We start from the raw sequence: 144,179 nt of genomic DNA, 5'->3' as shown, positions 1-144,179 counted from the left end.
CTATAAACCTAAATTAAAAAATTAATCTAAATTTATATTTACAAGTCAGTCGGCATGTGGCTGAGTCGGCAGAGATGTGTTCAATGTCTATCCTGGTTCGGCTAGTTAATCAAATTGACTTGGCTGAGTCGATCGGTTCGACTTACCTTTTGCTCCTTGTTCGGCCTTCTTCTGCTCGGTCGCATGTCAAAGTCCCATCTTTGTCCTTAGTGTTCCAAAGCATTGATATGGGAGTGGCTTCGTCAGGCAATCAACGATATTCACCTCGGTGTCAATCTTCCAGACTTTGAGCTTTTTCTCGGTTATGAGCTCCCGGATGTGATGATAACACACCTCAATATGCTTTGTCTTCGCGTGATAGACAAGATTGTTGATGAGGTGTACTGCGCTCAATGAGTCGCAATAGATGGTCAGGTGTGGTTGGTCATTTCAGCTTGTAACTAAGAAATCGGCAGTCAGTCAGTGCAGCAACCAAATCGCTTCTTTTGCTGCCTCTGATGCTGCTATGTACTCGGCCTTTGTGGTCGACAAGTCCGTGCACTCTTGAAGTTTTGACCTCCATGATATAGCACTGCTACCATAGGTGAAAATATAGCCTGATGTTGACTTCCGATTGTCCATATTGCCGGCATAGTTGGAGTCAGTGTAGCCTTTCACTTCGGCTGAGGTTGTCAAACCAAAATCAGCTACGTCAGCTTGCGGCCTCGATCTTTCCTCTTGTTGTTGCTCGTCCAAACTCCCTCACCGCTTCGACAAAAAGTTGTGCGAAGTCGTCTTCTTCCAGCTCCATTCTCCCTTGTCGCCTTTCACATCGGGTTCACCAATGATGTCGCGGTATTCCACGAGTGCGTGTCGAAAGGGGCGGGACCATGGGGGTCTCGGACGAGCAAGAGAGAGATGCTAAGAAACCGACTCCGGACACGTACTAGACTCTACCGAACACGAGAGAGAGAGAGTGAGAGAGAGAGAGCTTGCGCGCTACACCGACGCTTATGTACAGAAAACAAAAGGGGTAGAAACACCGACACCATTAGAGACGCGGTGTGCACAACCAAACATATATATATATATTACAAGAGCAAGATACAACTCCGGCTTCGAGCCGGACCAAGGTAGGTTACGTTACAACAGCAGTTCGCTGCTAAGCCGTCGATCGGGGAGCTCTCAGGCTCGTCGCACCGAGAGGGGTCTTGCACAGGAGACAGGGTAGGAGCCTAAACCTCTTCGAACATGCGAGCTCCAAACCGGACTAAACCCTAAATAGTCATGAAGACCCAACCCAAACGACGACGAAGAAGAAGAAGAAGAAGAAGAAGAACTAACACCCTTTCGACCTAAGTGGTATACCCTCCTAACTCAAAATGGGTAACCCCTCTACAAAGGACCCTCCCTACTCGGCATTACAATGTGGGATAAATCCCGATTTACATGGGATTCTCTGTCCCGACTTGACTCCTACTCGGCACCATAAAGGCACCCCTATTATTCATACGTTTTTACAAGGGTAAGTGCACATGATGCACTGTGCCGATTCTTCCAATATTCCTCAATTTCTCACCATGGCCCGGAATCTGCCCCCACCAAACCGCACGTCCACCGATATGTGCCAAGTCCAGAGAAGGGTGAGAGATTTCAGCTGGTGAGGAACCGGTCTTCCATAATCCGCATTCCGGCTGCGCGTTGGCCTCGCCGGTCCGAACCGTCGGCTCCGGTTCCTTCTCCACGTTTGGATCCCCGTAGGCTTGTTCGACCCGTCGATAGGCCATTCACCGCGATCCCGTAGTGCGCGTGCTTCCTGTTGGCCCTTCTTTGGACCGCTTGCACACTTCTTGTCCCTTCGGATACGCAGTGTCCTCTGTTCGAGGAGCACCCGTGATGGCCTGCTTCGCCTCCGTCGACCTTCGTGTCGTCCCGATTCTCATTCTATGCTGATCTCCACCGCCTTCGTCCCCTTGCCGCCACCTTCCTTCTCCTTGGTCTTACGTTGGCACGGCGGCCGAACTGCCAAGGTCTCCGGAACTAGTGTGGAGGATCCCTCTTCGGCCTTCTACGCGAGATCACCTAGACCGACAACCCATCTTCGCGCCTATATTCCCGCTCTGGCACCTCTGTGTACCGTGCATCCCCTACTCGTGTTCGGCTCCGCTCGTGCCAAACTCCGTTTACTTCCCATACACGCGTCGTCGGCCCTCGTCCGACCATATCGTGCATCGTCGCTTCTCCACATACCGTTGTCCTCGGCGTACGAGGAACACCCCGTAGTAGCCCGCTTGGCCACCTTCGTCTTCCACTGCTGCCACCGGCTTGGAGCCTTCTACTTGGCGTCGTCCCCTCACCCCCACTAGCTTGTTACCTCAGGTTTGGTTTGTCACACCACTGAGCTGCCGAGATCTCCGAAGTGGGTGTGGAGGATCCTTCTCCGGCCCTCGATCATGTTTCTGGTCTCCAATCCGTGCAGTCTGTTACGCACCTGTGCTCTCGTTCCCGGCACCGCCATGCCCCATCTTCCGCCTTCCTTGTTCGGCACCGCCTGTGCCGAACGTCATTCTGTACCCGTGCTTTGCTTTGGCCCTCCATGGCCACACACACGTCTTCTGATCTGCTTTCAGGTGTGCCCTTTCAACCTCCTCCTTGGACGGTCTTTCTCCGCAAGTTGAGAGGGTCGCTTGCTCCGCACCCTCTCCCATGGCACCGTCGTACCGATCTTCTGCCATCTCGTGGGGCAAGTCCGTCTCCTCGGCGTCAACTTGCGGCCTCGATCTTTCCACTTGTTGTTGCTCATCCAAACTCCCTCACCGCTTCGACAAAAAGTTGTGCGAAGTCGTCTTCTTCGAACTCCATTCTCCCTTTCCGCCTTTCACATCGGGTTCACCAATGATGTCGCGGTATTCCGCGAGTGTGTGTCGAAAGGGGCGGGACCATAGGGGTCTCGGACAAGGAAGAGAGAGATGCCAAGAAACCGACTCCGGACACGTACTAGAGGCTACCGAACACGAGAGAGAGAGTGAGAGAGTGAGAGTGAGTGAGTGAGAGAGAGCTTGCACGCTACACCGACGCTTATGTACAGAAAACAAAAGGGGTAGAAACACCGACACCATTAGAGACGCGGTGTGCACAACCAAACATATATATATATTACAAGAGCAAGATACAACTCCGGCTTCGAGCCGGACCAAGGTAGGTTACGTTACAACAACAGTCCGCTGCCAAGCCGTCGATTGGGGAGCTCTCAGGCTCGTCGCGCCGAGCGGGGTCTTGCACAGGAGACAGGGTAGGAGCCTAAACCTCTTCGAACATGCGAGCTCCGAACCGGACTAAACCCTAAACAGTCATGAAGACCCAACCCACACGACGACGAAGAAGAAGAAGAACTAACACCCTTTCGACCTAAGTGGTATACCCTCCTAACTCAAAATGGGCAACCCCTCTACAAGGGACCCTCCCTTCCTTTTATAGAACAAGGAGAGGGATGCGTTACAATGTGGGATAAATCCTGATTTACATGGGATTCTTTGTCCCGACTTGACTCCTACTTGGCGCCATAAAGGCACCCCTATTATTCACACATTTTTACAAGGGTAAGTGCACATGATGCACTACGCCGATTCTTCCGATATTCCCCGGTTTCTCACCATGGCTCGAAATCTTCACGACATCAGCTGACCACCCCTACGGCATAGGCTAGGTCCGGTCAAGTCGCCACCATTGTGTACATGATACTTCTACGGTTGATGCGTAGGGCATCTTTCCATTAAGCTTTGTCTCCTTGTCCATTGAAGGAGAGTCTCTGTCCGATAGTCGGATCGACGTCGGAGGTGGTGTTGGTGTTGGCTTCACATTCTCCATGTTGAAGCGCTTCAACACCTTCCGAATATAGTCGGACTGGGAGAGTCGGAGGGTCTTGGTCGTCCGATTTCGCTCGATCCTCATGCCCAATATGTGACGAGCTTGTCCGAGTTCCTTCTTCGCAAACTAGTCATGAAGACTCCGCTTCAGCTTTCCGATCTCTGCTTGATTGCTTCTTGCAAGTATCAGCACCCGGTGTGGCTATAGCTTCTTCATAAGTACTTGGTTCGCTTGCATCCGTGTAGTTGACATAGTCAAGGCCCGTTTGATAAAACTTTGTAGGCCTTCTCACTCGTCTGGATCTCCTGAGTGCCGAATTTGTTGGTTCGAACTCTTCAATTGGCTCGACCGGACGATCGGCATTACTTGAATTGTGTTCATGAGTTCAATTAGGTGACTCGCCCCTGTCTTGGGATTTAGACGGTGTCATGTTGTCCTCTCCTATGGACTTTGTTGACTTGGGTTTGTTTCCAAATCACATCTTGTTGACTTTGTCTTGTTCGACTCTTGTCGAATCACTTTTGTATTTGATGCCTTTGTCTTCAAGTTCAACTAGTGGACCTCCTACCGATTTGGAGTCGGCAGGCATGTTATCGGCTTGGTCGAGTTTGACTTTTTTTCGAATCTCCGATTTGGCTTGGTGGGACGGTCCTTCTACGACATCTCTATCGGCTTTGAAGGACACCTTTTTACCAACTATTTTCCTTTGGTTCCGTTGACAGAAGATAGTGTCTTCATTGAAGACTACATCACTACTCCGAATCAGTTTCCGGTTCTCCGAGTCCCATAGCCTGTAGCCGAAGTCCCCATCGGTTCCATAACCGAGAAATATGCACTTCATCGCATGGGGTGCCAACTTGTTCCTTTTCTCCCTAGGGATAAATGCGTAGGCTTCGCATTTGAATATACGGAGCCTATTGTAGATCAGTTGTGTGCCCGTCTGTAGTGTATGTGGCACTTCGAGCCTGATTTCTTTCGATGATGATAGATTTACCAGGTATACGGTCGTCTGCAATGCCTCATCCCAAAATTCCAGCTTTAGTTCAGCTTGTTGCAGCATTGTCGTCATCCTCTCTTGGATCGTTCGGTTGATCCGTTCAGCCACCCCATTCTACATGGGTGCGAAGGGAACATGCTTTTGATGTCGGATCCCTTTGTCGGACAAGTATTGTTTGAAGGCTGTGGAGGTGTACTCACCTCTATTGTCAGATTGGAGTGTCTTCACCATGTATCTTGAGCGGTTCTTCACTTCGGATATCCACTGAGTGAAGACCTTGAGTGATTCATCTTTGGACCTAATGGATTAGGCCCAGACCTTCCGTGTACAATCATCTACAAAAGTGATGAAGTACCGGGAGTCTCCTAGTGATCGCTCTAGCATGGGCCCACATATATCTGTGTGCACGAGCTCTAGGGGTTGTCGTACCATCTCGTAGTGGAGAGAGTGCAGACTTCGGGTCTGTTTCCTGATCGACAATGCTCATAGTTCAGTCTGTCTTTGCTTGAAGTTTCGGGATGTAGTCTACAGCCATCAATCGATTGAGTCCGGCTTGAGACATACGACCAAGTTGGCCATGCCATAGGTTTGGGTCAGTCTTTTCAGCTACATTCACGGACCCTTCTGGATTGACCGCCATTAATGGGTACAAATTATTGTACTTGTGCCCGCTCCCGATTTTGAGATTTCCTCAGCTGATCACCCATACCGACTCACTTAGAGTCGTTCGATACCCGTCTTCCGCTAGCATGCAGATGGAGACCAGACTCCTTTTCAGATCGGGTACATGTCGGACTTGGTGCGGGATTATTGTGTTGTCATTTGGCAGTTGAATTGATACTTTGCCAACTCCTGCTATTCTACACTCTTGCATGTTGCCTAGTCGGACTGTGTCGTTGGCGACAGCCGAATAGTTTGAAAACCATTCGATGTTGGGGGTCACGTGGAATGTGGCACCAGAATCCACTGTAGAGGACTTCTTCAATAATTGAATCCTCTAAGGAGAGAATTTTTCTAGATCAGGTGTCGGCAACGTTGATTTGATTGCCGACCGGAGAGTGGTCCGAGTCAGTTCGTCCTTGATTTCGCTTGGATCGCCGACCACTCTCTTTCCTCTTGATCGACCAGCAGTCGGAAACATTGTGGCCAACTTTTCGGCAATGTGTGCAAAATTCACCTGATTGGCCCGTTCTTGACTTTGACCGTTGTCGGTCTCCCCTCGTTTTCGATCGACTATGGTGTCGACTGAATCTGTCAGCTTGTTCTCTTGATCGACTCAATCGGTTGACCGACTCGGTCGAGTGGTGGGCTTCTGCTAACTCATCGATGGTGAGTCCCATCAATTTTCGCCAAATGTCCTCAATGAGGACTTGGTCGATCGTCTCATCCAGATTTAGAATCTATTGGCATATGTCGTGCAGAATACCTCCCAACTTGCCGGCAAGATCGATAGGAGGGCAAGGGCTTTAACTTCTTCGTCGAAGTTAATCCCTTGTGAGGAGAATTTGACAACACCCGACTGAAGGTGTTGATGTGAGAGGTAGCTGGATCGGTCTCTCTCATCTTCATGTTGAACAATTGTTTTATCAAAATCAATTTTGAAGATGAGAACTTTTTCTCGTACACGGCTTGTAGCTTCTCCCATAGTGAGAATGATGTTGTCTCTTTTGTCATGCTGAAGTAGACATTTTTGGCCAGATGCATTCGGATGGTGGAGCGTGCAATTCTGTTTGTAGATCTCCACTCTTTGGTTGTCATTGAGGTAGGTTTTTCACTGTGTCGAATGGCTTCGACTTGTCTTCTAATGATCAACACATCCTGCATCATCTCCATCCATAGGGCAAAGTTTTTGTCGTCGAATTTTCTGATTTCCACCCCTGTTTCGGATGTTGAAGTCATGTTCTTCTTTGAAAGTGAGATTTTTCTAACTTGTTTTTTTTTCTTTTCTGTTGTTTGTTTCTACCGAACCGCAAGTCGCTCTGATGCCAGTTGTTGATGGAGTATGCGCGGAAACGTATATGTCTGTGTGTGAGGACTTGTCATATGTGTTCAGCAAACTACACAGAGTGGAGGCAAGAAGATATAACATAAGATAGACACGGTTTAAGCTTTAATGGAAGCTCAGTTATTGCATTTGTTCTCTCTCTCCCTCTCTTTACAATGTTAGGTTATCGTTTGTATACTAAGCCCTAACTCTTTGGAAGAGTTCACACTTGGATACAAAGTGGAAGGAATCGACCTTTTATGCCAACAATGACTTTTGACCTTTGAGTGCTCATAGATTTTCAAAGGGTATGTTCACACACTAGACTAGGTTGAGCTTGCTTCTCAACACGCCCCCTCAAGCTCAACTTGGATCGGCCTCCTTTGATTGATGTTCAGTTCTCCCTTGTACTGCCCCTCAAGCTTGGGTGTGAGGTGTCCGACATCTTATTTTGCTTTCGGCGTTGTCCGGCTTTCGGTGTTGGATTCTATTCGGTTTTCAGCATCGGTATTGTTGAACACAGTGCTCGGCCACAACCGAGGAATAGGATTAACTCACAGAAAACAGGAAAATACAAAATGCACGTAGACAATAGAGAGAAGAGTACACTGGATGTTTTACGTGGAAAGCCCTAAATGGGAAAAACCACGGGAGTCCTCAAACTCCAATTATCACTACAAACAGGGATGTACAATGGTGAGGCTACAAGGCAACAACCTTGAGCTCACTGTCTTCGCCACAGGCGGCGGTAATACACAGAGGCAACGACCTCTTCGTATCTCTCGCTCTCGGCTGCTCTCTTCACTCCCTCTAAGTGAAAACAAGAAAACTTAGCAGCAAGCGAAAACTGTTTGCCCTAAGTCATATTTATACACATATGACTTTCGGGCTATTTACAAATATAGCGGCAAGGGCCCTTGGCAAGCATATTCATAAATATGTCCCTGCATCCGGATCTCTCTCCGGGTACATTCGTCATCCGGCTCCGTAGCTGGAGTCTTCAGCATCCGGCTCCGTAGTCGGGGTCTTCAGCATCCGGCTCCGTAACCGGGGTCTTCATCATCCGGCTCCGTAGCCGGGGTATTCATCATCCGATTCTCGGATATCCGACCATCCCATCCGGAGGGACCGTAATCCCAACAAACTCCCCCTTCACTTCGGCATGGGATGTCTCTCCAATCCGATCCTTTTCCGGCATGCTTCCAGCTTGTCGGGTGTGAGTACCTTGGTCAACATATTCGACCCGTTCTCGTCCGTGTGGATCTTCGTCAGCATGAACTCCTTGTCTTCTATCCTTTCCCGGATCCAGTGGTATCTACGCTGGATGTGCTTCGTCCGGGAGTGATAGGCCGCATTCTTCGCAAGGTGGATGGCACTCTGACTGTCGCAGTAGAGTCGGTACTCCTCCTGCCGGATACCGAGCTCTCTAATGAAGTCCTTCATCCATATTATTTCCTTGCCGGCTTCAACAGCCGCCATGTACTCCGCCTCCGTGGTTGACAACGCAACCGTCTTCTGCAGCCTCGACTGCCACGAAACAGCTCCCCCTGCATACGTCATCACATACCCTGATGTGGACCGGCTGGTATCCACATCAACCGACATATCCGAATCGGTAAAGCCGTCGAGTTCGGGCTTACCGGAGCCGAATCGGAGGCACACGTTTGCCGTGCCCTTCAGGTATCGGAGTATCCACTTGGCCGCGTTCCAGTGCTCTTTGCCGGGATTGCTCATGTACCGGCTCACCACTCCAACTGCATATCCTATGTCCGGTCTTGTACACACCATTGCGTACATCAAGCTTCCAACGGCAGAGGCATATGGTACTTTCATCATGTCCTCCTTCTCAGCCTTTGTCTTGGGGCTTTGCTTGCTGGACAACTTGCAGTTTGCCGGGAGGGTTGACCCGACCGGTCTAGCTTCCGACATGTTGAACCGGTGAAGCACCTTTGTCACGTACTTCTCCTGTGACAGCCACAACTGCTTCTTCTTCCGGTCCCGGATGATGTGCATCCCTAGTATTTGCCTCGCCGGACCCAGGTCCTTCATTGAGAAGGTTCGGTGAAGTGCTTTCTTCAGCGTTCGTATCTTGACCTGGTCCCGTCCGACGATCAACATGTCGTCCACGTATAGGAGGAGTATTAGAGAGTCTCCTCCTTCGAACTTCTTCACAAACACGCAGTGATCGGACTGCGTTTTGTGGTACCCTTCGTCGGTCATGAAGGAGTCGAACTTCCGGTACCATTGCCGGGGAGCCTGCTTCAGTCCGTAAAGGCTCTTCTTCAACCGGCATACCAGGTGCTCCTTCCCTTTCTTCTCAAATCCTTCCGGTTGCTGCATGTAGATCTCTTCTTCGAGGTCACCGTGAAGGAATGCCGTCTTCACGTCCATCTGTTCTACCTCGAGGTCCACGCTTGCCGCTATGCTCAGCACCGTCCGGATGGAGGTCATCTTCACTACCGGGGCAAATATCTCGTCGAAGTCGACGCCCTTCTTCTGCTGGAACCCCTTCACTACGATCCTGGCTTTGTATCTCGGGGGGTTTCCGACATCTCCCGGTTTCAGCTTGAACACCCACTTGTTTCGAAGTGCCCGCTTTCCTTTCGGCAACTCCACAAGTTCATATGTGTGGTTCTCATGCAGGGAATCCATCTCCTCCTGCATGGCACTTAACCACCTGCGGCTATGGGTGTCAAGTTTTGCTTCTTCAAAGCTCTCCGGCTCCCCCTCGTCGGTTAGCAGCACGTGCTCTGGTTCCGGAAATCTCCGGGGGGGCCTTCTCTCTCTTAGAGGATATCTCCGTTCCGGAGCTTCGGTAACCGGCTCCTCCGTTTCCTCTTCATCCGAATCCATTTCGGGATCGGGGCCGGTTCCAGTATCAGTTTCATCTTCCTCGGCCGGTTCTGTTTCTTCACCGTCTTCGGCCGGATCCTCGAGTGCTAACCGGTCCCTTGCCGGTCGGGACTGCTCTTCGTAGAGTTGATCCTCACCGGTCGACTTGGAGCTCTTCATCTTCTTCTCCGACTCCCAGTCGGCGAGTGTCTTGTCCTCCATGAAGATGATATCTCGACTCCTGAATATCTTCTTGTCGACCGGGTCCCATACTCGGTAGCCGAACTCGTCGTCGCCGTAACCGAGGAATATGCATGGTCGGGTCTTTGGATCTAACTTTCCTCTCCGGTCCTTTGCCACATGCACGTATGCGAGACACCCGAACACCTTCAGATGCCGGTAGGACACTTCCTTACCGGTCCACACTTTCTGCGGCGTGTCTCCGTCCAAAGGTACTGAGGGTGATCTATTTATCACATACGTCGTCGTCGACATTGCCTCAGCCCAAAATCCCTTGGGTAATTTCGCATGTGCTAGCATACTCCGGACCCTCTCCATTATGGTCCGGTTCATCCTCTCGGCCAGCCCGTTCAGTTCCGGCGTCTTCGGCACAGTAAACTCGAGCCGGATTCCCTTCGAGCGACAATACTCTGCGAACTGCCCCCGGTATTCCCCTCCGTTATCCGCTCGTATCGCTTTCAGCTTCTTGCCGGATTCTCTTTCCACTCTCGCGTGGAGTTCTTTGAAGACGGACAATACTTGGTCCTTTGTCTTCAACGGTGCCGTCCACAGCTTCCGGCTATGGTCATCTATGAATGTTACGAAGTACTGGGCTCCGCCATGTGACTTCGTTTCTACCTGACACACATCAGTGTGTACCAACTCCAATGGTACACTACGTCTCGTCGGTGGCCTTGAGTGGAAGGGGGTTCGGTTCTGTTTACCGGCCAGGCAATCGGTGCACTTCTCCAGGTGCACATGCTTCACTGGAATAAGGTTGTCTTCTGCAAGCCTCTTCATCCCCTTCTCACTCATGTGACACAGTCTCTTGTGCCACAGCTCACCGGTAGTATCGGCTGCCACGTTCAGCTCCTCCGGACATAGCCGGGAATCCATCAAGTACAGTGTGTTGACTTTCCGGGCCCGAGCCACTATCAGGCTCCCTTTGCTGAACTTCATGACACCGTTCCGGATGCTACCCGTGTAGCCTTCATCATCTAGCCTCCCGGCCGAGATCAGGTTCAATCGGACCTCCGGAACGTGTCGAACATCCTTCAGCAGCATCTTGCATCCGGTTGATGTCATCAGCCACACGTCTCCTATGCCGGCAATCCGGCATGTGCCTTCATTTCCCATCCGGACACAGCCGTGCTCACCGGCTATGTAGGATGAGAAGTATTTCTTCTTCGGGGTCAGGTGGAACGACGCTCCGGAATCGACCACCCAGGTCATCTCTACACCGGCAAGGTTCAGCTCCCTCTCTTCGGTAATGAGCATTATCTCTTCTTCACTTGCCGCGAGTGCCGTCGTTCCTTTCCGGTCCTGCCCTCGCCGATCCGGACCTCTCCGGTCCGTGGATCCCCGGTATGCACCGTTTCTCTCCGGTGACTTCTTCGAATCGGTGTCGTCGGCTCCGTTGTCCTTTCGGTAATGCCGACAATTCTTCCGGAAGTGCCCCGACTTCCCACAGTGGAAGCATGTGGGCCTTCCTCTTGACTGCGACCGGGTCCCCGACTTCTCCCGTCTTTGCGGACTCCGGTTCCATTGTCTTCCCCGATCCGATTCGGTAAGCAGCATCTTCGGATCGGAAACCGGTTCTTTATCTCTCTGACGCGCTTCTTCGTTCAAAATGCTTGTCTTTACCGTTTGTAGAGACAAGTTATCTTCGGTGCAGGAGGTGCTGAGAGTCACCACCAAGTTCTCCCAGCTTTCCGGCAATGTACACATCAGAATGATGGCTTGCATTGCATCCTCCAACGGGAACTTGATCGCCGCAAGCTGGTTCACGAATCCCATGAACGTGCTCACGTGTTCCACCATATTCTCGCCGTCCCGGTACTTGAGGTTCACTATCTTCCTCATCAGGGAGGTCCGGTTCAACGCATTCTTCCTCTCGTAGAGGCCCGACAGCTTCTTCCACATCTCATATGCGTTGGTGTCGTTCGCCACATGTTGTAGAACTCTTACATCGACATATTGCCGGATCGTCGCTACGGCTTTCCGGTTCAGGAGCTTCCACTCCGACTCTATTACCCCCTTGGGTATCTCGGCATTGTCGATCGGTTCATACAGGTCTCGGACGATGAGAAGGTCTTCCATCTTTATCTTCCAGTCGGCGTAGTTCTGTGAGTTCAACACCATCATGCCCGGAGGCCCACTACCGCCGCCTTCCATTTTCTGTGTTACCGTCGCTCTGATACCACTTGTTGAACACAGTGCTCGGCCACAACCGAGGAATAGGATTAACTCACAGAAAACAGGAAAATACAAAATGCACGTAGACAATAGAGAGAAGAGTACACTGGATGTTTTACGTGGAAAGCCCTAAATGGGAAAAACCACGGGAGTCCTCAAACTCCAACTATCACTACAAACAGGGATGTACAATGGTGAGGCTACAAGGCAACAACCTTGAGCTCACTGTCTTCGCCACAGGCGGCGGTAATACACAGAGGCAACGACCTCTTCGTATCTCTCGCTCTCGGCTGCTCTCTTCACTCCCTCTAAGTGAAAACAAGAAAACTTAGCAGCAAGCGAAAACTGTTTGCCCTAAGTCATATTTATACACATATGACTTTCGGGCTATTTACAAATATAGCGGCAAGGGCCCTTGGCAAACATATTCATAAATATGTCCCCGCATCCGGATCTCTCTCCGGGTACATTCGTCATCCGGCTCCGTAGCTGGAGTCTTCAGCATCCGGCGGGGTCTTCATCATCCGGCTCCGTAGCCGGGGTATTCATCATCCGATTCCCGGACATCCGACCATCCCATCCGGAGGGACCGTAATCCCAACAGGTATTTCCGTGGCAGTTTCAGTTCTCCCCCTCAAGCCTATGACGAAGGCTTGTAGTGTTAAACGGTCTAAGGCCGAGTGCTTACATCTCTACATCCATCGATGCTAACCATCGGGGGTCACAAGCAACTTCCGTAAAGCTTTTGGGCTCTTGTTCGGTCATGACCTTCATCGCAAAGGCGTAATGATGGGCCATATACTCGTTGTAGCCGAACCAAGTGACCAGGTTCTTCTCTCGAGATGAGCATTGGAGTTTTTCTCTTGCCGATGTGAGCGCCTTTTTTTACTCTAGGTGTCCGCATAATGGGTACACCAAACTCATTGTCTAGTGAGTGAGCCGACACATCCGAATCACTTTCATCAGGGTGGTCGACTTCATATTTGGGCATTGTAAAGAATTGAGAATGATTATGTGCAGCGGAAGGTGTGTGTATGTGTGTGTCGTTGAGAGAGAGAGAGAGAGAGAGAGACAAAATAGGGTTATGCAGAAAAACGAAAAATTGTATTAACAAGAATAAGACAACCAACTGACTTTACAAAGAGGAAAGAGGTGCTTTTGTAGTCACCTTCTCTCTATACAACTACCACTTACTAAAGAGTGGTGGAGACTAAACTGTTCACACATTCTATGACCCTAGTTACTGTGGTAGGTGGTGGGGTGTTCACACACTAGGGAAGTTGAGTTTGATTCTCAACACGCCCCTTCAAACGTAACTTCCGGATTCAGAAAATTTGGTTCGATTCGGTCTTCGATTCGTTTGTTCGGCTAATTCGACTTCGACTGGTCATTCTACTTCGATTCGGTTGTTCGTCTTAATCGGCTTCGACTGGAAAGACTTTGATCATAATCCCCCTCAAGCACAACTAGTCGGTAATCGAGAGACCGAGGTTCGTCGTGAACTATCGCAGCTTGTCGATTCCTAGGGCTTCTATGAATATGTCGGACGTTTGCATATTCGTGATAATGTACCACCGATCGATATCTCTAGCCAAGACACGTTCTTGGATGAAATGGTAGTGCACCTCAATGTGCTTGGTCTGAGCGTGGAAAACTGGATTTCAGGCCAAGTGGATGCTACTCATGTTGTCGCAATACAGGAGAATCAGATACTTGATGGGAACGCCCACATCCTTTAGGATTCTTTTGAGTCAAACGGCTTCGCATGCGGCGACAGTTGCGCCCCTGTATTCGGCCTCTGTGCTTGATAGTGCAACTGTCGGTTTCTTTTTATTGCTCCACGAAATGGCTCCACTGCCGAGTGAGAAGACGAATCTCGATGTTGATCGTCTGTCGGCTTTGTATCTTGCCCAATCGATATCGGTGTACCCTTTGAGTCGAATCAGTGTGGTTGATCTGTAGAGGATGCCGAAATCCATGGTCCCACTCAAATACGTTAGTACTTGTTTAGCACAATTGAAATGAATATCGCACGGAATTTGCATGAACTAGCTAAGGAGGCCGACTGGATAGTTGAGGTCGGGCCAAGTAATGGTGAGATAGATAAGGTTTCTAACTAGCTGACGATACAATGTCGGCTCACACTCTTGTGTGCCGGAATCAACATCTAGCTTTAGGTTTTGATCGAGAAGGGTAGTGATAGGCTTACAGTTTGTCATCCCAAACTTGGAGAGAAGATTGAGGATATAGTGTCGTTGGGAGATCATGATGCCGTCTCGAGTCCGAATTACTTTTATCCCTAGAAAGTAATGTAGCTCCTTCATGTCCTTCATTTCAAATCGACCGGAGATTAGTTGCTTGGTATGTTCGATATCCCCGATGTGCTCTCCTCCAATGACTAGGTCGTCCACATAAATTATGATAAATAGTTTTCCTCCGGAGTCATTCCAAATGAGTAGAGAATTGTCAGACTTGGACATTCGAAAGCCGATTTGGTGAAGATATTGCGTTATCTTTGAATGTTATGCTCTTGGTGCTTGCTTGACACCGTAGAGAGGCTTTTTGAGTCGGCAGACAGCTGTCGGTTGCGTGGTCGACTTGAATCCGGGCGGTTGTATCATGTACACCTCCTCTTCTAACTCGCCTTGGAGGAAGGCGTTTGTCACATCCATTTGGTGGAGGTGCTACCCTTTTGCTGTTGCAAGCGCAATCACAATTCGAATTGTAGTCATCTTTGCCATTGGGCAAAGGTCTCTTCGTTTAATCGACCCCGTGAGTCTGCGCATACCCTTTTGCAACAAGCCAAGCCTTATACCTATTGACGATGTCGTTGGCATTGTGTTTCACCTTGTATATCCATCGGCATCTAATTGCCTTTTGATGGGGTGAAGAGGGAACGAGATCTCATGTCGTGTTTTAGGAGAGTGCTTGCATCTCCTCATTCATCGCTTCGACCCATCGCGGTGTCGGGGTTACTACGCCCTTGCGTGCAGAAAGGAGGAGGGACCACGGGGGTCTTGGACCGAAGAGCAAGAGAGAGAGATAAGAGAGAGAGACCTGATTTCACAGAACCGAAGATTGCACAGGGACACGGCCCAACAAACAGAGATCACAAATAAACGCCGACGCAGATGGACGCAACAACGAAAGATATGTACTTATGAATGCACGAAAATAACAGACTAAAGTATTACAACCCACGGTGGGGGGCACGAAATAGATACTAACGAAAACGAACAGGGCGGCGAACAGATGCCGACCCCTGTATGTCGCGACGCACAGAAAGGGAAAACAGGTCGGAGGTGCTGCAGGACGCACTCGGGGCGTTCCACGGAACAGCGCAAGCCTCCTCGAAGCCTGCACAGGTACGCGATGGAGCAGAAGACAGAGAAAGCAGGAGTGAGAGAGCAGCTCCGAAATCGGTTCGGCAGCACTTCGTCCTCTCCGCGCGAGATCCCTACTTCTATTCTTCCTCTTCCTTTTATAGCCCGTCAAGAGGCCGTTTGGCATTAACTGCATACCAACCGAATCTACCCACCTAGGATCCTCGCATGTACCTACTTCGCCCTTAGGTACTTCTTGGCGCGCGTGTGTGTGTAGAGCCGTTCCCTACGCCTTGTTCCTCCGATTCCTCTTGTGGGCGGTTTTCTTCACGACATCCGCCCCCACCTAACCGCGCATCCACCGGCATGCGCCAAATTAAGTTGGCACGGAGAAAACCGGCCCGCCTTTACTCTTCGCCTGCCGGCCCTTCCTCGGCCTCGGATCGGTCGTCGCTGCTGTCCAGGAGAATCGGGTCGGGTTCGTCGTCGTGCCGCTTCTTGAAAGCTTTGACCCTCTTCCCGGCCACGGGTATCGCTACTCTCGTACCGTCGAGTTCCGCCAGATGATACGTCCCGTTGTCGTTGGCGCTTTGTACCGTGTACGGCCCGAACCATCTCCGTGCGAACTTCCGCGTTGCTCGGTGCTGGTTGTCGAGGCTGCTGTCGTAGACGAGCACCCAGTCACCTTGTTCGATCTTTTTCGGTCGGAGTCGGTGCGTTCGGTCGAACTTGGCTTTGTTCTTTATCCTCGCCACTCGGATCCTTTCTGCAGCCGTCTCCACGTCCTCCGGTCTCCGTTCGAGTTGTCGTATACGCGCTGCCAACAACTCCTCCCGGCTCATCTCGTCCCTCCAGCCGACCGTTGCCCATGAGGAGATTGTTCGTTCCATCGGCATGATCGGCTTCTGGCCGAACATGAGCTCTGTCGGCATGTACCCGGTTACCGAACTGTGCGTAGTCCGGTCGGCCCACAAAGCATAAGGTAGAAGTCGCGGCCAGTTACCGACTTGGCCTCCGCATGCCCGAACCAGCGCTTTAACGATCGGCCCGTGTCCGCGCTCCACCTTCCCATTCGCCTCCGGGTTGTACGCAGTGGTGAGCGAGAGTTTGACCCCCAGCCGATCGAACAGCTCCGCGGCTTCCTCGGCGTCCAACTCCCCTCGGTCAGCCACGATCTTCCCGACGCACCCGTACCGGCATATCACGTCCTCGATCAGGAACCGACACACGGCCGCGGTCGTCTTGTTCTGAAGGGCTCGGCCTTCCACCTGGTTCGTCAGGTCTTCCCGCGCTAGGACCAGATACCGCATCTGTCCTACCCCCATCGGCATCGTCACCAGATCTACCATCCATTTGAAGTGGATAGTCGGAGGGTACGTAGGGCGAAGCCCGTCCCGGTGTCGGACTATCGAGTGCATCTGACAACTCTCGCAAGTTGACACGAACCGATGCACGTCCCGGTACAATCCCGGCCACCAGTACTTCCCCTTCAGCTTCTCAAATGTCGCCCACGTTCCACGGTGTCCAGCCCAAGGGCTGTCGTGGTAGGCCGCCAGTAGCTCCTCCTGTTCTTCCTTCATCGCCACCACCCGGAGCGGGACGCCGTTCCTCTTCTTCGGGTGCTTCCACAAATGCCCATCTCGGAGAAAGAATCGATATGCTTTCTTCCGGATCCGGTTGGCCTCGTCCTTCGTCCATGACGCATCGGGCGTCCTTGTCTTCAAAAACCCGCCGATCTGCAGCCACTCCCCGTCGTACTTGCTCGCGTCGAACTCGTTAAGCGCCGGAGTGCTCATCCCGTCGGTCGTTATGTATGCCGCCTCGAAGAAATCCACGCCGACTTCTTCGTCTTCCGAAACCATGCCGCCCTCGTCGTCGAACCTCGCCCTCGAAAGCATGTCGGCCATGGCGTTGTCTTTCCCGGAAATGTGTCGTATTTCCGGGTCCAGGGACTTGATGTACGCTATCCACCTGAGCATCGCCAGGTCCGGAGTCGCGCATCCGGAAACCATACCGAGAATCGGCAGGCAATCCGTCTCGATGATCACTTCTGCCCCTATCAGGTAGTCTTTGTCGGCCTTAACCGCCGAAACAATACCCCAGAGTTCGCGTTTAACCTGGGCGTATCCTCGCTGCCGTTCACTGAGGACTTTCGCGCCGAATCGGATCGGAAACCGATTGCCGTCCTCGTCTTCCTGGTTCACGACCCATCCGATCCCGGTCGGACTGGTATCCACCGTTATGAATACCGGGGTACCCTTCCCGTATACCGCCTTCCGGAGTGCCGGTGCCGCCGCAAGGGCCTCTTTCAGCTTCCGGACCGATTCCGCGTGCTCGTCTAGCCATTCGAACCTTCGCCCCTTTTTCAGCAACCCGTACAGTGGCTCCGCGACGTGTGCGTAATGCGGGATCCATATGTGGTAGAACGCGCATGCCCCCAGGAATCTCCGTATTTCCGTGACCGAGCTGCAGTCGGGCTTCATCGCGGAGATGGCTTCTACCTTTGCCGGAGACGGTTTCCGGCCATATGGTCCGCACAGGTGTCCGACCACCATGATTTCGGACTGCCCGAAGGCCGACTTCTCCCCGGAGAAGGTGAGTCTCGCATCCTCTAGCCTTTGCAGCACCTTCTCGCAGTCGTCGATGTGCGTCGCCACGAATCGCCGGCATCCGTCCGGCCCGATCGTCTCGTCCTTTTCTTCCACCGGGCATCCCTTGATCGGGATGTCGTCCAGAAACGGCATGGTGATGTCCGGGATACAGTCCCTCAGAACCTTGTTCATCGCATTCACCATGTGGGCCACCGAGTTGGTCCCCCCTTGCGGCAGTGTACACATCCGAACTAGGCCGAGGGGAGTTCGCATCGTCGTAATGTCTCTGCTCTCCACGGCTAGCTGGAACTGGTCGTACCCTGAGTATAGATCCCCGACCGAGTAAATCGACCTTCCGGCGAAGGCCTCCGCGAACTCGTCTATGGTCGGTCCGATCCCTGCGTTCCGAATGGTCACTCGATTGACCGGCTGCAGGTCCTGGATGAAGCGCAACGAACCGTTTTTCTTCGGTACGGTAAACCATCGATTCGAATATGGGGCGCTCGACGGCTCGAGAATTCCCATATCAACTTTCTGCCTCAGCAGCTCCATCAACTTCGGGATGTGAGCTCTCGGAACCGAAATTGGCTTGAGATTCCACGGTACATGCGGTACCGTGAATATCACCATTGGTTCTACGATCGTCGGGTCCACGCACCCGATTTCCTCCGGTGAGAATGCGAAGGCTTTCCCGTGCCTTCCGAGCATTCTCCGAAACCGGTCTTCCTCCACCGGCAGTAGGAACCCGCCCCCACCGATCTTCAGCTCGCGGAGCGTCTCGTTGGTGAAGGTGTGTCCTATGCAGGCCGGATCTCGTAAGCTGGGGTCCGATGCAACCCCTTTGATTCGGGACTCGCTGCCCTCCGGTAAGGGTGCCGCAACTGGCCTCACCTTCCGGTCCACGGTCTTGTACTTGGTGCTCACTCGGGCCGTCCGTTCCGACTCGAGCCCTCGACCGAAGTCCGCGATGACTTCGTACATTTCTTCGGAACATACCGGTATCGTCCGGTCTTCGTTAAAGTCTTCTTCGACTACCTCCCCCAGCATTCCCAAGGTGTCGTCGAAGGAGACTGCCTCCACGGCTCCGTTGATTCCTTCGTCAGGGCCGAGAACTCCGCACGCCCGAAGTCTCCCCTCCGCCTTTGTTTTCTCTCGGCCGGTGATGCCGACCACCGTACATGCTCCGCTGTCGGAGAAGCAAAATTTCCTACCTATTGTACACGGTTTTATCGTACAGATGTGGGGGTTTCCCGGAGCATCCGGACTGTCGCGGCCCCACGCCTTGGCAGTCCTCTCTAAAAATCCTCTCGGTTTTCGGAACCGAGGGAATCGCGGTTACGTTCGTGGTTCGGCCTTACCGTCAGAAACTGGACCGAATGGCGCCCGTCTTGGCTTTTGACCCTCGCGTAGGCCGAACCATTGTCCAGCACTTTGGTCTCCATTCTCGCCGCCGTGATGTACGGCTCTCCCAGAATGACCGGATGCGAAGACGTCTCCTGCACGATGAAGTGCTGGTCAATCTCGACGTCGCCGATCTTGACTCGCACATTCGGACAGGCCCCGTGCAGTTCCTCGATGGCGCGCGTTGCTGCCCTTATTTTCCACCCGTGCTTGGTGTTGATCGGCCATTTGCCCTTCTTATAGAAGTCCATGGACATCAAATTGATCTCCGATCCGTGGTCCACCAAAGCTGTCACCGGTTCCTGGACATCGCCGATCTTCACCGGGGTTTCCGTGGTCGCTCGGGCCCAGTGTGGCCTCGAATAGTGGCTTTCCGCCCACTCGTCTCCCAGCGCCATATCGTCTAGGTGTGTCGTCCGCACTTCCACCGGTCTTTCCGGTTCTGTCTCCGTCGACAGCCTCTTCCGTTTCACCAAGTCCACGATGGAGTCGTGGAACTCCTTCTTGGCGATTCCCAGCACCTCTCGTAACGACAGCTCCACCTTGCTGTCGAGGATCCGTTCCTCCAGGACCTTCCGTAAGTCCGTGGTCCTTTCTATCTCCGTCCCCAGACGGTACCCGCCCTTCTGGGGTTTATCTTGCGTGCCGGCCCCGCCGGCTTCGTCCCGTCGTGGCCCGGACCGGGTCTCGTATCGTTGTGAGGGCCCGGTCGTCCCGGGTTTCCCCACCCGCTTATCTTCTACCAGAGCCTCGTAGTTCTGGCAAGCGGCTTCCACGAAGCCCGTCCGTTCCTCGACCGGGTCGCTCCACCCGGTCATCTCCCGTACCCGTTTCTCCGCACGGTCCGATTCCTCCCCTTTAAGCCTTGCACCGGCAAGGCCTTCCAGCATCGTCGGCCAGAATCCGGCTTTGCTTTCCCTTCGGGCCTCGCCGCCCCCGACTCGAATGCCGGCCGACGCCGAGTAGTGGACGGTTTCTGCGTGTCGGGCCGCCGCCTCTTCCATCAACCTTTTCATACCACCTTTTCCGTCGTTTCGGCTCAGGGCCCTTCGGGTGTCGCTGGCATGCACCCGTCCTTCCCACAGGTACACCACCCTGTCCCTCAGCGCCTCTGCGAAATCGCCGCAGTCTTTTCGGATGTGGCCGACCCCGTCGCACCACATGCACCTGTTCCCTGCCGCCGGCCGTCGGTCACGGGCAGGTCCTCCGCCTTCTCTGCGGGCTTGTGCGATTTGGAGGTCTTTTATCGCCCTCGTCAGTTCCTCCAACGCAGCTCCTCCAGTCGTGCCTCTGATCACGCCGGTCGGAGCTGAACCGGATTCCAGCCACTCCCGAGTCTCTTCCCTTCGCACCGGCTGCGCCGGCTCGAGTTTCCTCGCCGCGACTGAGCCCGACCCGGTTGCTCTGTCATCCTCCCATTCTCGCCGTTTGTCGAAACGGCCGCAGGCTCTCTTGACCGCCGCCCAGTCGGCTGTCAGCCCGTCTTCGGTTTCTAGCAGGGCGCCTACGTGACTCCGATCCCTCTCGTCAACCGATTTGACGAACAGCAGGACCCGGCTTGTATCCAGGACCATCCTGTCAAGCGCCGAAAGGCGCGCGAAGTTCTCCTCGAACTCCCGGAGGAGTGCCGACGCATTCCTTCCTTTCCCGGGAGACTCCACCCACTCCATGAAGCTTCGCTTCGAAAGCCGGAGCGCGTCGTCCAGTCCGTATTTTTCCAGGAGCCGACCTTCGAACTCCTCCCAGGTACGGCTCTCCGCCCGCACCTCGAGCACCTCCGCGTGGATGCTCGGCATCGCCACTCGGGGAAAACCGGCAAGACGCCTGTCTTCCGGAATGTCCCGCATTAACATTTCCGCACCGTAGGACGCCAGGTACTTCGTGGCATCTTTTCCGGTGAATCGACCGATCGTTCCGACGACCGCCTCAATAGCTCTATCGAGGGCGCCGGTGCCCTCGCGCGCGCTTACTATCCGATCCACGGCCGAAGCCATGGCCTCTGCAAGATCCGCCCCCTTCATTTCCTACTCTTCTGCCGCCTCTTTCACGTCGGGTTCACCAAAGATGTCGGGGTTACTACGCCCTTGCGTGCAGAAAGGAGGAGGGACCACGGGGGTCTTGGACCGAAGAGCAAGAGAGAGAGATAAGAGAGAGAGACCCGATTTCACAGAACCGAAGATTGCACAGGGACACGGCCCAACAAACAGAGATCACAAATAAACGCCGACGCAGATGGACGCAACAACGAAAGATATGTACTTATGAATGCACAAAAATAACAGACTAAAGTATTACAACCCACGGTGGGGGGCACGAAATAGATACTAACGAAAACGAACAGGGCGGCGAACAGATGCCGACCCCTGTATGTCGCGACGCACAGAAAGGGAAAACAGGTCGGAGGTGCTGCAGGACGCACTCGGGGCGTTCCACGGAACAGCGCAAGCCTCCTCGAAGCCTGCACAGGTACGCGATGGAGCAGAAGACAGAGAAAGCAGGAGTGAGAGAGCAGCTCCGAAATCGGTTCGGCAGCACTTCGTCCTCTCCGCGCGAGATCCCTACTTCTATTCTTCCTCTTCCTTTTATAGCCCGTCAAGAGGCCGTTTGGCATTAACTGCATACCAACCGAATCTACCCACCTAGGATCCTCGCATGTACCTACTTCGCCCTTAGGTACTTCTTGGCGCGCGTGTGTGTGTAGAGCCGTTCCCTATGCCTTGTTCCTCCGATTCCTCTTGTGGGCGGTTTTCTTCACGACAGCGGGTCCTTCGCGGCTTCGGAAAAAGTTTCCGGCTCTTGAGTTGTCTCCACCTTCATCATGAATGCATAATGATATGCCATGTAGTCATTGTAGCCGAATCAGCTAACTACGTTCTTTTCTCGGGTACAACGACGAGGTGCCCCTAGTGTCCCCATGCAAGGAACATTCAATCCACCATACTCATTGTCGGGTGAGTGGTCCGATTCATTTCTATCTGAGTCTTTGTACTCAGGCATTTTGGCGTTTCCTTTGTCTTGTTTCGGACTCGGTCATGACGTGCTTTGGTCGCTCGGTGGCTCTTGTGGTCCACTCAATCTGATTGAGATTGGACTTTCCTCTATTGTGAGCTTTAGGCAATCATCCTCCTCTGAGTCGATTATATCAAAATCGGTTTCGATTAGGTCGGATGGAGCCGAGTCGACCATGTACCAAGATGTTGATTCGTCGAATACGACATCGCTACCCACTCGTACCTTTTTGGTAGAGGGGTTGAAGCACTTATACCCATTTTGTTCGAGCGAATACCCCACAAGGATACACTTCTCCGATTTCGGATTGAGATTTTGTCGCTTTTAATTGGGAATGTGTACAAATGCGATAGATCTAAATATCCGTACATGGGATAGATCCGACTTTTGCCCATAGAATTTCTTGTTGGGGATAATATTGTGCACGTCGGATGTTGTCTAGTGATTCATTAGATATACGGTCGTGTTCACCACATCAGCCCAATATGATTTCGGCAAATGTTTCTCGTTCATCATTGCCCTTGCCACTTCAAGTATATGGCACTAATTCTTTCATTCGACTGCTCCATTTTGTTGAGATGTGTGTCAGCAGGTAAACTCTCACCGAATTTCTTCTTGTCAAAGGTATGTTGTGAAGGCATCGGAGAAATACTCCTTGTCGCCATCTGATTGCCTTTTCGACTTCGTTTTTGAATTTTTGGAAGTGTTTGGTATGCCTCGAGAAGTCATCGATGAACGTCACATAGTATCGGCAACCACCGAATGTTGTCGTTTGGGATGGTCCCCATACATCTGAATGTATTACATCCAGGATCCCTTTGCTCACGTTCCTCTCTTTCGGGAACTGTTGATGATGCTATTTGCCGAATTGGCAAGCTTCGCATGCGCCTGCGCTCTCCTTTTCGATATGAATTGTTAATTTTGCCAATAACTCCTAAAGTGATGTGGAATGAACTCCCTGAGTTGCTTATTAAACTCTGAGACAAGGGTAGTAGCACATGTCTCCTTAAATACTTCCTTGATACGCTTATGAGTCCCTTCCCAATATTTTCTATCACATACTCTAAATATTTCCATTTCACAATATGATCGTTTTCCACATCAAGCTCATGTCTACAAAATAACGGTTGTGTGCAAACCTTACATGTTCATAGAAGACAAGTACGATTATGCCACTCAGATGATGGTTGTTTTTCATAAACAAAAGACCTCCATAACTTAGAAATTGATGCATAAGTCATATTTCGCGCATTACATCTATTAGCCTTCCCATTTGGTCTACATACCTCAGAAGTGCAAACACACCCATCCCTGTGTATACCCTTAGAATTAGTGCACATAGTGTTCACTCCAAGCCTTAACATGTCCATCATAAACAAATCCCAAACCACTCGTTCGGGGGCATTAGTTAGGGTATGCATCGAAGTAGATTGACCCACTTTAGAACACATATTACAATCACCTAACAAAAACCCTCATCTTCCATGCCGTAAAACTTGATTAAAACATCTCCAAAGATCCATACGTTGCCTTGCAACATTTGATGCATAAATACCAACCACCCAAACATTTCCCCTTCATAATTAACCTCACAAGGCAACATATGGATATTTGGAGATGTTTGGGTGGTTGGTATTTATGCATCAAATGTTGCAAGGAAACGTATGGATCTTTGAAGATGTTTTAATCAAGTTTTACGGCATGGAAGACGAGGGTTTTTGTTAGGTGACTGTAATATGTGTTCTAAAGTGGCTCAATCTACTTCGATGCATAGCCCAATTGATGCCCCTGAAAGAGTGGTTTGGGATTTGTTTATGATGGAGTTCTTAAGGTATGGTGCATGGTCTTGGATCAATGGAAATAATGCTAGTTATACATTACAATCTGCGCATTATAGATAAACTTGGAGTAGATTGGATCATCAGATCATTTTGTAGTTGTTTTGGAATGCACACATCAAAATGTGAAAGGTTTTAGATCTCTCTCTCTCTCTCTCTCTCAACTTGCCAGCAAGAGGATGTTGCTTCACCCAAACTTGAACACGACAATCAGCAAGCCTACAACTCACACTATAAGCATTGACCTTGTTTCTTACAATATTACTGCTTCGATTGGACATATTGTCTAATGCATCCTTGTTAATATTTTTTCAAAATGAACCTTTCAATGATATAAGAAGGCAACACTTACGTTGACTTTAGCATATTGATTTTGATTTATTGACTTGGCCAAATCCTTATTTTGGCTATTTTAATCATTGTGTTTGTAATCAATTTATTTATCTAAATTCATTACATGATAGAACATATAAATAAAAGAAAACAAAACGATTCAACTTGGCAAATTGAATGTGATGTAAAGTACTTCAGAAAATCTACCTTAATAAGCATATGCGTATTGGAATTTAAAGAATAAAGCAAGTCAACTTGTCAATACGGCTCATTGAATTCTTTTTTTTTCTTAAAAAAGGGCCCACTTGCTTGTTTTCAAAATCACCTATTGTGCTTTCTTGGTTCAAATTGAGGCTCTTATATTCGAATAGCCGAAGTAACCAATCTTTTGAACTATGACAAGTCCATAATCAAATTACATGCATAATTAGAAAGTGAACATGGAGAGACACTTTTGAAAATGTCAACCCATCAATTCTATGTTAGGACTTGGTACTTAAAGACCTTGAGGGTGTTCTTTAAACGAGGAAATTATAGGAGTCAAGAAATTGAATGTTTATACCCATTATATAAATGAGCAACCAAAGTCGATGTCTATCAAAAAGTATATTTTCTTTCACATAAGATTTTTTTCATTATATTAGAAAACATTGGCAAGCCTAATGTTGTTAAATAATCAAATAGAATCAATTATACAATGTTAATTTACTTGTTCAAGAGAAAGGATAAACATGAACATTTGGTAACTTCAACCATAACCAACCTGGCGTATCTTCAAAACGTGTTGAGAAAAATTGTGCATGAATGCCACAATTGTTATTTCAAGTACATTATGCAAGGGTAGAAGTTGAGATTTTGATACTAGAAAGGAGAATAACTCTCTCACACAACACATCAAACTATGTAGATGCATGTGCCTTCCCATTCAAGTTTTTTTAAGCAAAAGTTTATACTAAGTTGCCTCAATTTAAACATGCAACTATGATGTTGGACTACTTTTCAAACAAGGAATTTTGCTTCATAAATAAACCATGTGCATAGAGTACAATACGATAACCTCATCAATGGTTGATTTTGGAATGAGAATATTTAATGTACTCATCACCAAATCTCACCCCAACTAATTATATAGAGCATAAGAATGGTTTTAAGTAGATGTATGTTGATTCTTGTGGTGATTAGTTGTAAAGGGGGCAATTGGTTGTAAAGCCATGCCCATTAGTCTAGTGTTTCCTAAGGGGAAATGACAACAAATCAAATGATGATGTGTGTTCCTTTTATCCTTTGGGCTCCAAGGGGAGGGTTGGCATACCATATGTTTAAATATAGTTTGGTGTCTTTAGATTTTAGTAGTTCTAGTTTGCTTTTTGTTGATGTTGATTTCGACCTTGCACTCAAACAATTTGGCATAGCACTCATAAAAATCGTTGAATCCCCCAACTCTCAACTTTCAAGAGTATTTCTTGAAGGTTAGACAAGGCAATGAATTATGCCATGAACGAGATCTATACCCTATGGTGACGTTATTACCATGACATGAAAAGAATTACTAAACTCCAAGTCATTTAGATAGTAAAATGACATCCATACAAATCTGTAAGATGCAAAAGCAGCCCCAAGGGGCCTCAAGAGAGTGAATTGATCATGTACAAAGTGGTCAATAACCGCTTATGGTGGAATCAAATGGGAATTTTTAAGTTGTGTGATTGGATGAGGTTCTATTCTTCTTTGATGAAGTATTTCTTTTAGAGAGAGAGGGGGGGGAAGAAAAAAGCAAGAATGGAGAGGGGAAGAAGAAGAAGAAGTGAATTTGTTTCTATTGTTGCACTCTCGATCGGTAACGGAATTTGGCACAAAGACAAGCATTGGAAAGCCCTCGGTTAGAGCTTTGTAATGAGATATAGCAAGTTAATTTGGTGGTCTCGGAGATAGTATTGTTTGTGGCGCCCTTAAAAGCAGCGTCATATATATTTAAAAAAGAAGTGCATTTGCTTATTTCCATGATCCATCTCAATTTCTTCTATTTTATTTGTAGATTAATGTGATGCCCACATAGTGACTACATGTACATTACCATCATGGTCATTTTAACCTTTAGCTTGTTTTTTTAGTTAGCTTTGACATAAAGTTGAAACATCTCTTGATTTTGAGAATAGTCACAATAGGAGGTTATCATTGGTATGCCTTTGTTTTTTGTTTTTTGCTTTATGCTTTTTGCTTTTTGTTTTTTGTTTTTTTTTCTTTATGGATTCGAAGTTTTGCCTTTGTTTAGTTATCTTTGATATAGAGGCATTACAAGATGGCATTTGAGTTTATTGATTTTATGTTAATAGCATGCATGTATTTTATGTGTTTGTATTTAAGAGAGATTAGTTGTCATTCATCATGGTTATGGTAGGTCAATGGGCATGTTAACAACTTTGATAAAGATTTGATACACCTCTGATAAACCTTTGATAATCATAAAAGCCACGCAACTTAAAGTTCCCTATATAAACATGATTGATCCTTCATTGAATAATCTATTGAAATCCCTTCATTAATGTGAACATGTGAGCTTCTCCCCACGAATGATTTGATTGCATTGGACAATGTTTGAAAAAGTAGTGGAAAACACATGACTTAGAAAGTTGTGAGCACTAACTATGCTCTCTCGCGAAGTACCTTTTGGTATGTCATTACATAAATCACCCTCAATAATGTTCTTCCTTTCATAGGCTTTATAAAGAGAATTTGGAATAGAGCGCCATTGCAAACAAAATATACATGAAATATAACATTAGTCTTACTAAAAATAATTATAATGTCAATGATTGTGATTGTGATTGTGTGTGTGTGTGCGGGTGCATGCGTGCATGTGCAAAAAGGGCCTTTGGTGTTATAGAGATCGCGAGCTCTAAGAATTACAAAATTCCAGCATAATACTATATGCTTGTGTGGTTGCCAACGAATTCAAATTTATAATCCTATAAATGGAGTGATGTTTGAGCCACATTGACAATAACTAAGCAACTAGATGTGTTTGACAGTTACCTTTTTCCTTACTTCCACCAAACCCTCAAGTTGAATAATTCATACCATACAAAACCACTAATGTTGATTACATATCAATGTATGAAGTATTTATATATGCATATATAGCATGATGGATGTCATATTGTAAAGATGACTAGCAATGGGAAATGGCCCCTTCATCATTGGGAGTCACCTATGTATCTCTAAAATACCTATGTATCAATAAGAAGAGGGGTTTGTTTAGGGGCACTTTTCTCATATCTAAAATAGGAGGATAGGGGCAAAAAGGTTGTGACTCAATTATTTGGGTAATGAGGGTAGGAAGCATTTGTAAGAACACAACCACATATATTTTGTGGCAGAGTATAAATGAGTACACTTCATTATAAAGAATCCTCGATTTTTAGTTTTTCTAGTAGTCTGCGGTCTAAGATCGCATAACTGGATGTTACACCACATGTCATACATGCATTGGTGAATGGCATGTCGTGTATCATTGGTGAATGGCGTCTTGTGTATCTTTCATTTTAAATAGCAATAAATACAAAAAGAAAAAGTGTGGTAACAAAGAATAACTATAAAGACCTAATGGAAGAGAATTCCAAGAAGTGATCAATGTGTGCATGACACATGGCACAACCAAAGATTCGCAAGAAAGAGGTAATCAATTGAATGATGTCATAGCATAAACTAATTAGTGGAATAGTTAGTGGGGGGAGATTAGATAACATTGGGCATCCCTGTTGTAATACACATTGCACAATACAGCTTGGCCCCCCATCAATGTAATAAATTACACCTATAACCATTAAATACAAGTTGTATAATTTACTAGTACTCCCACTCCTATCAGTAATATGACTCCCCTAATCACTCTATTGTAACATCGGCTAGCTTAATTTATATTCTTTCATTTTCTAATTGGTGTTATTACTCCCCTACTCCCTTATAAAGGTTTTACCTTTAGTATTCTTATGTCTTGTTAGTGTATTACGGTGTTTTGCTACGAAACCTACAATATTTGCCACATGAAGGCTAATCCATGTGTGTCATTGTCACTCTTTAGTCTTGGCATTCTATCAACTAACAACCACCAACACTCGAAGGGGGTGACTCCCCCCCCCCCCCCCAAGACATGCCATTCCTTGTGTTCGAGATCGTGCAATAGATTGCAATAGTTGATCCAATGCCTTGATTGTATGACCATGAGCAACAACTGTTGAAGAGAAAATCCTCAATCAAGAAAAATCATGGTTGAAGGAGATGGAGTGCATCATTGCCAAATGAAAAGGGACTTATCTAGAGAATTGCATTGCTCGTAGGAGTGGAAGTCAGAACTTTGGTGATGGTGGGTATGTAAGCTATTTGTTAGCGTCATCACTAATGAGGATTGAAGAGATTATTGTCTTGTTTGAGAAAGGCAAATGTCCAACACAGGAATCAAAACTCTATTGAGCAATAGGAAGATAAGCTTTTCTAAAGAACTTATTGTTGTATAGGTATTTAGTTCCACATGCAACAAATGAGTATGTGAGATAAAGTAAAAGAGAGATTAACACAATCCTAAAGACGAGTATGTATACTAACACTAAGATTGTACTATAAACCAACACTTACATGTGAGGAGGGGGTTGCTCTATGTAATATTACCTTCTCAATAGATTGCAACCTGCTCTCTCATCATCATTATTATTTTGGTGGGGAGAGGGTTGCTCTATATAATAAGGTAGTGAATGAATTTTAATGCACACATGTGCACCCACCACTTGTGTGATCACACACACTTAGTACAATTGAGCCACACAAATGCAACCATTACTTGTGGGATCACATACACACTTAACAATTGAGTTTGATATCTCAACATTCCCATCAAGTAGCATTATATGGGTGTATAATGGCCATATTCACATTGTTTTCTTGGATAGACTAGGTTTAGGACAATAATGTAAATATGTCAAAGGGTAGTTGCCCAGCCTAGTTAGTATATAACTGGCCTTGTAACCTACTTCATAAGGGTTTTGAGAGTCCCATCCTTGCATTGTAACTTTTGGAATAAGACTGTTACATTGTGTGCCTCTTTGTCTCTCTCTCTCTCACTCTGTCTCCTTGATCTTGCTTTAACTTGTTGACTTAATGATCTTCTTAAGATAGATGGTGTTCTTGCTTCCACACTGACAGTCTCAAACTCCAACATCTCTTATCAGAGCAAGGTTCTTCAACTCATTGTCAGCCTTCATCTGTCTTCAACACCATCTTTGTCCATGTCTTCTTGAAGACCCTAAGTTCGACAACTATCAAGAGAAGAGAAGAAAGACACTAGTTGGTTCGCACTCCACTTAGCTAGATCACCTCCCAAGTAGGCCAATCAACTATACCTCGTTCTTGTGATCGTAGCCACTCGGACTAAAACCCACCTCAAACAAGTCTAATTTGTGCATTATCAGGTTAGGCAGCATTCGAACAGGCCAGTCGGTACTGCCCATTTAATTGTTGTAACCAATTGAAGTAGAATAGGCTTTAGATCTAAAGTTATTTGTGCTCCATCTAGCTAGAAGAGATTCGGGAAGACCAATTGGCTCTGTCCCTCCCTTTATCATAGCCACTCAAAGCAAGATCATCACTGAAAACGACACACTAACACTATGATTCGCACTTTGATCGGTCTAATCCGTGCTTATCTCGGCTAAGCAACATTCGCGAAGAACAACCGATTTTGTCCCTCTGGTTGATGTAGTCAATTCAAGGAGGATCGGCAACCAAGTCAAATCGACAATCCAATCTTCATGATTCGTGCTCAATTCGGCTAGGCATCACAAAGGACAGACCAGTCGGTTCAACTCCACACTTGGCTGTAGCCACTTCAAGCAGAATCGACCATACAGTCGACTAAGTTTGTGTCCAATTCGGTTAGATCAAATTCGAGGCCCGAATGTTCATAGTGTGTCGCCCATTTTATTTCTTTTTCTATACTGAACAAGGAAAAAAGAGGTGGTGTAGGCTACATTAAATTAAAACCTTAGCTTTGCAGATTCTATTTTCAACCATCAGACCTTTTACAAGTAAGAAAACAAGAAAGAGGTTCAAACCCACAGAAAGTAGTTGTTGCTTTTAACAAGCATCTACATTCGTAGTAAACATGTGGATTCAGCATGAAGGGCTGAAAAAAGAATCGTTTCATTTCCATTAAATCAACAATTAGACCAAAAACGATAGTTGACTTGTCGGCCATGTCAAATGGCTAGTCAGATCAAATCAAAATGGCATTTGGCTTGTCAGAGATGAGTCTAAGGAAGTTTGACGGATCGAACTTCAACTTCTGGAAGGAAGATGCAGGACTATATAATAGTCAAGGGTTAGATTGACCCAATTGAGATTGAAAACGCTCCAGAAGGATAGAAGTTGAATGAGTGGACAAAGCTAGACAGAATTTTCCGCACCACCATTCAAATGCACTTGTCGGATTCAGTGTACTTCACAATGCAATTGTGTTCAACTTCCTTCAACTATGGAAGACACTCACGGACACTTATGAAAAGAAGGTCGCCGAAACTAAGATATATCCGGCGTCTCTACAACCATCGGATGAAAGAATTTGACTCGGTCTAGGCACACCTCAATGGGTATGAAAGCTGAAGCTCCCAAATTTCGGCTTAGGGGAAGACAATTGAAGACGAACTAAAAGCAATGCTGCTAATGAGTAGTCTCCCCCCTTCTTGGGAAACTTTCGTCACAACCGTGTGCAATGTGTCAATTGTTGCAATAAAGTACTCCGAAGTCACAAGTTCAATCTTGATTGAAGCAACTCGAAGGAAATCGTTTGTAAACGATTTGGCCATTGACACCTACATAGTACAAGGTTTGGTTGATCGACCGAACAATCGAGGAAGAAGTTCTTCCCAACCGTTGAACAATGCGTGAAGCCGGAGCAAGTCCTAGGATAGTTGAACCTGCAACTACTGCAAGAAACCTAGACACATCAAGGCTGATTGTCACACCCTCAAAGCCAAAAACGATAAGGCTCAATGAGCAGATCAGAAGGGAGGTCAGCCTAAGGAGGATAACTATATCGGCTCTTCAACCAAAGTATTGATGGACGACCCTAATATACTATCCATTGAAAACTCAGTCAAATCAGAAGTTCTACTTACGACTGAGGAATCGAGCACATGCCTCCTACATTCGGGTGCGTCATACCACGTAACTCCTCACGTGTCACTGTTCGAGTCAGGAATTCGCAACATTGTGCGATCATAGGAATCGATACTATAGAGCTTAACCTTCCAAGTGTCTCTACACTAGTACTACATAATGTCTAACACATACCTAAGCTCTCAAGTCCACTAATGTCAATCGAACAATTGGACGAAGATGGCATTTGTGCCGACTTCTCGTCAGGAGGTTGACACTCCACAGGGGGAACCTGTCGAATACGGGTCTCTAATGGACGTATTCACATTGTCCCATTGGACACACTAGGTTTAGGCTAATTCTTTAAATAGTGGAAAGGTCAGATAGTATTCAAACTGACTTTTGTAACCTAATGTTAAAGTAGTTCATTTTTGGGGTTGTTGCCGACATTCGTTTGTAACTGAGAGCTTGAATAATACTATTACATCTTGCTTGTGCTATCACCATGTTCTTCTTCCTGTTGCTTTGTTGATCTTGTCTTATGATCTAGTTGCTATTGCTCTAAATCTGTTTCTCTATCTATTCATATGAAGATCTTCATAACCAAGAGTGTTGAGATATTGTTCCGCATCAGTCGATTGCATACAACATTTGGTATCAGAGCTTGGCGTTTTCTTGATCCCATTGCCGCCGTCTACTTTGTTCTTCATCAGCAACTCTCTTTTGTCCCTTCCGAAGATAGTTTTCGCTATAACAAATTCCAAGATTTCAATCGTACTGAAATCCTTCATCTGGAAACTCTTCACAAGATCATATTCAACAAAGAGAAACACTTGGAAAATCTGCACTCCATTGTTCTAAATCACTCTTGAAGTAACCCAATTGGCTATACGTTACTCTTGTGATTGTAGCTGCTCAAAGTGAGACTTCGTTCTATAAGTTCTGCCTCAATCTTGCTTCATTAGGTTAGACGACAATCGAATAGGTCGATCAACACTATTCACTCGCTCTTCATAATCACTCGTAGCAGATTGGGCTCCAAGGAACAACCCCTATCCGTGCTTCATTCAGCTAGACGACATTCGGGAGGACCAATAGGATCCATCCCTCTCATCGTCATAGTCATTCGAAGCAAGATCAGCATGGATAATCGTCACATGTTCTGTGATCGGTATCTTGAAATCAGCATTGGAATCGAATCGGTAGCTAACTTTGCTCAATTCGATTAGGTGATATTTGGGAAGACCAATCGGCTCTGTTCCCCTACTCACCATAGCCACTCCAAGCAAGTTTAGCACCCAACTAATATTCTAATTCCAATCGACGTATTTGTATCCAACTCGGCTAAGTCGATCAACTGTAGTCACTTCAAATAGAATCAGCCAATAGTTGAAGCCAATTCAACTTGTGTTTGAATCCAACTAGAATGATATCGGGTGAGCCAGTCGGTTGCATCCACCACCGTTTGTATTCAACTCCAAACAGAGTCTAATCAACTGACATAGATGGCATCAACATCCGGCTCATTAGAGATGAGTCTAAGGAAGTTCAGCAGATCGAACTTCAACTTTTGGAAGGAGCATATGCAAGACTATCTAATAGTTAGGGGTCAGATAGATCCGATCGAGTCAAAAACCCTCCAGAAGGAATCAAGCCGAATGAGTGAACAAAACTTGATAGAATTGTTTGAGCCACCATTCGGATGCACTTGTCGGAGTCAGTGTACTTCACTATGCAATCGTGTTTGATGTCCTTTCAACAATGGAAGACACTCTCGGACTCTTATGAGAAGAAGGTAGTCGCCACAAAGATATATCTAATTCGGCGCCTTTACAACCTTCGGATGAAAGAATCTTATTCAATCCAAGCACACCTCAATGATTATGAAAGCCTAACCTCCCAAATCTCAGCTCAGGGGACGACTATTGAGGATGAACTAAAAGCCATGCTTTTCATGAGTAGTCTCCCCCCTTCGTGGGATACTTTCATCACAACTATGTGCAATGCATCAACTGCCACCGTGAAGTACTCCATAGTCACAAGCGCAATCATGATTGAAGATGCTCGGAGGAAATCGTTTGCAAAAGACTCGGCCAATGACTCTTACATAGTACAAAGTTCGACTAATCGATTGAATAGTCGAGGAAGAAGTTCTTCCCGACCTCCGAACAATTAGCGAAGTTAGCGCAAGTCTTGAGACAATCGAATCTGCAACTATTGCAAGAAACCAAGGCATATCAAAGCCGATTGTCGCGCACTCAAAGTCAAGAATGATAAATCTTAGCGAGCTGATCAGAAGAGTGGTCGGCATGAGGAGGTCAATTACATCGGCTCTTCAGCCAAAGTATTGTCGAATGACACGAACATTCTGTTTATCGAACACTCGGTCGAATCAGAAGTTGTGCTTACGACTGAATTCGGGTGTGTCCTATCACATGACTCCTCATAGATCTCAATTTCGACATTATTCGGCCCGACACTCCGACTCAATCCGAGTCGGAAATTTGCAGCATTGCGCAATCTTCGGAATCGGCACTTTAAAGCTCAACCTTCCAGGTGGCTCCACACTTGTATTACACAATGCCTGCCATGTACCTGAGCTCTCAAGTCCTTTGATCTCGGTCGGACAATTGGACGAAGACAGAATCCGTGTCGACTTCTCATCAAGAGGGTGGACACTCCACAAGGGGAACCTCCTACTTGCTCGATGCCCGAAGGTTCATTCATCGTACTTGTTATATGTCACACTCAGAGAGGGCGACTTGTTTTTGGTGGACATTCCTGTGTTGTTGCTATGACACGGATGACTCAAACACCTCAACAAGGCCGACATCATGCATTCATCCAAAGCCAGATAATTCCCAAACTCTCCTTCTCTGATCATCAATTTTGTGAGCATTGCCAATATGGCAAACAGACATCTGCATCACACCCAACGACAGTACTGAGAGAATCGAGTCCACTCGATTTGGTCCACTCGGATGTTTGTGGCCCTATGCCACATCAGTCTCTCAGAGGTGCATTGTACTTCGTCAGTTTTATCGACGATTCGACTCGGAAGGTGTGGGCTTATCCGATCCGAACAAAAGATTCGGTGTTCTCGGTCTTTTCCGAATGGCTCGCAATGGTAGAAAATCATTCAAGTCGAAAGCTAAAATGCCTTCAAACTGACAACGAAAGAGAGTTCAAATCAGAAGAATTTGTCAGATTTTGCTGACAACACGACACTAGATGTGAATACACGGCACCACACAGTTCGGAGCAGAACGGAATTGTCAAGCAGATGAATCGGAAAATTCAAGAAAGGATAGTATCCATGCTCCAACACTCTAGATTGTCGGATGGCTTCTAGGCAAAGGCCCTACTTACGGCATTACACATAATTAACATGTCGCGGATTAGGCCTCTAGGACTTCAAGTACCTCAGGAATTATGGACCGGCAGGAAGACGAATTATGACAAGTTGAGGATTTTCAGATGCGAGGCATACGCCCTCATACAAAAAGACGATTGCCACAAATTAGAACCACGGTCCAGGAAATGTATTTTCCTTGGCTATGGACCAGATAGCGAGATTGAATACCGACTTTGGGACACCAAGCACAGACAGATCATCAGATATTCAGACGTAGTGTTCAATGAGTCGGCTATGCACAAGACGGTCGAACGGCCTATTGACGTCCGAAGGGTAATCTTTTCAGATGTGTTGACCCTTCATGAAGGCCCATAACACGAGGTCGGCTTCATGGGTAGCTGAATCCTCTCGCACCAACTCCGCAACACTCGAGTCGGCACAGCCGAATGATTCGGCTTGGACCATCCGACTCAGACACCCGATGTGACTAGTCCAATCATACCTCGAAGATCCGAGAGACTATTGCAGCCCTTGGCAAGGTACTCTCCTAGAATCGTCTTTACGAACGCCAGTGAACCAACGTCATACGAAGAAGCATGTATATCATCTAATTCAGCCACATGGCATCTAGCGATGGAGTCAGAAATGAACCCCATTTAGGCAAACAAGACTTGGGATTTGGTCGGTCTACCGAAAAATCGACGTGCTCTTCCATGCAAGTGGGTCTACAGATTAAAAGAGACATCAGATTCAGCCACCCCAAAATTCAAGGCCAGATTAGTACCTAAGGGCTTCCGACAAGAATATGGTGTCGACTTCGACGAGATCTTTCAACCAGTGGTGAAAATGAAGACCCTTCACTTTCTACTCGATGTAGTGGCAGACGAGGACTTGGAGTTGATCTAGCTAGATGTAAAAATGGCCTTCCTCCATGGCGATCTAGAGGAGGAAATTTATATGGAGCAGCCGAAAGGCTTTGTTGAATACGGCAAGGAACATCTTGTCTGCTGACTCAAGAAGATTCCATACGGCCTAAAGCAAGCACCTAGACAGTGGTACAAGAAGTTGGCTTCTCAAAGAATGAAGAGGACCATTGCCTCTTCACCAAAACAACACAAGATGGGTCTCCCATCTTTCTCATCATGCTACTCTCTAGTCGACATACCAGAGAGGTCACCGAACTTGTTCGGAAACTACGATTGAAGTTTTCCATGAAGGACCGTCCAGGAAGACACATTCTCGAGATGAAGATAAGCCGGAATCAAAATCGACGACAACTGTTTCTGTCTCAATCTGACTATATTGGACATGTCTTAGAACGCTTCAACATGCAATCAACCAAATCTGCTTCGACCCGCTCCCCATTAATCTTCGACTGTCTCCGCGAGACTGTCCGACATTCGGTTCGGAGGGGGAAGTTATGAAGTTAGTACCATATGCACCGGTAGTCGGCTCCCTGATGTACACGATGGTCGCGACATGGCCTGACATTGCTCACGCCATCGGCATCGTCGATAGATTTATGCACAATCCTAGCCCATCGCATTGGAATGCAGCCAAGCATGTGTTCAGATATATGATGGGCACAAAGGACAATGGCATTCTATTTGGCCCGAACAACACTTCAGGCGTAATCGGTTATACCGACTCAGACTTTGTCTATTGCATAGACAATCGAAAGTTAGGAACCGGATATTGCCTTAAATTCAGTAATGGAACAATCTCGTGGAAGTCGAAACTTCAGGAGTGCACTACCACGTCAACGACCGATGCCGAATATGTTGTCGCATCCGACGCGGCGAAAGTGGCCTTATGGCTTGCTCGACTGGCTCCCATGTTTCGACAAGTTTATTTCGACTCGGCTCTAGTTTTCTACAGTGACAGTTACGGTGTTGTTGCTCTATTGAAAATTCCGATTCTGCACAAGGCCTTGAAACACATCAATGTGAGATACCACTTTGTTCAGGATTGCGTCATTTCAGGGAAAATCGGCCTCAAGAAGATACCTACATTCGATAATGTCGCAGATGGGATGACCAATTGTCTTTCGGCGGATCGATTTTGATCCCTTCGGTAGCATATGGGTGTAATGAAGAATCAGTCTGATTGAGTCGGACATTCAAGACGGTTTCGGATAATCATCATCGACAGTTCAAGGCTCGGCTTCAATTCTTCCAACCCCGGCCGATTCAGCCTTCTGCTCTTGGATTTTCCGACTTGAACAAAACCGAATTGTTTGACAACCTTGTATAAATTTGTACTCCTTTTTCGTTTATTACAGATTCCTTCTCTCTCTTGGACACACTAGGTTTAGGCTATTTGTGTAAATAGTGGAAAGGGTAGTTGCCCTAAGTCACTTAGTATTCAAATTGACTTTTGTAACCTAATGTTAAATTAGTTCATTTTTGGGGTTGTTGCCGCCATTCGTTTATAACTCAAAGCTTGAATAATACAGTTACATCTTGCTTGTGCTATCATTGTTTTCTTCTTCTTGTTTCTTTGTTGACTTTGTCTTATGATCTAGTTACCTATTGCTCTAAATTTGTTTCTCTATCTATTCATTTGACGATCTTCATAACCAAGAGTGCTAAGATATTGTTCTGCATCAGTCGGTTGCATACAACAGAACCTCCTACTTGCTAGAGGACCGAAGGTATACTCACTATACCCACTATATGTCACTCTCCAAGAGGGTGACTTATTCGTGGTAGATATTCCCGTGTCATCGTTATGGCAAGACCAACTCGGACTACTTAGCAAGGCCAACATCACGCATTTATCTAGAGCCGAATACATCCCCAAACTCTCCTTCTCGGATCACCAATTTTGCAGCACTACCAGTACAGCAAACAAGCCGCAACCTCACACCCGACGGCAACCCCAAGAGAATCCAGTCCACTCGATTTAGTCCATTCAGATGTCTGTGGCCCGATGCCACATCAATCCTTGGTGGAGCCTCCTACTTCATCAGCTTCATCGATGATTCGAGTCGCAAGGTGTGGGCAGATGTGGCCAGAACCAAAGATCGGGCATTCTCGATCTTTCACGAATGGCTCGCCATGGTCGAAAACTGAAATGTCTTCAGACTGATAATGGGGAGTTCAGATCAGAGGAATTCGTCAAATTTTGCCGACAGCGTGGCATCAAGCATGAATACACAGCACCTCATAGTTTGGGGTAGAATGGAATTGCCGAATGGATGAATCAAACAATTCAGGAACGAATAGTGTCCATGCTCCAACACACCGGACTATATCGGATGGCTTCTGGGCAAAGGTGCTACTTACGGCAATACACATAATCAATATGTAGCCGACCTCTAAGACTTCAAATACCTCAGGAATTATGGACTAGTAGTAAACCGGATTACGACAAGCTGAGGATTTTCGAATGTGAGGCATATGCACTCATACCAAAAGACGATTGCCGAAAACTTGAACCAAGGTCAAGGAAATGCATTTTTCTTGGCTATGGACCAGATGGTGACATTGGATACCGACTCTAGGACCCCGAGCACAGACAAATCATCTGAAGTTCAAACATAGTGTTCAATGAGTCGGCTAGCACAAGACAGCATCAACCGATTCAGCCACATGGCATTTGGCGATGGAGTCGGAAATGACCTCCATTCGGCAAAATAGGACTTGGGACCTAGTCGAACTATCGAAAAATCGACCAGCTCTTCCGTGCAAGTGGGTCTACATATTAAAAGAGATGTCTAATTCAACCAACCCAAAATTCACTTGGCTAGATTAGTAGCGAAAGAGATCCGACCTGAATATGGCGTTCATTTCATGCTCGGCATTGTGGCAGTCGAGGATTTGGAGCTAATCCAGCTAGATGTCAAAACGACATTCCTCCATGGTGATCTAGAGGAGGAAATTTATATGGAGCAACCGAAAGGCTTCGTGGTATCCGACCAAGAACATCTAGTATGTAGACTCAAGAAGAGTCTATACGGCCTGAATCAGGCACCACATAAGTGGTATAAGAAGTTCGACGACTTCATCCAATCGTCAGGCTTCTCAAAGAGCGATGAGGACCAATGCCTCTTCACCAAAACAGCCCAACAAGATGGGTTTCCCATCTTCCTCATCATCTACGTAGATGGCATGCGCCTCTCCGGCCGGCATGCTGAAGAGCTTGTCGATCTTGTTCAGCACGAAGGACCTCGGTCTAGAGAGACAAATTCTAGGGATGAAGATTAGTCAGCATCGGAATCAACGATAATTGTTTCTGTCGCAAGCCGACTACATTGCTCGTGTCCTTGAACGCTTCAACATGCAATTGGTCAAATCTGCGTCAACCCCGTTCCCAATTAGTCTTCGGTTGTCTCAACGAGATTGCCCAACATCCAGTCTGGAGGGGGAAGATATGAAGTCGGTATTGTATGCACCAGTAGTCGGCTCCTTAATGTACACGATGGTCGCGACACGGCCTGACATTACTCATGTCACATGAGTCATCAACAGATTCATGCATAATCTCGGTCAATCTCATTGGAATGCAATAAAGCATGTGTTTAGATACATCATAGGCATAAAAGACTATGGCATCTTATTTGGCCCGAACTATACTTCAGGCATAGTCGGTTATACTTTGTCAGCTATGTGGACACTCAAAAATCGACAACCGGATACTGCTTTAAATTTGGCAATGGAGCAATCACATGGAAGTCAAAACTTCAAGAGTGCACTGCTACGTTAGCAACCGAGCCCGAATATGTAGCCCGTTCAACACAGCGAAAGAGATCTTATGGCTCGGTTGGCTAGCACACACGTTTCGACAAGATGACTCCAACTCGGCTCCAATTGTCTATAGTGATAGTCAGGTTGTTGTCGCCTTGTCAAGAATCCAGTCCAACACAACACCTCGAAGCACACCGATGTGAGATATCACTTTTTTCGAGACCGTGCCATTTCAAGGAAAATCGGCCTCGAGAAGATATCCACATCCGATAATGTCGCAAATGGGATGACCAAGTGTCTCTGGCAAACCGTTTCTGGTCTCTTAGGCACCAGATGGGCATCCTGAAAAATCGGTCCAATTGAGTCGGATACCCAGGATAGGTTTCAAACATTTGACAATCCGCACTTACGACTTCGCTTCAGACACTTCAACTTAGATGTACTTTCGGATTGGCCGATTCGACTTAAGTCCTTCCGACCCTGGTCGACCCGAATTTTCCTGAGTCAGACAAGGCTGATTTGTTTGACAACCTTAAATTGTATAAATATGTATTCTCTTGTTTACTCTTTTTGGAATAGATTTTTTGTTGTATACGCCCATTACGGGGGAGTGTCGAATACGGGTGTATAATGGCCGTATTCACAATGTTCTCTTGGATAGACTAGGTTTGGGACAATAATGTAAATATGACAAAGGGTAGTTGCCCTAGCCCAGTTAGTATATAACTGGCCTTGTAACCTAGTTTATAAGGATTTTGAGAGGGCCATCCTTGCATTGTAACTTTTGGAATAAGACTATTACATTGTGTGCCTCTTTGTCTCTCTATTACACTCTGACTCCTTTATCTTGCTTTAACTTGTTAACTTAGTATCTTCTTAACATAGATGTTGTTCTTGCTTCCACACTGACAGTCTCAAACTCCAACAACATTCCCACCAAAGCTTGGCGAATCAAGCGATCATAGTCCACGGCCCCAAGATTTGTCCAAGCTACTTATCCACACCAAATGTTTTGGGAAAAATATCATTCGCTTATCAATTGGCCCAAATATGTTGGAGTTCAAGTGGTCAATGAGCTTGGGTCACTTCGTCATAATTTTGCACTCCCCATCAAAGATTGGTGAATCAAGCGAATATAGTTCAAGGACTCAAATTTTGTCCAAGCTTATCTACACCAAATTCATTGGTAAAGATATCCTTGATTTATCGATTGGTGTAGATTATGTTGCCTATCCATGTCCTCGATGATTATGCTCTCTTCTATGTAGTGTTGGTGAACGTCAATGTGCGTAGTTCATCCATGGAATACAAGGTTATTTGACAATTCTATACTTAGACTAATGCTATTACAATATATTAAGCGAGGTTGTTGATAGAAATGTCGAAATCATTTAAGATATGTCAAGTTGTGACAACCGCACTTCTCTACTTTGACTTGACTATGCTTATTTTAGGTTGTTTTTTGCCACTCCAAGATTTTGACGTTACATCCTAATAAGAATGTGAAACTAGATGTCGATCATCAATCCATCAAACTAACTACTAGGCAAGTCAACAACCATCTAGCCTTCAAGTTCAATTACAACTCCTGCTTCACACAAAATTTACCTACATGATTCACAAGTCCTCTCACATATTGCATCATTAGCACAATTGAAGTGTCTATTGCATAATGCTTGCACAGATTGGTTATGGACTTTGAACGTATGGATAAGGTCATGATACGTGGTCATTAAGCAAGCACGAGTTTTGATTATGTGCCGATTATACTATATCAAATCCTAAATAGCAAAGCTAGAGTACATAGTCAACTTGAATCATCAAGTTATAGTCAAACGAGATCATAATTGGTTTCTAATCCTTTGTGTTGTATTTGGATAAGAAGTTCGATATGTAATGGAATTGAGAGAGCAAGATCCAACGAATGCAAAATAATTTTGGTACCAAAGGAATAGTGAAGCTCATCTCTATCCTCTCACCGAGCAGAACCTATCTGCAGAATGGTTGGTTGCGCCTCACATTGGGCTTGTCCACACCATGCCTCGGCTCCCTACGGTGTTGGACTTGCCCAAGCCATGGCTATGTGTCCAACCATGTTGGCCTTTTCCACACCATGCCTCGCTGTCGTAACATGTCGAGCTTTGTCCACACGACGACAGCCTGGGTGTCCTATCGTGTTGTGCTTGTCCACCCCATGCGCTTGGTGTCCTATTGTGTTTGGCTTGTCCACACAACGCCTCGATGTCCTGTTGTGTTGGGCTTGTCCACCCCATGGCTCTGTGTGCTAGCGTGTTGGGCTTATTCATCCAATGTCTCCATGTCCTATCATGTTGGGCTTGTTCACACGATGCCTTGATGTCCTATCATGTTGGACTTGTCCACACGATGTTTAGGTGTCCTATCATGTTGGGCTTGCCCACACTATGCATGGGAGTCCTATTGTGTGAGGCTTGTCCATCCCATGGCTTGGTGTCCTATTGTGTTGGGCTTGTCCACACAACGCTTGGGTGTCCTACCATGTTGGGTTTGTCCACACCATGGATCAATGTCCTATCATGTTGGGCATGTCCACGTGTTGCCTCGGTGTCCTATTGTGTTGGGCTTGTCCACACGGAATGATGGTTGAGTTCAGCCACAATGGTTTTGGGTCACGATGATTCTCCCTCCCCTCCCCCGATGGTTGTACATGTCCCTGAGCTAGAGAACCACCCAGCGTGAGGGTATCGGAATTTGTGAAATACAGAGATGCAAGGTTGAACCCCTCCGCTCAGCTTATAAGAAACTTTAGTGTAGTTTTCTTTGTTTTTATCCCCCGCCCCCCCATTCAACAAATTTCTTTCTCGTCATCATGAACCAAAATCAAGTACACTTTTGCTAAGATTAATGTGGAAATCCTAGTGGGAAAATGAGGGTATGAGAAAATTTTGTTGTTTCAACTTTCACCAACCATTAACAAAAGGAAATGAGTTGTAGGCATGGATAATTCCACAAGCTTATGTGTTCTTCTCGAGAAGAGCCCCACTAAACATTTCTTTCATGTTGAGCCATTGTGGACAAATGACCCACTTTACCTACATGACAGTACAGCTTTGTATGTCCTGCGAGAAAAAAATCTTTCGCTTGCAGAGATTTGAGCAAAGATGTCTTTTGTGTCTTGCCTACAGGATCAATTCAAAGTTGCAAAGGAAATCTGTCAATCCCTTTTTGACTCATTGTTTCTTTCCTCAAACAAAGATTGTCAGTGAATTTAAGCTCAAATATACAAATACATTTGGTGAATAAGTGGCTCTATACAAATATAATAGGTTTGACGACATGAATCAAAATTGTGTAGATTATTAAATCATTTGTAAACCATTTTATATAGGATGAGAAGGAATAGGAGTAGAAGTGTGTTGGGTGGATACCCTTGAGTTTCAAAGTGGTGAACCCACGATCAACAACAACATCGTGTTGGCCATCGTAGGCTTCCCACGCCTTTGTGATTCCCTAAACCCAAAACTAGTGAACCCAACAAGGAGCTCTTTCACTCCTTATATAGCTTTTGAGGAGCTCTCTTGTCGAATAAAATTAGTTTTATCATTATTTGACATGCACAACTGCTTTCCCATTTCAACTTGCACTTGTTTTTATCATTGCATGGGTTCCTAGTTTTGGCAATAAAATGTGTCACCTTATTCATGTTTACAACACACTTCCTTGTCTTATGTGTTGTATGTAGCTCATCTTTTTTCCTATGTTGCATTGACAAGTTTTCAACTCTTGTCATTTGACATTGGCCAATGGCTTGCTCTTACCATTTCAACACACGCTTTTAAGGGATTGTCCTCTTGGGTTATCTACTCCCAAATGCTCCTTTTGTCTTAGTTCCTTTTGACACTTTACAAAGTAGTGAAAGTCATTTTCATGGTAAGATATAAAGGTGCACCTTAGGTTCCTTGAAAGGCTATGAATTGATCTCATTAACTTTTGTATGGTATTTTTATTATGTAGACATCTTAAACATATATTAATACATCGTTCTACTAACGTAGACATCCAAAATCTATATGCTTACATGTGTTACTCATCAATTATCAAGTACCTCATAATCATAACATTGTCAAGTTGCTAATGGCCAAACTATTGTCTTCTAATGATGTGATGTGGTATTCGCTAAATATAATTAATGTGCGTTTGATTTCCTAGAACTTGCACATATCATAAAACTTCTCTCACATAAAGATATGATTTATGGATAACTTTGAAATTATGTTTACAATTCTATTCAAAACATGGAATATAATGGTGTATGGTTTTGATGATAATTGCACTAGTGAATCCATTAATTTCTAAAACCAACAATAATCGGCATTTGGTCAATGATATAGATTAGATAAGGAATATCATACAATGCATTAGTAAGATTTGACAAATGGAACATTTCAGCAATTTTGGAAGGAGATTGATTGGTTGACTTTTGATTTCTTGACCTTGGAAATTACTGTTTCGGCGATTCAAATAGTTGTATTTGTAAATAAAAGCATTGTATATATAGAGAATGAAGACAAAACAAATAAAAGGGAAGGTTGTAATGAAGCTCTCTTCTAAAAGTCAACATTGACTTGAAAATTTGTTTATTTGTATGGGATATTTTCGAAAAAGTATGCATGCTTGGTTTCAAAATTATATATTTTTCTGGGTGAAAGTTGAAGCTTCTAAATTTTGATCACGACAGTTGCATATTATTTGTATTATGAGATATCTACATTCCAATTGCAATCATAGTTAGCTAATTAAGATGTTCTATTTTGATCAATGAAAGCATCTTCATTAGAGGGAGATTAATAATTGGATCTCACAATAAGTTGAAGTCATTAAACCAATTTACCTTAAACTAATTTCCCTAATCCCATATATATATTATTATCTAAAGATATAACTAATCTTACATCTCATGTCATTGGATACGTGTAAGTTTGATAGACGCTAACATATTTTTTCAAATTTCTATTGCATGGAAGCATACTTTCTCTAGGTAACGTGGCCAAACTCTTTGTACAAAAGGAACACCGAGGCACGTTTTTTAAAAACGTCGGCTCATCGATTCTATGTCGGTAGTTAAAGGAAGATATCAAGAGTTCTCTTTAAACCAAATAATGAGACGAGTCAATTAATGCAATGTATACACTCCTCATATAACTGAAAGTCAACACGTTTAGAATAAAGTATATTTCATGGTAACGATTTTTTCTTGGTATTTCGTTGTTGTACAAGCAAACTTTGCTCAGATGCCTACAACCGTTAAATAGTCAAATAGAACAACTCATTATTTGATGTCAATTGCATGTTCGATATTAAGTATGCACAATATTCAAAGTATTAAATATTGTTTCTTAACTTCGCACCGATGCCCTTAATGTGAACATTTGATCACTTCTTCTCTAACCAATTCTGTTATGTTCTTGAAATTGTGGAATTTTTGTGTTTTATTTGTTTACAATATTGGGGAAATATATGATTAAGAAAACTTGATCATGAATGTCAACATGTGCATAAATCAAGCACATTATGTAAGTGTAAAATGTTGAGATATCATATCAATGAACTTGAAATCATGGCCGATTTTCGTACACAAAACATCAAACTATCGGATGTGCATGCGTTCCCATCAATATGTTTTTAAACAATACATTATGCTCATCGTCTCATCAAGTTGCTCAATTTAGCTTGCAACTATGTTGATCCGCTTTTTATGCAAGGAATTTGTCTTCTTAAAAATAAACCATATGCATATAAAAATAAGTTAATCAATTGTGGAATGTGGATGCTTGGGTAGTTGTCACTGAATTAGTTGTGTTGATGTGACTAAAACAATCAGATACATTATTCATTGGAAAAATTTTGCATTTGAATTTCAAAAGGGATACATGATGTCCTTAGGTGTGAAAAACACTCAAACTTTCTATGCCCAAACAAACTTGTATGAAAAGTGATTGTGTAAATTGTCGTAATAATAATATATGCAAGCAAATGAATGAGCGCTTCACATCTGTAACCTAGTATAAAGCGAAAGAGCGGTTTGAAATAAAGATGAATATGCTACCAAAGGGAGAATTTGCGTTGTATATTTTGGCAAATTACATGTAAAGTGAGCAGCTGGATGTAAAGGCATCCTTGTCACTCTCGTATTTCGCTTATTCAGGAAAAATGACAGCAAATCAAGCGATGATATGCGGAAGGAACCAGTAAAATGTTAATGGTGGAATCAAACAACATACTCGGAAGCTGTGTGAGAAGAGAGGGTCTTATTTCTTTTGATAGGTAAGAGACAGATTATGTGTGCGCGCATATCGCATACGCACACGTAACATCATAGAACATGAAAGAGCGAAGACTTCTAAGAGATCGCCCACAAACAGACAAACGAACGAACGAACGATGCACATGCACGATCGATTTGGCAAATGCAAAGCACACTTTTTTTCTATTGCTTACTCATTTAAGAAATAGAAAGTGGAGTACCTCTTCGATCTCTTCTTTTCACGAATAAAAAAGGGGTGTCATCCAATCTGGATCCTACGAAAATGCTTGTTTTCTTGCATCCCAGGGTTTATTGATTGATTACACAAACATATATTTTATAACACAAAGGAGTGGCTACCTATATTTTTGTTCTTTTTCTGCCTCAATAGCCATGCACGGGGCACGCAAACAACACACATACAAGTAATTTCTCAATAAAAAATATTAAGCTCATCAAGGGTACCTTGGACCCATGCTAGGACAAAAGAAATTATTTCCCTCGTAACACAATCTTTACTAAATTCTCATTTCCCTGGGATGGAAATTTTTTTTGATTATTTCGTAGTTCTCTTTTTCCCGTTTCATGAACACGGTTGCTACAAAGTTGCCCTTTCCTATTCTCTCGACACCTAGCATTTCCTTCTTTTTACTTTACTGAGGTCTCAAGAGTATATTCGCTTAGACATAATTGAACTTTGGTATTGTTTCATTATTGTCTATGAAAAACGAAGATCTACATTTTCTTATGTACATACATAATCCATCCCAATAGCATGCACATCTTTCTTGTCTTTCTTTTTACATGTATAGTACTGACTGATACACACTTACTGATTGTAGCGATACGCATAGGCATTCATGCACGTTACAAAGAGGGACATATATAGCTTGTTTATTTAATTAGCTTTGGTATGAAGGCAAAACATCTCGTGATGGAACTCACAAAACAAAGTTGTAGCCAACATGAATTTGTCTCTGAAATTCGATCCCTTATTTATAGATTCTAAGCTCAACAAAAACACTCTAATGTTGTATTTATTGCATCTGTGTTAAGCATGCATGGATTCGGTATGGTTGTATTTAAGAGAAATTTAAGCTCTAGTCCATGTATGCATTATTCCTCAATCATAATGGTTATGGTGTATGCATAGTAACCTAGAGTAAACTCTACTCAACCATGCCCACATTATACCCACCTGGCACCTACAATTACCTTACTTTAGCTTGCCCATGTTTATCATAAAAGCTATGCAGCATGTGGCACACATACAACTCTCGACATAAACAAAATTGATCACTTATTGAATAATATTTTGAAAACCATTCATTAATGTAAACATGGGGGCTCATCCTCGATAGTAGCATGCGATGTTGGATGTTCTAAAGAGTTAAAAGTTTCACGAACAAAATACGAGTTGAAAAAAGAAATATGACATGGTACGTTTTTTTGAGCGGTGAGGATGCTCTCATGTGATGGTTTGGTACCACATTACATAAAACATCTTCCTTCTTTCATGCCCTTCAACTCACATGAATACAACCATCATGTGAAAATGAAGATATATACAAAGTGTAACACGCAAAAGTTTATATACATAATACATATAAGTGTGTGTGAAAAATGGTCTTTTTGAGTTCAACGAAGGACATAAAATCCCAAAACACAACATGTTAGTCGGGTAGTCAAACAAATTTCAAATTATAAAATCTAGAAAAGCAGAGCAGTGCGAGACCCACATTGATAGCAACCAAAGCAACTAGATGACCTATCGAAGTACCAAATTGTCTAGTTGTAAGCATATCCAGGATTTCGATGAGCCTCAAATTGCAAAGGTCAACTAGCAACGAGGGAAACGGTCCATTGACCATTGACATCGGTGTCGTTTGTAGCTCTTTTCGATGAGAAATACATACATTGGGGGGGGGGGGGGGGGGCTACCAAACTGTACATTCAATATAAAGAGGAACGATTCGTCCTGGCCACATTTTTCCAAGAGAAGTGGGAGGGGGGGGGGGACACGGCCCACCCGAGAGGCTCGACCCGAGAGAGGACAATGGAGCCCGGCCAGCTCGGCCCTCGAGACAGGACATAAGAGTGAGTGCATGTGTGTATCGGCACGTGCGGACAAGTGTTTCTTTGGCGCTCGGGACGGGACATAAGAGTGTCTATTATATGTTCTCTGGTTCTCTATTGTCCGGGGCAATAAAAAAAGGAACGAGGGGGGGGGGTTACCGGGAGACGCCCCGCCATGTGTCGCTCTACCATTGGCCAAATAAATTGAGTCCCCAGAAAAATATAATAATAATAAATAAATAAATAAATATAGATATAACAAAAAAACAGAAGCCAAAGAGAGGCAGATTTATTGGGGATTCAGAGCTGGAGGGAGCCAATGAGCGCGTGACGCGTGGAAGGTTGGAGAAGGTCAAAGGCCGCGCCCAAAGGGTTTAAGAGCCTGTCGGGTAATTAGGGCCGGGATTAGGTGATTAATGACGGATTCGCGTAATTAGCGAGAAGATTAGGTGATTAGAGACAGATTAGCGGGAATTAGCGAGAGGATTTAAGGAAAAGGGCGTCTTCATTCTAATTATCCACAAAACGCCAAAACTCGCCTTTTCTCTGCCCCTTCCGAATAGCGAACCTTTTTGTACACATAATTTATTTATTTAAAAAAAGATAAATAAAATAAAATAAAATAAAAAGAAGAAGTTAATTTCGGCGAGAAATCACGATCGCGCGAAGAAAAAGGTGGCTCTAAAAGGCACCGAGAAACATTATTTATTTTCCTAGATAATTAATTAATTAATTAATTTCCTTATGATTACATACATAGATATTTACATACATACATACATACATAACATGCATACACAATGCACATATGTACTTATAGGCACATACATACATACACATACATACACATACATACATATACATACATATACATACATACATACATACATTATACATTATACATACATACATACATATACATACATACATACATACATTATACATTATACATACATACATACATACATACATATATACATACCATACATACGAACATAAAACGCGGGACTGCCTTCAAAATCCATTCTCTCTTCTTCTTCTTCTCCTTCTTCTGCTTCTTCTGCAGACCAATTCTTCGTCGTCTTTCTCCTTCATTCCTTCTCTTTCTGAGAGAAATCTCTGTGTCTCTGAGAAATCTCTATGTTCCTCCATGCCCTAATTGATCTCCTCCTCCTTCTTCTTCTCCTTCCTTCATCTTCTGTGTGAAATCCTGACATTGCTCGGAGCTCCCCCCCCCCCCCCCCCCCCTCCCCCTCTTCAAGACACCATGGAAGCTTCCCCTCTAAAGAAGACCCTCTCGTCTTCTCCTCCCATGAAGATCCGACGATGGATTCGCCTCTTCCCTCTCGGACATGGCTCCTTTGGCCGTGTCTCCCTCGCCATCAATCTGGAAGATGGCCGATTCTTCGCTGTCAAATCCATCAATAATCCGGCAGGAACACCATCTCCATCTCCATCTCGGTCATCACATTCTTCTTCTTCTTCTTCTTCGCCAGAGCTTCTTGCCATAGAATCAGAGATCTCCATCCTGCAAAGCCTCAGCTCTCCTCGCATCGTCTCCTGCCTTGGAAGCGATTTCTCATCGAATCTCTTCATAGAATACATGGAAGGAGGGAGTGTTGCAGAATTGGTCAAGAAATCAGGTGGACGTTTAGAAGAAGGTCGAGTACGAAACTTTACCAGGGGCATTGTCGAAGGTCTAGCGTACCTCCATAGCCAGAAAATCGTGCACTGTGACATCAAAGGACAGAACATTCTAATCGGATCAGGGTCTTCTGTAAAGATTGCAGATTTTGGTTCAGCCAAGAAGCAATTGGAACACCATAACCCTCACCATCATCAAGAACAACAACAAGAAGGGGAAGCTTGCTCAACAGTTCTCGCAGATGCTTTAATCGAAGGGAAGCTTGGATATAAATCTCCTTCAATAACAATGAGGGGGACTCCACTGTGGATGGCTCCTGAAGTTCTGCAAGGTGTGGAACAAAGCTTTCCTTCTGACATCTGGTCGTTAGGTTGCACTGTGGTGGAGATGTTGCAAGGAAGCTCACCGTGGATGCTCTCGTGTCATGGTAGCTCCCAGAAGAATTCCTTATCTTCTTTCGAATCTCTCCTCTTCAAGATCGCTTGTTCCCAGGAGAATCCTCCTCTCCCTGATTCTCTCTCAGACGAATGCAGAGATTTCTTGTCTAAATGTCTGCACCGAGACCCTAACCAGAGATGGACAGCATCTCAGCTTCTTGAGCACCCTTTTCTTAATAGGAATAATGATGGATCCCCTCTACATGATGAATCTTTCTGTAGTGAATTACAGGTCCCTCAACCTTCTCCCAGAAGCACTCTTGGCTTTCTTGATCTGAGCGATGATGAATCAGACCATGAACAAGAAGACTATTCGATGGTAGAATATTGTTCTAGTTTTGAACGATCTTCCCTTAGAGCTCATCACAATACTTCATCGAAGCCTGTACGTGATATAATTTCTTCCCCCCCTTCGTCTCCTCCTCTTGTTGAGATTCCTAGGGTTTGTAATTGGATAACTGTCAGAAGTTCTGCAGAACAACTTCATCAGAGAAAGCAGCAACAAGAAAACGGCAGTGGATCATATCCGGTCAAGGCGCCAGATTTCATGAGAGATTCTTCTCGTCAATTGCTTGTAAAGAAAGGTTGTGAGGTAAACCTAGGTTGCTTAGACTTCCTGCGTCAAAGAAGAGTGTGAAAGAACATTAATGCCTCAGTGACGGTAGAAGAAACAAATGTCAGAGTTTCTGACAGATTTCATGGAAGCTTAAGCTTCGGTGAAGAAGATGGAGGGAAGAGAGGAACAGGTCCAATCTGTATTTTATACCTAAACAACTATACAAGAATCACAGAGAAATTAACAACATAAACTGCCTTCTGCGCTTGTCAGGATCTGAACTGATTTTTTTCAATGGTGAGAATGTTTTCTTGGTGGAGGGATTGAAGTAGACAGGATTCAATCCAGTTCCATTGCCAAGAATCTGAACTTATATCTTCCATGACCAAAATGTGTCTTTGATGGAGGGAAGGAAGCATACAAACTTCCATCCAACTCAATGCGATGATTGATAGCTAACCCCAATTTTTTTTCCTCACGAGATAAACAAATAACACCCCCATAACATTTGTATATGTTGTAATGCTCATGTATTTTCTTATGTTTGCAAATGGATTGAACTTATGATGACATGGTTGCTCCTTTCCTTTTCTTTGCTCTGTCATATAAATCAATTCTTCTTCTTCTGCTGCTTCTTCTGCTTCTGCTTCAAATGAGAATGTCATACAACAGTCACCAAAAAGATTTGTTGGTGATGATTCTCCTCTCACTTTGTGAATGATTTGGTGGTGATGATCCACCTCACACTTTGTGAAGGATTGAAAGGTTGTGTTGTCTGTTTTTATAAGAAATTGAATCAATTTCCTATTGAGAAGCAAAACAATGGGGTGCATATCAAATCATTATCAGATTTTGGGGATCTCTATCTGTCTGAGATTTTGAGTCAATTGGGAGGGCCCAAGTTCGATCCTCCCCTGACGGGGTGGGGGGGGGCGGGTTACGCCATAGATATGTCCCGGAGTCTCCCGCGGGACGCGAGTAGTACACGAATCATCGAAGAAAACCCTACACTCTACATACATATTGCTCTCCTTTGTCAAGTACTATTACTATCTCTTGTGTCTCGCCATTATCGCCTTTACGGTGTCTAATGAGGAGGGATCATGAGATTTGTGATCCGTAGTAGAAGCTCAGGGGATATGACACATCTCCTAGGGACATTTCCCCTCCCACGATCGCACATCATGTAAAGTCGGAAAACTGAGTATAGGTGATGAGATGAGAGCGTTTTACGAAGGTAATTTTCGTGCGCTAGCAATGGAAAACTCATTATGTAGCAAACAAGCTAACGAGGAGGACCAAGAGATTCGCAATTCTGTGGTAGTAGTGGAGGAGACATTATACATCCTCTGCCCCCAACAATCACGTATCATGTAAAGTCGGAAAATGAGTATAGGTGACGAGATGAGAGTGTTTATGAAGGTAAATTCCGTGTGCTAGCGATGAGAAAACTCTTTATGTAGTAAACAAGCCATAATGTTGATTAACATTTCGATTGATGGATGCATCCCTCGTGGTTCCGTGGAGGAGTTCATTGAAATATGGCTCCCGATCATCTTACTTGTTTTGTTACTTGTACGAGATAACATCAACAAAAAAGACATTGGTTATGTTCAATATTTTAACCTTGGAGCCCCCCATTAGGATGTATGAGGTGGTCAGATATTGAAAGACTTTTTTGAAGATCCGATTGCAACGTTATAGCATTTTATATACACATAACTTTATGTTCTCGGATCTTATTGATTGACGCCATCTTGGCCATCAACTTACAAGTTTCTTTCTTACACGAACTTGCTTAGATTCTCACATAATCCAACACACTAAGAGACTTCAACTTCGCTCTCCAACATGGTACAATAATGTCTCCTCGTTAATTATTACATGGGAAATAATAACTAGGATTTCTCTCTATATATTTATCTGGTTAGATCGATTTCAACATGAAGGTTTGAACCCCATGGCATGAGTATAGACACACTACTTCCTTTTCATCGTAACAAAAGCAAGGAGAAACTCAATCCGTCATGACCTTGAGCATAGCCATGAAATGTGTCAAACATCTTACGGTACAAGAGTCCAAAGTTAGCCCTCTTCTTGGTGTCATTCTACTTAGCTTAGAAAATGATGGCCCTTTCTTTGCCATCACATCTTAAAAGGACCGATCTTCCTTTGCTAAGGTGGGTCATTTAGATTGCATAACCAAAAAATATCCTTTGGGCATAGAAATTCTTTTAGAAAGAAAGGTGTAGCCAATCTCGGCTTTACTATGCAACTATTGAGTGAATGTTCCCTTATTTTTATTTTTCATTACCAAATGTGGCCCACATTTAGAATTGACCTCAATGAACATCAGGTGCCTATCAATGTTTGGGCTTGCTAATATGTCACTTCCATTTCCAATATAGAAGGGTTAAAGTTGTGACCGTAAGGAAAACCAAATACATGAAATGTAAATATATTGATCATCTAAGTCTTGCTATATGTGATGGAGGCATGTGGAAGAAGGATACCAAGGCACACTTAATGATGTCCCCCAACATGGAATGAGACCCATCGAAACTAAACAATCTGATCAATGTCCACATGTATGAGCCAAATCAAAGGTTGTGGAGGCACATAGTCCAACTAGTCCAAACTTGAGACGTTATAAACAAAACACGATAAATAAAAGCGAAATCTTCTCTTCAGATGGCGGACAACACCTACATATTAGTTAAGATATGGAATGTGACAATGACGAGTAATTTGTAAAGTTCGAGGTACGATAGGTTGTACATCCAAAAAATCATCATTTAACTCACTAGATAGGTTTAACAATTGTTGGATGTGTGTCACTTGTTTGCTTTTCTATGCATGAGAAATTCCATAATGATGGGTACAAAGTTGATATTAGGGAGATAAATATCCCATGTCAAAACACCATGAACTTTGGGTGACATATCATATAAACACGTTAACTAGTTATGCCATAACTCAATGAAAATTATCTTGAAGAAAAGAAGAGATAATCGAACGGGGTTGTGTCGCCATTATATGCTAGAAATCATCCAACATTTGATGTGTGCATTCAAAGGAAACTTAAAAATGGTCTAATGATGCATATTATTGCAATTATCCATCCTTTCTCATGGTATGGGGCATGTTCACATGAACATTTTGTAGCAAACTTGGAGGTGTCAATTACCTTTCCATTTGGAATTATGTAATGTAATGCATAAATGACATGTAAATTTGATGTAATCAATGGCGGCTATCACATGCATTTCTAACAAGACATCAATCACAAACTCAAGTTTCAATATTCTCTTTCACTTATTACTTTTCCACTTGGTGGAGGGTTGATGAAATGATATAGCTAATGTCCTATGGGAGACTAGAAATAAGACCTCTCAAGAGTTGATGTTATTCTTGGTGCAAAGGTGTAGCCACATATGGCCCATGTATTTTCTTAACGTCTCTCTTAAGGTTTAGTAGAGAGTATATATATGTGTCTAACATGTGACATTTGTTTGACTTAATTTGTGCACAATTGATTGGTTTCAGCAATTATGAATGGTGTGGCACATTCTTAGTTTGTCCTAACTAGCTGACTCAACTACATCCTCAATTTCAAGACTATGACTAGAATTGTAGAGGAGCATCCGTTACGGTAAATAGGGTATTGGGTTGCCAAGATGAAGTTGGGAGCATCTTGTAATTTCCTAGTAGTTGTCCTAACATGTCTGTAATAGTAAGACAAATTGTTATTGTTGGCATCCTCATTAAATTTGGTTGAGCAAACGATCAATGGGTAGCTCAAGAAGTGTTGTCACATTCCATCTCTTAAATGGTTTACATTTGCTTGTAACAGTACCACAATTTGTTATTCTTGGAATCCTCACTTCATTTGCTAGTGAGTACATCTATAAGATAATTGATATCCATTGTGGCCATATCATCGATGGGAGCTCAAGTGATCTAACCTCTTCTTCTTGAGAAAGTCGAGCGACTTCCCAATTCTTCCCTACAACCTCAAAGACTACTTGAGTCGAACCAACACTCTAGTGCCACTCTTTGGTGTTATGATCTATAGGACCATTGACATAAACAATCAGCAATGGTTCAGTTCAGTTCAAGACTATCAAACTCAAACCGTTTAAAAAAATTAAAACTTAAACCGAACCGGACCACAAAACCATTCAAACCGAACCATTACAAAAAATTCAAGCTCAAACCAAACCGTTTTAGAGACTTTCAAACCGTTAAAACAACGGTTTCGCGGTTTGATTTTGGTTTTCAAGTTAGGTCAAAATTCAAATTTTCACATTTTAATTTTAAAGATTTTCAAATTTTTATTTTTTTAACCGTATGAACCACGGTTTCAATTTGTTTAAACCAAAAACCATTAAATAGATAAAGGCTCACACCAAACCATTTACAAAAACTTGAACCTGGACCAATCGAACCAAACTGTTTAAACCATTAAGCCATGGTTTTGCGGTTCAATTCGGTTCAAACTAAACCATTGTCGATTGTTAATTGACATGAGCATATATACAAAACGCCATAGTCATCATAGGGATTTGAAGCATGACTTCATCTTTAATTACTAATATATATCGTACTATACATAATTTTATTGTATCATTTTCATACATAGTGTAGGCCCTACCTCACACAAGCTTATGTATGACCATGAAATGGCATGCTTGCATGAATGCAAAGTGGATATCATACATGGCTAAGTGGTGGCACTGGCAAGCATGCTTGTGTCCAACCATGCCATATAAGCATGTGCTATAGTCATTGATGAATGATTCCAGTTCCACGCTAGTCTTCAACGTATCTTGTAATTTTTGTCCCTCTTGTTCATTATATAAACTCGTTTTCTTAGTATTTCTCTTTTCCAGTTCAATCTAGTTTTTGGCTTTGACTCGTTTTCTTAGTATTTCTCTTTTCCAGTTCAATCTAGTTTTTGGCTTTGACTCGTTTTCTTAGTATTTCTCTTTTCCAGTTCAATCTAGTTTTTGGCTTTGACTCATGACAACTTGAATTGGAATCCCTTTTTTCTTTCAAGACTTTTTCCAAGCTTTATCGATACAATGGAGTTCGCCCAAAAGCAAGGGTACATGTGCATTCTCTTCTAACATGATTCTCCATCAACAAAATTTGTGGCATTAGAGCACAAAATCTAGAGATTCCTTAAGCATTTACAACAACTAAGTGGTTTCTAACTTGAAGCTACTATGTTATCTATGGGGCACTGAGATTCAAGTTTCAAAATCCCCCACAAGAAACCAAAGATTTGATGGTGCTTGATCTCAATTTTAAGGATTTGTAAACCAAGTGCCTTAGTGCACCTTGTCATGAAAATGCATCCCAATATATATATCCAACAAATACATCTGGAGTTGAGTTGGGAGGACCACTACTAACAAGTACACCCACTAGAGGATTTGTAAACCAAGTGCACCTTGTTATGAAATAGCATCCCAATATATATATCCAACAAATACATCTGGAGTTGAGTTGGGAGGACCACTACTAACAAGTACACCCACTAGAGGATTTGTAAACCAAGTGCACCTTGTTATGAAATAGCATCCCAATATATATATCCAACAAATACATCTGGAGTTAAGTTGGGAGGACCACTACTAACAAGTACACCACTAGCACGGTTTGCACCATTATTAGAAGAGAACTCTTCCTTGTTAGAAAGTTTTGATGGTTTCATCACTTGGAATCCCAAGCAAGCTTTAGGGATACATATATTATAAGAACAACAATCAACAAGATTTGAAGATTGAGACAAAGAGATCACCCAATCTCGGATTATGCCTCGGGGGTCATCGAGGGCCATTTACTAAAATGGAAAATTAGCAACAACGAGCAAATCGGCTAACTATAATTTTGGGGCATATGACACAAGGTGATAAATTGTCTTCGTTGATATTGTCAAATTAATCAAGTGTTGGTGGTAAACTTTCTCTTGATTCTCCAATTATATCTAGAAATCCTAGTAGCCCTAGTAGCCTTACACCATCCAATAGGTTTGAAGTCCTTAACCCGCTACATGAAATGTTAAATAAGTAAGTCTAACCAAAATTAAGAGTCATTTTCTTGGATAACCTAGAAGTTAAGAGTTGGTACATAGCAATGGTTCTATCTTCTCAAATCGAGTAAGTAGGGTTTTTGCAACACAAGTTGTACTTAGTACTACTTGGTGTCATGAGTACTTGCCTCTCCTCTCTTAGATTCAAGAGCCAACACTTGTTTCATGGCTAAGAATTCCTTAATCCAAAAATCTTACTTCGAACCAAGTATCAAGAGTTTACAAATCTCTTCGATAAGGAGAAGGTTGGTAAATTCTAAGAACATCGACCTTATGATTGTCCTATCAATCTTCAATAAGGAAAAACCACTCCACATGGACCAATTTATAATCCATCATTATCATAGCTCAATGTTTTTGATAATAAATAGAAGAAATTTGGGCATTCACATTCTCTTGGTGGTGGATCAACCTTCTTTAAGAAATGCCTTGTCACAAACCAAAAACAACATGCAATCACATCTAGTCGCTTTCCATTCACAATAAATTCAAGGCGTGAAATCAACTGCAAGATTTATGACAAGGAGCTCTTGGTCATCAAAATTTATTTTGAACATTGGCCAACACTGTTTGGAAGGTTCTCCCCATTAGATCATTGTCTACAATGGTCACAAGAACCTTACACACTTCAAGAATGCTCAAGTCTTGAGTCAACAATAAGCTCATTTGGCGTAGTTTCTTACACATTTCGATTTTATGATTGTGTGCCATCCAAGAATAGAATAAGGAAATGCAAATGCTCTATTATGAAATTTCTATAAGGCATCTTTTCTAGGAAAGACCAATTTCGACTATTAAAAGCAAGTCCTCTTGGGTGTTGAATGTTTGCACTTGAGGTCAGTTAGCATCTTAGAGATAACCACAAATTCAATTATTACTAATTCCGTTCATAATGATCTTGTAGCACATAAATTCGCACAAAATATCCTAAATAATATTGTTCCAAGTTGTGCTTCTAGTTTGAGGTCAAAGAGTTCTCGTAAAGATTATAATAAGTTAATTAGTTGGCAATGATTTACTTTTTTGAAAATATATATAAAATGTACTCTATGATGGTCGTCATCACTCCAAGTCTCACAACACTACCATGGCATGCCAATAGCTAGACATTTTGGAGTTATATTGACTTTAGGTCCAACCTCTAGAAGATATTAGTGGTCGTAACTTCCTAACTTCTTTGAGGACTACATTGGTAGTTGTAATGAATGTTGCCTCTCAAAAGAGTCCTTGACACTAAACTTATATTTTACTACAAGCATTCTTAGTTCCCAACAATCATGGAAGTTCATCTTTAGATTTCATCACCAATCTCCCATCTTCCAAAGACCATAGATTGGTTCGCTAAGATGACACGTTTCTTCCATGCATGAAGAATATTAAATCTGATTGGCCAACCCCATACATCATCACATTACTTTGGGGGAGACAATTACCGATCTTCATGGAGAGCACATGCCAATTGATTCCATGAGTCTCTTATGCCATGGTGAGTATGAGGCATAATCTTGGATCTTTGATAAGTTCAGCTCCCTAATAAGTATTTGATTACTTAATTTATAGAAAGCGGTACTACTAAGCATCCATCATCATGTAGAGATTCTTCTAATTAATTTAGCTCTCGCAAGAGATTTAATTAAGCATTCTTCACGATGTAGAGACTAATCAAATGTCATGTTGCAAACACTTCAATTATGTAGAGATTTTGACTTGTTTAGCTTTGAAACTAGATCACTTGCTTATTAGCAAAAGTTGAGAAAGTAAATGATATCTTATCTTGATCTAGTTGTATGACTATTTGATATTTCATGAGGTAGAAGCAGAGTACATATCTATGACACCTTTTGTCCAAACATGTTAAAAAGATGATTCTATGCTGACTCCACATGACACTGAGCGTTCTTGCTAATATGCTTTGCATTATCCACCCTAGCATATTTTACATTCATTTCTACTCTACTCTTTGTTGATGTTGGTTTTGCAATATTACAAAGACTTATCAAAATGCTAAATAAAAGCCTCACTCAACCTTACACCACACCATGATTTAATCTAAACCCTTAAGGTTAGTAAATGTTTCCACTTGACCATGTTTTATCTCATGTGTGTGATGATGACTCCACAACCACACCTATGGTTGTGCATTGCCATACAAGGTAGAGAACAAATGAACTCATATCAAAGGTTGCATGTCTTTATCACTGAAATTCGGTTATTGGATGCAGAATGAGATCATTGACACTTGGAAGACATGGCAATGGTGTACTTATTATGGTAAACTTAATAAAACCCTAATCAACACAATGGCTTGATGGTCTTGTCAACTTCAACCAGGTAGATTCCTAAAGTGTTGCTGGATTTATTACATACTCTAGCACTATATGAACATGAGCCTACATGCTGGTGGGGAAGGAAATAACTTATTTATTTTTGAGTTCCAAATGAAATAGCAGAATCTATGTATGTTTAACATGTTATTCATAAAATACTACATGCAGGAGGTAGATCTCTGCTCCAAAAACCATTGCTCCCATGGATATTCATTTAGTTTCTACAACTCTCAAGAGACGTCAGTGCAAAAAAAGACAACATGAAAATTATAACCTGAACAAGCAATCAAGTGTGTACCAAAGCTTTATCTTCTATAATCAAGAACATATTAAATTCCTAAAGTGATTACCAATTCAAGTGTGTACCAAAGCTTATCCATCTTATATACATTAACGAAGCATTAGTCATACTAAAGACCATCTGTGTTCAATTTTACAAGATCAAAGTTGATTAGCTCATAGTTATGTATTAAAATTGTTGTATCATAATCGACGTATGTTAAGTATATCACTTATATGGCAGTGGTGCAGGCACATATCTCTCACCTATACAAAAGTCACCTCACTTGATTGGTGTACATTGGTATGTTGGTGCATATTGATATATCACATTTTTCTTTGCCAACATTTCTTCAAACCTTCTTACTTCCTTTACAAAATCTCAAATTTGTGATGCAGAAACAGGCACATCGCCTGTTTACAGCAGCACACGGATTCTTTTCGAGCTACCTCACGTGTATTGTTCTTCGTACAAAAAGCACATTGTGCATGTTCTACCCTAAGAGCTCAACAATTGTGGATGGTGTTCGAGATTTGAGGCATTATTGAAAAAAGCACATCTACTCATTAGGTTCAAGGACAACTTGATTTGCTCCTAGTTTGTAAGCACCAACCCTGATGTTCCATTCTGACTTCAAGATGATTGGATGATTTTCCACTCATAGGCATGATGGGGTCTAACACTCTAAATCATACTCCATACTTGACTCTGAACCCTTGTCACAAAAAAATTAACTCTGAGTTTAATCTTGAGCCGTCTCTTATTCCTATTTGCTACAAAGCTGGTCATAGCACCTTCCCTTTGCCCCTGCTTTGTAAGCACCAAACCTGACGGTCCACAACCTCAGACTTTAAGATCATTGGATGGTTTTCCACTCATCAGCATGATGGAGTCTTAGACTCCAATCCCCACACTTGACTCTGGACCCTAGTCACAACAAAAGTAACTCTGAGTTTACCCTTGAGCCCTCTCTAATTTCTATTTGCTATAGAGTTGGTCAAGGGTCCTTTCACGTGCTCTGATGCTCTGAACTTGATATCCTGAACCCTTTCACAACACAAAGTGTTCCAAGATTGCTCCCGAGCCCTTTCACATTTCTATGCGCTCCGCTCTTAATAGTTCCCCGGATCTTTTCAGAGGAAATCTACCCTCTTTGCATGGTGCTCTAGTCTTAATAGTCTCCTCCAATTCAATCCCCTATTTAGAATCTCCCCAATTTCACTAGTCCGGCCATATTCAATTTTTAGACCCAGAGTTCCATTCTTTTTAAGTGATCTGAGAGTGTTCACATTTTCCAAGAGATTCCATTGCATCTTCCAGTCTGCTGGCTGGTACATTCTCTATTACCTCTACATAATTCAACATTTGGGATTCATCGGATTCCCGAGTTCCTCCAACACTACCATGTTCATCTCTCTCGTCATTTTATAATAACCCATATGTTAATTTACAAATAAGATCTACATGCATAATCAATTGCGCTAATGATCTAATTTTCGTTAGGCAATGAAATACTATAGGACTAGTAAGGCAATGGAAGGTTGCAGGACTGGCAAGGATGATGCAAAAGATATCCTTATTCCTTCTCACTTTAAGCATGAAAAAAACTACAGTCATCGCTACTTTGAGAGAGTCTGGAAGATTTCATCTCAATGCATTGTTTATTTTCTTACTTGTCTTCTTCTTCTTCAATGCATACATCACAACAAGGAACTCGGGAAGAACCTTAAAATAGTAACGAATACCATTTTCTGGCCCAGAGTAATACCCTTAGTCATGCAAAAGTTCAATCTCTGCAGACAAACACAAAATGCTTCTTAATAAAGAGATGGCAAGAACCAACAAAGTCAAAGTTATGTCAACAAGTCAGGGTCTTTATTCAGGCCAATTTCATCTCTGTGTAGGAAAGAGAAAGATCGGATCTGGGCAAGAAATGGAAGACTAACTTCATTGAATAAGAGATAAATGAGAATCTTGTGTAGGACAGTCTCTATCTGAAGTGGAAAGTAAATACGGTAGCAATGAACGAATTTGTCTATTTCCTTCTTTTATTGGAAAATAAAAAATGAACGAACAAAGATGACAAGGACGACAAAAAGCAGAGATGAACATGAAAATGAAAATGAGCATAAAATGGAAAGGTAGGAACATCTTTGATGAGATAGAAAGAGTTTCTGCTTCTTCTTCATGGGATGTCACAATCGGGTTACAACCCCTAACAGGATCATTAAAGTGTTCTCGGCAATCCAAACTGGCCAATACTCAGAGAGGGGCTCATCAATTCCTGTGTTCAATCCACAGCCAAGGTTCAACAAGACAGGCCCCAAGGGGACCTAGAGAGGGATACTCTTGTTTGCATTTATGCACTAGAACAATAAGATCCCTAAAGCAGGATACCCTCCTTATACTTATGCACTCCATTCCACACAAATTCTCGACGCATAACTTTTCTATTGATTTGGTTGTTTGCTCTTCAAGCTCTCTAAAATTGAAATTTGCGTAATTTGCTCATTTTTCATCGTCAACTTGAAAAACTGTCGCACCAATTTTGAGAAAATCGAAAATGAAAACGTGTATCAAATTTCATGTTAAGGGATTTTAACTTCTTGGCAAAACTGAATTTTTTTTTTTTAATTTTGGGGGGAAGGGGTGGTTTAAAATCAATTGTTTCTCCTGAGATAAAAAATAGTTTTATAAATCGATGGTTTAGCCCTATACTCTGGAGTCTGTTACGCTAACAAATACATAGAACAATGCAAGAAGTTTAGCATCAAAGACGTTACAGAAGTTTTGAATGCCAGTCAATCACAGTAAATAATTTGAGTGAGTGAGTCAATGTCCATTTTAGAGACCATAGCTCTGAATCAGAAAACGAGACATCATGATTAAACCATGAGTTCGAGTTCAGATTGGCGGAAGATATGATCAACATGATTAGACAGAACATGCTCTAGTATTCCTATCATATGGCTTAAAATTTTGCCCTATTAAATGCTAAACAAATATAATGGACAGACATGGGGAAAGACGCTGTTTTTAAAAACCCTGTTAGGTTAAGCCAAGCATGCAGCATATGCTTGCGTACAGAATGCTATACCTAATGACTGTAACAGCTTAACCAAAGGATTATCATCATGATTAAACCGAGAGTTCAGTATATATAGCAGGAAATGGTTATAAGCCAAACAAGCTCAATAGTTATGGTTTGAGGTTTAGGATAAAATCTAGGGTCTCTTACATCTTGGACAACGGGGGAAATTCTCCACCTTGAGCACCAAATGATTGTGATATGATTAGAAACCGAGAGTTTAGATGGGATAATCTGTTAATTTGAATAAACTAAAAAGAAGGAAGGAAATCCGGCATCTCTCAGCAGGGAGATGATCACCGTGATTAATTTTAGATCTGATGCACATAGATGAATCGAAACGGAAGTGATTAATCTTGACTATGAAAAATAGTCTACGGTCTCTTACATCAGAAAAGAAAGGGCAAAATATGATCATTTTCTGCCTATTTCTTCACAGCTCTGAGTCTATTACATCCTGAAACGAGCAGAAAGACACGATCGGAGGGTGCCATGTATAGAAAAAGCAAAGCAAAAAAAAAGGACCTTATTTTTTCGAAGGTTTAGATGTCTTCTTGGAATTAATAGTCTGTGTCTTTCCATCTGATGCTGAGGAGGAGGACGGAGGTAGAGCGAGCTTGGGATCTAGCCATTCCAGAGGGTTCTTGTTGAAGAAGCCCCAGTCAGGGACGACGAGGAGCAAGACGACGAGAGTAAGGACTCCATAGACAATGAGCATGATCTGGAAAGAAGACATGAAGTAGCCGACCAGGAAAGCGATGGCTGCAGCAGCTAATACACCCCACTGCATTATCTCCTCTGCGAGCTTCTGACCTTGCCAATCCATCTCTCTCTCTCTCTTTCTCTCTCTCTCTCTCTCTGCAGATGAATGGATGGATGGATGGATCTCTGTGTACAGACAACGAAATTAGGGTTTCCCACAGGAAACTCAGAGATCTGTCTGTGAGAGCGTTCTATTGTTTTGTTTGGTTATCTTTCTGGTTTTAGGGTTCGGCGGGATTTTGGTAATTGCCGAAAATACCCTCCGAGGGTTCTCCTAAGAACACATTCATAATTTTCCAATATTCTCCGAAATACCCTCCTCCTCTCTTCCTTCTTCCTTCTTCCTTCTTCTTCTTCTTCCTTATTTCTCTTCTTTCTTCTTCTTTGTCTTGTGTCTCGGTATCGGAGACATCAAACCTTACCAAACCCATCCCATCCGAGAGAGCAAGCCCGAGCCTGAGCCTGAGAACATGAGATTGATAGTGTTTAGGGTCTAGAGAGCTTGAGATTGATAGGATTTAGGGTTTAGAGAGCTTGAGATTGATAGGGTTTAGGGTTTAGGGTTTACACCCAACATGTTGGTGGCAAGGCGTAGTTTGCAAGAAACATCGGAAAAAGGTGCAATCGGAAGCTGAAATGTTATGCTTTCATTTTGGCGATGCAGATAGGCCCCTGCGTAGTTGATGATGATGGTTTAGGGCTCAGGGTCATGAATAAGAGAGACCGACTATTTTGCACACTTGGTTTATAGAGGTAACGTGGACAAGCTCGGGAGCTCATGAAGTGAGCCCAACATCAATAAGTGTGTGCTTACCTTGAGAACTAGAATATAGACTAGGTTCTTTGTACTGTGCTCTAGGAATAGACAACGGTTCGGTTTTCAGTTTAACCGGTTTGGCCTTGTCCAAACCAATCAATTAAGCCTTAACTGGTTTGGGAAATTTCAAACTTGAACCAAACCGGCTCCCAAATCAATTTAGCCTTAACCGGTTTGGGACTTGGTATAGCCCAAAACAATTCGGTTCACTCTGAGCTCAAACCGGCTAAGGAAGCTCAACCTTGAATGAACCGAATTGCTAAACCGTTAAAAAATGTTTTAATGGCTTGGTTCAAGCTTGAGTTGAGCCATTGCCAACGCCTACCGTCGTCCACAACGAGCCAATGTGTCTAATGAAGCCAAATCAACACGTTGTCTTGTATGTGATGACTCCTTCCTAAGAAAGAGGGGCTACTCCATTGCTTGTTAAAACAAAACAAAAAACGGTCCTGCGCTTTTATGTGGAACAGAAATTCTCTAAATGGATGTATGCTCCTCCACCACACACACACACACCCCACAAGTTCCCACTTGGAATCCTAAAACCTCAAAACCCTAAAAATCCCTCATCATGGGGGCAGTAGTGGGAGAGAAGTTTCCCTCTAAATCCTAATACCTCAGAAACCCTAAAGCCCCCAAAACCCTAGAACCCCATAGCACGAGGGTAATAGTAGGAAGAAGTTTCCCTCCTAAATCCTAATACCTCAAAACCCTAGAACCCTTAGCATGGGGGTAGTAGTAGGAAGAAGTTCCCCCCCTAAATCCTAATACCTCAAAACCCTAGAACCCTTAGCATGGGGGTAGTAGTAGGAAGAAGTTTCCCCCTAAATCCTAAAACCCCAAAACCCTAAAGCCCCCAAAACCCCTAAAACCCTCACCATGAGGGAAGCTGAAGATGGTTTTGGAGAGAGAGAGAGAGAGAGAGAGAGAGAGGCATGTTGTGGGAATATCCAAAACCCAGGGGTATTTTTGGGAAATTCTCTAAAATCATTCTACTTATTTATTTGTGTGCTATTTTTCTCCCTAGAACCTTACAAAACCCTAAAACCCTCAGAATGGGGGGAAGCAGTAGGAAGATATGGTTTTGGAGAGAGAGAGAGAGAGAGAGAGAGAGAGAGAGAGAGAGAGAGAGAGAGAGAGAGAGAGAGAGGCATGTTGTGGGAATATCCAAAACCCAGGGGTATTTTTGGGAAATTCTCTAAAATCATTCTACTTATTTATTTGTGTGCTATTTTTCTCCCTAGAACCTTACAAAACCCTAAAACCCTCAGAATGGGGGGAAGCAGTAGGAAGATATGGTTTTGGAGAGAGAGAGAGAGAGAGAGAGAGAGAGAGAGAGAGAGAGAGGGGCATGTTGTGGGAATATCCAAAACCCAGGGGTATTTTTGGGAATTCCTCTAAAAAAAAACAATCCTTTTTTTTACTTATTTATTTATTTTCTATTATTTTTCTTTTGTTCGCGCGCAACAGGAGGCAAACTTTCTTCATTCAAAAAAACACAGAAAACACACACAAAAGCAAAATAAATAAGTAAATAAAATAAATAATTAACTGAATTAATTAAATAATTAACTTAATTATTTCTGTTGCTCTGTTGCTTCTGCTTCTCTGCTTCTCTCTGTGTGTGTTGATGATTCTGTCTGCGTGCCTGCCATAGCCGGAGCTCCACCAGAATTAGGGTTTCCCTCTGCAACAACCCTAAATAACTCAAAATCAGGGTCTCCCTCCTGCTCTGATTAACATTCCTCATCTTCATCTTCATCTTCACCTCCATCTTCATCTTCATCTTCATCTTCATCTTCATCTTCATCTTCATCTTCATCTTCATTCTCTGTCTTTGATTTCTTCTTCTTCTTCTTCTTCTTCCTCCTCCTCCTCCTCATCTTCTTCTTCATCATCATACTCATCTTCTTCTTCACCTCCACCTTCTCCGCAGATCTGGATTATGCGATTCTCCCCCCTCATCCTTCCTTCAAGCGATGGTGGAGATCGCCATAGCAGACACCTCCTCCTCCTCCCCCCCTCCTCCTTCTCTGCGACCTCTCAACAGCAAGCATATGCCTGCAAAAAGAGGTATATCCACACCTCTCAACCAACACACGACTGTACAAAACTTCTCTTCATCCTCGTCATTGTCTTCTTCTTCTTCTTCTTTGTCGAGCTCACTCAGTATTCCTTTCACTTCTTCGAGGCCTGCGTTTGCTCTTGCCGGAGATTATCATCGTTTCGTGGAGCCTGGAGCACCATCGGAGGCTATCAGAAGAAAGAATGGAAACTTCCACAGCGATGAATCTGATCCCATCGCTTCTCTGTCTCAATCTCAATTCCAAGTAAGCTCGATCTTCCTTCTAAATATGTTCTGAACATCGTCTCCCTTCTTTTTGTGTCTATAATCTCGCCCTCTTCACTGTCTTGTCCAAATTAAGAATCAAGCTTTTTGATGACTTCAGATTAGTATAACCTAATCTGAAATTTACAAATTCTCTCTCTCTACTGTTCTCGAAATGTTATTTATCTGACTTGAATCCAGCGTTGTACGAGTTAAATCCTGTTTTAAGCAATGTTTAGCATGTATTTGAGAATCTGGTTCTGCACTTTCTTTCCCAGTTAAAACTAAATATTGTTTACTCTGAGTCAAATTTTGTTTGTATTCTTCTGTTGGCTCTCTCATGTTTCTTACCTATCGTGGGGCATTTTTTCCAAGACTGTCGATGTTCAGCATGCTTTCTCAGGAGGATTGCCTTCCCTCTTTCTTATTTTCTGAGTTAAAACTTGCTGTATTTCTCTGGCCCTTGGCTTGTCTCTCACCTTCTGTGTGGTTTTCCATCGTTTTTTTTTATCCCTGTGATGATGTTAAACATTTTTATGAGAAGCTCAGGGTTTATAGTGCATGTGAGTCAAATGTTGTTTCCTCTGCCTAATTCTTGTCTCTGATCTATTCGGGAGATGTTTGCTTTCTTTTTCACGAGTGCTATGTGTCCAGGCACGTTGTCTTGTTTTTCTGAGTTAAATGCTGTTTTGAGTTATTATTGGATTCTCTTGTGGCACAGTAGAAGGGTGTGAAAACATTGGCTTGCTGTTGTATATTGCAACAAATTTTGTCATTTACATTATAAACTTATGATAACGTCAACCTCAAGAGCATAGGATTGATTGCAAATCTTGTAATGAGATGCCTTTCTTGTAGCATGGAGGGATTTGGGTGTGAATCATAGCAATTGATATATGTTCTGTAACCTCTTTAACGAGATAAAGGGGAGCTAGAACTTTTCCACGCTGTTTTGAGGTTTGAGGGTCTGATAATGGACAGCCTTCAACATTAATCAGGCGTGAAATTTGTAAATCTGTTCACAAAGTCAAGATGATGATCTTGTATGTGTGCAAGAAGTATGTGCATGAAGAATTACTTGGGCAATAATATAGTTTTGTTTATACAACACTGAGCTCAATTGGTCAATAATACAGGCAATGGGTTTAAGCAACATGGCTTGTAGACAAGCATGTGGTGTTTTGTCTGAAATTTTGTGTAATACCCCATGGTTATCCAATGGCAATGCCAATTTTTTTTATTTGCAACATTTGACGAAGCTTCTCATTCTTTCTTGCTAGGGCCTGAAGTGGTTTCCTGCAAACTAAATTGCAGAAAACATTTCCAACCTAGAAATGGCACCATGGGTATTCAATGCTAATGTTTATGGAATTTGATTGATTGCTGGGTGGAAGAAACTCTCCCCTGTCGCAAAGGTCTGAACTGGTTTCCTTTTTATTCACAACAGAATAACAACCAGACTCCAGGGGCTCTGCACCCTAAGTGACACAAAACGTTTGCAACCTAGAAATGACTGTATGTGTATTCAATGTTAATGTCTAGAGGATTTGATTTATTGCCTTGTGGAAGAAGCTGTCCCCTCACTCAAGTGTCTGAACTGGTTCCATTTTTATTCACAATTTAATAACAACCAGATTCCAGGGGCTCTGCAACCTAAATGGCACAAAATGTTTGCAACCTAGAAATGGGTGTCTCAGAAAAATTGGATATGGCTGTCCAAATAGGAAATATAGGAGTAGGATGAGGTTATAATTATGTGTGTGTGTATAACAGTGTATCTTTGCTTCAAAGTATATCTGGGTTTTTTTGGAAGATAATGAAATGGATTTTTTACAGTAGTTGTAGCAAATTGCAAATATTTTTCAAGCAAGATAACAAGTATAATTTCTGCAGCATTTGTTTTATGGTATCTGCTCTGGTATTGATTTTATTTTTAGATTATGGGTTACAGGTACATTCAGAAACATTTCCATGTTGTGCTAATATGTTTAATTAGTAGGCGCATTCTTCATAAATGTATGATGCAACAAAATTTTGTTTGTGCCAGCAAAATCTGAAATTGATGTGGTGGGTTATGCTGGCTATAATAGTTTCGAAATAATATTATTGCATATATGAAAGTATAATTTGTCAGTTTCCAGCATTGATCAAGATATCCAGATTAATTGTAACATAAAAACTAATGTTATGAGATGTAGCATTGAACTTTAACCTTTTACATTGAGGCAAACTTTTACCATTACATCTGAAAATATGCGAATATAGAGAAATAAGAGTCAACGGCATAAAGAAGACTCCTGCATTGTGACTTAAGATTTAGGGTTCATAGAAATAATTAAATTTCAAAAACCAGCAACAATGCTTTAGGAGTTGTATATGTCTATATCATTATGTAGACGTTAGCACATAGATTACTCTCAAACTAAGGTAGCAAAGTTGGTTATACTAAACAATAAAAACTAACTCAAAGTTGTGTTCTATCCCCCTATAGACCTGTCAAACTAAGATAGCAGTAGTGTCTTTTATATCATGCTGTTTCTGTGAACGTTTCCCGATTGTATTTACCATTTATGGATGAGTAGGATGGAAGGCTACTCATGTAAGCTTTATTTTACAAAGCTAACACATCACATTGCACGCAGGTTAACGTTTATAACATCAAGCATTACTTGTCTTGAATGTCATGCTGAACGAATAGTAACTAAAACGTTAAGTAGTTGAGGATGTGATTGATGAAAACTTTATGGTCATATTTTTGTGAATTGACATGTAATTTGCTGACAAACTTATTTAGAGTTCTACTTTGAAAAGCTTAAAATCTGATCAAATATTTGTAGTGAATATGGATGTATTTTCTTTAAATTTTCACTGTGACTGAATACACCTCGTAAACGTGTAGGTGATCTCAACAATCAATAATGGATCTATAAGAGATACATCTCTTGTAGGCCATGGATTGTTGGCTCAAATTGATGAGCGAGATTGCAAATGTCCACGTATCTAGAAATATTTTTCTTCCAGCCATATCTTAAACAACGTGACATGTAACAGGTAATGAGTACATCAGACATGAGTAAGGGTTATGCGACGGAGATGAACAAATTTCAAGCTGACAAAGCCCCACCATATGCTGAAGCTCATGGAAGTCCTTCTACAACTCCCAGTTCAGAAAAGCCTGCTAGAAAAGTTAGCCGTGCTAGATCTTCTAGACATGCAAATTTGGGATCTCAAACACCTTCATCAAATACCGGTGGTATTATCTGACATTTTATAGTACGTGCATCCTCTACCTTGATGTGTAAAAGATTGATTGTGATTTTATCATTCTGGATGTAGGATCACCCTCTACGAAGGTTCAGACTCCTATTAGCTCTTGTCGCTATGACAGCTCTCTTGGTATATTACCTTCTGTGTTAGTACCTTCCAGTTTGCAATATTTGTGCATTTCTAATACATGCAGGAAAATTTTAGGTTTGCTTACAAAGAAATTTATCAAATTGCTGAAGGAAGCAGAAGATGGAGTCCTTGATTTAAACATAGCAGCAGATACATTAAATGTATATTTCTGATCTTATTTTGACGTTTTTGTGTTTGCATCACTCAATCTGGGTTATGATAGTTGTCTGGATGGCACAGGTACAAAAGCGCAGAATTTATGATATTACAAATGTCCTTGAAGGTATAGGTTTGATTGAAAAGAAGCTGAAAAACAGGATACGCTGGAAGTAAGCACTCATTTAGACTAACTGAGCAGATCTTTTAAATATTCCTTTCTGACTCCCAATCTAGTGGTTCTGCTCAGCTGTAGGACAGTGTGCTTAGTTGTGATAAACTTCTGATCTAATATCTCTTTGCTTCATGTTTGCCTAATTTATCCTTCATTATTTTTCGAAAATGTGTTTTTATTGATTGCCGAAGCAATGTGGTGTGATCAGGCCCTTGGTCATGAACAAAAATAAAGAAAATGTGAAAGCAGAAGTAATCCTTCTGTTATAATATTGACCATTTTTGTGAAGTGTTAATTCTACTTTCACATTTTTTTTATAGTCCATTATTGTTTTGACCTGTGGATGGTATTGCAACATTCAGTTCATAGTTTGATTTAGGAACTCTAGTCATAAAGCACTGATCCCTTGTAGGTTGTATTTGGGCTTTATTCTTGCTTATGTGAGCAATCATGTAATTTTCTCTTCAGTCTTCCACCATGGAGGTGAACACTTTTTTGGCCTCATTACTTGTGAGCTGAAAATTCTCTCCTCAGTGTTCTGATGTATATAATTTACCACGCATGAATAAATAGTTTTCCACTTGACTTATATTTTTTGATGCTTTTATGGAACTCGTCAGAAATTGAGATATCATTCCTTGATTTTTTGAGTACAGGGGTCATGTTGAAGAAAACTCATCAGAAACAAATGAATCAATCTTCCTTCAGGTCTGGTTATATCCTTCAATTCAGGGCTCAATGATTGAAGTCAACGTATCAAATTCTCATCCATAATGGTAATTCACAGGCAAAGTTGGAAAATTTACACATTGAAGAGAGAAGGCTGGATGATTGCATAAGGTCTGATCTCTTCCTTCTCCTGTTTTCTTAGTATGTGAACATTGTGTCTCAACTCAGACATTGTGTAGGGAAGCACGGGAGCGACTGCGAAGAATCAGTGAGGATGATAGCAATAAACAGTATCCTTTGGATCACTACTCTGGTTTAATTCTATTCTACATTTTGTGGGATTTTGTGACAAGTGTGCAATTTGGGGATGACATTGCCTCTTATGTTTTTCGTTGAGCATTTATCAGTAACATAGTTTTGGCCTCGGTGTTTCAACTTAAATCTAGCATCTCTTCAGATGGCTTTATGTTACTGAGGATGATATAAAGAATTTGCCATGCTTTCAGGTAGAGGGATGGAGGCGTGATTAGTGCTTTGAAAGCTGTTCAGATACATATTGCATATTAAAATAATACCCCTTTTTCCTGCTCTATTCCAGAATGAAACACTGATAGCAGTAAAAGCTCCTCATGGGACCACATTGGAAGTCCCTGATCCTGATGAGGTTGCATAATTTTTTAGTGCTGCTATAATTATGTTTTTTAATTAGGTGGATTATAGATTTTCATGATTAGATTGTAAATGAAATATGAATTCTTTTTGTGCACTGCAGGCACTTGAGTACCCACAAAGACGCTACCAAGTACTCTTGCAAAGTGCCACCGGACCAATTGATGTTTATCTTGTGAGGTATATGTGAAAGGTTTTCATAAATCTTACTTAATATATAAACAGTTAAAGATTATTAAGTCTACAAGATATTCAAGAAAAATTCAGATTCTCTTTTGTTTTATTTATTAACCAAGGTTCATATATATACTAGAGAAATAGTGGGCACCATAATTTGTGAGTGATGATGTGGATATTATCTATTAGTCTTAACCATAATTCATTAGGCTATATCACTTATTATCTCCTCAACAATATGTTTTCTTTAAGATTGAAACATTCTTTCTGTTCACTGCTCCTGGCCAGCCGGTTTGAAGAGAAGTTTGAGGAAGTGAACGATGTAGAACTGCCTCAAGTGACGAGTCATCCTAGCATTGGACCTTCCGATAATGCAATGGCTGTGGTTCCAGAATCTACCCAAAACAATTTTCAAGCTGAGAACCTTGCTGGTCATCCGTTGTGTTCAGACTTTTCCATTCCTCAAGATTCTACTGGTATCATGAGAATAGTACCATCGGATGTTAATGTAAGTTATTTTGCATACGTAATCATCATCCTGAAACTATATTGATGAAGTTTGACATCCCTCTTTGTGGAATTGTTTGACTTGCAGACTGAGGCAGACTACTGGTTGCTCTCTGATGAGGGTGTTGGTATAACTGACATGTGGAGGAGTGATCGTATCCTTAGAAATGGAGCAACTAAGATTTGAATGTGTGAAGTTTTTCAATGGATAAGTAGGGTAAAACACCAAAATACACCCAACTCATTCATTATTTACCAGAAATCACCTAAGTGTTAAAAATTTGCAATTGTGTTCGGAAATGTTTCTACAATTTTTGAGAACTTATTAATATATGTCTATCTTCGAATTGCGAGACCTTAACATATAGCATAAAGCTCCAAACTTCATGTGGGATGAAGACGTGAAGCTTATGAATGCTGCTGAATTCGATCTTGATGATGGGCTACAACCGCAGTCTCCTCCTAGTTCAGTCGCAATTGCGTCTGGGAGCTAATAGTTTCTTGCAACAGGAAAAAGTGAGAAAGAATGGGTTTTCTTTGATCTGCAGCCTAATATAATATTGTTTTGTAACATGGAAAGATGGACCAGAATGTGGTCTCAACAGATTCATGTTTCAAAACTGTATAGTAATGAAGCGACACCAACAATAGGGAGATATCCCTGAGTTATGGTCACAATTGTGACTAATAAGCTGAATGAACAGATGCTTTTGGAAAGGTCTGTAGGCTTTTGCAAAATAAAAGGAAGACAGTATGAACATGGATGGAATCTTCCATGTAAGGGGTTGAATCAGTGTCTTATAATTCAAGCCACTGCAATGAAAAGTTAGATAGTATCCACACCTCTATTGCCAATGCAGAAGATCTATGATTGTGAATTTAGCTTATTGTTGAATGAATCAATGTCACATTCCTTTTTATGCAAGGATAATTCCCATTCGTTTTCTTCTAATTTTATCTGGTTATCAGTATGTGTCCTAAAATCTGGTTGCAATCATATGAAGGCTTAATTTTTTATACTCTTTCTCCACATTTTGAAAAGAAGACAACATTATTTGAAGGAATGGAAGTGAGACAGGGTTGTTAAGAGCGCATGATTAAAGTTGATTATTGTATGGAACATGATTGAAGATCATCGCCAGGGAGGCTAATCAGAATCTTGGGTCATGATTAGGGAGCCGAATTTGAATTTAAGGCTTCATTGAAGAGGCTATTTAGAGTAATGGGTTCTGATTAACATAGGATTATCAGGTGGGGCATGTTTGATGTAGGCAAATTAGAATGAAGGTGATGATTAAGGGTATAATTAGAAACTGAGGCATGATTAAACCAGACGCTAATCAATGTTCTTGATTTGAGTGGGTTAATTCGAATTTAGGTCATGTTAAAGATGGCAGTTAAAATGTGAGATGTGCTTAAGGTAATTGGAATGTATATCATGATTGGAAGGGTAATTTGAGGTGGGATATGATTCCGTTGGGTGAGTTAGAAGTGGGTCATGATTGTGGTATGCACATTAGAATGTGGACATAGATTAAGCTGAGTTAGAATGTGAGACGTGCTTAAGGTAATTAGAATGTATATTATGATCGGAAGGGTAATTTGAGGTGGGACTTGATTCCATAGATTAGAAGTGGGTCATGGAGCATATTAGAATGTGAACATAGATTAAGCTGCTAATTAGATGGAAGTAAATCAGAATGTGATATTGGTTAATGTATTCATCAGAACATGGGTAATGTTTAAGTGAAGTCAATTAGAACATGGGCCATGATTAAGAACAGGCCAATTCGAAGTTGGCACATATTTAGCAAGGTTAATTATGGCTTCAATAGATGCAGGTTGTTGCCGTCTTCTTATAATCACATAAGGTTACTTTGATTGTAGCATCTGCGTTCATTATTAAGTAAAGAAGTAAGAACAGAAAAATAAAAAACAAATCCTGTATAAATAACTGATGTACTAAACTAATTTTTCTTTAGCTATTGGATTAATGATGATATAAAAAAATGACAGTAATGAGAGTAGTGCTTGAGAATGCTAAGTGTGATGAGAATTAAAGCTAAATATTATTTTTACTAGTATAATTATTCTCATGTCCGCTTATTGGTTTTAACATTAGTTCTAATTAGATGAAGTGGGCTATTTAGTGAAAAGTTCCATCTTAAATAAATGAATAAACAATAGTGTATTGAAACATTAGTGCTGATATGTGTTTACAGTCAATCTAGTACGATCAGCACTGTTTTGATACAAATTTTGTGCCAATTACAAAAAAAAATCAAGTGACACGATCCGTGTTAATCAAGAGATTCTGCGCGAATGAAATCAGTGGTAATTAAAATATTCCAGCTCATGACTTGGAGCATATTTTAAGCTGCTTGTTTAATTGATGTAAAAGTTCATCTCTAAGTATATTGATTTGTGAGCATGTTCCAAATTGCATGTAGAGGGTTGAAAATCTTTCTTGCTATTGTTGTGAAACATAACAATTAAAGACTTTATGAACACAAAGTAGAGATAGCAAGTACATAAAGGATTCAAACATTTTCTACAACAAAACAATATGGTGTGGAGGACATGCTTAGACTTGTGCCACGAGATAAGAATTTGGCTTTCGTACCCACGTTGCATGCTGAACATTGGGTTCTTTCGATCAAAATCATGAATCATGGTCCTAATGGGTTGAATGCAAACAAAAAGTGGAGAGTGGGATTTAGTATTCATGGATACATTACACAATAAGGAATTTGATGCGATTATGTATAACCAATGTTTGAAGTAGCACAAAAGAGCAAAAGATCATATTGGAGAACCAACATCAAGAGATCTATATACTATCACAACCCAATGGTATAAGCTGTGGCTATTATTTGATGCGTTGGATTATAATGCTCTATTGAGGAGTTATTATAGGGCTTGGAATCAACACCTCTTGTATTGGTATGTGTCTTGTATTTCATAATTCATTATTTAGAGACCGCCTTTTAAATGGCGTCTAATTTCAATTCACAATGACGTGGAGTTCTTACGTGTTGGTATGGCTCGATGGGCATGCCATGTTTTAGGGGTACCATTATTCAATGTTTTTGCAATATTTGGTTTTTGAAAATGCAAACGATGCAAATAATTGTAAACGAAAACAATGTGAATAATTATTTCCGCCATGTAGATTTTAGAGATAAATTTTTTTGATAATGTGAATTCCAATGACTCAAACTTGTCATAATTCTGATGCCGAAATGCTATTGTAAAAAATTATGTTGTAACTTTTCGTACATATATGCAAACTTCTATTTTAAATTGCAAGATTCAGTTTTGTATAATCATTTTCTATAAGAGGTATAGATTGTAATATTTAGAGATGAAAAAATTATGTTGTAAATTATTGTATATGCACACTTTTGTTGTAATATTTCAAAGATAAAAATATCGTGTTGTAAGTCTGTTGCAATGACATGTATGTGCAAACTTTTGTTGCTTTCATCATTTCAAGATTCAAAGATATCACATATAGAGATTTCCACGATCACATATATAATGGAAATTTCAGAGATTATCCATTTGTTCTTGTTTAGTGATTGGCAAAATACACCCACAACTTTTGCAACATTGAAGTCCCTTGAAATCATAGTCAAGCCATTACAAAGCAAACATTGAACCTTGTTAGTCCCACATAGTAGCTAGTTAAGTCTTCCCCTCAAAGCTATGTATTACTATCTTTCCACAACGTTAGTAGTGTCAACGTGTCCATACGCAAATAAATAACCAAACTTTGGCCATAGACTTCTCCACTCACAATGCATTCCACACCATCCTCCTCCTATATACTCGCAAACTCCTTCGTTTTGTATTCTTGAACGACCTCCTCGCACATAACATTGAAATCAGATTCACTATAATAATGTATTGGTTGGCACATACATTTATATACTCACAAACTCTTTCGTTTTGTATTCTTGAATGATCTCCTCTCACATAACATTGAAATCACATTCACTATAATAATGTATTGGTTGTATAACTTGTTTCTTTCAACTATATTGACTTAGGATAGCAAGTTATCAACCCAAGCTTTCATAACGTGAAACCAACACAATAAAAGAAAGCTCGATGTTTCTTTCTTTTCACTAGCCACATAAACCCAACTTTGTGGGTCGTGACTTGTGACTAATAACATTAATTATTGCATTATATTTCATTCAAGATTTGTCTATTACAATAGCATTTGGTCTCACACTCAACATCCTTGCAAAGATCATTTTTCAAGCAAGTTTCAATGCAAGTTGCTCAAGATTTGACCCCAATCTAAGCAACAACGCATATACCAAAGTGGGATGATAATACCCATATTATTTCATGCAACTACTGCATATAATAGCAATCCGAATTGATGGTCTTGAAGGCGGAGTTGATTCCCCAACCATTATTACAAAACAAATGCTTACGCATCTCCAACATCCATTGGTATTGAGTTATCACGATAAACAATTGTCGAGTTGGAGATCCATTTGGATCATGTATGTATGGTTGAACATGAACCACTTTCCCTTGAGATTTCAATGCATTCACATCTTATGTCATTGAAGCACAATAATATTATAATAGTGCATTTCTAATATTTAGCTTGCTGGTTTTATTATGCACCTCCTTAGAATCTATGATACACAACTTCTAATGGAGTATCCATAGACTTGTGAAAAGTTTTTTTCCTAATGATCAGCTTGGCGACATGCATTGCACATCCAACATAAACAACTTTATCCATGCAACAATTTATACGTTTAGATATATAGGCAATTGATAGACATCATGACAAGATCCTAGGACATGTCTAATATCATGGTTGTATACTTAAATTGATATGTTCTATCTCAAATTTACATTAAATGTGCATCCACGATGCTTTGATAACTTGATCTTTCGAGTGCCTTTACCAAATGTTCTTAGGTCACTTGCACAATGACAATCATACCGTGCCACATATTTTCCTTGGGGATGCCTTTTCGCAAGTATGTTTACATGCATTATTTGAATTTCAACAAGAAAGGTTCGACTGATGTTCTGTGGCAACGTCAAGTGGCCTTTAAAAACCGATGGCAAGGACTTCACTTATTTTCGGATACAACTTCTGGTTTGAAGTGGAATTATGCCATACATTCTTTTATGTTGCATACCTGATAGTTATTGCTCCACTTGTTTCATATATGACATCATTTGGTTGATCATATGCTTATACTAGCCTTTGTATCACAATAGAAGTGAGATTAAATGTCTCCTTTTGTTTTCTCTATGTACAGTTCTCAAGTAATATACTATGGTGCATCTTTCTTTAAAAAAAATAGAAATAAAAAAATCATGTATCTTATATGCTTCTACCTCGTGTATTTCAATGGGACTTGTAGTTGTATCATATTTGCTTAGACTTGTGCCTAACATGTCCATTTGTGTAGGCTTTTGTATTAATTAGAAACAACATATATCAATGTAAGTTTTTACATATGAAATCAATATTCCATGATCGTGAAGATCTATGACCCAATGTTTCTTTAACTCTATAACAATATATTCGAGTCAAAGATGGATCAATTTTTACATATGAATCGATGGTTGCTTCGGCTTAACCGGTTTGGGAGTTTTCATTCCTAAACCAGTTAAGGTTTAACCTATTAGAGAACTGGCTTGTCCAAACCGATTACGCCTTAACCAAGCTAAAATTGAATTGGTTTGTAAATTGGTTAAGGCTTAACCAGATTGAGAACGAGTTTGACCAAACCGATTAATCTTTAATCGAGCTCAAACCGAGTTGAAACCAGTTAAGGAAGCTCAAGCTTGAACCGATCCAAACAGAACCACCAAATTGCCAAATCGTTAAAAAATGGTTGAACGTCTCAGTTACAGCTTGAGCCAAGCTATTGTTGACTCCTATTGACTCAACATTTACTTGCATACCTATTTGCATTCATTGTTCAATGTATGGTATTCTTAGATGTTGGTGAGACTTAAATAAATAACATCAACATTATTTAGCATGATTCGACTCTTCATTTGTCTCCATGCTCTAAGGTTGATTGATGATCTTATATACTCTAAGAAATTTTGGATGGGGTAGAAAATTTGACCACCGCCATGGCATCAAGTCTTTCTTGGTACTGGCGTGCGCTCGCCACAAGAGTTTGTTCACCACAAGAGTCTTGACGTTGTCAAATACTGTCTTATGAGAATAGCTAGGCCTCATATTTATAGCCAGACCTAAGGCCCCCAAACAAGTTCACACTTGGCCCTTATCGATTGTCTCAATCCCTAGGATTAAAAGTAATCCTTCCTTCTTTACACTCTCGATAAACCCTCACACTTTTATCCTCGCGTGTAGAATTACTACGGTACAAACTACCACAAGATAAATTATGATCATGCCCGTAACATAGCCGGATTAGAAATAATGGCCGGGTTAAAAATATGGGTAGGTTAGAAAAATGTTAGTCATGTTAGAAATGACTGAGATAGAGTCAAGTTAGAAATAACACAGCTCAATTTGTGCACTTTTACTAGATAATGATCCAAAGGTTCAAATTTCACAAGATTATCAATACACACTCCACTCCCTCCACTGTCCATTGCCAAGATTACCTCCCCTCCCCTATTTAATATTTGGTAGTAGATAAACACGACCACCAACTTGATATAGTGTCAATATGTTAGTCAAGACAATCAAAGAAGGAATACAATAGTAGTGCTAGCATGAATGGGTAATCTGACCAAAGAGAAGCAAATAGTAAAATTTCCTAGTCAAACATCCTTAGAAATGTATGCAATTTGGAAATACAATAAAGAACGATATCATCAAAGTAGTTGATATGAGATCAACAAATAAAAGTAATACGGCAATAGATTGTTGATATGGTAGGTAAGTAAACCAAGGTAAGTGCCCAAAATAGTCAAAAAACCAATTTAACATCTAATGAGGGTGAGGTGGGTTTATGTTTGACACATGCAATACCAATGTTAAATTGAGTCAGTTGCCATAAGATGAAATGGCAAAATTAGTACTTAGTAGCTAGCACTTTAGCCTTGGTATCAAGTTCTAGAAGTGTACTAGATGACCATGTAGAATGTATGGATTGGGCATATGACCTATGTCTACATCACATAACCTTATCATCTTAGCTACACTATCTGTCTTCCTCTCTTGTGGATGTTAATTATCTATCTTTCGCTCTAATTAAAACAACACACTACAACTTCAATGTAACGCATTAACAAATGCCCTTTATTTCATCTCAACATGTAATGATTCAACATGGTAAGGATCAATGCAAATGCCCTTTATTTCATCTCAATGTGGACAATGCTCAACTCGATACAAAACCGTAACGGGTTAATGTGCTATATATGATATATGCCGATCATATGCTTGGTTCATTCAAAGGGTTGCAATGCATTCTATCTCAACACGGGCATTTAGAGGCAGGGCAGCCACTTGATAGGTTGACCGTGCCGGAAATGGAGCTGGAAAATCTGCATGAGGAAAAAGAGAATATAGGATTGAATCATTCATAAACTTTTAAGCAATTGTTTATGCCTTGATTTATTCCTTCACAAAAGAAAATATTCATAGATATTACGCAATTATCTATATGACAAGAACGCTTACATTTAGCATAAATCTCATTAACTGTCTTGAAATCGTTGAGATCAGCTAACCTGCCCATCATCATCATATATCATAATTTGCAACACAATAGTATGAATTTCATTAAACCCAAAAAATATTCATTCTAGAAAGCAAGCAAACTAACAATACATGCATATTTATACACATGTATTTACACAAAAGTAACGCATATATTTATCTAGACAGATATATATCCATATCCACACACATTTATCCTCATACATACATACATATGTATGTATGTATATGTATGTATGCATGTATGTGTATGTATATGTATATATATGATATATTACTTGGCATCTTACATAATAGTGGTTTTGACAACTGATGCATAGTTCAAACCGGCTGCTTTTAAGATTGCTCCCATATTCTTCAGAACCTACAAAATAGTTAAGGGTTTACTTTATTTAAGGTTTCGGTTAGCGTTTAGAGCTTTTGAGGGTTCAGGATTGATGGGCTTTTATGGTTTAAAGGTTAAGTTTTTAGGGCTTTAGTAATCATGCATATACGAAAACGACAAGAAGTTTACCTGCTCTGTTTGGACTTCTATCGAATCTGAAGAAAAACTTCCTGTCTACAAACAAACAAGAAAAAGAAGAACACTATTTAACTTTTGGTGATACAACATACAGAAACAGACTTTGCGACTACATCAAAAAAGCATACCTCAGGAATGAGACCTAGCACTCCAGAGACAAAGAGAAGGTTCCCAGACTTGATTGCTTGGGAGTAGGGCCCCAAAGCTTTCGGTGCATCCTCTGTTACGATCGCCTCTTTTTCCAATGCTATTCGAAAAAAAACCCAAATTTATCGCTTGTTTAACGATGACAGGACCTATGATCACATTTATGCATTTAGGGCTTGGCAAAGGGATGGAGAGAGAAATTAAGCAATTAGGGTCTAGGGTTTAGGGCTCAGCATGCTTGCTTATCCTCCAAGGTTTCAGGTTTGGTATCTAAGGTTTAGTTTAAGGATGGTAGTGATTAAGGAAATTACCCATTTAAGGTTTAGGGCATATTACTTAGTTTCACACATAAGGTTTAACGCTTAGAAGAGATTTTACGTGTAAAATTTAGGGATTCGGATTTTTCCTTTAGGTATTTAGTTTTTAGCTCATATTAACGGTTCATGATTGGGGTTTGGGTTTTAGCTTAGTGCTTAGAGCCTCAGGTTAAAGATATAGCCCTTAGGATTTAGGATTTAGAGGTTTGAAGAGGAATGAATTCAGCCATAAATGCATTCTCTCTGGCCAACCAAACGTTATGTTGCAGGGTAGTGTTCCAAAAGGCACACACCTGACCTGTTAATGTCGGGATTGGGAGCTCTAAATCTTTACCTTCCATACTGTGATATTCACACATATATCAATAGTATATGATGTTAATACTTGAATAACTCGCCCTAATTATAATAACTAAGCTTGCATTTATTCACTCTCATTTTGTTTCTCCTGGATTGATTTTCTTTACACCGATATCGTATACTATGCAAAAAGGAATTCGATAGCATAAAACTAATGGAAGAAGATCATGCATGATCAAAATTCCATTTATCATGTCTAAATTTATCTACATGCATTTAAGGTTTAACGCCGCAGGAGTCTAATGTAGGGTTTGCAATGTCTAGGGTATCACATGATAAGAGAATGAACAACACAAATTTTATGAACATGGATCAAAACTCCCCTAACTCAGCTAAGATGCATCTTGAATGCATGTATTCATGTGCACAAGAATTCAAGTTATAAACATGATTGCTTTTCAATATTAAGTACTTCTCGACAAAATCAAAGAAATGGGGAGGAATTTTTACCCAATCTTTCATGGAACAAGCCAAGAAAAAATGTGGCTATATTAACAGAGAAGAAACCAGAAGGGAAAGAAATAGAAATAGAAGAGAAGGAGGCGCTTACATGCAGATTGCACCATGGTACTGATACCGGAAGAGGAGACACTAGCGAAAGGAGATGAATAGCCTCCTCTTCTTATTCTTCTGATTTTGTTCTTGTTACTGGTACTGTTACTGTTACTGTTACTGTTACTGTTACTGTTGCAGAGCAGAGAAGGGGAAAGTCTCTTATAGAGAGCATGAGAGCCGAGAGACAAGCAACAGAAGGCAGCTCCTCTGCCGAGGAATTGTGGGTTCACATCGCCCATGAGATGGAGGGGAGAGTAAGAGGAGGAAGCCATAGCCATGGCCTTGGAGGAGAACACACCTATTGACATAGCAGAGAGAAAGAAGAAGAAGAACAAGAAAGAAGAAAGAAGAAGATGAAGAAGAAGAAGAAGAAGAAGAAGAGCAAAAGATATGTATGTATGTGTATGTATATGGAGATGGGTGAGATGGAATTGGGCTATGAGCATGTTAATGTATGTATATACATATGTACATAGATGGGCTAGCTGGACAAAAAACTCCGGACAAATTCCGGGACTCGATATTATACTCGATGGGCACGTGTCTGGAGATCTTTATGTACTCAAATTATCCGGGGTCTCTGCTCGGAGATCTTACATACGCGAGTATCTGGTTTTTTGTGCTGCCACACCCTCCTTAACACATTCTGTTAAACATATTCCTCCTCTCTGTATCCTCGTCATCCCTTCTCTTTGATGGTTCACCATGATATTGGCATTCAGCAGCCATAACATGCTCTGATCTGGTCGACTACTTTTAAAAACGGTGTCCTGCACAAGTGTCTCCCTATGAAGCTTTTACTACGAAATTGGCCAACTCATGATATGTCTATCTATACTCATCAACCATCCCGAAAGTTTGCAACGCCTATCTCGTAACATGCAACATCTCCATGAATTCTGATCATGATTCCCAAAAAGAATAGGTTACTGCAATCAATAGTCACCCAAACTGGACACTAATGTTTCAATAAATCATTATAATCTACCATAATAACTCGTTCTCTTACATCCACTAATTTTCAAAAGATAGGCGCCTTTGCCATCAAAGCAACAAGGTGTTCTTACGATTGAAAAACCACATCATAGAAACCTCGTTGAACTACATATACATGATGGACACAATTAGACATTATAAATAAATCCCTAAACCCTTTCCATAATAGCAATGGAAGTTTACTAATGAAATACAATATAACATTGGGGTCATAAAACCTGTCAAATGTTGCCAACATGAACCTAGTCTCCATCACCACCTCCATAACATCCTCTTTTGCACAATCCTTAACGTCTTTCTCTTTCTTTTTTTCTAAACTCATAAAGCAAAGCATTAACAAAATCACAACGATTTCTGTTATAAAATTGTCCTCGGCCACAACCGAAGTACAAGCACAAAAGGAAAATTATAGAGAAAAACAGAATATAGTACTCACTTGCTCAGAGGCAAGATGACACCGGATGTTAACGTGGAAACCCTAAAATGGGAAAAATCATGGGAGCCCACAGACTTCGAACTATCCACTATATGAGAGGAATACAATGAGTCTCGTAGGCAACAACCTCAAGCTCGTCTTCTTCACCGGATGGTGGGTACAACATAGATGCTACACTTCACGCTCTCTCTCTCTCTCTCTCTCTCTCTCTCTCTCTCTCTCACACACACACACACACACACACACACACACAATCACACGCACTAAACTCTATAGAGATAACTTCCAATTATGATCACATCGAATACCTAAAGGTTTGTCGTAGTTAACTTTATACTTAGATCACTTTTGGGCTATTTACAAAGCTAGCCTAAATCGGCACGACACAGAACCTATTTATATATGTGGCCTTTTTTGGATGTCTATCCAAACTTGATCTGGACACCGATTCGGATCCAGGTCCAGCCTTTCTTCTACTTCGAATCCAACTGATCCAGTTCGTGTTCTTCTTCCCATCCGAAGGGACTCGTTTCCTAACAAACTCCCCCTTCACTCCAACATGGGGTGCTTCGTAAAGCCGACCCGTCTCTGGCATGTGTTCGGCTTCTTCGCTAACAGCACGTTGGTCAGCATATCCGACCCGTTCTCCGTTGTGTGGATCTTTATTAGAGCAAAGTCCTTCTCTTCTACCCTCTCTCGCAGCCAGTGATATCTCCTCTGGATGTGCTTGGTCCTCAAGTGGTAGACAACATTCTTTGCAAGGTGGATGGCACTTTGATTGTTGCAATAGAGTCGGAAATCCTCTTGTTGAATTCCCAACTCTTCAATGAAACCCTTCATCCAGATTACTTCTTTGTCGGCTTCCGTTGCGACCATATACTCGGCTTCCATGGTTTACAGTGCCACGGCCTTTTGCAACCTTGACTGCCAAGAGACGGCTCCCCCTGCATAAGTCATTAAATACCCGGACGTGGACCGACATGTCTGAGTCGGTAAAACCTTCTAGTAGGGATCCTGAACTGAATCAGAGGCACGCACTCGAGGTGCCTCTCAAGTACTGAAGCATCCATTTGACTGCAACCTAGTGCTCTTTGTGAGGATTGCTCATGAATTAGCTGACGACTCTAAATGCATATCTGATGTCCTGCCTAGTACACACCATTGCGTATATCAGACTTCCGACCGCTGAGGCATGGGGTTCTTTCGTCATCTAAGTTTTCTCCGACTTTGTCTTTGTACTCTGTCTCATAGACAACTTACAGTTTCTTGGAAGTGTCAAGCTGACCGGTTTCATGCTTTCCATGATGAACCTCTAGAGCACCTTTGTCACGTACTTTTCTTGTGATAGCCACAACAACTTCTTTGTTCTGTCCCGGACAATGTGCATTCCTAGGATCTACCTTGTTAGACACATATCCTTCATTGAGAATGACTTGCTCAAGGCCTTCTTCAGCATTCGGATCTTAATACGGTCTCGTCCGACAATCAACATGTCATCTACGTACAGTAGGAGTATGAGGAATCCTCCTCTGTCGAACTTCTTCATGAACACGAAGTGGTCGGCCTGCGTCTTGTGGTATCCTGGTCGGCCATGAAGGATTCAAACTTCTAGTACCACTGTCGGGGAGCTTGCTTCAATCCGTAAAGGCTCTTCCTCAACCAGCACACCAGATTCTCCTTTCCCTTTTTGACAAATCCTTCCAATTGTTGCATGTATATCTCCTCTTCAAGATCACCATACAGAATCACCATCTATTGTTCGACTTCGAGGTCCATGTTGGTTGTTATGCTCAGCACCATTCGGATGGATGTCATCTTCACTACTGACGCAAATATTTCGTCGAAATTGACACCCTTCTTCTGTTGAAAGCCCGTTACGACAATTTGTGCTTTGTATCTGGGTTGATTCCTGCCCTGATTCCCCCGACTTCAATTTGTATACCCACTTGTTCCGGAGTGCCCTCTTTCCTTTCGGCAACTCGGTCAAATCGTATATTTGGTTCTCATGCAAGGAATCCATCTCCTCTTGCATGGCTCGTGACCACTCTCGTTTGTGGGTATTATTCTTTGCTTCCTCGAACCTCTCTAGCTCCCCCTCATCGGTTAGCAGCACATACTCTTTCTCCGGAAAACTTCGAGGGGGGGGGGGGGCTTTCTCTCTCTGAGAGGATATTTTCTTTCTGCATTCGAAGTACTCAACTCTTGTTCGACATTTTCAGTTGGCTCTTCATCTAAGTCAGAATCGGATCCATGTTTGGCCGACTGTCTCCTTTCGACTTGTTCCTCTTGTTCCTCAGTCGGTTCTTGACTTTATCAACTCTTTCCTCGGTCGACTCCTGACTTACCTCCGACTGAGCCAACAGGCTCAACTCTTGGTCCGACTCCGACTTCCGATTAGTTCCCAGATTGTCGATCTAAATTCGGTTGACACTCCATGTTCTTTAGTAAGCTTTTGACTACCGAATGGTCGGGAGGATGTGTTCGACTCCTCCTAGTCGACAATGGACTTCTCCTCCATGAAGAGTATGTCTTGGCTTCGAATGACCTTCTTGTCGACTAAGTCCCAAAGTCGGTAGCCAAATTCGTCGTCGTCATAGCCCAAGAATATGCATGGCCAAGATTTCGGATCTAGTTTTCCTCTTTGGTCCTTAGCCACGTGCACATAGGCAAGATAGTCGAACACCTTCAGGTGTCGGTACGACGCGTCTTTGCCGGTCCACATCCTCTATGGAACATCTCCGTTCAAGGGTGATGAGGGTGATCTATTTGTCACATACATTGTTAACATCGGGTCATTTAGAACAAGTAATATGTCACATTCCTTTATTGATAAATACATGAGATGTCAAGAATTACAATTTTTTAACAAACTTTCAAGAATGTATCACGCATGCACACATGACTTTTAAAAACATCAATAAAAAACACAGTTAATATTATCAAGATTTCAAATTTAACCTATATTTTCTCAATTCATACAAATATTTAGCTAGACATTCACTTGGATTACGAGAATGCTTTCAACTATCATTGTAATATGCTTCATTTTACATCTGAATCCAATCGAACAATTTTAGAAAAACAATTTTAATGTTATATTTCTCTCTAACTCCTATAAAGCTTGTTATATTAAATGAGCAAATTGCATTTTTGGGTATAATTAGACACATTCACAAGTGAATATCACATTATATACCTGACATGCCCAAAACCTTCTACGAACATTATATCGCAATCATATATGAACAACCTAAATGTAAGATCAAGTGAGCAACAATGTTGACTTAATATTATTCTGTACACTTAAAACTAAATAACCAAGATTAAAGAGCTCAAAAATCCTAGAATAAAGCTAAATTCAATTATATTAATAAAGAAACAATTATAACCAACATTTGTCATACAATCGATAAGTTCATCATCATCTATTCAATAAAAATTATACTTGGTAACCAAATACTTTGCGAGTCAACCAATACAAATATATGATAGACACTTAAAGTTTGCAAACCAATTAGATAGTGTAAAGAAATGGTACTTAACATAATAATCTTATATTCCAAAACAAGTTTAGTGTTACAATTTTATAGTTACAAATACAAACTAATATACAATCACTCCATTAGGAGGTCTGGAACAGGCTGCTCTCCAAGATCAGCTAACAGTGGTGCTGCATCAACAAGTTTTGTCTCCTCAGTTGAATCTTGTATATGATCAGAACCCGGTGCATCTTCAAGGTCGACAAAGTCGCCTCGTTCCTCGTCTATAGGTTCCATCGGCTCTCTTGAGGCCATCTGAAACATCTCAGTTTCGTTGATATGCTTTGCCCCAACCTCTTGGTCCTGGTCGGGACAATCCCAAATGCCTTGGATCCTCATCTTAATAAAATTGACGCATCTTCCTTGATCATAAACCAATAGATAGACAATCTTTGGAAGATGCTATGCTTGGATTTCATAAACCATTAGATAGATAGATACCTTTTTGACATCCACGAGAGACCAGTTGCATTAAAAAATTTCGGATGATACACACGCTTTAAAACATACCTTGCTCCTCTTAACACAATAGTACAAGCTTGGCCAAAGTCAACTCCTGAAAAATGGATGAGTTTGTCTTCACCAATCATAATCTCCTCTATCAGTTTGCAATGGCCAAGTGTCACACTCTCTGGACTGTCAAAAGTTGATGCAATTCCACCACCTGTAACCAATGCTAAACGCTCAATACCATCAAAATCTGCATGCTCAATAGCTAAGACTCCTGCATCTGCAAATAGCTCCTCAAGAAAGTTATATATCAATTGCCGATTCACAAAACAGTTTATTCCATGGCCTATGATCTTTTGAACCTTCTGCCTCATTTTATCTTTTTCAGCAGCTTCAATCTCACCCACTTTGGCCATGGAATCCAGTCTCACGTGAGCACCATAGATTTTCACTTTCAGTGTCCATGGCCGTGTTAGCAACAAGAATATTTGCATTTTCAACCCTTTTTGGCTCTGACCAATACCAATTTTCTTGTCCAGTATAAACCTGTGAAGGTAAAGTATTTTACCTATCAATCACTGATATTCAGTTGAGCAAACTTGCAAGTCATGTATCTCACACACCCTTCATCCAGGAAAGAAACTTTGAGTGATCCTCCTGCTTTTTTATGATCTGTATGGCTTCAAGGTTACCACTTCCCTTTTAAGAATAAACAGGGTCAGTTGAATCGTTAAGCAACAATGATTTGTATTTTTGTAAAGCAAGGTTGTGTTACTTTGAGTTGCATCACAGAATCCACTGCCAGGTTTGCAAAGTGTACTTTATCATGTGATAAGATTTTTGAGCTCAGAGTGGTCATTGCAATCCTGAGAAGGTCTGTTCTGAATTTTTCTGTTGTGTTACTTTGAGTCGCATCACAGCATCCACTGCCAGGTTTGCAAAGTGTACTTTATCATGTGATACGATTTTTGAGCTCAGAGTGGTCATTGCAATCCTGAGAAGGTCTGTTCTGAACTTTTCTGTAAATGAATGTTTTTGCAAGTCAATATATGCAGGACGAAGTTTGAAGGATATCTATAAGAGTGGGCTAGACCCTAATAAATGCAATATAGTGTCAACACCAATACAAAAGAAAATCTCTCACAGTCCAGCACCTGGATCCAACAGTAATACATTCTCTTTCACACTGTCTTACGATGAAATGGACAGGTAGAGATATGCAACTGGCGATTAATGAAACCATGAACATATTATCATGTCCAACATCGTAACTAGTGTGGGACCATTAAACAATGAAGAAATTTAAAGACACCAGATCAACAATATAGGTGTTCATGACACACTGACAGAATTAGAACCAGCAGTTGATGATTTATCCAGAAACGATTATAAGAATCCCTACCATTGGATTATGAAAAATTCTCAGAAATGCACATATGGAATATGAAGACAAAAACCTTAGAAAATGAAGTACACATACACGCAGACATGAATAAATATTGTTGGGAATGGCATGACGAGAAGTATCCTTCTTTTTCTAATAGCAGATTAGTAATCATTTATATGGAACTATTTTCAAAGAAGGTATTGAGGGGAGGTTCCTGAATGTTGGTTCATATTGAAGAGTTCTATTGAAAGAGATCATCAATACACCTCCATGACAAAACACCACGCAGTTTGACTATTGCAAAGGACAGAATTTCCAAAAGTTGCTACAATCTATCTGCTTTGATAGTTTATCAAATTGAATTTAATGGAAACTAATACAAAGGTGGGTGACCCATAAGAACCAATAAGTACACATGGAAGAAATAGAACATAAAACAAGACTGGAACTAGCACCCTGTGATTGCTTGTTGATACTTGAATATATTTAAACATAGCCTTCTAAATTGTAAAGAAATTATTCATTTGATGAATTCAAGGTGACCTTTGGAGATAATACATCAGTTGACATTTTTCATCTCAAAAGTAATCTAATAAAAAATATTCAAAATTGATTGGATCTTGTGGAGATAACTCGGAATTCTAAACCAACCTATTTTTCTTGAACAACTCACAATTCCTCTGCAGTTTCTGGAATTGAAAGCTAACATTACCCTAAAGGTGAAATTCAGAAACTACTCTTTCTTTTTCCAGTGCTCTTTCTATGTGAGTGGTGCAGTACGTATTACTTGCATAATTAAAGGAAATATAAAGATACGCTGATGAAGAGCTAATCAATTTCTTGTTTTGAGAATTTCCATGTGAACATTGAGCACAAAGTTAGATAAAGAGATCAAAATTTAAAAGGTTTGACATTGATGCAACCAATACCTTCAATGATGGTCATGGGATGTATGTTTTTTGCTGTAAGCTTTTCTGCTTCTCGTAAAAGTTCCCCTGCTAGAACGACCACTGACATTATCCCATCTCCAACCTCATCATCTTGAACTTTCGAAATATCTGTTCAGACAAGAACACAAAGTGACATGAAGCTTAAACATTTCGTGTTTTGTCCCTAACAGGAGGGCTCCAGCTTCCAAAATAACATTGGCACATCATTCATTAAAATAACAGGCAAATTATTTGAGTTCACTGACTAGAAATATTTATAAATCGCGTTCATAAGGTGTTATCTCACAACTTACGCTACATAGAGTGAAAGATTTATTGCCAACAGGAATTTTTGTATTGTTTAGAGTGTTCACCAAATGGAAATGAAAACATGTATAAAGGAAAACGTGTAGTTCTTTTGTTAGCTTACTGATCAGTTTTTTACTACTCAATTCCGGTGTGATTGCAGTGTTTTCTCATGGTTTCCTACCATAGTTCATGCATGAAAAGAGAACAAGCAATATTTCCCAAACAATGCTGTAAGGTGTTATCTCACAACTTACGCTACATAGAGTGAAAGATTTATTGCCAACAGGAATTTTTGTATTGTTTAGAGTGTTCACCAAATGGAAATGAAAACATGTATAAAGGAAAACGTGTAGTTCTTTTGTTAGCTTACTGATCAGTTTTTTACTACTCAATTCCGGTGTGATTGCAGTGTTTTCTCATGGTTTCCTACCATAGTTCATGCATGAAAAGAGAACAAGCAATATTTCCCAAACAATGCTGTCAAGAACATTATTTATGTTAAGGGTCAACTAACCAACTAGCACTTTTGCAGCTGGATTGTCGATGTGGAGAGACTTCAAGATAGTAGCCCCATCATTCGTAACAGTAACCGTGTGGCCTCTTCCAGTGGACTGCAAAATCACTTTACAGAGACACATGGAGAAAACAGTTAACGTTCATAAGGACAGAAAAATTATCTTGTATGTACAAAATGATTTTGATAAGAAGAATTAAGAAAAAGCTTTAGAAATTTCACATGCATAAAAAGGAGAGCATTGAATCATTGAGAAGACAATTTGAGACGTGTCCTTAACAGAATTGAACACATCTTGCCGAATACATGGTTCGTTTACACTGCACAATAAGCAATCCAAAAATACATGATTAGCTGCAGAAATATTTAGAGCAATGAGAAGTCTGGTATATGCACAGACAGGAAAAGTGAAATTTAGTAGCGGCTAGAAAAAAGCCTCAACCAATGAAGAAGAATCTTTACAAGTAGAATTCACATAAGACAATATGATAGCTTACCATTAATTTAGGTCCAAGCGTGGTTTTAACAAGATCTGCTATGGCGATTGCTCCAATAAAGGATGCCTGCACGTTCCCCTTTCTCTTCTGTTGCCTCATCTTTGAGGAGGTGATCGGCCTGAGAGAAACGGATCAAATAATCAAACAGCATTTGAGAAACGATAGAGAAAGAGAGGCAGAGAGAATTGAAGGAAAGCGTGAGAAAAGAAAGCTTTACCTGAAAATCGAAACGGAGAGAGAAAAAAGAAGAAGGAAGACATGCCTTAAAAAGAGGTGCATACGAGAATACAAACGAAGCAAGAGATTCCTTCTCCATTTTCCTGGTAGCCATGGCGAAACGAGAGCAAATGGAGAAGTACATACACACAGGCAGTATGAACGAAAGAATGAGAGAGAGAGAGAGAGAGAGAGAGAGAGAGAGTACCCTGGTAGCCATGGAAGAGCAAATGGAGAATGAAGCTCTGCAGAGAGGATTTGCCTGTTTTAGGTTTTGTTTCTCTTTTTGGAATGTTAGTCCACTTATAGGGAAAGGGCTGCCAATTTTGGTCTTAGAAGACGTTAATATCTCTTTCTTTCTTTCTTTCATCTTTCTCCCTTGCCTGTTTTAGGTTTTGTTTCTATTTTAGGTATGTATGTATGTATGTATGAAAATGTGTGTGTGTATTTATGTATTTATGTATTATATATATAGACATTGTGTGTGCGCTTTCCATGTATCACCATGGTGGACATTAACTAGGTTTGAGAAGCCTTTCTTGTTTAGTAGTTTCACATTGGCCCTTTGTTTTAAATTAAAGATGGCGTTTGTATGTTGGGTGCTTTCTCACATTTTTCGAATGGGAGCTTCCTCGGCCTTATTGCTAGTAGTAGTAGTGATTTCCATGCATCGCCGCCTCCTAGAGAAGCCTCTTTCTACTCAATTAGAAATTTCGAGCACTTCAATTGGTAACCTTAGGAATTTGCTCGCCGCAGCCGAAATGTCCCCCATGTAACCTGGATTTCTGATTTTGTCCACGGGGACGTAGGATTCAAGCATCCGCACTATTAGTGGCCTCTTAATGCATTTGAAGTACCACTCAACATGGTATAAACAAGGGGTGTTTGATTGCTTCTCACATGGATATGCAATGGTATGTGTATCTAGAGAGGGAGATTAATTTGTTGGTAAATTCATAAGCCGAAGCCATATTTACATTTGAAATATGAAATCAGTTAGGACTCATTTTGGTTGCTCTGTGAAATCTTTAGGGAGTTTTTTTTATTGAGCAAGTACTTGATATTGATGAGAATTCATTCACGAAGTTGTCCATGTCAAGCACAATCGAGATAAAATGAGAGTCTTCAAAGCTCCATGAGATCGTAAAGCGATCCTTAAATTGCATGCAAGGCACAACACACTGTGCAACGGTCCAACCCCCACCCCCCCCCCCCCCCCCCCCCCCCCAATTCGTAGAACAAACAGTGATATTCGCCTCGGATATCATATAGTATACAGTACATCTAAAAATTTGTAATAATGCTTCTTTGACTCTAGTGACATAGGGAAGGCGTCTTCCCATCCATTGTCACTATACAAGACATTAAATTACATTGCCTTTTTGGGGAAGGGATAATGGTACGATGGACATTACTCACACTCACCAAGGGTATATAGTATACATATAAGAACTGATATATTTGCCCTAGGTTTGTATGTCCAATCCTATCCACCAACCTTGTGTACCAAATCATCGAACCATTTCATACACACCGAGAACACTTCTAACCTCTCTTTATGTATAAATTGTGGACATACACAATGTATCATACACAAAGTTTACAATCATCGTATGGTACATAGCAAAGCAAACACGCCAAGCACGTAATAATACATCCAGCGCACTTCGGAATCAATACTACTACTAACCAACAGAAATATCTGTATCTGTATGTAGATATCTTTATGTACATTGTACATATATGGATACAGGATATGTATATGTAAAATGTATATGTGTTATGCATAATACATAATATACTCGAATGCATTGGCAAACATTCATTTTCATACGAATGGAGACGAATGCATATGTTATCGAAACATTCTTAATTTGTTTTTACACTTTTTACCTCAACTTTCTTTACCTTAAAAATAATTTTACCTTATAAAAAAAATAATGAATACAAAAATATGGTACATACTTACCACACTCGAATGATTGAAACATTCGAGTATGCGAATGCACGTATGTCACGTATGATTCATACTATGTGTGTGTATGTTGTTGATATGCCAACAGAGAAACATGATGATATGAAAAGAAAGAATACATTGATTTGTAAATTGTATCACAACAACAGCAGTTACAGACATAGGGTTTAGGGTTGGAACGCAGAGGAAACAAATGGCGATGGAAACAAAAGAATGACGACGATATGTGTGTTCTGGTTTTGATTACAACTACTGACTGAGTAATTCTTCCTTCTCAGTAAAGAAAAGATGGGAGGATGGTTCTAGTTCAAGGACGGACAGCATCAATGGCGGAGCTTTATAAAGGTTAGTTAGTTTTATATATATAATGGTGGTCACACTCTGAAGCAACTCTGGACAGAATCAATGGCGACCTTAAAGGTCTGTACTCAAAAAACAGGATTAATGGTGAGCTTAAGGTTGGTTACTCCACACACACACACACACACACACACACAAAAAAGCTTTCAATACACATCTAGAATCTGTCTGTCCATAGCACGTGGTCTTCTTCTTCTTCTTCCTTCATTCCTCTTCCATTCTTGCTTTGACACTAACTATTAATCCATGTTTCAGCTCCTGTAACCTTTTGAATTCTTCCATTCATTTCTCACGCATGGATTGCTTAAGCTCTGGTCTGATCTGTTCGAGCTGCCGCACAACCTCAGAGATGTCGGGCCGATCCATGGGGGAGTGCTTAACACACGCCATAGCCACTTGCAGGGTATTGATGAGCTCTTCATCGCTAGCAGGACCGCCATGGCGACCTTTCATGAGCTCAGCATCAAAGACTTCATGAGTCCATTGATGTTTCAAAACAGAAGCGACCCATTCAGGAAGATCCATGGCACCAGCAGTTGCATCTGCATCAGAACTGGTAGTCTGGCTAGAGCCGTAGCCATAGCTAGGGGTAATGGCTTCAGAAGGGGCCTTCCCTGTAAGGAGCTCGAGCAAGACGATGCCGAAACTGTATACATCAGACTTGGGAGTAGCTCTCCGCAGCTTGGTGAGCTCGGGTGCAGTGTAACCCAAAGCTCCAGCCGCGGCTATGGCAGTGGAGTTGGCCGCCTGTGTCATGAGGCGGAAGAGAGCGAAATCGGAGATTTTAGGGTTAAGGTGGCCATCGATGAGGATGTTGCTCGACGTCAAGTTCCCATGGATCGTGGCCTCTCGGTCATGGAGGTGAGCCAGGCCTCTGGCTGCCCCAACTGCTATGTTCATCCTCGTCGGCCAGGTCAATGGCGTCTCGGGACCTCGAGCTGCACAGTCACAGCCATAGCCATAGCCATAGCCAGATCGTCATCAATATCAAGATGAAAATGAGAAAGAAAGAAAGAAAGAAAGCTGCACAGCCATAACCATAGGCATATCATCATCAACGTGGAGATGAAAGAGAGAAAGAAAGAAAGGTTACGAGCTGCACACAGCCATAGCCAGATCATCATCAACATCAAGATGAAAGAAAGAAAGAAAGAAAGGTTACGTGCTGCACACAGCCATAGCCAGATCATCATCAACATCAAGGTGAAAGAGAGAGAGAGAGAAAGAGAAAGAGAAAGAAAGAAAGAAAGAAAGATTACGACATAGCCAACTCAACCAGACAATGAAAGAAGATGGAAACAGGAAGAAAACATGAAGGTGGCATAGCCAGAGAACAGAAAGAAGCAATGCAGTTAATGAAGAGAATTCTATACAGGACTAATAGGCGTCTCGGAATCTCGAGCTGCATAGCCAAAACTAAAAAAGACAATGAAAGATAATGGAACCAGGGAGAAAGCATGACGATGGTGGCATAGCCAGAGAACAGAAAGAAACAGAAAGAAGCAATGCAGTATTGAAGAGAATAATTAGGTTACAGGATTAATAGTTCTGCAGACAGACGAAGAAGAAATAAGACCACGAGTTACCAAAAAAAAGGAAGAGAGAGAGAGAGAGAACCAAACGAATGACTTTGCGAATGAACTCGAATTACCATAGCCAGACAGCGCAAATTCGATTCAAAATGAACTGGAGTTATCATAGCCTAGGAAGAAACAAACGTAAGGATAGAGACAATCAAACAAGCTAAGGAATTCAAAGAACCATAGCTAGAAGACGGAGAAGCAGAGATATCGTTTCACAGATTAGAAGAAAGAAGAAGAGAAATTACCATGGATGAATGCAGCTAAGCTTCCGCCTTGCATGAAATCGAAGATCAGAAGCTTCTCGTCTTTCGGTCCCCAGTAGAAGGCCCTGAGGGACAGCAGATTTGGGTGCCGAATAGAACCAAGGGACCTAACCTCATCCTCCATATCCTTCTGGTTCTTCACCACGATCCCTTCCCTCAGCCTCTTCACAGCAACCTGATGACCGTCCTCCATCGTCGCCTTGTACACAGTTCCATACGTGCTCTTCCCGAGCACCTCCGCCGTTGCGCACAGCAAATCGTTGGCACTGAAGCCCACAGATCCTTCGAAATGAACCAGTTTCCCTCCCATCAGCACGTCGTCTTCATCCCTTCTTCTTCTTCTTCCTTCTCCATAGCCCTTCTGATCTTCCTCCATTGATCCTTTCAACACCACGCCTCCTCCTCCCTTGCTTACTTCCCATCTCCTGAAGCAACACACCAGAAGCGCGGAGCAAAGACACACGGTCAGAAGAACCACGATCACTGCCCCCACGATGATGAACGCCATAGCTAGAACGCTCAGCTTCTTCTTCCGAGATTGGTGTGACGAAGACGACGACGCAGTAGAGGTGCTCGTCTGGCTAGCCCCACTTATCCCACTCGGGGAAGGAGCTTCAGCGAATGTGGGACATGGCGAGCTGGAAGAGAACGCGCATAATCCAAGGTTTCCTGAGAATGCACTGTCGTCGAAAGAATGGCTGAGCTTCGGTACCTCTCCTGTGAGGCTGTTGTAGGAACAGTTGAAAACGGTGAGGTTGGTTAGCTTCGTGAAGGACGAAGGAATATGGCCACTGAGATTGTTGTGCGAGATGTCTAATGAAGACAAGCCGGATATGTTCCCCAACTCTGCAGGAATTGGGCCAGAGAAGTCGTTGTGGCTCAGGTCGAGGTTGAGAAGCATGGTCAATTCGCCGAGCTCGGAAGGCAAAGGCCCTGTGAAGCCATTAAAGGAGAGGTTAAGGGCTCGCAGACTGCTGCTAGAAGAAAGCGAAGCCGAATCGGTCGGCATGGCTTCATCGTTAAACACTGAGAAGGAGCCGTTAAGAAGGTTGTGAGAGAGGTCGAGAATCTGAAGGTAAGGGAGCTCTTGAGCGAGGTGAGGGGGTATGGGGCCGAGTATCTGGTTATGGCTGAGGATCAGAGTCTGAAGGCGAGCTAGAGAAGCAAGGGAGGAAGGTATGGTAGAAGACAGACTGTTGTAGCTTAGGTCAAGGCGACGAAGAAGAGCAGACGAAGCGATCTCTGATGGAATCGGCCCAGACAGGCGATTCTTGCTTAGGTCAAGTGCTTGCAGAACAGGAGAAAACGTGGCTGGGATGGAGCCGGAGAAAAGGTTTTTGAAGAGGTAAAGACCGCGAAGGTTTCGCAGGGAAGAGATGGAAGAAGGGATGGGACCAGCTATGGCGTTGCTGTGCAGACTGAGCTGTCTCAGAGACGGAAGGTCTCCTATCTCTGCTGCTAGGGTTCCACTCAGACCTTTGCTTGGGAGATGGAGAGCTATGACCTTCCCTGAATCACACTTCACGCCCAACCATTTCCCCTCACAAGCTGCATTATACGTAGAATTACCTCCGCCGCTGTTTCCTGAAGCTTTCCACGACGACAGGAGGCCGCGAGGATCTCTCAGAGATGCTTTCACGGCGAGGAGAGCTACGACATCAGAAGAAGGAGAAGAGAATGATGAATTGGAATTGGCGATGGCGATGGCGGAGAGTTGCTGCTGGCGTCGATCGTTATAGCCGTTGGTTCCTGCTGCAGAGGCGCGAGAAGCAGCAGAAATGACGGGAAGCGAGACGAAGAAGAAGAAGAAGAAGAAGAAGAAACAGAAGGAGAAGGATGGCGATGGCGATGGCGATGGCGATGATGAAGACGAAGAAGAAGGGAGAATTCTCTGCAGAATGTGCGAAGCAAGTAGAGGTTTCATGGCCTTCCGAGCTGCAGGCAGCAACGCGGAAGGTGCAAGAGGCGGGTAGAGAGATTGGGGGGGCAGAGGGGGAGGGATTAGCAGAGAATTAAGGGTGTGTGAAGAGAAGATTAAGGGAGGATTAAGGGGAGATTAAGAGGGGATTAAGGTTGCTATGCGTTTGATGTGTGTGCCTCACTCTCTGGGTACGCTGGTTTTCTATGCAGACACAGAGAGAAAGAGAGAGAGAGAGAGAGAGAGAGAGAGAGAGAGAGAGAGAGAGAGAGAGAGAGAGAGGCATATAAACGGCCACCCACTCATCGCATGCCACCTCATCCGTCCCTGCTGACATGGCCTGATGACGTGGCTGTCCTACGTGTCACCCCCCCAGCAAAAAAATAACACAAGAGACGTTTAAGAAGGCACCACCACCACCTTCTGTTACTGTTTCTTCTCCTTCTTCTTTCTTATTTCTCTCTTCTCTATCTTCTTTCTTCTTCTTCTTCTTCTTCTTCTTCTTCTTCTTCTTCTTCTTCTTCTGGGCCAAGGCCCAAGGCTATGGCCACCACCCCTGAATCGGAGCTCTTTTGATTTGTCGTCATGGCATTCAGCCCGCCCATCGCCTAACCCATTTGGTTTTTGTACAATAGATGACTTGACATTGGTCCATATATATAATATGCGTATGCGCATGTGCTTGGGTATGTGCTTGTGTATGTGTATGTGTATGTGTATGTGTGTATGTATAAATACATAAGAGCACGTGCCTTGGATGGCCATATATGAATACATAAGAGTACATGCCTTGACGTTAGGATGACACTGGATGACTTCACATTGGTATGTATGATCAATGATCATCGAAGTGTTTTTCGCAAACAACTACGCTTGATATGTTCCCATATGTCCTTCCTTAGTAGTGCACTGATTGTATTATATTCATTTTAGTTCTTAATCTTAGACTAGCAAAACTCAACTAATCTTGTTGAGAGTTTGCAGACGTATGCTTGATTAGTGTGGTGATAACTTTGTGTGTAGTTATTGGGAGAAGGACGCAATCGATGCATCATATAAAGCACTAATAACAACACCTACAATTATGATTCCATCAACACTTTGATCCAACTTACAATGATAGAAACAGTAAGCTTTACCACAATTGACTCGTGGTAAGAATAAAAGGACAATGTTGTCAAAATATTTGAGCACCTTCAACCTAAAAGTGTGAGAAAAAGGCAAACATTTATGGTTTCTAACTTTCAAGTGTTCATCAAATGGATCATATTTTACAATAACTATTGAGACCAAACTTATTATTGTGAATTGGTTGTCATCATAATAATATGATCAATGTTGTACTAGGGTATATAAATGTTCATAGGGGATCCCACGCGTTTCATCAAAATCATACAATCAATAGCATGGCCATATTGTGATGGCAACATCAAAGGTTCTCACATAACAATTCAAGGAATTAACTATAGTACAATAGTGCAACATAACTAGGATGCTTCCCTTCATTTTTGTGCTCGTACCATATGTGATGGTGAGAGTTAGGAGTTACATTTACCTTGACTTGCTTGTTCCTCTTTTCTTAATTTATATTGCAAAAATTGTGACCAGCCACCACATCGACATTGAAGTCATGCAATTGTGCAACCAGATCTGCATCTTATTGTCGATGTCATAAGTATAACCACAACTATATGAACTAACCATGGAATCACATTATACTTAATTTATTGTATGCATATATAACTTATGTTGCGGTAATGGTATTAGCCCAATGCCAACAATAAGTGCAATCCTAATCGAATTCGTGACAATATTTGTAAACCATCATTAACAAATTGTACAAGAAACAAAAGGAGAAGAAGCCATTGAATTGTATACCATTAACGATAAAGGTTATACATGCGTATTTGTGTTTATAACATTACAAGTCCGGAACATAAAAAGCAAATATATAACATATGTTGCCCATTATAACATTTCTAGACACAAAATCAATTTAATAACTTTCTTTGTATTAGGGTAGAAATAAAGAATGAAGCCTACAGGACTATTTAAACGCTTCATTTGGATTAAAACCGCATGAAGCCTCCCACAAAGCAAATAGGTAATGCAACTAGTTCGACCGATCAACAAGAGATACATGAAGTGGGAAAATATTCACGCCCTTCTATTTTTAGTGATGTCCATTATGTAAATCCTACATATCTAAGCCTATCATTCGAGGTTGCATTCATGTTTGCAACATCTTTCTCTTAAAAATGAAATCTCAAAGCAAGAAAATTCAACGCAAGAATTGCAGCTACTAAACGTTTTGGTGAGAAATGGCAAATGATGAGCACAATTATAGCTCATGGATAACATAGGCCTTGTGTAGCATCTCACTCCAAGTTAACTCACAGAAAATGTACATGTGGAATGCTTCCACAATTACATAAATAAATCGGGTTAATATGTAAAAGCATTCAAGGCATGTTGGCAACTAAGTAGTTGTCAAGCTACTTGTTGATACGAGTTGACTCTTGATATCTTCTTCAACTATAGTCGGTCTACTTGGTAAAATGAAGAGAAGAAGTACAAAAACTAGACATTTACTTGCTCGAAGAAGAAGCAATCCCATCAAGCTTTTATGGGCTTAAAGAAGGATATTTTTCGATTAGGAAAGGAAATCAGTTATTGAAATCCTACACTCAAGTCATTTCCATTCTCCATAGTAAATGAAGAATTCTTGTTCGGTTATGAAACTTTTTAACGCTCCTAATAAGATATAACTCAAGTAACGACAATGTGGGGTGTATTAGTTCACTATCAAATCTATTAAAGTCGAATAGGATGATTTGTTGTATTACTTCTGAAGTTATTAGTCACAATTCATTCACTAGCAAATTCGACAATTTATTATGATATGACATGCTCAAGTGAGCAATTAAAGAAACCAAAACTCTATTTTTCTCTCAAAAAGTTTGTAGTGTCTCATGGATTGATAAACAAAGGACAAAATCCTTCACTTGACCACATGTCAAAATGTCCTAACTAATGGTATGATTAGAAATGTCTATGTGCATAGCAAGTTATGGTATGTTCACAAGAGATGCGATGAATGTATGGTTAGTAGACAATACGGTTAGTTGTGACATGGAATGTAGGGGTATGATTCTTCGTGTACATTGATTGTAGTGAATGTTAAAAGCTCTCTCGTGAAGATGGTACACTTAGATGATGACATGGTTGCACATGGAATGGATGGGTATTGATGTTCATGACTCGTGGGTGGATTGTGGAGAGCAAAAAAGAAAACTCTTAAAAGCTAATTAATCAGGGTCAAAAGCATGCCATCATGGACAAAAAATATCACCTCCCAATTGTGAAGCGTGTTTGGCCCCTTGCTCACCAAATGAATGCGCCCCAAGCAAATGGACATACGTGGAATCAACATAACATTGATTGGTCATTTACCATGTCAACACCCCTCACATGCCAAGAATATGGTTAAGTCGGTGCAACAAAGTAGTACACATTAGCAATGGAGTTTCAAATCTTGAACATTAATGAATGTCAAAGCCTGATAGGATGTAGGAACATGATATGTGCAACAATGCGAACTTTGCATATCTCGTATTATGCTAAGAATTGGGTGTTTATGCCCCAAAGTGTAGGTGTACCCTCAAAAAAGATGTCATTTCTAAGGATGGCCATCCATATACCTCAATACAGAAAAAGAATTGTTCCCTAGGTTGGCAAATATCTAGATTTCCTAGGCATGATTACATTTCATTCTAAAAAAATAGAAATATACCTATCACAAAAGAGAGCTTTGTTTAAAATCATAATCCATTCCCACTTTTATTCATATAATTAGAGGTTATGGTGTTTGTCTTATCACCCTTGAATGTCAATTATTAGACGTGTTTAAGATGTCAATTTGAAATGCTCCATAGGACCATAACCTCTTTGATAGTCACATGAGCACGATTTGGAATTACATTATGGAAGCACTAAAGATGAACAATGTAAGGACGTGTGTATATGGGGGCATGAATGTCACGCAAGGTCATCCATATATTTGAGAAACTCATTAGAAGCATCCCAAATGATTACACTCATTTGATCCTTGTATACAACTAGTAGATGAGATATGTCACAATTAGATCTAACAAGACATAATAGAATAAAAAAGACCAACTATATATTCATTATGTTAGATGCATAATTGCAAAAGTTTGTACTTTGTGCCAATCAAATGTGATATATTCATCAAACTAGATGTGTGATGTGAAAGTAAGTGCTTTCCAACATCAAAGTTGTGGGTTCAAGTAGCAAGCAACCATGATTATGTCAAATCATAATTTTATCTGAGATAAACACAGAGTAATGATTAGTGATACAAGTTTGTTATTGATATGGATAAAATATGGGGTTGTTGAGAGTCGAGACCTCGTTGAGGTGATCATGATCCAATATCCTCCCATGAATGAAATTACAAGTCTTCATTTGCATGCTTGGATGTGATTATAATCCAATATCCTGCCATGAATGTATTTATGAGGATCATTAGCATGCTTTTGTACCATCATGATATTTCATATATTACAAATTCCAATAAGAGCTCGAGGCATGCTTTAGATTTGGAATATCTAACATCCTTGGTACAAAATGTGTAGATTGCTCTTAAGAGAATATAGTTGGATACATATAGGTAGGATTTTCTAAATGTAATAAGATTAAGTTTCCCTCGATAAGAATGTGTTATGTGTATTGAACATCTCAACATATTTCTATGATTGAACCATCATGTCTCAAATGCCCCAATAGAAAGATATATGAGTAGATACACATTCATGAGTATAGGGCCATCATGTCTCAAATGCCCCAATAGAAAGATATATGAGTAGATACACATTCATGAGTAACACATTAGTGTCATGTCACAAAATCACAACTTTTCCAAGATCAATTAATGAGTTCATGAACTATTAGAAGAAAGTAAAGTGTCCTATTAACGTAATGAACTAAGACGCTATGCATGCCTTGTTCAATCCCATAGAAGGTTTTCATTGTCATATGAAGCAAATTAGGCCCAAGGAATAAAAATAAAAATGAAGTTACGCACAAACATGCCTAGCCACAAACCATGATCAGTAATCACAAAATGATCATGGGTACACAAATGCACTGACATTGTCTCCATGATCCCAAATAGACCAAGCAAATGTACAGTCATCAAAATCACTATGTCAATTCTTAAAGCACATGGTAACAACCTTCCAACTAACTACCCATGAGCAATTATTATATACAAATCATGGTTCCAAACACCATCATGGAGGTAAGAACTCATCAACTGTTGCATTAAACGGTTTAGAGAAATGTTGCCATCATCATCGAGGTTGTCAAGCAATAGAAAGTTCATGAATCATAACACATACATCTAGGGATACTTCACATGCATGTGAGGTAATATGACCATCATGCAAGCCATGTGCAACCTTTGAAGAAACATCCAAGTCTCCATAAATATTTGTGTAGGTTGTCAATGGAGAACTACATGCCACACATTCAATCCCTTATATTACACGCAATCTAGTAGTAAAACAAGAAGTTTGTAAGATTTGGACCGAGTAGTGAGATAATAAAATACGATTACTACTCTCGGTTGTAGTCCCGATATGACAAGAGTGAGTGAGTGAAAGACCATAGTAGAACATCATAATTATTTTTTCATCTACAATACTTTGTGACTTAAAGACACTTGAACCCAAACTCAAACTCGAGATCTCTTGTGTGTGAGATTTCAGTAATATCATAATACCCCATCAACTGGGAGAGAGAGAGAGAGAGAGTGTGTTCTTCCATGACATGTGGAGGACCGTGGTCATATTGGGAGAATCCTAGATTCTATTTAGTTCGTATATGTATTACAACGTAGTTGGGAAAGGTTGCAAGCTTGTAGTTATGTATATAGGACCCCCATAACATAACTTGTGTACATTGAACTTTACGAGATCGATTTTCCTTACACCATGAATGCCACACTCTAACTCCATTTTGTATAGAAACATGGCCATATCTTAAACATAGTGGACATATTCTAATGCAACATGCCATTTGAATACTCATCTTATCCTTGATGGCATCTTCATAAGTGTTTTTTAATTAATTGTCAAACAATCACCAAGCTAATAGGGTGGGGGAACACTCGAAATATTTACTAAATCCAATTGATATCACAATAACCGAAGTTGGGCTCACTTCTTGTTTAATTTTACCATGACTAGGTACAAATCAATATGCATTCTTTGATAAAAGAGACGTTTATGGTCACCCTTTATCGAGTGTATCCTTGTAGATACATATTGAACATTGAGCTTTTATTGTGGTAACTTGTCAGCATTGTGCACTATGTGTCATGGTCGAGTTGGGCAAATAAATAACTCAAAAAATCATTGCACTCTATCTCTTTTTTCAACCAAGTGAATGTGTCAGTAAATGTATTCCAAAGGTTGCATGGATCAAGAAATGCACAATTAAGGTGAGAGAGATTCATGGCCTATGAAATCTTGTAAATGGAACTACGTTGTTATGTTATGTTGTGAGTCGTGACAAATATGTTCATGTTCTTATGTTTCGTATTTGATATTGTTAAGGTACTAAAACTCATCAACACTACCACCATGTTGTCTTTCACACCTCATCTCATGAAAAACCCACCAAATTCGATTCATAATATTGCGAGAAACCCAATGAGCATTGGATACCTGATCAATCACGATCTCTAAACGATGTCAATATTTAACATTATAGACTTTGTGGTTTACATGATTTCTCGTGGATAGGTTTGGTTAATGTTCTTTTAATATTTAATTAAATCTAAGTACTTACGAGTCGCAAGTTACCTTACTGACAATGTGGGTAAACCGAGGCCTATAGATAGCAACCCATTACTTATAACTACAATCAATTCAATATAAAAGCATGCGTGGTAAGAAAGTTATCGCCCCTCTTTTATTTTACGATCTTCGGAGTAAGTTATCATTCAGTGACACACATGACAACTTAACGATAAGATAAAAGACTCGATCAAACATTCAACGTAAAGAGAAGTATCACGCATGTTCATGCAACAACTGACAATGAACTCTAAACATGGAAGGCAAGTTAGTGTGCCATAGTAATAACCGTCGGTGTTCAAGCCAACACGAATGTCTTGCTTGTATATAATGCGACCCGAGACCCAACCCAATGAAAAGCTAAATTGTTTGAGTAGGAAAAGGTTGTTTGTGTGGGGGTACATTCTACGTAGGAGAGGGAGAGAGTTACATACATGTATGGGGATGTTGGTGAAGCAGGGAAAATCACGAGGCCGTAAAGCTCTTGCATGGGCTTGCCGAGGCGGGAGGAGGATCTCCTAGTTCATGAGGAAAGCCAATCGGAATTAGACAATTGATGGATAGGACCAAGCGAAGAAGGGGTTGGTGACTGGCGAGAGAGCTTGGTTGGGAATGTGACCGGACAAGTTTGAAACCACAAAAAAGGAAGAAGGACCAAAGGGTGGAGAATTATTTATTTATTTAACACTCTCGAACCGAACCGTTGCCGATTGTACATGCATGGGGAAGTGTAAGGGTCCAAGAATAAGGTCAACTTAGGAAAGAGGACGTTAACAAATAGCATTACTTTAATTTTACTTGAAAGTTGATACATACTAGTAACAAAAAATACTAATAAATAAATCTAGTAATTAATTAATTAAAACAAATAAAGAAAAGAAGAGGTGGCGAGGACATGGTGTAATAAATAAACCCGTAATAAATAAATGAATTATATATATATATATATAAGTAATATACTAATAAGAGAGGGACACAACGGCTCTTATTTCAGAGGGATAGAGTTAAAGAAAATAAAAGAAAATAAGAAAAATGAGAAAATAAGTCACGTGTTTCTTTTTTTTATCTCGCCCGCCCAAGTGTGAAACCAACCCCTCTCCCACATGACGTCATTAATCGAATTAATCCAAACCTCAGCCCCCATGTTTTAAATATTTTAATTTAATTAAAGGAAAGGAAGAAAGGAGCTAATTGGATTGTTTTAAAAATTAAACGTGTGTTCGTTGGTTCTCTAAAGAACGCTTCTCATTTTGCTTCTTCTTCTTCTTCTTCTTCTTCTTCTTCTTCTTTGTACCATATAATTTCAATGTGTGTGTGTGTGTGTGTGTGTACATGCATCTCGTAATCGAGGTGGACATAGGCCCACACCCGCCCGTAAACCTTGTCGAACCAACCCCTCATGTGTTTATTATTAACTTTGCACACGCGCGCGCGCATAAGTGTGTGCCTGTTTAGGGTTTAGGGTTTAAGGTACATGCGGTGTCTAAGCATTTGTCTCTTGCTCGTACACCACCTGATCGAGAAGGCATCTGTTTCATCGGTGGGGACCCATCGATGTTTCAGAGGCATTTTTGAGCATTCCGATCACACAACAATGGGGGGAAATGGCCCGACCTTCTTGTCCTGTCGCCACTTTGCCCAATCGAAATCGGTATGAAACCGGTTCCGTCCTTTGTCCCATTAGTCATCTTTGGCCTCATGAGGACAATACTAAAACAAACCTTATATTTGCATCTATGCCTTTCAATTCAAAGAAACTGATCAAAACATAACATGGTGCATTTTTTCTCCTCGTTGTACCGACGCCACCCGTAACATGGAACACTTGTGATAATATTGCCAATATATATATATTGTATAGAAGTAAACGGATGTTGCAACATCCCATTGAGAGATTGAAAGACGAATACAACATTCTTTTTTTCTCTTCCTAGTGTGAATCAAATGCTTTTATTTCTTTTGCTTCCAATGAGGCATGCGATTTCGATTGGACGCACATGTTTACATGTGTGTTTAACATCACGAAACGATAACAAGAATAAATAAAACATGATATCTATCAATCCGATTTTAGATATGTCAAACTACTTTACAAAAGTTTGCTTGTGCATGTCAATTCTGAGGATACGTTAATCGCGATGACTTGTTTTTAAAAAGACAGCGAACCCTTTCTAATGGCTCATTGAAAACGGATACAAAAGCATATCAATGGCTTACACAACGGGTTTGTGTAAAGCTTACTTGTCAACAATATGTACGTATGGTGTTGCATTTTAATTTGCACGATGGCATATTTCTTTCTATATATTTTGCAACAACCCGCATTCCGAAACAATGAAAGCATTGATAATATAATCCTTTGACTTCAGTACCTTACTTTAAGGAAATAACATGATGGACACTAGTGTCAGTTGTATGTAACGAGTCATTGCAATATCAACAACAATAGGCATATATACATGGAATGCATTGACATAGGCTTCCTACAGAGAAAGACACAACGAGAACATCTCACAAAAAGCAACATCTTGAGAAGTTTGACACCCTAAACTTGTAGAAGTATTCCAACTCGGTCATAATATTCTCCGTTGATTTTCTTTTCTTTTGCTACATGTCTCCCTTCTACACACACACACACACACATTTACACCCAATAGTTGGGAAATACATCAGGTAAGAAACAAGACATGGGTTGAATGTGAGACATACATTGATTGGCGAGGGAGGGAGATTGAAGAACAACTTCACTTAGAAACTCTTGGATTGACCTGTAAAAATCAACACCCTTTGGAATTATTGCACCACAATTGTCTCGTTTTGGCAACATGATGCATTGAAGGAAAAACACTAATTGATCAACGATATTTCTTTTTATCATTATCTGCAGGGCATCGTAAAGCCCATCGTGTTAGTTGATGGGATACTTCTATTGAATAGCTTAGGGATCTAGCATCACAACAAGTGTTTGGCAATGTCAAAGTTATGGCAATTGTGTTGCCCTTTAATTTTCTCCGCTTGTTTTTTAATCATTTGTTATCAAATTGAGTTTGGCACTAGGTTTTCCTACTATGTTTTACATGTTTCCATACAAAATTGTGGACATGATTTCCAAACACCTAGTAGAAAGTTTGTTTGTGGTCTACGCCTTTACAGGAGGGAAATTCTATTTAAGTGTCTTCGTTTTTACGAGTCCATAAAATGTTATTATCTTATAATAGACAAAAACATCTTACATCCCCCCCCCCCCCCCCCCCCCGTTTTTTACAAGTTGAGAAAAGTCCTACATATATACAATCATCATGATTTTTGTAAGGATGATTGTTCATGAGCCGTCAATAATGCATCTCGTGTATAGGGATGATATGACTACAACACCTCGTAGTTTGAGAAATATTGTTGTATGCATACATGCATAGGGGGAAAAAGGTAACATAACTTGCCTAGTAAAAATATAGTTACTACTACTAGCATGATTAAACTGGTTAATCATGACAATGAGGTTTTTGTTTCGAACAATTCTTTCATTAATCCCGTAGCAACATCTTACTTTGTCAAATTAATGAATTTATTCAATAATTACTAAGGATTTGACACGATATTTAGTTGAGGTTAGACTCCAAGACAAAACACGTATAAGAGCTTAAGAGAGATTAAGAGCTATCAAAAGAGATTAATAATGCAAATTCAACATGAAAACTAAGCTACGAATAGGAATCAGTACATGAAATATTTAGTGCAAAGGTTAGAAATGGAGATTAATCTCTAATAAACGAGGTTAATGCATGATCCATTAAAAACCAATGTGATTAATAATTGTAGCGGCCTTACAAACTATAATTTAAAAAGCTACTCATGTTTTACCGCTCTATCTATTTGCTAGCGACATCTTAGTTCACTATCCATGGAGGTATAATCACTAAGAGTGTGCAATGACATTTCTCAAACTACGAGAGATAGTATTGTGTCAATATTTATTGGTAATTTTCTCTTGCAAGGAACTTCAACATAAAACCAACCAAATCCTTCTCGAAATATCAAAATTTTACTTTACAAGTAGTAGTATCTATGCTTTTCCCTTACAAGGACTTTTGAAGTTAAAACCAATCAAATCCTTATGCAAATACCAAAATTTTGCATTGGATTCGAGCACCTCACCCCATGGTATAAAACAAAAAACAATGTTTACTATATATTCTAAGGGCTTCCACACAAATTTTGAAGACCAATATGCGACAAGCAATGCGACCACTTTGCAAAGAGTGCTTGTGTACGCACATTTGATGCCTTAGAAACATACATGCCTACACTTCAAAAGCATCATTGTGAGTGTGTGCAAATTTTGGAACAATTTTCTATGCTTGTGACATTGGCCTCCGATGCTGCATGACTATCACCGTTATGGTATGTTGGTCGTTGGTCTTTGTGGTAAGTCACAAGACACTTTTGGTAGAGACATTTCATTAAGTGTTATTTTCACATGAATATTGTACTTAAAAATTGTTCAAAGACTTTACATAATGATTACATATTAAGGTTCATGAGACTTCTCCAATGAAAGACCATATCGCTCAACACAATGGATGTGAATCAAGTTTGTTTCTTTGTGCTTGGAGACCAGGAGTTTGTTACACACAAGAACTAGTATTTGCCGTCCTAAAGGATTATGACATATAAAAGTCAAGAGTGACGTCCAACTTCCACTAGCCAATTTATAAAACCAACTAGCTTTCCATAAAGACATCTGCTTGTCAAAAAAGCTTCCAAAATATAATTGAGACGAAATATCAACAATATTGCTTGTATAATAAGGGGCTAGTGTTGACCTCACTTTAGTGCATTTAAAACACATCACCTTATGCCCCTCTCAAACAAAACATTAACAATATGCTTTAAATCATATTTTGGTATTTGGCAAAAATCATTTTCCGAAGATTTGCTATAGTTAGCACTAATCGTAAAATATCAAGAGACAATCATAATGCTCATTAGCATGTGCTTCGTAGTGCATCCCTCCTAAGAATCAATTTTTGCTTGACGCAAGTGGGATATGTTCATTTATGGACCAAAGGTAAAAGGTGATATTAAAAACAAAACAAAATTCATGGCCGATCTTAAACCCCTATATGAGTGGTAATACACCTAAGAGATTAAGAGAAGATTTCATGGTATTTCAAACTTCACATTGTGTCTACATATCATCTTCAAAAAACATACACAATTCAATAAGATAGTGAAACTTATATTTCTGAACCACCTCATAAATGTCAACAAATGCATGTAAAATTCCAAACATACCGTCGTGTCGTCGACCAAACTACAATATTTAGACAAAACATGTGTTCACATTTGGCTACACAAAAGAGATTGATTTTACAAATTCAAAGAGAACAAACTAAAAAGAGATGCAAAGAAAACAAAGAGCGGAAGAGTTCGACATCATTACTTTTGGTGGCCAATCAAACGATCATCAAATTGAAGTGTCAAAAAACGAATCCAAGAAAAAGTGAACAAGAAGTCCACAAAAATATGAAGACGATCAGAGTAATATTCATAGAGTCACAACTTATACACACCTATTGAGGACAACAATCAAATGCTTGTTTAACTGCCAAATTGTCGAACCAAACCAAAAATTCAATTCATGGCATAAAACCAAGCACTCTTGAATATGCATGTTTAGTAACGTAAATCATAAATCTTTTTTTTCATTTAGAGAAATAAGATTCTCCAACAAAAGCGCTTATTCATCGTCTTCACGCATGGAACAAGTAAAAACACTAGTTGATGCATACATATATCATGTTGATCATCATCAAAATATGGACTGGTTCTAGAAAAGATCAACAAATGGGAAATAAGAAAAAAAAAGCATATTCAAACCACAATTGTTTTGCTTTATCTGTACTAATGGACAACCTGCATATAATGTTTATTCAACAAGATGAAAGTCTCCACTATTTCCATTTCTATCAATGAAATAAGTTAAGCCCTGACAACAGAAAAAAAGGACAAACCTAAAAGCAAACAAGGGTCATTCTTTGTTTCTCGATGCGAATAGACAATTGCATAATGTTATTCAATGCACAATGAAAAACTATCAACTATATTTTATTGTTATGAACAATCTACATACAATGTTTTCCGTACTTATTATTTTTAAGACACGTGGACAGCTCTAACTGTCCTTGCAGTACCCAAGGATGAATGGATGGTCGAGATCGCCTGTGGCAATATTGTAACAAAGCTAGAGCATGCACAAGATAAAAAGCACAGATTCTTATCATGGTGCTCATCATCTGAGATTTTCTATGAGAGCAAGGTAAGAAGAATGCCTCAGAAAATAGATAGCATCAGTATCACAGATCGATGAAGCATTGTCTTGTTCATTAACTATCAACATCATTAAATGCTTATTCACAGAGTAGGGCCAAATTTGGAGATTTAATGTTCCCATCATTTATCCCCAATTCGTTTTCCTCGCACATATATCCTTCAAAAAGTATCACATTTCTTTTGGTAGAACAAGGAAACAGCCCATCTGCATATGATAACGCCAGATATTTTAGACCATTGTTAATATAAAGATCTCGTTAGCAATTATTACATCAATAAGGAATTCGGATAAAACATGTTATCATAATTGTATTATACAGATCTTAAATAAGACTTCTAATCCCATCATATTATACCCCCCATTATACCGTATTAAAACTTGTTACCCCCATTATACACAAAGAAAATTTTATTAAAGCATATTATCATCATTATATCCCAAGAAATTTGTATAAAACTTGTCTCTTTAGCCATAATTATTATATAATAATTGAACCATGAAGAGTGCAGGGTTTATGATATTTACAAACTTACCAAACTTTTCTCCATGAGTCATGAACCATGTTTATTGCATGCTCTTTGCTCTTTTCAATACAGACTAAAGTGTTCTCTACAACCATCCATCCATGCCTTGGCTACAACTAATTTCTTCTTTATTTCTTAGACTTTCGGGGCTTCTTGGGTCCCCATACCTCCATTCTTGCAGTCGGACATCCACATGGAGATCTAAAGACAAGAACCGCTCGACCATTTGGTGGCGCCATTCTCTTTAGCTCGGCTTCTAGCTCTTTGTGATCATGTCCTAGTTCAATATGACCTTTCCATGGAACCTCGTGTGAAAAACTTGATGACGAAGAGGATGATAATGCTCGCACACATTTCTCAGATTCAAGCTGAATGTCAAACTCCACGGCCTTTTTAAGGCCTCGACATTTGGGGTTGTTGCATTTCCTAGCATTGTTTTGATAAAGCTCCCAAGAACAAAACATTAGGATGAGTGTAAAAATCGCTCCAGCAACATAAGCCATAGGAATGTGGTAGATAACTTCTCCAATGAATATAAGAGTCAGGGGCAATATCTCAGCCATTTCTGAGCATATATATTTGAAATAAGGAGTGAATAAAAAGCCACATGCACCCACAACTAGAAGAAAGATGAGTATATCTATGGCTGCCGCTGATGAGTTGTCGCATAAAGCAGATGGAGAAGAGGGACAAGTGCTACCATTTGCATATCTCTTGTGACTAGATCTGGAAGAATTCTCATGTTTAGCTTGGTCTGTCATAGCCGAAGAGCTTTCCATGTTGTTCCGGTATTGCTCGAAGGCCTTGCAAAACTCGATCAAACTCCGGCAATCCACAACCATTTCTTGACAAAGAAATCACACTCCTTTTAAAGGACTCTGTTATCACAAAAAAAATGTTATATGCCACTTTATTAGACCACAATATATTATGGTGCAATAATATACATGCAAAATGATATACGTCAATTAATCAAACTACAAAGTGCTATAATACATGAGTTAAACATGATATCTGATCAGAGCACAATCTGCTCTACCACAGCAATGGCAAATCCCAATAAATCAGACTGCAATCTAAATTATCACCATAAGGATCTATGGCAATTGACCATAAAACAAGAATAATATATGCATATTAATAAGGTCACAGTTTATCGTATCCATGAATAGTATACGCAAGCCAATACGATCGCAATCTTTATGGCACAATGATTGTGTACCAATTGACGGGATCCAAATCTTTTACATTCCACTAATTGTATATGCCAATTGATTCCGCAGACTACTCTATTATATCATAAGAGTCATACACCAATGTTCCAAATCCTTAAAGATCGATAAACACGTAATGTTCACAAATTGGGTTCTATGTTCAGAAATTCACCTGATTGCATCAAACTCTTCAATGAATTCAATTAATTCTGGAAAGAGAATCTACCACAGAAATTACATAGTGACACCTCTAATATACTAATATTTGAGTTGTTTCTAGAATATATATGTATATATATCGATTGGGTTCGTGTGAGACCTAAATTTCGTCACTGAGCTCAAATGGTTTTGGGAAGATCCCCATCAGATTAGTTTCTGGGTAGCATGTAAACTCTTAGACTGAAACTTTTTGTTTTAACAACAAATCTCTTATATGCCTAAATTTCGTCACTGAGCTCAAATGGTTTTGGGAAGATCCCCATCAGATCAGTTTCTGGGTAGCATGTAAACTCTTAGACTGGAACTTTTTGTTTAACAAAAAATCTCTTATATGCCTAAATGTTTTGACTTATTTCTACACATATCTGATTTGCAGGTCTAGGAACTGATCACTGAATTCAATTAACAATGATAAGATAATTCACTGGATTAATTTATGGCGAGAAATAAACCTCTTTAATGACTAGATCCTTGAATTATTTCTATGCATATTATTAGCATAAAACCATTTACATAACAATGATTGGAGTAAACTTCCAAAGCCTATGTGATTAACATGAAAAAACCATTATACACACTGATTTGAGCTATTTTTCTAGTTTTACCTCATTAGCATCAAACTTCTGATATGCTAAGAATTGAGTTCTCTCCAATACCCAGATTTGTGTTATTTCTGTCTGGCCTGATTTGATTGCTCTAGGACCTCTTAGATGCCCAGATTCGAACTATTTTTCTGGCTCTGTTTGGCATCAAACCTTTTACATGCCAAGTTTTGGGAAGATTTTCATGCCTATAAAATTAGCATGAAAAATTCTTATATACCAGAGTTGAGTTACTTTTCTGGCACTATGCAATTAGCATCAAATACCTTACACGCCAAAATTTGAGCTTTTCTGAGATTAGCATAGAAACTCTGGTACGCCCAGACCTAACTTAACTTTTACGCACACCTCATAAGTGTCAAAAATCGTTATATGTCTAGATTTAAGTTATTATAAGAAGTGTGATTATGCATCAAATTTCTTATATTCCCAGACTTCAGCTATTAATTCAACTGGTATGTGATTAGCATGAAAACTCTTATATGCGCGGCGGATTTGCGTTAATGTTAATTGCTTTGATCTATGTAGAGTGAAAGGAAGGCGAAAAGATAGGCAAAATCTGAACACAGGAAGAAGAAGGGAAGGAAAAGAGGAGAGAGAGAGAGAGAGAGACTTACGTCAGTGCTGGATTAAGTCTGAAAGGAAAGGATCAGATCGCCCATCAAAGAATATGATCTCGATCAAGTATTGATCTTTCTTTAACGAAGGCGCGGAGAGCCCTGTGGTCTTCCCTGCTTGCAGAACCTGCGTCTTTCTAGGGTTTGAAAGCACGACCAGAATTAGGAACTCGGAATGGTTTTTACTACGAGGAAGAAGAAGAAGAAGAGATCTTTCTTGTTTTCACACGCCAAGATTCCGAAAGGAAAAGAAGAAGAAGAAGAAGAAGAAGGGGGAAGGCGAACCCAAGACGACGTTTCTTCTTTCTTCCTTTCTTTCTTTCTTTTCTCTGAAGAAGAAGAAGAAGAAGAAGAAGGAATTAGTTTTGTCTGGTGTGTAGTAGAAGTACTAGTAGCAGTAGCAGCATCAGAGAGAGAAGAGAAGAGAGAGAGAGAGAAGAGAGAAGAGAGAGAAGTGGGAGAGAGAAACAGATAGAGTGAGAGAGAGAGAGGAGAGAGAAGTGGAAGGGAGAAACAGAGAGAGAGAGAGAGAGAAGAGAGAGAAGTGGGAGAGAGAAACAGAGAGAGTGAGAGAGAGAGAGAGGAGAGAGAAGTGGAAGAGAGAAACAGAGAGAGAGAGAGAGAGAAGAGAGAGAAGTGGGAGAGAGAAACAGAGAGAGTGAGAGAGAGAGAGAGGAGAGAGAAGTGGAAGGGAGAAACAGAGAGAGAGAGATAGAAGGCTAATTTTGGAGTGAAGTGTGTGTGGTTTCACACGAGGAACAACAAACAAACACCAAATACAGAAGAAGAGGAGCTAGAGAGAGAGAGAGAGAGAGAGAGAGAGAGATGGAGGGGGGACCAGACATCTTCACCAACTTCATCCGATAACACTTTGTCCATCCGTCTGTCCATTGAGGGTCTCGATCCGATCACAATTTGTCCGCCCGTCCATCAATTGAGGGTCTCGATCCAATCACACTTTTGTCCATCAGCCCAACCCCTCCATTGAGGCCCGAGGATATCAATCCGATAACACTTTGTCCGTCTATTTCGTCCATTGAGGACCTCCATCATCTGATAACACTTTGTCCATTCATCCGTCCATTGATGATCGCGATCCAATATCACTTTGTCCGTTCATCCGTCCATCGAGGGTCTCGATCCAACAACACTTTGTCCATCTGTTCGTCCACTGTGGGCCTCGATCTGATAACACTTTTGTTTGCTCGTCCGTCCATTGAGGGCCTAGATCTGATAACTCTTTTTCTGTCCATCTATCCTTTGAGGGTCTCAATCCAACAACACTTTGTCCATTTGCGTAGAAACTCGATTTGATACCTTTATGGGAAATAATGGTTTGGAGTGTGTACCATTAGTGTTTTTGCTTCCTCTCCTTCACTTCTTAGTTCTTCTTCTCCTCCTCATCGTACTTTAGGTTTTTAGAGTTGTAGTTTTTTCTCTTCTTCGTGAATATTTAGGGTTCTTCTTCATCTCCATCTTCTTCTTCTTCTCAAGTGTACCATCGTTTACCTCGACTCCTGTGTTCGCGACATCGTCATTCGTTCGCATCAACTCTATTGTTCACATTAACTCCTTTGTTTGTGTCGACGCCTAAGTTTGGATCATTTCCTACATTTGCATTGTCGCCACACAATGAGAACAATGAAGCAGTCTAAAGAATCTTCTCACTTTGTGAACGTCCTCCTCAGTTTAGGTCCCTCGCGGTCCCCCTTGAGTAGCACATGTACGTACAATTTTATGCAATGTGATCATTTGTCGAGTCTATACATGCCTAGGGAGATACTTAATAAATTAGTTTTGCATCGAGGCTACGTTTAAATCCCAAGGCAACATACGGAAGTGTGGAAGGAGATAACGTCCCTAGACATATAGATGGACATTTGATATGTCTACCTAGTATTATCAAACCATATAAATGAATAAGATACATGAAGACCAATCCTACTATGGTATTGCACAAGAGAAAAAGGTTCCCCAACGTAAAACATAGGGTGAAGCATTCATGTTCAAAAATAATATCCAACCATAAGTATCCAAGGCCCTTACTAAAATATTGAGACAAGGTTGGCGTTAATATATACCAAGTTGTTCGGGCTTTGTATACTACTTATTGGTGTTAGTGGAGACACACTTATTATCTCTATGACAAATTGAGCATGCCCATATACAAGATTCATAATGCCTTTGGTTAAACTACAACATCATATAAAAATTGGCTTCAACTTCTCAAAATTCCATACGTAGACATTTTTTATTTTAGAATATATTAATTTAATTCAATGTATGTAGTAGATAACCATATCAATATGAGATGTATGGTGGAAATGCAAAATACTACGTATAGATTCAATAAGTTGCATGCAATTCTAAATTCAAACCATATAAGCATACTTGTGTAGTGACAAAGCATATGCATTGCTAGTGCAAGTCATTACGTTGTTGCCTATATGTAATATAAGGAATGCAAAATAACGGTTTATTGCTGAAATAAATGGCTCAAAAATATTGGCATCAACATTTTTATACCCAATGCAAGGTTTCATTTTAATGGTAAGTTAATGCATGTACGCCCTAAAATGCATTAGAAATTTGCCAATTCTTTCAATCAAGATATTTGTTGGTTATTTTCAATGGAGTAAACTAGTATTATAGTAACATTATTGAAAAATAATATTATCAACACTACATAAATTAAGGATCCTTGTGTGACCACTCACAACCAATTCCACATTCAATTTGACAATCATACCCACAAAGTTTACACAAGTTCAAAAAAAGTCACATCATGAATTCAATCATACAAAAAATGACATAAAATGCATTGATGTGCTATTCTCCACCATATGTGACTTCTCATTCATGGCTTTAACATTTCAAACAAGCCCCAATTATGTTTTAACAATTTCTACACAAAAAATCATTGCATTGATTATCTTTTTTCAAATATCATGATCAAATGTTTTCAATCAATAAAGCATGAGATATGAGTGCCATATATCTACACATTTCCATTTGGCAACAACAAGCAATCCATAATACAATTTGGTAGCAGGTGGATGTTTGCTCATTCTAGACGGTGTTGCAACCCAATGAGGTCACAGGCTTGGATGGATTGTTTGTACAAGAAGCTAGCATAAAAATGACTAAAATCAAACAAACTTAATCTCAACATGTCATTTGCACAAGTTAGTACCAAAAGTGATCATAACTTTATTAGACAATAGAAACCCCCAAAACATAAAGAAACATAGCTTAAAGTTGGTATCATGGTGCATGAGAACCTCCATTACCCTACAATGGAATGTTTATAATAATCTTCGGATTACTTTTGACTCTTGTCCGTCTACCTTTTACAAGTCTGATTGGACTTTTAATAGGAAATTGTGCCAATTTTCTTACAGTGAAAAGATTCCTCCCATTGAGAGGTTACATTTTCCTTTATACGTGGATGATCATTCGCCTCTTCAAATTACACACACAAGCCCATCAATATACTTCTTAAACTTTTCATCCAAGGGTGTGTGCATGTCAAGCAACTTAAATAAGAGACAACCAGCCTCTCATCTAAAAAACTGCAGACGCAAATGTTATTGGGAATTCATTTCTTAGGCAAATTTAAATAAGACAACAAATTTCCACATCAATGATTAGAAAGTCACCACTTTACACAATCTACCTACCATTTTATGTTGTGGCAACACTATTGCTTCAAAGCAAACAATATATTTGTTAGAAAATCAAGAAAAACATGTGCATCAATAAATCCGATGTAATTGGAAATTTGCCTTTTAGCCAAAATTTAAATAAGACAACAAACGAATTTCCACATCAATGATTAGAAAGTTGCCACTCACACGAGCCATGTACCATTTTATGTTGAGCCAACACTATCTCTTGAAAGCAAATGATACCTTTGTTAGAGAATCAAGTAAAATATGTGCATCAAAGCCTTCGCTACTTCGATAAATGCCACAACTCATTGAACTACTTTTGTAATTCCGGAATACAATTGAGAACAATCACCTGAAATCAATAGGTAACTCATAGAATCAGAGTAAACTCCTGCCATTGAAGAAATTGCTAATAAACACCCACTACCCATAAAACTACCTCCCTAGATCTCAATATTAATCATCTAAACTATCACCTACTGCAACCTTTGCCCTCGTATGAAATCTGGATGGAGAGATTGAGTTTTGAAATCTGAATGATTAGACAAATCATGGGAGGATATTGCCCATAAGTGAAAATGTGGATGATGAGAACTTGTGAGCTATGAATATGTATATCTTTTTCATGTCCATCACCTTCACATTGTACTGTATCATGTTAGCCAAAGCTCTGACACAACGAAGGGCAAGGCGATGGTTGAACAGATTCCGAATATCCTTGTACATAAGAGCATGTCCATGCATCATGTCGATGCGCAGGTACCTCCAAAGTAATATTCCTGAGATAAATATCGTGGAAAGGAGACTCTGCCAAACCTTGGAAATCACCTGCATTTGATATGTTATCCCCCACAACATTGGAAATGAATACATTCCCGACAGAAGGTAACGCATTCGGATCATAGTTACCATCCGGGTGGCCAGCATAGAAATCTGTAAATCCAATGGCTGTCTTTAGGTTGCTTAAAACAAGATTTGAGATATGGATATCTCTGACATAGCCACCTCGCCCTCGCCCTGATTTCACCCGGATTCCTGTATGTGCATGATGCACTATTACATCATTTATATACACATTTGATATACCACCTGACATTTCACTGCCTAATGAAATCCCAGAGCTTTCTCTAGTCATCCCTTCAATCCGTTGAATGGCTATATTTGAGGATGGAATTCCATAATTGATTCCATGTTCATCCCAGCCACTCTTTATAGATATGAGATCATCCCCATTCGCAATGTAGCAATCCTCAATACATACATATGCACTTGAATCTGCATTTTTTTCAATTTACTTACCATTCCATAACATATGGTTTGAGAAAACAACTATCCTTAAAGATGCATCACAAACCTGGATCTATTCCATCTGTGTTGGGAGATTGAACTGGAGCTAGAATCGTGAGGTTTTGGATAAGCACATTACTGATTATCCCCACAAGCAACACTTAGTGAGCAATTAATCATGCTTAAATAATGTAACAAATATCCCAAAAGGATCGGTAAAGAATCAGGCACGCAAATGGTTAACAAGGAAAAACTCTGAAACACCCCTTCCATTTTTCTTCATTGCACTAAATGCCTCTATGTTTTCACAGTATCCCTGATTGCCCCTGATCAACCTCTTTTGAGCAATTAGATGTGGTACTTGAGTAATAGTATGGTCAATTTATCCCATTTCCCTCTCTTTCCTGGGTTGACCAAGGGCATTTGGGGAGGTAACAAGACATTCGGGGCATTCGAAGGAAATAAAGAAAAACTCAAGGAGATTTCTCAGTTTTCCTGATTTAAATAGTGTAGGATAAATCAAACCCTCAGCACCCTACAATTTCACATAAAACTGAATTACATTACAATGGCACACAAATTGGTTTATATGGAAATCTATATATATACAATCAAAATTTTAGCATTACGGAGGGAACCTGCAGTACACTGGATGAATGTTCCAAAAGGGTGAGTCCTTAAAAGTTAGGTTTGAGATGATAATATCTTGAGAGTGTATTAGTTCTAGGAGATGGCCACGTGTAAAATCAAGTTTTCCTTTGAAATGCAATTGCCACCATATTTCTCCTTGTCCATCAATAGTACCATTATTGCCTATCAATGTGTAAAACATTAAAAAAAAAAAGAACTTATGATAACTTACAGATTTCTCACACTTGTTAAGCCACAAAACTTGTGTTAATATATAGCCGCATCTCCAAGACAATACATAACACTAAGTAGGTAAAGTAGTAGATCCCCTTCTGATAAATAACCTAAGAATTTGAAACTTTTTGCTTGAGTCAACATCTGAAAGATAGTACTTAACACTAATTCAGGTAAAGCAACCCCATCAAAACACAACACAGTGCTGACTTGGGTAAACCAGTAATCTCTACACCAAAATATGTAGTACAACAGTAGAAATGCATACATAGAAATATGATAATTGCTTACATAAGGACCCATATTATTCAATATAAACCTGATTATATCCCATCTTTTGTTCATTCCTAGAAATGAATACACAATACTCACAATAATCAAAAGACTTAATCACGAACCTATGTATTCAGCATATACCTGTTATAACCACATCGGTAAGATTTTCTCCATGAATGAGGCTTATGTGCCGCCCACCAGGCAATTCTCTCCCGCTTCCATAAGAAGGCAGTGGAATGATGATAGGCCATTCTTTAGGATCCTAAGTATACAAATAAAATGCCACATTGTGATGAGAACATAAGATGTGTTTTCTACTGTGGCTACAGCTTAAAATATCGGTCTTTCAGATAATGTAGCACACATCCAGTATCAATGAATGGTTCTTTAATAGGTATGCAACACATTATATATTAGCCTGTACAAGAATGCAGCTGCATAATCATTATCCATTTCCATGCATATATACACATATTTATGTAAGAATAGTTTCATATGAGAAGGAGATATGCAGCATTGCTGCCTGCCCTCTAGTTCTGTTCTCAAACAAAGGCTCAGATTAATTGTACTGTTGGTTTTTATCAAAGCATTAAAGAATCGTTACCGAAATGAGAAGTCAGCAAGAACTGACCTGAACACAATTAATGCATGCTTTTTCATTGCTTATAAGAAAGTTATGACTAACATGCTGTTGTTAAGCATGAAATTCCAAGTTTGTGTAGCTCTTGCATTGTTTGGACCAAAAATCAAGATACGCATATAAAGAATATATGATTAGACTCTTATTTGTAATCCAGGAACCAGAGAGCTATCACAAAATAGTTATCAAAGAAAACTGAAGTCATAGTAGACACCTGTGATCCAAGTAAGATGGCACCTTCATCCAAGTAAAGTGTAAAGTGGCTAGTCAGATTGAAGCTTCCAGTTAGCCATTTGCCACTAGGTATATATAGCTCACCACCACCTAGATCCGAAAATGAACTAAGATATGTGATCGCATTTCTGAATGCCCGAGTATTTAGGGTCTTTCCATCACCTATCGCGCCAAAATCAACAATTGAAACACTTTTGGACCTGACTGGTATGACCCTCTGATTAGCACAGAAATCGTCTTTAGGTATAGCATCCATGTCATCTTGTGGATATCCCATCCATCTATCCTTATAGAAAGCATATGTGCTCGTTAAATAACATAGCAACAGAGTGAAGAAAATAGCACGCAGAATTACCTGAAATCCAGAAGAAGAAGCAAAATGATACTGACATTATTTGCATATACAAGCATTTTCATATGTACAATTCATACTCAGGAATTTACAGAAAGAAATAGAATGATAAGGGAGACATTTGTCATGGAATAATCCGTATAAAATTGAAGAAAGCATTTTGATGTCTGTATACGTTCAGGGATGGATGACAAAGTTAACATGACAAGTGTGATATGAATACGGTTCATCAGAGAAAATAGAAAAGGTTGAAAATTACCGAATGTCTTCGATATGATTAGCATCACAAATGTGAAATAGAGCTCTTCATCGAGAAGAGAAGAAATGCAAATCCTATAAACAAGGCTTCTCAAAATGCCGAGAACATGGAATTCAGTTCATAGAGAAAATGGCCATTGTTTGGTCTTAAACAAATACTGGTTTAAAAAATGAAGGAAAGAGGACTGACAATTGATTTCTTAAGAAAAATACTAGGCTGTGAAAAGAGCTCAAAGGCACGTGAATCAAATGATCTCATGCAATTTTATCATTTCCGTGTTTCTTCCATTCTGTTATCATTAGCGAGCTTTTGAAAGAAGAAAACAAGAAGCAATTATTATGATTATACGTAATATGTTTCCTCCTCCTGCATTGATTCCATGCTTTTACTTTGAAAATCGATCTGACGAGGGAAAGTTATGGAAGAAGCTCAATGACGAACAAAGCGAGAAAAAATAAGCAAGGATAAGGTCAAATTGCTTACGATTCTGATTTCCGAATAGCTACGTTATGAAGGCACGAAGAACTAAGTTAAGAAAGAGGCTCCAGTAACAAGAAGGCAAGCAGCAAAGAAAGCGTTTCTCTGTCAGAGAACTAGGTTTTTTTTTTTTACAGACAAGCTCAAGAAACAAGGCGATAATCGGAAGAGAGCAAAAGAAGGCGAAGGATATGGCGGCACTTACGTGTGATTTTGTCATTCTGGAGATGGAAATGGAAATGGAGGCCGAAGATGATACCCACGGGAGCTGTTGAGACGAACGATGAGCCGTGGAGGAGGAGAAGGCGATACATATATAAAGAGCCTGGGAATGTACTTGTAGGGAGATGAGGAACGGTACAGGAAACCTGCACGAAAAGCCTGCAAGGGGGAGAGAGAGACAGAATCTTCATGGTAGCGAGAGGATGAAGAAGAAGAAGAAGGATCAATGGAAACAAGGCAGAGACAGACAGACAGAAAGAAAGAAAGAAAGAGACTGAGGCGAATCTCTCGTGATCAGCACTTTTTTCACCTCTACTGAGGTACCATCCCCTCCCTGTCGCAGTCGCTGTCGCTGTCGCCGCCCCAAACCCTAACCCTAACCCTAACCCTAACCTAAACCCAGACCATAAACCCTAAACCCTAGGAATCGACGACGGCTCGTTTCGGCTTAACCAGTTTGGACTTCTCCAAACTAAACCGATTAAGCCTTAACCAGTTTGGGAGTTTCCAAACTTGAATACAACCGGTTCCTAAACCGGTAAATGCTAAACCAGTTTGGTCAAACTAATTAAGCCTAAACTAGTTTAGGAATCGGTTTATCCAAGCCGATTAAGCATTAAGCGGTTTGAAAACCGGTTCAGTTTAGCTTGAGCCATCACAACCCGAGGTCAAATCGGTTAAGGAAGCTCAAGCCTAAACCAAACCAAACCGACAAACCATTTAAAACAGTTTAACGGTTCGGTTCAAGCTTGAGATGAGTCGTACTAGTAAACTCTAAACAATGGATGCTCGGTTGGTCGGTCGATCAGCCAACACATAGCCCTCCTTCAATTCAATAACACAGTCACAACTAAACCCTAAAGATACGACAGATGTCATCAAGAACTATCCATAAAGGTGTACATATGGTTTGCAAGGTAGTTTCATTCGTAATAAAGGGGCAATGTGATCATTATTTAAAACGGTTGCATAAATAAATGTCTGACAAATCATGGGTATTTGGGTGTTCTCCACGGTAAATACAACATTTCTTGTGAGTTTTAAGGCAATTGTTGGAAGTTGCATTATAATATTGAATGTAAGATACATCAATGTACCCGTATAGCTTTTTGAACTAGAGAAGTTGATTACCGTTTGGCTAATTTTAGAAAATCAACGAGTGTTATGGTGAATGGAAGAAATAAGTGTTTGTCTTTGGATAGTCTTGAACAGTTTTGGTGGTTATGCAAGTTCCTTAGGAATTGCGCTATTGAATGCAAATTTCGAGGTTTCACGTGAAATCTTACCCTTGGGCAAGATGCATCAAATTAAGTGTATGGAGATCAATTGAACTTTTGTTATATTGTGTTAGTATTGAATGCAAATTTCGAGGTTTTACTTGAAATCTTACCCCTAGGCAAGATGCATCCAACTGAGTGTGCGGAGATCAATTGACCTTTTGTTATTTGTGTTAGTATGCACGCACACGCACATATACACACATATATCTACATATCCAATTATAGGACAAAACAAAAGACTTGTTCCATGTGATGTGGTATGTTTCTAGGATCTTTATGGCAAGATTAACCACGGAGGATCTTCAATCCATTAACAAGGTTCCCACAAATCTTAGTTGCAAGAACTACCAAATAAGTTTTTCCTTCCATCATATGGATATTAATGTCATACTCCATGAATATTATCAAACAAGACCCATAACTTATAATATGTCAATTTAACTTTGTCTTCCCCCCCCCCCCCCCCCCCTCTCTCTCTCTCTCTCTCTCTCTCTCTCTGGGTCGTGTGTGTTCCGTGAGGATGGTAATAGAATCTATCCATCTCTATTTTGTTCATTTGTTTTTTTATTTTCGTCTATCTATGTAGAGATTACGTAATACATGACTATGTTATAATTTGTCGAGATGCTAGAATTCTCAATAACCGTCCTCGGATAAAAGAGAGTCAAAGCAATATATAATGAAAAAAAGAATATAGTCTTACGGTAGATACATCTCATGTTGCCCTAGTCATAAAATTCTTGCTAATGTACAATAATATTTCAATGTCCTTTCAATCTCCAACATAGAATTGTTTTTTGGGATGACAAACATTAATCCTTTGTCATTTGCACTTTTTAATGCTACAAAAACATGTACAATTTGTCTACAAGATCAAATGGAGTAAATGAAATAAGGAATGATACAAAAACAAATACATATTCTCTCCATTGATTTTATAAAGGAGAAAGAATTGTCCGTGGTGATAAGTCCAGTGAAGGGTAAACTAGAAACAACCCAATAATATGCTTGGTAAAAGTAGGCATGAACATCTAGAAATCACGTTCCAAAACAACTATTCAACTTGTGAGCATCATTGATTAAGTAGCAAGGTTTTGCCCTTCTTTGTAAGTATATCACATAACTTCTCTACCAATGAATTCACTTTTGCAGATATCATCATTAGTGTCATTTGGCCTTTGTCTCACTTTTTCCATCATTGATCCTCGACGCTTGAAGGAATAATATTACAATTGGTTAGTTACACCATGTTTCTTATTTGAAGTTCGTGTTAGCACCTAATACCTCAACAAAGCGCATTGTAACTATTTTAGCCCAAAGACTCTGGATGTTAGGTTTGGGTCCATTGTCTCCAACCTATCATGAATTACAATGTTTTGTCAGACTAATGATTTAGGTTTATTAACTTTTGGAGCGGGGCGTGTATAATTGCAATCAAAGGTGGATTATCTATTCCCCATGGACATTTTAGAATTGTGTGACTCTTTTCCCGGGAAAATAACCTTACACCACATTTATATCATATTTTCGTGAAAAGTGTTTTTGGATCCCATACAATGGCACATATTTTGTGCAACCCCTATAAAACACAAGCTTGTTTGAACACTGATAATAAGAAATCCAAATCCTACCGATACTAAACTCGTGCTTGACTTTGTTTTTTTATGTTTGTGGCAATTGTATATCCACCACCACATTACGTTACCGAGGGTCAAGTTAAGAAATAAAACTTTGATAAGATGAACTCGTGTATGATCGTAATCAAATTTGTATACTTGTTTTTCAGCCCTCTCTTGTGCATTGGACCACATATTGATGTAGTGATTTTGTATATTAAACTCAATCATGCAACGATGAGAACATCCACAATCATGGTACATTTGGTCTCTTGAACATGTTCGCATCATAATATGTATTTGCCCTTGATGTAACCTAGTAGCTACCTAGAGAGGTATCAACTCCTATTTAATGACCATATAATTTTCATACAAAAGTCAAATTTTGTGTGTTTTCTGTCATTTGTTAGATTTTGTATTTCTCTATGACGAAAAAATGTTGTCATGGGCCCTATAGGCCCTACAAGTGTATAATGTGCAAACGTTCAAGTGTTACGTACATCATGGAATTTTTGTTAAGGAGTCACGTGCACAAGCTAAGTACATAAGTAGAAATAAACTCTTTGGAACATTGTTGACGTCTCCTCAACGACTTGAGACTACATTACCCACATTTACCTTTGCAATACATGATTTTTTCCATAACATGCAAATGCAATAAAAACTAATTGTAGTCACATCAACACTAAAAACAATGTCCCAAACATCAAATTGTGAGTTGCCTAAACTTGCGAATATTTCGTGAAGTATGTGTTCAAGGGTGCAAGTCAAAATAAATTGAAAATTATGTTGGAATGGGCTCAATCGAAAAAAATGTATTTTATGAAGACATGTGACCAACATTTTGAATGGCTGCAAAAAACAAACTCTAGAACTGTTCACTCACGGACGATCCCGTGAAGAAAATATATTATTTTCTTAGAAACATATCATGGTAAGTGTCTCAAACTCAATGCATAAAAGGATCAATGCTTGAAATAAATAAAAGCATTGACAATTATCAATGCTTATCTCGAGCTACTCGCACAAGGAAATTGTTTTAGTTCATATGTTGAGGAGGGTTTCATTGATTTGAAAAGAACAACCCTTGGGAGTAACAAAAACCAAGATTTCTTTCAAACACAAAAGTATTAATGGAATTCCATATGACGGGGATTGAACCCGTGCATGATGGATCCACAATCCATTGTTTTGATCCAATTGCCTACAAATGTTTCATCTCCAATAAGCTTTTGTGACTTTTATCGTCATCATTATTGGAATAGCAAGAGGGGTGTCTCGTGCAATTTGGTGGCGTGACCAAACAATACCTCAACACCTTAATTTGAGACATGTTAAGCACCTCGTGTACATTGTGAAGTGGTGACTAGCATACTAGATAACACGAAACGTGACGAAGGAATCATTGTGATTTTGGACAAAAGAAAGGAAAATAATAGGGATGTACCGTTGAGAAGACTCAATTATAGTGGTCCTTTTTAATACATTCAAAGAATGCAGTCACTTCAGAACAATCATAATATCTTTCTGCAATGGTAACTTGGTACATCCACAATATGATCATTGACGAGTTGTCTAAATGCAAGAATGGTTTCATCCATACCCAAGTGGGAAATAATTATATTATATAAACACGTTTCGAGCAACTGCAATCGTGCTTGCACCATTGAACCCTTATTATTCCCAATGAGAGATTGAGAGACAAAGCTCAAAAAGTGATACTTGTGAATGTTGTGATTTCGAACCTTTGCCCTCCCCATACAATGTGAGCATTGTTGTCGTCAACAAGCTAGGCCTCTTCTTATTACCTTGCAAATACTCTATTCTCTCCTTAGACTTGTTTTCTCATAATCACTCCTTATAGTCATAGGAGGCTCTCATATGTTTGTCATGTGGTGCACAAGGTGTATCATGTGACAAATTATATTTTTGTTGAGAATCGAACTCAACTTCCCATAGGAATAGGTTTCACACTAGGTCATGGAAATACCATGCTAGTTTTGTAAATAGTATAAAGGGCCTTTGCCCTAATTTAGTTGGTATTTAAACCAACCATTTGTAACTTTGTTACTGTTGGATGATAATATATAGTCCTCTTGGTTAAAGAGCTCTCTCAATCTTTCTCTTTGTTGCATACATGCACACACACACACACACACACACACACACACATTCCTTTCGTTGCATACAATCACTCTCCTTTCTTTACATGGTATCAGAGTGTGCAGTTTTCTGATCAAGACTAATCGACTGTGGTGTACTACATACCGAAGATCAACTGAACCGGTTCAAGAAACAGAGAAGAAATCATTATGAATACTCAAATGGAAAGTGCTCTTCTTGCGGAGAAGCTCGACATGACAAACTTTGCATATTGGGAGTACAAGATGCATCAGTACCTTGTCGGACAAGGATACTGGAGCTATATTGAAGGAGCTCACGAAACGCAGCCCAACCCAACACATGTCGACTATCCCGTTTGGGAGTAGGCCGCAAGCCGTGTGTTGTATTGCCTTGCATCATGCGTACATGATCACATGCTCGGCTCTATTCGAGAGACGAAAACACTGAAAGAAAGCGTGGGGCAATCTCAAGAAGATCTTCACGACCAATACAGTTGACCGCAAGCTCTAGTTTCGTCAGGAGTTGAATGACATTCAACAAAGAAACATGTTAATCAACAACTACACCTTGAAGATCAAGGAGTTGTGCGATGCCCTTGGGTGTTACCGGCCGGCGAAGAAGGCTTAAGGAGGTCCAAACCGGAGTGTGAAAGGAATAGTTATTCGGGAACTGTTGTAATTAGTAGTCTTAATATATACATATTATTATATAAGAAGATGTGGACGGACGGACCGGAATCGGTATGCCGATCCGGATCCGGAACGATTCCGTAAAGGTGCCGTTTGGCACCGTTTTGTATTTCGCACCGGAGACCTATATAAAGGCCCGGTTACAATGTAATCAGGAGCGGATAATTAATAAAGCGTATTGTCTTAATCTTCAAGTGTTGATTACCGTTCTGTGTTTATTGTTATATCTTACGTGTGTTAATTACGGATGGCTAAGTAATCGATTAAGGTCTAATTAAGCGTTGTGCCGTAATTCATTCTGCCGTACCACCCTTTGGTGACGTGTCTTAAGTGGACACCCTGTGTTAGGCTGTTGTCCGGCCCTAGCAATAACACAGTTTTTGGCGACCACGATTCCTGCATTATCACAATGAACAGCGGCAGGAATGGATGACTAGGCCAACAGACGACCCAGTTACGGAGAGAGCACGAAGACTTGCTGAACGGAGACGGTGACGAGGGGCTTTCCAGCAAGTAGCGGAAGAAATCCGAACGGATCGATCATTTTCCAAAGTGATCCGGAAAGTGGCGGAGGAGTTGCTCCGTCTGCAACAAAACGCCTACCCGGACGAAGGAAGCAGCTTAAGCAGCCTCCGGGAAGCGGAAACCCTTCTCCAGGCCTTGGCTGGAAGAGACGGCGAATCCGAAGCATTTTCAGTGCTGGAATCAGATTCGGAAGGGGGTTACAGCGCGCATACGAACTATCGCAACAATAACGACACCCCAGGAGGACTGGAGGACGAGGAGTCGGATACTTTACCGACACCGGAACTAGAGTTGGCAGATCAAGAACCTCCGGCACTCGTCGTGGAGCAACCTCCGGAGACGGAAGTACACCGGCAAAAACCTCCAACACTGGAAGTCGAGCCGGCAACACCAAAGGAAGACTGGCAAAGACCTCAGACGCCGGCGGAACAACAGGAAAGACCACCGACACCGCCAGGCCGCATACCGACACCGGACGACGATATGCCGTTCCAATACTCCAAGTATCGGGATGACCTGGATGCGGAGGCTCATGTTCACGCATTTGAACAAACATGGGAAGCAAACCATGTGTCACAACGGTTAACCGCGGCAGAAGAGGAACAATCTAAGATAGCCGAATTCGGCGTGACATTAGAAGGACCGGCCGCCAGATGGCACCGGACGCAGGATCGCAGCACCATCACCACCTTTGCGGACCTAAAAGACAAATTCTTGCACTTCTTCCAGAAGGAGGTGGATCAGCGAGAAATGGTGGGCTTATTTTACACAATTCGGCAGGACCCCGACGAGAGCATCCCACAGTTTGTCATCCGGTTTCAACGGATGCACAGTCAGCTTACCCGCGCACCTCCGAAGGAAGAAATGCGGGCTATATTTTTAGCCGCGCTCCGGGAACCTCTACGAACAGTATGCACAGTCATTGATTTTCGCACAAGCACCGTCGACCAGGTCATCGACCGGGTTCGAGAAATGGAGAAAACGAGCTCTTGGCTAACAATGGGAGCCCTCCAACGAGCATTACCAACCGATGAGGATCTCCGTTTCCGGCAAGCAATCCAATGCACGACCTGCTTGAATTCCGGACACTCGTCACTGGAGTGCACCATGCGGACGCACTGCTTACTTTGCCAATCTACGAGCCACACGATGGACCGGTGTGAATATAACTTATTGAATCGGCAAGCTCCACCAGTCCGGCAAATCGAGCCATGTAGCAGCCGAGACGAAGAAGATGAACGCTGGCAACGAGAGGAGCAATATCGACCGGCACAAGATGTTCGGTACGACAATCGGCGAGACAACTACGACCGGTACAAGAGATACGACAAGTACTGAGATTACAATGGATGGTACGAACATCACAACCAGGATCACTCCCCCGGGTATCACCAACGACGGGAAGATTACGGGAGGTATGACGACCAACCTCGGCAAGGGTACTGCAACAAAAAGAACTTTAATAAAAAATGGCATTTCAAAAACGGGAGCCACCCACGTGAACTGGAAAAAGGTGCCTCAAGCAGCCAACCAGACCAGAGCCCCACGGTTACCACAAGTCCTCCACCGGGTACAGGAGACAATGCCGAATCCAGCAACACCCGGAAAGCATATTGCTATTACTGCCGGCAAGAAGGACATTATAGTAATCAATGTTCGGCAAAAAGCTATGATAAGCGATCGGCAGTAAACATGCTAGTCGCCGAAGTTGCAGACCTCCAGTAGGTCACCATAAGGTCAAAGGGGAACACTACAGAATGGGAGACACAAGAGGCCATCCGGAAATAGGCAACAGAATGGGTGAAAAAGGCAAATGAGCGAAACGTAGCAAAACTCGCACAACAAAAGGAGAACACCAAAGATCTCATCGGCGGCAGTCAGTCCGAAAACGTGACATGGCAGGTATTGCAGGAATGCCAGATCACGCTGCCGGTAGGACGACTCTTGCAGCTAGTACCAAGATTCACAGAAGGACTCAAGTCCCGCATGACGACAGGCGGAACACCACCGGTTCTGACATTCTTCTCAAATCCGGAAGAAGGACCGGCCATGGTGGACACCAACAGTCCGGCAATTACGGCCATTGTGCAAGGGAAAGAACTCTCCGGCACGATAATAGATGGAGGCTCCGACGTTAATGTAATCAGCCTCCGGACATGCGATGCTCTTGGAATCCGAGAGTGGGAGCCATGTCCGTTTTGGCTCCGAATGGCTGACACAAGCTCGGTGTGACCGACAAGATTAATACGGAATTTGGAAGTAACCATCGGGGGCCACACATTCCGAATCTCAGCCGTAGTTCTCCAGTTGCAGGCTCAAGGAGCGTACCCATTATTGTTGGGACGCCCTTGGTTAAAAACGACACATATCAAGCAGAACTGGAGGAGGAATATGATTACGTTCCGGCGGGGAAAAGCGAAGGTACGGGTACCAACACAACAAAGGAAGGGCACCGGCAAGGATCTGACACCGTTATATGCGGAGTGTGTCAATATGCTAGAGGGACTAGCAGACGAAGAAGAAGAGCAGTACTTGCTGGAGAACCCGAAGATTGTATCCCTATTCGAAATTGACGCCGCGGAAGCGGTATCACCCTACTTACTGCAACCAGTTTAGGGCCCGAAGCGGAACCGGATAAAGAAGCAATCCGGGAGTTACGGCATGCGCAGGAGGCATTGGAAAGGGAAATGTTTGTATCCCAGCGCGTAAAAGCGTCCCAATTAGAAGAGGTGAATCTAGGAACGACGGAGGAGGCAAAACCGGTGCACATCGCTAAAGAAATGAATGCAGAGAACAAAACAGCAATAATTACACTCCTCGATGAGTTTCGCGACGTCTTTGCCTGGTTGTACGAGGATATGAGAGGCTTGGATCCTCAGTTGTATCAGCACCAGACACATCTGAGCAAAGACGCCAAGCCGGTAGCACAACGTCGGTACCGGATGAACCCAAACTACGCCGCCAAAGTCAAGGAGGAGATCGACAAATTACTGAGGGTCGGCTTCATCCGTCTCGTAAAGAAATCTACGTGGCTGAGCCCGATCGTAGTCGTACCGAAAAAGAACAACAAAATTAGAGTTTGTGTCGACTACCGGAAGCTCAATGCGTCAACGGTAACAGATGCATTTCCACTTCCGTTTACGGATGGAGTTTTGGATGCCGTCGCCGACCATGAAGCCTACAGTTTCTTAGACGAATTCGGCGGGTATAATAAGATCCGGATGCACCCTGAGGATCAAGAGAAAACAGCTTTTGTCACCGAATAGGGAGTGTTTGTTGCGGTGGTGATGATGTTCGGGCTGAAAACGGCACCGGCCACATTCCAACGGATCATCATGGAGATCTTTGGCGAATACATACCGGCTTTTATGCAGGTGTTCCTTGACGACTTCGCCGTCTATAGTAGAGAAGAAGATCATTTGCAACATCTCAAACTATGTCTAGAGAAGTGTAGGGCGTACCGACTAAGCCTGAACCCGGCGAAGTGTGTATTTGGAGTGTCCAGCGGAACGCTACTAGGGCATATAGTAAGCAAGGAAGGCATTGCCGTAGATCCGGATAAAGTGAAAGCAATCTGGGAAGCACCGGCCCCGGCAACGGCAAAGGCATTGAGTCGTTTCCTAGGACAAATTCGTTGGCATAGCCGTATGCTCCGATATTTGGCAGACCTAGCTACACCTTTGCATGCGGCAGTACACCGAACACCGTTCCAATGGACCGACATCGAAGACAAGGCATACCGGGCACTAAAGTTGTTATTCTCACAAGCACTGGTAGTGCAGCCTCCCGATTGGAGTAAAGAGTTTCATGTGTTCGTGAACGCTTCCGATATCGCAATCGACAGCGCGCTCATGCAGCTTACCGAGCCAAGGTGGTACCGGCCAGTGTATTATGCCAACCGGAAGTTATCCCAAGCGAAACAAAATTATTCTACCACGGAAAGGGAAGCTTTAGGAATGATCTACAGTGTAACAAAATTCAGGCATTATTTATTGGGAAGAAAGTTCTCCTTCCATGTGGATTATCTAAGCCGGTTAGATTCCGGGGAGACAGGTGACGGAGTACCGGACGAGTTTCCGGATGCAGAGCTTTTTCGAGTCACCACGGAAACGGCAACAGATGAAACTGTGGCACAAGGAGATAAGTGGCTAACTAATATGCACCAGTTTTTGAGTACCAGATTGCCTCCGGAGGAGATGAACCGGGATGAGAGAAAACGCCTGGCGGTACAGAGCCGGCACTTCTGTTTATTACAGGACCTTCCTAAATTACTTTTCCTAAATTACCCTTAATTACCCTCCTACCCTTCCCCCTCACTTTCTCAAATTTACCTTTCTACCCCTCCTCCCACTTTTTCCTATTACCACTCTACCCCTCCCCTAAACACCCCCCCTCATTTCTTAAAAACTAAACACCCTACCCCCACCCCTCCTCTCTCTAAATCTTTTCCTCTCTCACACTTAAGCTATCACTTCTCTCTCTCAAAATCTTTTCCTATCCTATTTTATCCACCTTTCCATTTTTGTTTTTCTACCCTCACCCATGTTCTACTTTTTCTTACTCTACCCCTCCCCATCCTCTTCCTAAATCTATAACCTTCCCCCTTTTTCTTTTTCCTCTTTCCCCACACTTGTCTCTCTCCCTTACCTCTCTCCTATTTCCTTTCTCTTTCTTGCTTTGTCTAGTTTACACGTGCATCTCTCTCCTCTCTCTACCCTCTTTCTCTCTCTTACTTTTCTCTCGTTTTCCCACCCTTGATCCTCGTAGATCTACTCACTCCCCTTATGTCTACTCATTTCTCTCTCTCTCTTTTCTCTCTCTCTTTCCTCTTTCCTTCCCTTCTCATCATCTCACTAATTTTCCTTATTTCCCCCTCAATCTTAACTCCCCTTTTAATATTTCCCCTCTTTTTACATTTCATATCCTAACTCTCTCTTCTCTTATTCCTCCTTAACATTATAACCTCTATTTTCTTATACCAAAACCTCCCCCTTGTCACATTAAAGCTCATAATATCTTTTTCCTTCTTCTCCAAATCTTCCCCTTTCCAAATCATATCCATAAGCACACACCCCCACTCTCTATTGTCTTTTCTCTAAACCCTCTCCTAAAATTCCTTATATAAACCTATCCAACCCTAATGGTCATTTTAGCACTGATGAGCCCCGTAGTGGGCGAAACTAGTTTGCTCATGACCATATCCCCATGTAATTTCTTTTCTTTCCTAATCTTAATGATAATTAGTAGTAGCTTTGCTCTTAATCACACACACACACACACTCTCTCTCTCTCTCTCTCTTAACTTGTTAGTAACATTTGTTTGTCTTTTGATTTAATACCTAATGACTAGCCCTCTCTCCCTTTCTCATTATAGTTTTAGATATTTTAGTTATATTTAAGTTTTAATCCTTATAGTAATTTAAGTTATGAAGGTTTAATCTCTCTCTCTCTCATGCTCTCTAAACCATGCATCGATGATACACCATTCGCACTCCTTGTCGACGATCGTATGATCAACAAAACTTAGGTGCGGATGGTATCTGGCGACGAGCGGTGTGCACCGACGAGAAGGAGGTAATACTACGGTAGGCACACTACGGAGTCGCCGGAGATGCGACGGCAAGGAAAGTATGGCAAAGTGGCCTATGGTGGCCAACCACATTGAAAGATGTAGTCTGGTATGTGAAGGAGTGTGATCTATGCCAACGAATGGGTCAGCCAACGGAACAAGCTCGGATGCCATACCAGCCACTCCTACCACTAGAACCATTCCAGAAATGGGGGCACTGATAAGCGACCAAGGAGGGCACTTTCTTGGACAGGTGGTAGAAAGTTTGACGACGTTCTATGCAGTAGTACATAAAAGAAGCACACTGTACTATCCGCAAGCAAATGGGTTAGCTGAGTCGACGAACAAAACACTCCAGAATATCCTCCGGAAGATCGTCAATGAAAATCGGACAGATTGGGACACAAAGCTGCACAATGCGCTCTGGGCTTACCGAACAACGTACAAAACAAGCATCCGAACAACACCATTCCGGTTAGCATTCGGATTGGAGGCAGGCATGCCGGTCGAGTTCCAGGTACCAAGCTTACGGATTCAGATTCGGGAACGATTGAACGAAAAGGAATCAGAGGCAATTCGGTTAAAGGCTCTGTGCGAACTGGAAGAACACCGACTGGCGAGCATTATGCACCTGGAATTGGAACAACGGAGACGGAAAGCATTTGTAGATCGGCACCGGAAGGGAAACGAAAAAATGTTCAGGACCGGCAAGCCGGTACTCGTGTTCCAGACCCGGATGGGCAAAATGCCAGGTAAACTACGGTTTAGATGGACCGGACCGTACTGGATCACACGCGAGTTCAATGGGTCCTACCAGTTGGGGACACTTGCCGGAGAAGTGTTGGGCAAATGGGTCAACAGATTTAGATTAAAACCATACAAAGGACCTATGCTTAAGAACCCATTTGAACGAAGGGCCGCCACCGAATTAGACGTCGGCAGGCCAACCATAACGGCAACCGGTGAAGACGACGGCTACCACCAAGCCAGTAAGGAGGAGCATGAGCCGGCAACCGAGGAGAGCAGAACGACGACAAACCGACAAGAGGCCGGCAAGTTGCACATTTCGGGCAAAGGTCCGACAAGACCGGAGAAAAACTAACCACACAAGTAAGTTTTAAATAATAATAAAAAGAAAGAAAAAAATAGAAGAGAATAAAGGAGCGAATCAAATAAATCATGGAAAGGAGTGGTGGAAACGGCCATGCACACGTGGAGTAAAGAGGCACGTCGAAAAGGTACGAGGAGCTATGAATAGGACATTAAACCACCGCCACATGGCACGCAATGCTATTATAGTACACGACATGCACATGCGGAGGCTCGAAAAAGGCGCCAAGATGCAGAGAGAAAAACCCCCACGCATTGAGACCTTCTCCTATCGCAAACCAAGGAGAACAGACGCAGAGCGACGCGTGAAGATAAATCGTAGAGAGCTCGCACACAAAGAACCCCCTCCCTCAGAACTTTCTCTCTCACATTCTCCCCACCATCAAACCTCTCCAACGCTCTCCGACCTCGACGCAGAGATGGACTGCCAAACGTTGTCTGAAGCCGCCAAGAAATGGTTACGACAACACGGTCTGGAGGGTTTCTTAACGATCATGGAGGCAGCACCACACAAGGAGGCCGAGAAGATTATAAAATAAATCGACACGGAGGTGATCACGGAGGAGGCGATCCATGCGTTAATAGGCCTTCCGGAGGGCGGTATCTACACGATCGACAATCCTACCTCCGAGCAACTCATCAAATATTTCGATGAGTACTCTCTAGCCAGCAAGGGCTATAGGACACATGGCGGCGAAGATATGCTATTCCGGGAAATTGCCCATGTGCTCCACGAGTTCGGCCACGTGTACCCTCGACCCCCCGTCATGCCTCAAAACCGAGCAGGCTTGATCATCGCAACGTACGAAGGGGTCAAGGTAGATTGGCCGGTGCTGATCGCCGACGGGCTGTGTACGGCCATTGATATAGTAAGGGGAAAGGACGGCAAGGAAGGCCGGAAAGTATGGCATGCGGTGACACAATGGCTCACCCTGTTGACGCCATTGGTCGAGCCCATCCAAACCAAGAAGCGGGGAAGAGCAACGGATGGCACCCCGAAACTTGCTTCGAAACGGCAACAACTGTTGGCCTCCAAGGCCACTAAGGGGAAGACTACCGAAGCAGAGAAGGCGGCGAAGGAGCGCGCCGGCCGGTAGCGACCGACAGACACGCATGAGGAGACACCGGCACGGGCCTTGAAGAGCCCACTCCACCGACTAGCGCAACAGGAAATAGACACCTTGGCGGTAAGAATGAATGTCGGGACTCAGGCGGAAGAGATGGAGGAAGAACCCACGGAGCACCTCAAGCGGCGGCCGGTGAAGAGCACCGCAGAATCAACCGGGAAACGTTCGGACCCACAGAAGGATGGAACACCCGCAACTCACGTTGAGCAACCCACGCCAAGGGAGGCACCGGAACCGGTTTGGATGGAACCGGTCACAGAAGTCCTGACACAACAGGCTGCACCGGCAAGGCCCGTCACCCAAGAGCCGGAGATACAAAGGCCAACCGCCCCAGCCGACCAAGAACAAGCAGACAACGGGCGACTAGATGAAACACACTCAGAGCCGGAACGGCAAAGTGGTCAGCTGGCAGAACCAGAAGCGCAGCTTGACGCAGAAAGGCGGGACCAGCCACCGGCGAGTGAACCCATCAGCCAACTCTCCATACAAGCGCAACAATAGTGCACCGGTAGCCAATGGTCCAGTGGATAGGAGACCAAATTTCCGGAGTAGTCGGATGCATAGAGGCGGAGGAAAGAGCGCAAACGGAACGGTTGCTCGTCACAACCGATGAACTGGAGACGGCCCGGTCAAGGGTCCGGTGCCTCGAACAAGACTTGGATCATATCACAGGAGATATGGCCAAAATGGCCTTAACCGCAACGTAGGTCCAAGCACCGGTGACTCCGGTTGATGTACAGAAGAATAAGACCCCGGAGACACAAACTGTCCCAGAGAAAGAGGCGGCGCAAGCCCAAGAGCGTGCGGAATTACGAGATGAGCTAGCCGCACAAGAAGCATTACGGAGCCGCGAACGCGACTTGAAGAAGGCGGCCAAAGAAGAATTAAGAAAGACTGTTGAGAACCTTCGTCATGCAGAGGAAAACCTGCGTAAAGGACATCATGCTTACAACCGGCTGAAGGAGGAAAAAGAGAAAGTGCTGCAGGAAAAAGACAAGCTGCGACGGATGGCGGAAACGGAAATTGAGCGGCTGAAGGAAGAGCTCCGGCAACAGAAGAACCGGGAGGACCGCGCGCGCCGTCAGATAAACCAAAGGCTGAAGCAGAAGACTGATGATTTCGATCATTTGCATCGGGACTACAAGCAGCTGGAGACGGAGCATCAACAACGGATGGCCGAGCTCTGGCAAGAGGTTGATAAGGCCACAATGGCACTCGCCGAAGAACGAGCGGAAAGTTCCAGGCTATTGGAGGAAGCGGCGAATGACCGGATGGAGCTCCACAAACAGAACCATGAAGACAAGGAAAGAGCAACAATGGTACTACAAAGGTTGCAAACAACCTATCAAACTCAATTGTCGCATTATAGGGAGCAGGAGGCGGACACGGTTCAAATCATCAAGTAGTTGAAGGAAGAGCGACAAGCCGCAGAAAATAAATCACAGATGGGAGCCGAACGGATCCAGTGCATCCTCCGGTCATGGCTCACTAAAACCAAAAGCTTGATTGATGATAGTTGTGTGCGTTGGTGGGCAAAATGGGCGTAGAATACCGCGGAACTCCAATTGCTTAGGGCGGACGTTGAAAACCGGCGAAAGGAGGGCGACGACTGCTATATGCTGACCTTGGAGGACTTCACCACCATCAGGGAGGAGCTGGCGGATGAACAATTGGTGCAGGTCCGATAGCTCGTAGCTCAACTGGACGATGATCGGTTGGAGGCTCAAATCCAGTTTGAAAGCTATGAGCGATCCCGGCTCCGAGAAGAAAAAGCGCGAAAAACGACAACGGTCAACCTTAGTGATGAGGAACCGTCGCCGGCGCAAAGACAGGAGGGGGAACATGCCGGGGTTAGTCAGCCACAAACAACTCCGACGGAGGAACCAACGACGGAAACACCGGTGCCAGAGCGATAAACGGAGCAGCAGCCACAGCCACAAACGGAACAACAACAACAACAACCACATCAGGAACAACAGATTCCCGACGAGCCATTGGAAATTTTGGAGCAAAGTATTCTGGACATTTTGGACGAAGCGTAAAAGGGCCGGATAGTGGGTTCGACGTACAAGGTACTATCCCACGGGCGTGCCATGTGTTACCGGCCGACGAAGAAGGCTTAAGGAGGTCCAAACCAGAGTGTGAAAGGAATAGTTATTCGGGAACTGTTGTAATTAGTAGTCTTACTATATACATATTATTATATAAGAAGATGTGGATGGACGAACCAGAATCGGTATGCCGATCTGGATCTGGAACGATTCCGTAAAGGTGCTGTTTGACACCGTTTTGTATTTCGCATCGGAGACCTATATAAAGGCCCGGTTACAATGTAATCAGGAGCGGATAATTAATAAAGTGTATTGTCTTAATCTTCAAGTGTTGATTACCGTTTTGTGTTTATTGTTATATCTTACGCGTGTTAATTACGGATGGCTAAGTAATCGATTAAGGTCTAATTAAGCGTTGAGCCGTAAGTCATTCTGTCGTACCACCCTTTGGTGACGTGTCTTAAGTGGACACCCTGTGTTAGGTTGTTGTCTGGCCCTAGCAATAACATTGGGTCGATCAATGTTGGCATTGACGACGAAGAAATGGTGCAGATATGCCTCAGAGGCTTAACACCTCGATTCAGCACAATAAGGTCTGTCGTCCTCGCGAGAGAGAATCCTCCCACCTTTTCCAATCTCCAGTCAATATTGTTGGTCGAGGAAAATCACGTCTGACAAAGGAGCAACGCACCAGAGGGTCATATGCTCTACACACAATCGGATGTTAGAAGAAATTTCGGTCGTGGAAATAGAGCTCAATTCAGACAAGGTCATCACTGTCGGCAGACCCAAGAGCATAACTCCCACCAATGGCAAGCGGACAGGAACAATCCCAGAGAGTTCAGCAGAAGGGGGAGTCATCACGCCAGACCAAGAAATCATAATAACCCAATCAAATGTGGATATTGCGGAAAACTCAGTCACTGCAAAGAGGAGTGTCGAAAGAAGAAGCGAGAGTCGGCTTCAACCAGCCGACAACTCAGGAATTACGCATCGAATCCCGACTACGACGATCGTAGCGGAATGTTCATGATGAGGCACAAAGTGCACTCAATGGCGACACAAGGTGAAACAAGCACCACGCCCTCAGAGAATGTATGGTTTGTTGACTCAGGAGCATCTAACCACATGACGTCTCATGAAGATTGGTTTCGAGAATTACAAAAAACGGAACGTCCCGGATATGTCGAGATAGGTGATGACACGACTCATCCAATATAGCATATCGGGAAAGTCCCATTCGGAAACGACGACGAACAAACCTACCTCAAGAACATACTACATGTTCCTACCATCACGAAAAACTGGTCTCGGTCGGCCCGATTATCGAACAAGGAATGCAAAGTACGATTCAACAATGATGGGTGTTTTATCGAAAGAGGTGATCGAGTCATAGCTCATGGCCATCGTGAAGGCCGTATGTTTATCCTCAAATCGAACGAGGTAAAATCGGCCATGTTTGCAAAGGGCCTCAAAGTCAAAACCGACCTAAACTTGTGGCACAAGAGAATTGGCCACATCAACCTCCAGAAGCTTCAGAACATGCAATTGAAAGGAGTTGTAATCGAACTCCCGAACTTTAGCGAGAAGGAGATTACAGGCGTATGCGAAGCGTGCTAGTTCGGAAAGTAACACCGACATCCATTCCCGAAAGAGCGGAATGTGAGCAAAGGGATCCTGGATGTCGTACATTCAGATGTATAGGGACCGTCCTAGACAACCACACTCGGCGGATGCCGATATTACGTCACGTTCATCGACGACTTCTCCAGGCACACATGGATCTACCCGATGAGACAGAAGAGCGAAGTGTTCAGACACTTCCAGAGGTCCAAAGGAAGTCGAAAAATCTACGGGTCGGCACGTACACTACCTTCGATCAAATGGAGGCAAAGAATATTTCTCGGATGAGTTTATGGCGTATCTCCAAAAGGAAGGAACCCGACGAGAATTTTCATGCCGTCACACACCTCAACAAAATGGCGTAGCCGAGCGGAAGAGCCGGCACATAGTAGAGGTTGCACGGGCAATGATGAACAAGAAGAACTTGCCGAAATCATATTGGGCAAAAGTGGCGAACACGGTCATATACCTCATGAACAGGTGCACAACCTCGGGAGTACACGACACAACCCCTAATGAGAAGCTTCTTGGTAAGAAGTCGGACTTATCACATGTCCATATTTTCGATGATACGTGACAAAAGCTCGACCCGAAGTCGGAGAAATGTATCCTCGTGTGGTACTCGCTCGAACAAAAGGGGTACAAATGCTACAATCCATCTACCCGAAAAGTTCGAACAATTCGAGATGTTGTTTTCAACGAGTTCGCATCCTGGTACGCACCATTGACAGCTTCGACTCTGATTTCGCTCAACCCTAAATCCGTCGAAATAGAGATAGAAGCCGAAGATCGGCTCACGCGCATGTTCGAAGAAAGCCCAATTACGACGAGGCTTACTGGGCCACAAGAGCCTCTGAGCGATCAAAGCACATCTCGGCCGAGTCCGAAGTTGGACAAAGGGAAGGCGAAAATGCCGGAGTATGAAGACGATCACTTCGACGAAAATGAATCGACTCACTCCCTCGATAGTGAGTTCGAAGGCCTCAACATCCAGACAAATGGAGTGAAGAAAGCCTTAGTATCCATGAATGAAAAGCTATGCCGGTCCACCCAAGAAAAGAACCCCGTAAGTTGATGTGGCTATAACGGTTATATGGCGTACCATTACGCCTTTATGATGAAGGTAGCGACAATACGGGAGCCAGAAACATTTTCCGAAGCTGCGAAGGACCCCAGATGGGTTGAAGCGATGAATGAGGAGATGCAAGCACTCTCCAAAAACAAGACATGGGATCTTGTCCCCCACTGACCGCACAAGAAGGCGATTGGCTGTAGATGGATTTACAAAGTGAAACACAATGCTGACGGCTCCATAAATCACTTCAAAGCACGGATCGTTGCGAAAGGATACGCACAAATGCATGGAGTTGACTACGAAGAGACCTTTGCCCCATTGGAAAAGATGACAATTGTGCAGACCGTGGTTGCAATCACAACAACAAAAGGGTGGCCCTTCCATCAGATGGACGTAAAGAATGCCTTCCTCCAAGGGGAATTAGAGGATGAAGTGTACATGATTCAACCACCCGGCTTTGAATCACGCAATCATCCGAATGTCGTGTGCCGATTCAAGAAGCCACTCTACGACCTCAAACAAGCACCACGTGCGTGGCATTCGACGATCACACAATATCTTCATCAAATTGGATTTCGAATGTCAAAATCTAATAATTCTCTGTACATCCGAAACGAATCGGATAGCCCGATTGTCATCATCCTATACATGGATGATTTGGTCATCAGAGGAAAGGATCTCGCTGAGATTAACAAGGTCAAAACACTTCTCTCTGACAGATTTGAAACGAAAGACCTGCATGAGCTCCATTACTTCATAGGCATCGAAGTAATTTGAACACCAATCGGGATAATGATCTCACAACGACACTATGTCCTCAACTTACTCTACAAGTTCGGGATGACGGAGTGCAAACCTGTGTCCACCCCGCTTGACCGTAATCTCAAGCTTGATGTCGATTTTGGCATAGTCGAGTGCGAGCCAACTCAGTATCGTCAATTGATCGGCAACCTCATCTAGCTAACCATTACGGGACCCGAACTCAGCTATTCAGTCGGCCTACTTAGCCAAATCGTGCAAACTCTGCGAGATATCCATTTCGATTGCACTAAGCGAGTATTATAATACATGAGGAGCACAATGGATTACGTCATCCTTTACGCATTGACCACACCAATTCGATTCGAAGGGTACACAAACATAGGTTGGGCAGGTTATAAAGCGGATAGACGGTAACAATCGGCAACGGTTCGGTTTGAACCGAACTGCTAAACCACGGTTTAATGGTTTCAACGGTTCGGTTCGGTTTCAACTGTTAAAAAACGTGGTTTAAATGGTTCTTTATTTATTTGTTTTTAAAAAATAATAATTTAAAAAATATATATATAAATTGTTTTTAAACAAACTTTTCATTTTTAGACCTTATTCTCACATTTTAGGAACATCTTAAAAAAAAATTAAAATGAAATATTATCAATTTAAAATAAAATAAAATTTGACCTATGTTGAAAACCGAAACCGAACCACGAAACCGCGGTTTTTACGGTTGAATGGTTTAAAGGTTTGAAAAAGGTTTAACAGTTTCGTGGTTCATTTTGGTTCGGTTCAAGTTTCAAAAAATTTAAATAGTTCGGTTTGGACCCTCTCAAACCGAACCAAATCATTGTTGATTGTTAATAGACTGTCAACATCAGGATTTGTCTTCTCCCTCGACAACGGAGCAATCTGATGGAGTAGCAAGAAGCAACCGACAGTTGGACTGTCGAGCACGGAGGCCGAATACAGGGGCGCGACGGTCGCTGCGTGCAAAGCCGTATGGCTCAAGCGTATAATGAAGGATCTTATTCGTCTATACTGCGACAACATGAGTAATATCTACCTAGCACGGAACCTCGTATTCCACGCGCGGACTAAGCATGTCGAAGTGCACTACCACTTCATTTGCGAACACGTGCAGGCCAGAGATATCGACTTCAACACATCAGCACAAATTTACAGGTAGCCGACATTTTCATGAAAGCCTTGGGTATCGACAAGCTTTGGCAGTTCGCGACGAACCTTGGCCTATCTATTCTAGACCAGTCGAGCTTGAGGGGGAGTACAAAACAGTGAATCGATCGATTGATCAAAGCCGAACAAGGAGTACGCAACTGGAAAAACTGAATAATCGAAATTCGAAGTGTTCCAAAGACCGATCCGAAATAACTCTTCAAAAACCCGGAAGTTGTGTTCGAAGGGGCGTGTTGAGAATCGAACTCAACTTCCCATAGGAATAGGTTTCACACTAGCTCATGGAAATACCGGGCTAGTTTTGTAAATAGTAGAAAGGGTCTTTGCCCTAATTTAGTTGGTATTTAAACCAACATTTTGTAACTTTGTTACTAGTGGATGTATTCTGTTGGATGATAATATACAGTCCTCTTGGTTAAAGAGCTCTCTCACTCATTCTCTCAGTTGCATACATACACACACACACAGTCCTTTTGTTGCATACAATCTAGCCAGGGAGCCCAAAGGTCCCAGAAACTACTCTCCTTTCTTTACACTTTTCTATATTATGGTTAAAGTGGACGCCATAGGTTCATGTTCTACGTGATCATTTTATTTCATTGCCCTCGTAATATGTAGACAATATAACATGAATGTAATTATTTTAATATTTTATGGTCTTTACATATAATTCATTAATCTTACTTTAGCTTAACATTATTTTAATAACGTAAGTGTCATATGTATTTATCTTTCTGTGGATTTACATTGCGAAGCCTTCCTACTTCATGACAACATAACATGGCCAATGAAGACATCAATACTGGCAAGAATACAAATGACCAAGTAAAGGGAATAAACGTAGGAAAGAAAAGAGAAAAACATTTTAAAGCTATAGGCTAAAAGGGCATTTGAATGTGAAAGCTTGCAAAACATCATGTTTCAAAGCTATAAAAGCCACTTTTTGTGACTCTCGAGTTTCATCATCGATCTTTATACTTTTGCCCTTTCTACAATCTAAGTTGCAACCCTCTTACTCCCTTGTCTTACTACTAATACCCACCCATAAGGTATCAAACCTTAACCATTCCTCTTCTTGTATATATTGTGCTAATGAATTTTAATCGAAGTGCATGGTTACTATCTCATTGTATGATATTGTCTTACCAATATTGGTACTTAATGCTTAAGCCCTAACTAGGCTCTAGTTAACATTTTGCCTAAGTTATCATGTGGGAAAAGCAAGCGAGAATTCACAATATTAGGGTAGATGAAACTAATGGCTCGAGGATGACTGATGATCATTCTCGCCCCTCGACCACTTATAGGACATATAACGGTCTAGACTTTGACCCCCTCGACCAACGAATCCGATAAGAGGAGGGAATCCCTATGGATCAAAGACATGACATGCCCTTGGTGCGAGACACCTTGAGGTGACTTGAGATGCTACATAGGCTTTGGACAACAAAGAGAATGTCACTTTTCCCAAGTGCTTCAAATTTGTCACGTGACATGAAGGAAAGCATGTACAGAAGTTTTCTAGTTGGGAGTTCGATATAGTTTTGGTAACATGCGGGACTCGATCCACACATTACGCATTCAAATGTGAAG

At 41.7% G+C, this 144,179-nt stretch overlaps 8 protein-coding genes across 11 annotated transcripts; 2 read left to right on the top strand and 6 right to left on the bottom strand.

Annotated features, from left to right (window-relative positions):
• Positions 1-49,378: 49,378 nt before the first annotated feature.
• On the top strand, positions 49,379-51,325 carry LOC147857444 (mitogen-activated protein kinase kinase kinase 18-like). Its single transcript, XM_087328843.1, has one exon. It carries the CDS (start codon positions 49,385-49,387, stop codon positions 50,834-50,836), a length of 1,452 nt encoding a protein of 483 aa, XP_087184969.1. The 5' UTR covers positions 49,379-49,384; the 3' UTR covers positions 50,837-51,325.
• An 11,553-nt stretch (positions 51,326-62,878) lies between these two features.
• LOC147857443 (signal peptidase complex subunit 1-like) lies at positions 62,879-63,496 on the bottom strand. The gene has a single exon (XM_087328095.1). The coding sequence runs from the start codon at positions 63,371-63,373 to the stop codon at positions 63,074-63,076; it is 300 nt and encodes a 99-aa protein (XP_087184221.1). The 5' UTR covers positions 63,374-63,496; the 3' UTR covers positions 62,879-63,073.
• A 2,497-nt stretch (positions 63,497-65,993) lies between these two features.
• Positions 65,994-73,173, top strand: LOC147857442 (transcription factor E2FB-like). 2 transcript variants are annotated; one of them, XM_087328652.1, is made up of 14 exons: positions 65,994-66,456; positions 69,507-69,705; positions 69,792-69,851; positions 69,927-70,012; positions 70,092-70,180; positions 70,839-70,890; positions 70,970-71,022; positions 71,091-71,141; positions 71,309-71,357; positions 71,450-71,515; positions 71,624-71,700; positions 71,986-72,205; positions 72,293-72,359; positions 72,580-73,173. In XM_087328652.1, exons 1-14 carry the CDS (start codon positions 66,106-66,108, stop codon positions 72,696-72,698), a joined length of 1,539 nt encoding a protein of 512 aa, XP_087184778.1. In that variant the 5' UTR covers positions 65,994-66,105; the 3' UTR covers positions 72,699-73,173. The 2 variants fall into 2 exon arrangements, with proteins under 2 accessions (XP_087184778.1, XP_087184779.1); XM_087328653.1 differs by having other exon boundaries at positions 66,002-66,456; positions 69,507-69,708.
• Positions 73,174-79,508: 6,335 nt separating this feature from the next.
• LOC147857441 (endoribonuclease L-PSP family protein) lies at positions 79,509-82,138 on the bottom strand. The gene is made up of 6 exons (XM_087328070.1): positions 81,795-82,138; positions 80,549-80,667; positions 80,412-80,456; positions 80,188-80,261; positions 79,859-79,908; positions 79,509-79,722 (listed from the first exon to the last, which is right to left on the bottom strand). The coding sequence occupies exons 1-6, from the start codon at positions 82,105-82,107 to the stop codon at positions 79,628-79,630; spliced, it is 696 nt and encodes a 231-aa protein (XP_087184196.1). The 5' UTR covers positions 82,108-82,138; the 3' UTR covers positions 79,509-79,627.
• A 4,980-nt stretch (positions 82,139-87,118) lies between these two features.
• Positions 87,119-90,874, bottom strand: LOC147857440 (T-complex protein 1 subunit beta-like). The gene is given in 10 exon segments (XM_087328948.1): positions 87,119-87,676; positions 87,678-87,730; positions 87,733-87,766; positions 87,844-87,880; positions 87,883-87,919; positions 87,996-88,115; positions 88,118-88,239; positions 89,537-89,665; positions 90,360-90,467; positions 90,853-90,874. Coding segments are annotated over 10 exon segments (1,128 nt in total). The 5' UTR covers positions 90,860-90,874; the 3' UTR covers positions 87,119-87,195.
• Positions 90,875-93,599: 2,725 nt separating this feature from the next.
• On the bottom strand, positions 93,600-97,232 carry LOC147857439 (uncharacterized). The gene is made up of 2 exons (XM_087328312.1): positions 95,236-97,232; positions 93,600-94,345 (listed from the first exon to the last, which is right to left on the bottom strand). Exons 1-2 carry the CDS (start codon positions 97,175-97,177, stop codon positions 93,690-93,692), a joined length of 2,598 nt encoding a protein of 865 aa, XP_087184438.1. The 5' UTR covers positions 97,178-97,232; the 3' UTR covers positions 93,600-93,689.
• Positions 97,233-110,070: 12,838 nt separating this feature from the next.
• On the bottom strand, positions 110,071-113,720 carry LOC147857438 (uncharacterized protein At5g19025-like). Of its 2 annotated transcripts, none has more exons than XM_087328736.1 (3): positions 113,566-113,720; positions 110,923-111,791; positions 110,071-110,593 (listed from the first exon to the last, which is right to left on the bottom strand). In XM_087328736.1, the coding sequence occupies exon 2, from the start codon at positions 111,753-111,755 to the stop codon at positions 111,042-111,044; it is 714 nt and encodes a 237-aa protein (XP_087184862.1). In that variant the 5' UTR covers positions 111,756-111,791; positions 113,566-113,720; the 3' UTR covers positions 110,071-110,593; positions 110,923-111,041. The 2 variants fall into 2 exon arrangements, with proteins under 2 accessions (XP_087184862.1, XP_087184863.1); XM_087328737.1 differs by lacking the exon at positions 113,566-113,720 and adding an exon at positions 112,952-113,143.
• Positions 113,721-117,376: 3,656 nt separating this feature from the next.
• Positions 117,377-122,018, bottom strand: LOC147857437 (putative polygalacturonase). 2 transcript variants are annotated; one of them, XM_087328459.1, is made up of 6 exons: positions 121,831-122,015; positions 120,518-120,892; positions 119,805-119,925; positions 119,162-119,336; positions 118,591-118,661; positions 117,377-118,511 (listed from the first exon to the last, which is right to left on the bottom strand). In XM_087328459.1, exons 1-6 carry the CDS (start codon positions 121,843-121,845, stop codon positions 117,895-117,897), a joined length of 1,374 nt encoding a protein of 457 aa, XP_087184585.1. In that variant the 5' UTR covers positions 121,846-122,015; the 3' UTR covers positions 117,377-117,894. The 2 variants fall into 2 exon arrangements, with proteins under 2 accessions (XP_087184585.1, XP_087184586.1); XM_087328460.1 differs by lacking the exon at positions 120,518-120,892 and having other exon boundaries at positions 121,831-122,018.
• Between the last annotated feature and the right edge of the window lie 22,161 nt (positions 122,019-144,179).

Source organism: Azolla caroliniana, unplaced genomic scaffold, assembly GCF_043228905.1.
Source record: "Azolla caroliniana isolate FFs.n. ecotype wild unplaced genomic scaffold, voAzoCaro1.0.p SCAF_12, whole genome shotgun sequence".
Taxonomy (NCBI): Eukaryota; Viridiplantae; Streptophyta; class Polypodiopsida; order Salviniales; family Salviniaceae; genus Azolla; species Azolla caroliniana.
This window is presented reverse-complemented; position numbering and strand designations above follow the sequence as displayed.

Excerpts from the sequence above, each read along its gene's own strand:
- LOC147857444 (XM_087328843.1), top strand. The coding sequence starts at position 49,385 with ATGGAAGCTTCCCCTCTAAAGAAGACCCTCTCGTCTTCTCCTCCCATG.
- LOC147857443 (XM_087328095.1), bottom strand. The coding sequence starts at position 63,373 with ATGGATTGGCAAGGTCAGAAGCTCGCAGAGGAGATAATGCAGTGGGGT.
- LOC147857442 (XM_087328653.1), top strand. The coding sequence starts at position 66,106 with ATGGTGGAGATCGCCATAGCAGACACCTCCTCCTCCTCCCCCCCTCCT. Across the intron at positions 69,709-69,791 it reads ACCTTCATCAAATACCGGTG|GATCACCCTCTACGAAGGTT; the intron begins GTATTATCTGAC and ends TTCTGGATGTAG. Across the intron at positions 71,142-71,308 it reads GAGGATGATAGCAATAAACA|ATGGCTTTATGTTACTGAGG; the intron begins GTATCCTTTGGA and ends GCATCTCTTCAG.
- LOC147857441 (XM_087328070.1), bottom strand. The coding sequence starts at position 82,107 with ATGTCAATAGGTGTGTTCTCCTCCAAGGCCATGGCTATGGCTTCCTCC. Across the intron at positions 80,668-81,794 it reads TACCATGGTGCAATCTGCAT|CATTGGAAAAAGAGGCGATC; the intron begins GTAAGCGCCTCC and ends TTTTTCGAATAG. Across the intron at positions 80,262-80,411 it reads TAGAAGTCCAAACAGAGCAG|GTTCTGAAGAATATGGGAGC; the intron begins GTAAACTTCTTG and ends ACTATTTTGTAG.
- LOC147857439 (XM_087328312.1), bottom strand. The coding sequence starts at position 97,177 with ATGAAACCTCTACTTGCTTCGCACATTCTGCAGAGAATTCTCCCTTCT. Across the intron at positions 94,346-95,235 it reads CTTAGCTGCATTCATCCATG|CTCGAGGTCCCGAGACGCCA; the intron begins GTAATTTCTCTT and ends GTGACTGTGCAG.
- LOC147857438 (XM_087328736.1), bottom strand. The coding sequence starts at position 111,755 with ATGGTTGTGGATTGCCGGAGTTTGATCGAGTTTTGCAAGGCCTTCGAG.
- LOC147857437 (XM_087328459.1), bottom strand. Across the intron at positions 119,337-119,804 it reads TACCGATGTGGTTATAACAG|GCAATAATGGTACTATTGAT; the intron begins GTATATGCTGAA and ends ACACATTGATAG. Across the intron at positions 118,512-118,590 it reads CACAGATGGAATAGATCCAG|ATTCAAGTGCATATGTATGT; the intron begins GTTTGTGATGCA and ends AAAAAAATGCAG.